Genomic DNA, 139,434 nt, shown 5'->3' with positions numbered 1-139,434 from the left:
CTGTCCCTGGAAATCTTGGCTCTGCAGGGTTGAAGTCTTGGTCCTCAAAGGGGGTTCATTCTTGCCAAGGGACACAGCAAGGGTCCCACTTAGTTACAACTGCTATCAGGCTTCTTTGGACTCCTGTGTTCAGGGACCAACGGGTGAGAAGAGAAGTTATCATACTGGTAGGAGTAATTGACTCTGGATTGAAGTGATAGGGCTGCTTTTATACAACAGATGAGAGGAAGAATTTGTTAAATATGTGCAAAAGCCAGGTCATCTACTTGGGCATTTTTTGGTACTCCCTTGCTCCATTGTAACTATGAGTGTACATGTGCAACTATCCCCAGATAAGAAGAGTATGATTACCTAGGGTTGAGCTCCCTCAAGAATGAAGGGCTGGGCCACTCCACCAGGTAAGCCACTGGGGCTGTAGTTCATTCCACTAACCTTCCTCCTCTAAATTTACCCTTAGCAAGAAAGGCCCGTGGGAACTATGGAGGAGCTGCTCCCCAAATCTGTTTGAAGGAGATCTGTTTAGTGCAAGAATGGATTGTGGTGGCCATGAAAATATGCTTCACAGATTTGACTTCAGGCAGCATATTTGACTGACAGCCTCAGTCAGTGTGCTCTGAAACCCATGGCATTGCCTAGGCTCTCCTTCCTATGGGCTTCTTCCAATCAATGGATGAGCACAGAGCTAATAAGACAGGTCTATTCTTGTGACTCCTCATGGGTGCCTTTGGCTCAAGGACTCCCTGTAGCCTTGCCAAAATTTTTAGAAATGCACTGAAGTCTAAGACCTTCCTTCTCTTCTTTCCTCTCTCCCTTCCAGAAAGCATACCTGCATCTGATGGCTCTTCCAGCCTCAGGATCCCTCTTTATCTTCCTTCATGGGCATTTCCCCTCAGTAACCTGACGTCTAATTCCATGTTGGCATTTGCTCCTCAGAGGACCCAGTCTAATCCAATTATGGGGAGTCCCACTGAAAAAATCTTTAATTCATGCTCATAAATCCATCATGTGAGAAGAGCTAATACCTCTTATGAATATAAATCCTTTTGTGAGATCTCTTTTCAAAGACTGCTCTCAGACATTTAAGAGAATAAAAGCCATGTAACTGTCATAACCCTCAATATGTAGCTTAGCAATGCTTTCCCTTCCTTATCCTGGAACAGAATACATGCAGGAGGTTCTAATGCAGATATAAATCTGAAGGACCAGGTGTCAGAAGTGTCCTATAGCAATTGAGTTCAGCCTAAATGCAGAGCAGCCCCCTTGAAGTTAACATAGACAGTCCTCATAACAATGCCTTGTGCGAAGGGAGACAACTGCAAGAATAGCCTGAGACTGCTCTAGACTAGCAGAATGACCTTGTTACAACCCAGTTTCCTCAGCTTCTCTGTAGCAGCTTGTTTTTATGTCAAGTCTGGTTATGGATAAAGAACTACCACTATTTTTTTTTTTTTCTTTTACTTTTCATTCTAAGTTGCTCCTCTCTCTGCCTTCCCAACTCTTGGTCTCAGGACATATGGGAAAAGAGTATAAGGAATATATTACCAATGCTTGCATTTGAAAGGACAGAACTTCTGAACAGCTCTGGGTTCTTAGAATAAGCAGACTAAGAAATACTCTTGAAGGTACTTCAGCATCTCAGCCACTCAGCTGAGTTTTTGGTTGTGTAGGCTACCCATCTGTGTTAGGACCTCCTTCCTATGTGGAGGTCCCATTTTCCATTTGTTACCTGAAGCTGCCCTACCATCGTCTCTACTCTGAGCCCACCCTTAGAAAATGTCTGTTACTTATTTTATAGTTATTACCTAAAGAGAAATTCTCAGCCCCAAACTAAGGCTTCACTATTAAAGCATTCATGGCTAATGGTCTTTGCCCATCCTTGGTGACCAAGAATTGAACTTATATTTCATACATGATACAAGGCAAATGGCTTCATACTCAGACCACAGTTCATCCCTGGAGTGCTATTGAATGATTTGTGTTAAGCTTTTAGGGTGTTAGAGGTAGATATAGACACCTCGTGAGTGAAAATATTTTTAAATTCTTTTGTAAATCAGTATCCATCGCACAGAGAAGAACCTCCAACGTGGAGAAGGGCATACTAGAATCACAAGGGTCAATAGACAGAAAAACTTTGAAAGATTGGATCCTGAGCATCTTTAAAGGTCTCCTTTCTGGGTTGTGAGGTTCACGTTGAGTTTAAAATAAAATGGTGAACAAGTATAACTGCTGACCCTCTTCCTCAAGATAGTCTGAGAGGTGCCATATATGGGAAACTCTGAAACAGAAATCGAGACTCAGGGGAGGTTGAGCTGGGGAATGACTGGTAAGTTTGTGGGGCAGTAGCTTTGGCCTGAGATGGAAGACATCCAAACACTGCAATGGGAAGATATAATAGAAAGTGAACTGTACGAGTTTGGGTCTTGTTCTTCCCCTGCATTGCTTTAGAACAAGCAATGCTTGACACTTGCACTGACTTAGGTGTCCTCAGAAGTAGAGTCATGGCAGCAGAGAAGCCATGAAAGGTCAAGTACAACTAATGTCAGGTAATAATGTCCCTACAACTCTCATATTCTCAGGACTGGCAAGTTACACAGGGAGATTTCTCCTCCTAAATCTGCTTCTCCCTAGGGGACACAGGTTTTTATCTTGTTTTGTGGGGATGGGGAAGATTTGCTGTCTATACTTTGTGCCTTGGGCTCTTCATTCTGGGGCTCATATATCCTCTTTGGTGCTGGGGAATCTGCAGTCAATGTGCACTTCACCGCCACGAGAAGTGAACTCACAGGACAATACAAAGATACTTGGGAAACAACTATTTCAGAAGAAAAGAAACTCCACTGAATTACAGTCCATCAGAAGAATTATTAGAACAGATGAACCACTACCAGCAGTTGTCACGTTTGGATCGGTATGTTCATAAGACACAACAGGCTTTAACCTGGCCTAAAGTTGACAGCTTTATAGAAGCATATAGGACAGGAAATAGAGCTGTCCACCATCCTCAATCCCATCAGGAAATCCTACAGCTATGCAGCTCTTGGACCCCTCATGCCTGCAGGGATGTGAATGCTTAAGGATGTGGCTAAATGTGTCAGTTTCCACCTTCACACAGATCACTGCATTGATTTCCCATCGGAATCTTGTCATTTCAGTTATGTAGATCCAAGACTGTGTTACAGGCCCCTGAATCCAGGTACAGTCTCATAGATCAGCAGATTCGTAGTAAACAAAACAATTAGGTCTTTGTACACAGGATTCCACCTTTATCTTAACTCAGTAAGATAACTTACTGATTTGAATCTAATTGCTGTTTGATTTCTAGCCCCTGATTTCTGTATTCAGATTCAGGATGATATAGAGTAGGCTCGTGTTTCGTTACAACTCATGGGAAAATACTACCTTTACTGGTTTAAGTTAGTTTTCTGGTGTTTAGAAAAATGGACTCCTACTCTAATTTTATAGTCTAGATTTTTGAAGATGCTACAGAGAACGACAAATGAAATGCAGCCTGAGGTGCAACATTTTTCTCCAAAAGATATGTGTTGCTAGTTGCTTCAAGTTTACCTAGAGGTTGTGGAAGTGTGAACAAAGTGCTTCCCCCTGAGGACTTTATACTTAAAGTGAATGTTAAATGTACTCCTAAGGAGCACGCAGTGTATTCACATATAGGAGAGTTCTAGGTCTCACACAATGTGTATTCCGTATGGCACACCACAGAAGATGGCTAGCTTGTCAAAGAATTTTGCTCAGCATTAGGAATAGAAATATCATCTTGCAGATTCAGTATACTCTTGTAGTTCATACGCCTGTGTTACCCAATCCAACTAAAGTAACCAAAAGAATATTTTTATATTCCAAATAGAGGTAAAACTGTTTAGTTCATCAGAAAGTCAACATTTGGAAGAACAGTTCTGCAACTGGTCCATACTTGGGTCAACTTTCAGCTCACATGACAGTAGTACATACAGTGGGGTTCTTCACATTATGCATTTTTAAAAGTAGGCAAAGCCTCTTGTTATTTCAGCTGATGGCAGTGAGACTATTAAGTCTTTGCCTAGTTACACACCAGAACACCACTCTAGAATTCAGACACAAAACATAGTACTTCCCATTGCCTTAGAAAATAGAAATAGAAAATAGAAAATAGACACTTAGAGGAGAAGTCAAGATGGCAGCGAAGGAAGACTCTGAACTCACCTCCTCCTGCAGACACAGAGCCAATTTACAACTACTCGTGGAAAAATTACCCTGAGACAGAACTGAAAACAGGATAAGAGGAACTCCTGCAACAAAGGACGATCCTAATTGAGGTGAAGAGGCAGAAACTCCCTTCTGGAGAGAAACAACACCGCCTTCACAAGCCGCCAGCTTCACAGCCGCCTGGGAGCAGCCCACAGGTATGCAGCCCTCCCTGGAGGCGCAGGGCCCTGAGCCGGGAGCGCCCCCGCTGTAGGCATTTTGTGGACTCAGCACAATCCAGATGAGTGGCATAATATCTGACTTTGCCTGCTACTAAAACATTGGGGAGTACCCCCAGAAAAGCTGGTTCACAAAGAAATTAAAACCGGCTCTTAAGGGGTCTGCGCGCAAACTCACTCATTTCAGAAAGCACCCTAAAATGACCAGAAAGAAAGGTGCATAGTGCTTTGGTGAAAAAAGACTCACCTGATAGGTCCTGAGTGCATCTCGGTGAGAGGTGAGACCTCTCCAGGGACTGGGACATTGGTGGTGGCCATTGTTGTGGCCTAGTGTGGGTGTGCTGACACAGATGCCATTGGAGTTCTCCCTGAGGCCTGCAAGCCCAGGGTCTGCCCCACCCACTAGAACACCAAGTTAATCCAGCTCAGCCAGGGCAGGCAGCCCACCCTCGAGACTGGCCCCACCAAACAACAAGCCCTCAGGCAACTTGTGGGCCTGCATAGATTGGTGACTGGATTCTCTGCAGCCTGGCAACTGAGCCCACTTCAGTGGGGCAGGGCATGCACAAGGAGCAGGTGGAGAGTGTGGGGCGGTGGTGGAGTGTGTGGGGCTCCCACCGTGGGGACAATGGGTCACTTCAGGAGGTTGGGGCACACACACGGGGCAGGACTGTGTTGACTGTGTGTGTGGACCTGTGGGCGGCAGGGCTTGTCAGCTGCAGAAGACTTGTGCTTCTCAAAGAACCATATAGGGGATTTTCCCCACCTTCCAAAGTCTGAAACAATTGGGTGCTCCTGTGCCTGAGGCCAGCCCCACCCAGCTACAATCCTCAGAGAGCTGACAAGAGACCTAAAGGCTGGAGGCTTATAGCAATTGTAAGCCCCTGAGCCTAACAACCTGCCACCCTGGGGGGCTACTCACTTAAAAGAAATACTGCAACACAAATGTGGTATTAGAACTTGCAGCCAACTGTGCTGGGGCTCCCCACACCTCATAAAGAGACTGAAGGGCCCACAACAACTACAAACATCTGAGCATTACAACAGCTGACCAGGAGCATAACTCGGCCTACCTGGGCTTATACAGGGAGAGCAAACAGGCCACAATAGAAGGACACACATAGCCCACATAGGGGTCACCCCTGGAACATTGAGAACTGAGGAAAGCACACTGCAGGACCCCTAAGGCATCACTTGTATAAGGTCACCTATCCAACAGCAGGAGACATAGCTGACCTACATAATATGTAGACAGAAGCACAGGGAAAGAGGCAAAATGAGGAGGCAAATGAATACATTCCAAGTAAGGGAACAGCACACAACTCCAGAAAAGGAACTAAGTGAAACAGAAATGAGCAACCTACCCGACAGAGAGTTCAAACTAAGTGTTAAGGATGTTCACTGATGTGAGGAGAAGAATAGATGAACTCAGTGAGAATGTTGACAAAGAAATGGAAGATATAAAAAAGAACCAATCAGAAATGAACAATACAATACTGGAAATGAAAAATTCACTAGAGGGACTCAAAAGCAGAGTACAGGATACAGAAGAATGGATCTGCAAGCTGGACGAAAGACTAGAAGAATTACCAAAGCTGAACAGGTAAAAGAGAAAAGAATTAAAAAGAGTGAGGACAGTTTAAGGGACCTCTGGGACAACATCAAGCACCCTATCATCTGTGTTATAGGTGTCCCAGAAGGAGAAGAGCGAGACAAAGGGGCAGAGAATCTATTTCAAGAAATAATAGATGAACTCTTCCCTAACCTTCCTTCCCTAAAGGAAGGAAGCAGACATCCAGGTACAGGAAGCACAGAGAGCCCCAAACAAGATAAACCCAAAGAGGCCCACACCAAAACACGTCATAATCAAAATGTCTAGAATTAAAGATAAAGAGAGTATCCTAAAAGCTGCCAGAGAAAGACAAGTTACATACAAAGGAAACGCCATAAGGCTATCAGCTGACTTCTCAGCAGAAACCTTACAGGCTAGAAGGGAGTGGCACGATATATTTAAAGTGCTAAAAGGAAAAAACTTACAGCCAAGAATACTCTACCCAGCAAGGTTATCATTCAAAATGGAAGGAGAGATCAAAAATTTCCCAGACAAGCAAAAATTAAAGGAGTTTGTCACCAAGAAATCAGTGCTACAAGAAATGTTAAAGGGATTGATTTAAGGGGAAAAGAGAAGACCACAAATAGGAAAAATTATCTATTTCCATGATAAGAGGGCAATGGATACAAATGCATGAAAAAGTTAGATATGATATCAAAAACATAAAATTAAGGATGAGGGGAGTTAAAGAGTAGAGCTTTCAGACAGAGGTCAAACTAAAGAGACCATCAATTCTGTATAGAAGGAGAAAGGAACAGAGAAGGACTACTAAAACACAGAGAAAAAAAGTTAAAAAAAATGGCAGTAAGTACATACTTTTCAATAGCTACTTTAAACATCAATGGACTAAATGCCCCAATTAAAAGGCATAGGGTGGTTGATTGGATAAAACACCAAGACCCATGTATATGCTGCATACAAGAGACACACTTCAGACCTAAAGACACAAACTGAAAGGATGGAAAAATATACTCCATGCTAATGGCATTGAAAAGAAAGCTGGGGTAGCAGTACTCATATCAGACAAAATAGACTTTAAAACAAAAACTGTAAAAAGAGACAAAGAAGGGCATTACATAATGATCAAGGGAACAATCCAACAACAGGTATAACACTTGTAAATATCTACGCACCGAATGCAAGTGCACCTAAATATATAAAGCAATTATTAACAGACATAGAAATAGACAGTAACACAATAATAGTAGGGGACTTTAACACTCCACTTACACCATAAGATAGATCATCCATACAGAAGATCAATAAGGAAATATTGGCCTTAAATGACACACTAGAACAGAAGGACGTAGTAGATATATACAGAGCATTCCATCCAAAAACCAAAGAATACACGTTCTTTTCAAACGCTCATGGAACACTCTCCAGGATTGATCACATATTAGGCCACAAAATAAGTCTCCATAAATTTAAGAAGATTGAAATAATACCAAGCATCTTTTCTGACCATAACGGTATGAAACTGGAAATCAACTATAGGAAGAAAATCAGAAAAACCACATATACATGGAGATTAAACAAAATGCTACTTAACGACTGGGTCAACGAAGAAATCAAAGAAGAAATCAAAAAATACCTGGAGACAAATGAAAATGAAAATACAAAAGGCCAGAATTTATCGGATACAGCAAAAGCGGTTCTAAGAGGGAAGTTTATAGCAATACAAGCCTATCTCAACAAACAAGAAAAATCTCAAATAATCAATCTAACAATGCAACTAAAGGAACTGGACAAAGAAGAACAAACAAAGCCCAAAATCAATAGAAGAAGGGAAATAATAAAAATCAGAGCAGAAATAAATGAAATAGACACAAAAAAAAATAGAAAAAAATAAAACCAAGAGCTGCTTCTTTGAAAAGATCAACAAAATTGACAAACCTTTAGCTAGACTCACCAAGAAAAAGAGAGAAGGCACAAATAAGTAAAATCAGAAAAGCGAGAGGAGAAATTACGACACCTCAGAAATACAAAAGATTAGAAGAGAATACTATGAAAAGCTATATGCCAACCAATTGGACAATCTGGAAGATTCTTAGTATCATACAACCTTCCAAAACTGGATCAAGAAGTAGAGAATTTGAATAGACCAATCACCAGTAAGGAGATGGAAACAGTAATGACAAACCTCCCCAAAAATAAAAGTCCAGGACCCGATGGCTTCCCTGGTGAATTCTACCAAACATTCAAAGAAGACTTAATACTTATCCTTCTCAAACTCTTGAAAAAATTGAAGAGGGGGAGAAGCTCCCTAACTCATTCTATGAAGCCAACATTATCCTGATACCAAAACCAGACAAGGACAACACAAAAAAAGAAAATTACAGGCCAATATCACTGATGAACATTGATGCAAAAATCCTCAACAAAATACCAGCAAAGCACATACAACAATATGTTAAAAAGATTCTACACCATGATCAAGTGGGATTTTTTCCAGGTATGCAGGGATGGTTCATCATTTGCAAATCAACGTAATACACCACATTAATAAAATGAATAAAAATCACATGATCACCTCAATAGATGCTGAGAAAGCATTTGACAAGATACAATATCCATTTATGATAAAAACTCTGAATAAAATGGGGATAGAAGGAAAGTACCTCAACATAATAAAGGCAATATATGACAAACCCACAGCTAATATCATCCTCAATGGTGAAAAACTGAAAGCTATCCCTCTAAGAACAGGAACCAGACAAGGATGCCCACTGTCACCACTCCTATTTAACATAGTACTGGAAGTCCTAGCCAGAGCAATCAGGCAAGAGAAAGAAATAAAAGGGCTCCAAATTGGAAAGGAAGAAGTGAAACTGTCACTATTTGCAGATGACATGATTTTATATATAGAAAACCCTAAAGAATCCACCAGAAAACTTTTAGAAGTAATAAACGAATATGGTAAAGTTCCAGGATACAAAACCAACATACAAAAATCAGTTGCATTTCTATGCACTAACAAAGAAGTAGCAGAAAGAGAAATTAAGAGTACCATCCCATTTACAATTGCAACAAAAAGAATAAAATACCTAGGAATAAACTTAACCAAAGAGGTGAAAGATCTATACACCCAAAACTATAAAACATTGCTGAAAGAAATTGAAGAAGACACAAAGAAATGGAAAGATATTCCGTGCTCTTGGATTGGCAGAATTAACATAGTTAAGATGTCCATACTTCCTAAAGCAATCTATAGATTCAATACAACCCCTATCAAAGTTCCAACAACATTTTTCACAGAAATAGACTAAAGAATCCTAAAATTTATATGGAACAACAAAAGACCCCGCATCGCTAAAGGAATCCTGAGAAAAAACAACAAAGCTTGAGGTATCACACTCTCTGATTTCAAAATATACTACAAACCTATAGTAACCCAAACAGCATGGTACTGGCACAAAAACAGACACACAGATCAATGGAATAGAATCAAAAGCCCAGAAATAAACCCACACATCTATGGACAGCTAGTCTTTGACAAAGGAGCCAAGAACATACAATGGAGAAAAGAAAGTCTCTTCAACAAATGGTGTTGGGAAAACTGGATAGCCACATGCAAAAAAGTGAAAGTAGACCCTTACCTTACACCATACACAAGAATTAACTCCAAATGGATCAAAGACTTGAATGTAAGATCTGAAACTATGAAACTTCTAGAAGAAAACATAGGCAGTACGCTCTTCAACATCGGTCTTAGCAACATATTTTCAAGTACCATGTCTGACTGGGCAAGAGAAACAATAGAAAAAATAAATGGGACTACATCAAACTAAAGCTTCTGCACAGCAAAGGAAACCACCAACAAAATGAAAAGACAACTTAATTAAAAAATGGGCAAAACACCTGAACAGACATTTCTCCAAAGAAGATATACAGATGGCCAACAGACACATGAAAAGATGTTCAAAATCATTAACTATCAGGGAAATGCAAATCAAAACCACAATGAGATATCACCTCACACCCGACAGAATGGCTATATTTAACAAGACAGGAAACAACAAGTGTTAGAGAGGATGTGGAGAGAATGGAACTCTCATACACTGCTGGTGGGAGTGCAAACTGGTGCAGCCACTATGGAAAACAGTATGGAGATTCCTCAAAAAATCAAGGATAGAACTACCCTATGATCCAGCTATTCCACTGCTGGGTATTTATCCAAAGAACTTGAAAACACCAATGCATAAAGATACATGCACCCCTGTGTTCATTTCAACGTTATTCACAATAGCCAAGACTTAGAAGCAACCTAAGTGCCCATCAAGGGATGAGTGGATAAAGAAGTTGTGGTATATATACCCAATGGAATACTACTCAGCCATAAGAAACGATGAAATCCAGCCATTTGTGACAACATGGATGGACATTGAGGCTATTATGCAAAGCAAAATAAGTCAGAGGGAGAAGGTCAAATACCGTATGATTTCCTTCATTAAGCAGTAGATAATAACAATAAACAAACACATAGAGTCAGAGATTGGATTGGTGGTTACCAGAGGGGAAGGGGGGAGGGGCGAGGGCGAAAGGGATAATTCGGCAGATGTGTGTGGTGATGGGTTGTAATTAGTATTTGGGTGGTGAACATGTGATCTACACAGAAATAGCAGTATAATGATGTACACCTGAAATTTATACTATATTATGAACCAATGTTACTGCAATAAACAAAAAATTTAAAAAAATAAGAAAAAAATAGACACTTAGAAAAATGCTTCTATTTCTAGAGAGGTAGAAGTTTGTGATATGCTCTTTAATTAGATGTGACTCCTGGAACTCAATTGTTCTGTAAAAAAACTAGTTAAAAATATATTTTGGTAGTTCAAACTTTTACGTAATTTCATTCTTTACTAGGAGTTTTTTTTGTATTAAAACCAAGTTTATGCCATAAGATGTGGCTAAAGATCACTTTAGAAGTGTAACTTCTGTTTATCTATAAAGAAAGTCAAAATAATGAAAGCCTAGAATATCAAATTAACTGTTAAGACATAGCCCCTGTATTGCTTAAGTGTGGCTGTGTAAACACTTCAAGGAAGTTAGTGTATATATAATTTTATTTCCATTTCGAGCAGTAGGACTGTGTGTAATTACTCAGGAAGCTTGTTGAAAATACAATTTGAGCCCTATCGAGATTGCCTCAGTGAGTCTTCAATGGAGTTGAGAAAAATCTCTGCTTTCAATCGATGCCATAGATGATTTTGGCCCAGCTAGTCCAGTTTTTGGTAACCTATCAAAACTGTTTTCTAAAAAGTACCTTTCAAGTTATATCCTTTATATTCTTACCGTTCAGAGTTAGAAGTAAGTAGTTTTTAGAAAGTAGTCATAGTTGCTATGTGTTTGGTATTTTTCAACTGCCTTAAAAATGTATTTCAGTAGAAAGTGAAATCTCTCCATCTGTCAGATTTTTTGGAACAGCTATCAGAGAAGTAACATTCTAAATTTGGCTAAATGAGAGCAAATATTATGCATTTTGAATTTAACTCAGATACACATTCTGAAGAAACAGCCAAGATTGAAATTTATTTAAAACTTAGAGAATCCTTAAATGTGGGATTTCACGGTGAAGTCAGCTGAGTTCTTGAAGGTTCAAAAGCTCTCATTTAGAAGTTTTTAAAGAAATAAGTGTAGCAAAGACTTGTCCTTACCCAAATTGAGGGCTGTCCTCTTCTCTGGGCCCTTAGCAAGTGATCTCTAAGTTCTTGGAACATCATGTCTGATAAGTGTCTTTGTTTACCTGGGAGCTTTGGACCACACCAGATAGTCTAACGATGTGATTTAGTCAGAGGGCTTTGGGTCACAGCTATCAGCTTGACCTCTGGAGGGGCTGGAGACTGAAGTTAGCCACATGAGCAGCCAGCCAAGTCTATGTGACCAAGCGTCCAGAGATTCTTGGGGGACAAGTCTTGGGTAAACTTCCATGGATGGAAATACCCCATGAATGGTCATACATTGTTGCCAAGAAATTTAGTGCTGTGACTCCACCGGGAGAGGACAACTGGAAGCTCTGTTCACAGCACTTTTCAGGATTCTGCTCATGCTCATTTTGGTCTGGATCCTTTCACTGTAAGGAAACTGCGGCCATGAGTATAACAGCTTTTAATGAGTTCTGTGAGTCTAGTGAATTACCAACCCTGAGGGTGATCTTGGAGATCTGAACATACAGTTGGTGTCAGAAGTGAGGGTGGTTTTGTGGACCCCAAACTCTGTAGCTGGGATCAGAAATGGAGTGGTCTTATGGATTGCTCTAACTTCAGAGATTCATTCTGAGAATAAATTGCCTGTTAAATGCCAAATTAGCACTTTAGTTTTACTTAACCCCAGCCAATATTTTCAGATTCTGTCATTGAGGATCCTTTAATTTGATTTCAGTGATTTCCTTGAATTTTCATGAGGCCATAAACACACCTCTGGAAAGCCTCACAGTAAAAAGAATGTAAAGGTTTTCATTTGCCAGTGTTTTTAGGCCCTAATGTATCTCAAGATAAGACTAAAATAGCCTGTAAGTTGATCTGATGTACATTTTTCTTGTGGTCTTAGGTGCTTGTTTTGCTATCCAAGGCTTTGCTTTCCATCAGGAGAATCAAGTTCACTGGCCCTATAAATGCATTGAGGAGAAGTGTCTCTTCCATTTGCTCAAGTTGGCACAATTAGCTTCATCTGAGATTTGGGCCTTCATACTTCCACATGCCCTGAGCAAGATGCTGAGAAGAGGTAAAATTTGGCTGTGATGTGTTGTTTTCTATCAAATGCTTAATACCCAATGGAAGCAGATAAGATAAGCAGTGATAAGAAAAAAATGTTGGAGGAGATGCCTAACATGGTGAGGCTTGGAGATCTGATAGAGACCTTTCCTATGTTAGAAGTTACTTTGTGACATTTTATGTCCATACTTTTGAGGTAATCTCTTTGACTATTAAAAATAATCATGGTTCAGCTCTCACCTGAGTTAGACCTTTTATATTAATGTGTGTTAATTACCTCCCACATATTTAATCTAGAAAGCCTAGACATCTAGTGATCATCATGCCTCATGTTAAAAATACTGGTTACAGGAAAATTGACAAAAGTTATACATTTCTACAGAAAAGTGGTGCTAAGTATTTTTTGTATAAAAAAAGTTTGTTTCAGAATCGCGTCATTGGAACCACTTGACACCCAGGGTTACCACTGTTCTCCAAGTCAACTGGCAAATTGCTTTCTTTCAAAGCCTAAACACTGTGTTTTCAGCCAAGTGATCTATGTTTTTACATTTTGAAGTCAAAGTAGGTTTTCTGATAAGGAGACAATCTTCCCTGATAACTGATGTTAGTAATTGAGTCAGATTAAGGATAAAGGTCTAAGAATACCGGTAGTGAGGAAAAAGCAGGAGTCAAGAATTCTGATCAAGGACTAGGCAGAAGAACCCCAATATTTGTGGCTTCATTTTCTTCATAGGTATACAGGAGTATATGTGCAGGAGAGTGTAGGTGAAATTGTGATCAGCAAGTGGGTGGCAGAGATTAAGGGCCCAAGAGAACAAAATCTCAAGCACGAGTCTAAAACACTGTACCAGAACTAAGGTTGAGGGAAGAATGTTATAGATATTTAATCAGAATGCATGTTCCTCTTGGAAAGAGATCTCATCTCTTCTATGGAAGGAGGGCATGTATCTCCTAATCCCTACTTCATGATGATCTCTAGCTAGAACAGACTTAAAGCCATACAACACTGCAGGCCACTGAGGCAATTGTTCCATGACATGACAATACGTGATATCCTGAAGTCCAAGATGCTCATTGTAAAACATAAGTTTGGCAACAAGTTTATATATGTCTTTTGCTTAGGGGAAAAGCTTCTTTAGAGCACATAGGCTCCAGAAGAGGAAGTCTTTAAGCTAGCTGCTTTATTGCTTCTCCCAAAGAAAAGTGGCTAGAGATGAATGGGTTGATGACAAATGAATGGGAATATCCCAATGTTGAAGAATCATTTGAGAGCAAGTGCGGAAGCTTCAACAGATCTCTGTATCCCACTGAGAACACCATTTCCTATAGTTTTTCTAAACTTTGTATTATGCTACTGAAACATACAGAAGTCAGTACTGAGTATCTCATAGCTTTTGAAAAATACTCTTGGATTACTTCAGTGAGAAGGGCAATCCTGTACTTGGAAAAAAGTACAACTGAATATGGGGAAGCGTTAAGTTATTTCCTTGCCACAAAAAGGACTTCAACTATAGCATGAAATATCCTTGATTAATGCCATTTCAGGAGGCAAGAAACTTATTTTTAAAATCTAGCTGAGCAATGTTTCTCCTTCACCCAGACCAGGAAACAAGATATGAGATGGAAAATTATCCAGGAGATTACCACACAAGTGCCCATCCTGAGGGTTTGAGCATTTTTCTGCAAGCTCATGAGGCAGAAGTTTACTTCCCATTAAAAAATCAAATCCAACTGGCTCTTAAGCTTCAGTGTCCAGAGAATAGGAAGAATGACTGGTAAGCATGAATAAATTCGCTGAGTCTTCAGGTCAAGTTAAATAGATACTAATAGACTGACATTGAAGCAAATCCAGAAGGAATGTTAGTAGAATGCCTGAGGAGACTAAGGGACAGGGACTGAGTTTCTGCTTCAATTAATGTTGCCAATTGGACACAAGATGAGGCCTTATGTCAGAGACTGACTAGAAGGAGCAGTGGGAGAAGGTGGGGTAGGGGAAGATGGTTGGCTTCTGAAAGAGACCAGAGACTGGGACTAGTCTCCACTCCTATCACCTAACCCTATCCATGGCCCTTTTACTGTTAACAAGGCTAAAATGCCATCTGCCTGTGGTCATTCCCTTTTATTTTTTCAGTTTAGCTGAGGAGATGAGGGAAGGGGCAGGAGAGGGTAGGGCAGGGAGGGGCTATTTTATGGATAAGGAAGTAAGAACCTTCCATAGGCCGAGTCCATTACTTCAGGAGAATTGAATCTGTACAGTCCATATTTAGCCCTCTTTGAGGAACTTTATAGGGGCCCCCTACCAAGAAATCAGAGGCCAAGCCACTGGCTTGATTAAACCTAATTTTTATTACTTTTCTTGACCAATAAAGGATCTCATGGAGATTTTGTATCCCTATGCAATCATACAAACAAGGGTTAACCTATTCAAATTAGGCTTCATTCTGAAAATCAGAGACCTTCAATTGTTACTTCACCAAGTGACATATCTTGAATTCTCATTTGTCTGGACTTCAAGTTTCCTAGGCTCCTTAAGGCCAAAACCAGGATATTTGCAGATATCACTTGGACAAGTATAGCAGACACTGATGTGCCACCAAGCTTCCCTTTAATGAGGGACTTGTTGCCCCAGCAATTACCAAGCAGCCTTTAGTTGTTGGCCTCTCCAGGGATTATCTCATTCTCAGAAACTTCAAGGTCACACATCTTCTAGGGCAGCCCAATGACTGACCAATGAGAGGGTAAACGCGGTTAACATGGCCCAACTCAGGACAAAGCTAAAAGGTCATTCTAGAAACAGAGCTCCTGGAGGACTCGGGCAAAGCTACCACTGAATCTGCATCATAACTTTCTTTTTCCCTCTGCCAACTTCTTTTCACTCCCTTCCATAGGGCAGTCCTTAAATGTCCTGCACAATTCTAACATTTGGTACTGGGAGAGATCCAATAAAGTAAACATTAAGGTAAGATGTTTGATTACAACACCTCTGCCCATCTGATAATGAAGAGCCCATCCCTCATGGTAGGTAAAGAACTGATAACATCTGGTGGTAGTCTGACCATTAAAATTTACTGATGGTCTATTGGGATAATATATTGGTAAAAAGAAATGTACTAAGTGGTACGACATAATAGAACACATTTCACAAATGCCTACTAACACATGTGTTCCGTATCATCCTAGGAGTAAAAGACAGCAAGAGTACTCTATCTGTACGAATAAGAGCTGGATGATCAGGAAGCTAAGGGCAGTTTCCCCAATATTCATAGTCATTTGCCCTGTGTTTAGAGTTGGATCCCATGGACTGAATGTGTCTTCTTTCCCAAGAGGAGGAACTCAGAAAAACCCTGGGGAGAGTGTGTGGTAATTATTTCTCAAGTCTTTTCTCCTAAAGAGACCTATAGCCATTTATTCAGATAATGGTACACTGGAAAAAGGATAACCAGTCATTTGGAGGATGTGTGACATGACTCCTAGGTAACATTCATACCCAGCAACCCAAAGATTCATTATGTCTCCCCTTACAAAGTGGAGGCACAGGAAGGCCAGGTAATAAGTGGATTGCTGGCCAATATCCAGCTCGTAGTGGGTCCTCTGGTTCTGGGATGCACTTGATGATCATTCGTCTTGCCTGAATGTCTAGTCAGAATTGATATACCTGTGTATTCAGGGTCTTGGCCTATGAAGCAAGAGGTTTAGTGGAGAAGGCAAGGGAGAAGCCTTTGGAACTTCTTTCTCTGGATAAGATAGTAACTAAAAAGATTGTGTACTTGAAGAGATGGAGGAAGTTAGTGACACTTTCAAAATGACCTAAAGGATGCAAGGGTGGTGGTCTCCATTATATACTGGTGAATTAAGTGAGAATAAGACCTAAAGAGCTAGATCCTGGAGAATGAGTCTACCTCAAATTCAAGTGTTAGTCCCATTTAAGCTGCTTTGTCAGATGTGTTCCCTGCTAGAGCACATCAAGCACATCTAGCACACTGCTAGAGCAGTCTCGGGGACACAGTACGCAGCCTTTGACTTGGTGAATGCTTTTCTACCACGTCAACAAAGGGGCTCAGGAACAGCTTACACTGATGTGAAGTGAACGCTACACACATTTATCATTTTGCCCTAGGGCTTTCTGTCACAATAGAGTCTAAGGAGTCCTGGAGCAGTGCTCTAAGGAAATGTTCTGTGATGGAAAAGTTCTCTATAATCTGTTGTGCAATTTAGTATCCACTAGCCACACATGACTGTTGAGCACCTGAAATGTAGCATGTTGAGGGGCCTTGTGAAGTCACATGCACTCCAGGGCATGGGAGACAAACACTGTGAAGAAGAATGCCCAAATTTGATTCACAGGTGAATCTACCTGGGAGTACAAGCCAAAGATGGATGGCTGCTGCATAACAAATCTCACTGGAGAGTAGCCTTAAATAATGGAGAGGGGGATGTCCTCCTAATGGGTATAGCTTCAGCCAGTGCACGTGACTATCCATTTTGAATATCCAAATGAATATCCAGATGATTTGGATATTTGAATATCCAAAGTGAAGGAAAAACCCTTCATTTTGAGGTTTAAATACATATGTATACACTAATGGGCAGTGGCAAATGCCTTGACTCCTGGTCAGAGGCCTAGAAGGAGAAAAAATGAAGACAAGTTGGTGTGGAGTAGAGGCATCTGGATGGGTACCTGGGAGTAGACCCCAGTATCCTTTATAGGGCATGCTGACACCCAGCAGAGAGCATCTATCAGGAAATATCACTAATTGAGTAGATACTATACGAAGATCCAGTAAATTTAGCAGTTTGGAAATTGACACCTCGTTTCACACCATGATGGGCCAGAACAATGGCCAGAGGGTTAAGATGGCTACCAGCTACCAAATTAGGCCTAAGGTCATATTCAAGTCCATGATATTGCTGTTATGTCTATAACATTTGGGGCTCTGAGAAGTCTGTAGAAGACACTGCTCGAACCACAGGGGTAATAACTTCTCCATAATATGAAAGATAAGCAGCACAGCCTAATATACAGCTGTCAGTGAACACAAACCTGCTGTGTTAACCAGAAAGGCATTACCAGATCTACTAAGTCACAGAGAAGCTAGTGTTATATTGCTCCCCACAGGAAAAAGGCCTGAGATCCAGGAAATAAAAATAGATTTCACTTATAACAGGTTCGGGATAGAAAAGCCTTTAAAGGGTTCAAAAAACCATGACTAAATGGAACTGTAGCGCTCCAGTAAAAGGCACCAGATAAGGAAGATGTAATACAGAAATCTAATTCACCAAAATATCTTGGCTTCTTTAATTTCTGCTCATCCTGGTAAGTTTGTTGAGCTCTAAGGACACTTAACTCAGTCCTGCAACAAAGGTCTAGATGCACTAACATTCAAGATGCAAGATGTCCCTGCTGGAGCCCCACCCCCAGTTTTCAACTCAAGTTCAGAGAAGGACCACCAGAGTTTCACGTTAAGCCCTGCTGTGCCACATGGAATACCACTTTCCAACTGTTTGGGAAATGGACAAGGGAAAGAGGACTTAATGCTCCTTAACGTCTGACATCTTGGGGCAAGGAATTTATCATTTGTTCCTTGGAAGTGCTATTGTCTTAGTTGTATTATCCTGAAGTCTGTAGACTCAGGTAGAGTGGACACTAAGGTTTGCCCACTGGAGCTACAATGACCATTGTTCTGTAGCTTCAAGACAATATTTCAAGGGTACATAGTGTAGTTTTCACTTTGAATTTGGTGTATTCAGTAAAATATAGCCTCCATTCCTTCTCTCTCACTAGGCTTTATTCTAGGCCTCCTCACCGGAGCAGAAAGGGAGAGACTGGCCACTCATATCCCAGATCAATCCCTGTACTGGGTCTTCTCTACATTCTAATCTTAGTGCTTTGTTTATCTTCTGTCGGTCACTTGGTCCTTGAGGCCTCTAGTTATCTTCATTTTGAGTTAGAATCTATGTTCTCCAATCCACCATGTGATGGTTAATTTTCTATGTCAACTTGACTGGGCCATGGGGTGCCCAGACATTTGCTCAAACGTTCTGGGTGTGTCTAAGAGGGTGAATCTGGATGAGATTAACATTTGAATTGGTAGACTGAGCAGAGCTGATGCCCTCCATAATGCAGGTGGGTCTCATCCAATCAATTGGAGACCTGAAGAGAACAAAACACTGAGTAAGAGGGAACTCCTTCTGCCTGACTGCCTTGAGCCTGGACATTGGCCTTTTCCTACCCCTGGGTTCCAACTGAAACATTGGCTCTTTTTGGGTCTGGAGCTTGCTAGTTTTCAGACTAGAACTTATACCATAGGCTCCCTGGTCCTCAGGCTTTTGGACTTGGACTGAAACTAAACCCTTGGCTGGCTCTCCTGGGTCTCCAGCTTGAGAACTGTAGATTTTCATGTTTATCAGCCTCCATAATCACATAAGCCAATTCCCTATAATAGGTATTATACACCTTATTTGTTCTGCTTCTCTGGAGAACTGAGTAATAAATACCAAGTTAAGTACTTCAACTTGCATGGGCACACCAATCCCTTCCTGTTCTCCATGTCTGTTCTTTGGACTTAACTCTATTACAGATATTAAATCCCTATCACCCAGAATCCCCTATCCTGGGTCTTTTAGGATCAGCACCTTTTGATTCCCTTTTCACTCTCTTCAACAAGGACCAGTTTGGTGGGGAGGAAAGAGGGAGGAGAACTGTCCGTTTTTTTGAGATGTGTACCTATTTGTATTTTCTTAAGAAGGATGGGCAGTTTAAGTTTTATACCTTTTACATACTCTATATTAACCAAATACTGAGTTCTTTGGTTTCCAATATTCTATTATCCTTTGGAAAAAAATTGACATTTGAAATATGGTGTGGGAAGAGAGCTCTATGAACACCCTGGACTGCCAGAAAGACAAATAAGTGGGTCCTAGAGGAAATTAAACCTGAACTATAACTGGAGGAAAAAATGATAAAACTGAGGCTGTCTTACTTTGGGCACATCAGGAGAAGGCAAGATTCTTTAGAAAAGACAATGCTGGTGAAAATAGAAGGCAGCAGGAAAAAAGGGAAACCAATATGACATGGGTTGACTCCATAAAGGAAGGAAGCCATAGGCATGAGTCTACAGGACTTGAGCAGGGCTGTTGAGGACAGGAAATTGTGGATATCACTCATTCATAGGGTTGCCAGTGGTCGGAGCTGACTTGATGGCATGTAACAATAATCTTCCTTTGACCTTGTAAATTCAGACTTATGGGAAAAAACTTACCCACTGAGTTCAAGCACTCATAGTAGGATAGAGTCTGACTATTGTCCCTGCCAAGGGGCTTCATCCCACACAGGCTTCTGCAAGAGGGACACGCTGCCCCCAAGCCCAACAAGGTTTAGCCATCATCTCAGACAGTTATCTACATAGTAGAAGATTAGAGTTCCTACAGCATCTTTGTTACAGGTAGGAGTGTGAGAAATGATGAAATTGAGACTGAATGATAAACACCGCCTGGAGACAAAAGGCCCAGCTTCTTGTAGAGGCAAGTAGGAGTCTTCTGGGATTATTGTGGGATTTAAAAACATATTCGAGGTTGGGACACATCCTAAGGATGCACACATAATTACATGATTCCAGGTTAAAGGATAGCACCGATCCATCAGTAAGTTAATCAGAAACTAGGATATTCTGGGTTTGTCCCCAGGAATCAGACATAAAATGTGATGACTGAGTATGTGCATAACAACTTGAATGGTTGAAGCTGAAGTATAAGCAGGGGGAGAAATTACCCTTACCTCCCAGGATAGGGGAGAATCTGGAGCAAACAAAAAAGAAAAAACAAAAAACAGTTTTTCCTCAAGTCAGGAGCCCACTTCAGTCCTTAGACTAACTGGGCAGCCATATTATTCCAGGGCTGTGAGTCTCACATGGAGACTAGAGGCCTAGAGACTTCAGTATATGCTTTTTAGGAACTGGTGAATGGAACAACTTTTGCCAACAGAGCTTAGGGTTTCTTTTTACCACTTCTAAGCTGGGATTGCATTTTCAGAGTTTAACCAGGAAAAAAAAAAAAAAATCAACTAAGTTTCATGTGTCTAGAAGTCAGTGGTGTGAGATATGGGACTTTAAGTTTCTAGGGCAATGCAGAGGTAGACAGCATTAGGTCAGCTTGTTGGTTTCTTTGTTCCTAAATTTTGGATCATCACTAGCCTGAATTTAAAAAGTAACAGTGATTGATATCTAGAATTAGTTATAAGTCGTATAAGAAGTAGGACTATCCTATTACCCAGCTGGGTAGAGAACCGTAACTGATTTACCATTGGTATTAGATTCAATAGTTAAGGTGAAAGCATTGAGAGCCTGGGACAGGAGAGCAGGAAAAAACACTTATTCCATGTCATCTTTTCCTCTTCCCCCATAGGATTTCCACCCTATTTCTAAGACGTGAATATTTCTGGTCCCTCTTGGCCTTACTCCTCCCAGGAGAGAAAAATGATATTTGATTGTACAATAAAGCTAATGCTCTATCTGATCTATTTGTTCCTGTTTAATTGTTAACTTCAGAGTGGAGGGAAGTTGTTTGGCATTTTGGGAGGGCTGATAACATCTATTTCCACTTCTTCAGAGAGAAACTGAAGTTACTGTGTGCACATGAAGCATCTTCAGCTATTTGTTGACTGCATCTGTTTCTTTCAGTCTATGGAGCACTGAGCTTGGAGTGACAAGGAGGCTGCTTTGCTCCATTCTCAGGTGGTAGGAATCATAGGATGCTGAGATAGTCCTATCAAGAGTCATCTCAGCCTGAAACAGAAGAATCTTCATTTGTGTTACACTGGATCCAGGATCCACTCTCCAAAAGGTGGGTACATGCAGGTGAGGACAATCTAACCTTTCTGGTTCAGTAGTCTCATTAGCAAGTGTTGACAGACAATAGTGACCTTCTGCATTTAGTGACACACTGGTTTCAGAATTTACTAGAAAGTAGGATTATGGATCTTTATTCTGAAATAAATATGAGAATGAGGACATAGCTCAGCTCTTATATTCAGGAAGTAACTTTTCATGCACTTCAAGGAAAAAAAACTTGCAGTCCCTTGTTGCTGGATAAGGATCCACGATCAGGTGTGAAGGCTGAGAGCAGGATGCCAATTGGGTACATAATTAGATTCTTTAACCGTTTCATTCCTGCTGATCCAATTCATCCTATGAATTCCGTCAGCTAACTTCTATATGAGCTGGTTTGCTTTCCCTGCTAAATGGACTGGTCGAGTCACTACCACATTGACACTGTTACAGTTTGGCATTGCTTCCTGAGGGAAAAGGATTCTTGGTTAGATAAACTTTTTCTAGGCCTCCAGTATTGAATCAAGAAACTCCAGACTGCATAGTGTGGCCCTGTCAAGGAGCAGGGTGGCTCTCACTCAAAGCTTGCTGGACAAAGCCAGTTCAAGCTAGGACTTTGGTCCAGCTTGAACTCAGTGCTGCTCAATCTATCACCTCAAACATGGTTATCCTCTTTGTCCTCCATCTACTATCCAGGTGATCCCTCATTCTCTAGTCTCTCAGTGAGTGTCCTGCACTGATTTTCACTTAATATATTGAAGCATATTCTGCTGCTAAAAGGTCTTAGCTATTGGTCGTACAAGGGTGAACATGTTTTCACAGTATAACTTACAGAATAGCAGAAGGGCCCCATCAAAACACATATGGTTAATGCAACTCTAAGACATATTTAAGCTGCTAGTTAAGTGATAAAGGACATAACTACACCTAAAAGAAGAAATCTTCCAAACTGAGGAAACAAGGTGTGAAGATACTGAGGCAGGCATGTTTGGTACTTCCCAGGAAGTGGCAGAAAGTCGGTGTGGATGAACTGTCGAGTTACATCCTGGGGTTCCCAATTGCTAGTTACATTCCTTTCTCTCCAAGGTATTCCAACAATTAAGACCTGGGAGCCAAGTAAATATTTTAGGGCCTGCATGAGTTAAACACTTGTAATCTTTTTACGTTTGTTTGCTTCCTTAGTTTTTATAGGTACCTTACAGGATAAGCACTATTATCCTGATTTTACAGGCATGTAGACACTGAGGAACAAAGAGATTAAGTAGTTTCAGAGGGCACACAGGTAATAAGTGGTCGAGCCATGAATCAAACCCAGGTAGTCTGACATCAGAATTCATGCTTTTAGCAAATATGCTATATTGTACCACCATGGGAATTGAAATATTGGCTTGGCTGATTAAACTATCAGAGTGTGGGACCAATTTCTAAAGCCATCACTACCTGGCCAATTTTCTCAGTCTAAGTTGATATTTTGATGGTCTGAGCTGACACTAGCCAGCTTCATAAAGAAACATCACCCATCTTTCAAATACAGGCTACAGAGAGCACCAGGAATAGAGACAACTACTCAATAGAAAAATATGGGCCAGTAGTATTTGGCTCTTGCAATCTCCATTAAACAGATCGATCCATAGGCATCCTTGTGAAGGAGCCAGTAAGACAGAGTCACAAGGTTTCTTGCAATACTGCTCCCTTCAGGGGTAGGTAAGTCCCTTCATAGAAACAGAGATCATTAACCTGCCCTTCTCACAGTGATCAAGCAGTCGAGGCAACAGGTAGAGGATTGCCCTACTGCAACATCAGTAGTTTTTGGATTCAGAGAACTAACATCATTAAGGTTCCCATTTCAGAAACCAAAATGCAAGGTTTTAAAGGAACCTGGATGGATCCAAAAATTGTCTTTGTGAGCAAGGATAAGGAAGCCTTTTGAACATTAGGCAGCCATTGGTGGAGAAGGTGACTGCTTACAAGAGGTACTCTGCCAGAGGAATGGGTGTTTATGGCTTGTTATTTGATAGTCAAGTCGAAGAGTGCTTCTTTAAGAACATGCATTAGCTCTTGGTCATTGAAGAGGAAAGATTACAAAGTTTGCTGAGCAAGAAACAAGTCTAAGCAACACAGCAGCCAGAAGGAAAAAGCATGTGCTGCATTTGCAGTAACCATACATTCCCACTAACGCGTATTCCTACACTTCATGGCTGTTGATACCACCACCTCTATAGAGAACTTGGAGTAATGCAGCCAATCATAAGTCTGCTTACAGGAACAGAAAGGACACAACAAGACCTTCAGTATAGTTCTTACGTGCAGTGAATCCAGACTTCACCTCTCACAAGAAACATTACTTCCCATCCAGATCTACTCAAGAAGGGAATTCTTGATACCAATGTAGGATGTGTAAACCCTGGAGAAGCCTCTGATGGGGGCTTGGGATCCTCAGTTGTTCTACAGTAAAAGAAGACAGCAATATAAGAGCTGAAGATGCAGTTACCTTGTCATATCCTTTTCTGAAGAATGACAATTATTCTGGATCTGACCTAGACAGCTTCCACTAAACCAAACAGTATAAGAGTAAGACTGCTTTAAAGCATCCTGAATTGAAGCCAGCTCAGGAGCCATCACATAAGAACTTAAACAAAAAGCTTCCAGGTGATGTGAATTGTCTTCAGCTGGAAGAAGAGTTATTCAAGCACAAACTCAGTTCTTTTGGGACAAAAATCCTAAAATAACAAGCTGTATTATTGGGAAAACTGGAACTAGGAAGACCTCCACTGGGATTTAATGTTATGTATGTAAGTGCTAGCTGCTGAAAAATACATGTTAGGTTGAGCAGCAATTCCTGCTCCCGTAGCACTGCTGCTTTCCCTAAGGGAAAGTCCTTGAGAATACAAACATCTATGGCATGCTACTGCAAGGAGAACCATCTCATGGACCTGGCAGATCGCCTTAGTTGTCCTCATTTTCATCTTTCCTGCTACAAACTCTTTCGTCATTCTTTGATTCAGGCTTTGACCACCTTCCTTCCAAAAATATGGCAGCTGCTACTTTTCACCACACTAACTTTCATTGTTAGTGGGTGGTTGACCAAGATGTCTGCTGTGTGACATCTTTTTCTAAATAAAAGAATCGGTGTGAGTTGATAGGAAACAGGATCCTAAGGTATCCCTATCATGAGCCATCACAACATGATACAGAAGAGTATTCTACACTGGACCAAGATAAGCTCTCCAGAAGAGGCCAACCACAGGTGAGGCTAGCTAACCCTGCTGGGTCCACAGTCTCATTAGTGCTGAACATCATCTGTGAGATTATGAATTAAGGACGCAGCCCAGGCGTCAGTCAGATCTACTCATGCACTAAGGAAAAAAACCTGAATCCCCTTTAAGGGATAGACAAATGTGTCCTACAGGAAGAGCACTTAGATTTCACCCATCAACAAGGTCTCAATGCATTTCATGGCTTCTTCTGCTTGTATCAGAATTATTTCATTCCCCAAGGACAGAAGTAGCATGAGGGAAGGGGAAGACTTCTACGATCAGTGTGACAGTCCCATTTACTGGTCCAGTTCTTTCCCCTAGTCCATATACATTCCAGAGATCTTATTGCTTAAATCAGTATTATGAGGTTAAGGAGAGACTCAACTATACACCAAGCTACACGACAGCAGAAAATTCTACCACAAAATGGGTTAGGAAGTAGAGATTCTTGAATTCAAAGATCTGTATGTTGGGCATGAGGAAGTATAGAAGGGAACTCTTGGTCTAGGGTCCCACAAGAAAGCTGCAGATTGGTGATTCAACAGTATTGCTATGATCAACTCTAGTATAAAATCCCAGGGCTATGAGAGATATTAAAGAGACCACTTAAGACAAAGTCAAAGAGTCTCAAGGACTGAACAGCTAGGGGGCAAGGAAGTACACAGTAAGAGGGACCATGTGCTTCTCCTATGAGGACAAAGTAAACTTGAAGTCATGAGCTCAAAAGGCAAAGGAAGAGAGAGGCTGAACTGCAGGGATATGAGGACATTATGGATAGTATATTCTATCCACTAGTACAAGTCATTCCCTAGCTTTGGGGCCTACCTCCCCAATTCTAGCAAGTTAAATGGAATCAGAATCTAAATGAAGACTAAACTGTCTCCCAGACTTCAAGCTTTCTAAGAGGGTGATTAAGAGGAAGGGAGAGATTCAGGAGAGTTAAATTAGATTAATAGCCCTTGCATCCTGAAATGAAGCCCTGTTAAGTCAATCTCAGACAAGAAAGATGTCCTACAAAATGGACTAGACATTCTTAGCCCTTCCCGAAAAGAGGGTTTGAATGGCTTTGGGGCAGAAGTTAGCTATAAAGTAAGCCTAGCCAAGGCACCCGGCAGACTATGGGCTGTATACATAAATAGCCTCCCTTTGATGTGGGATATAGAGTCAATAGGAGACAAAGTAATCCATAACCCTCCCTCCTCTCCAGGATGATGATGCAACTTTTAAGAGATTATGCTAAAATTAGACCTGAAGCTTGAACGAACCCAAGAAGGTCCTTCTTGTAGCCTTCCATTGTAAGAGACACTAAATCAAAAATTAAGAATGGCCTTCCTAATGAAAGCAGAGCCAACGCTCCCATCTCAGTCCCATAGCTGGCATCATCTTTGAGAGTTATTCCCAGTCCCAGGTTTTCCAACAGCCCACAACAAGCCAAGTAAAGGAAGCCAGGAAAGGAGGAATGAGCTCCCCCTGAAGAGGTCGTTTCCAATATTTGATCAATCTAAAGGGTTTCATTCATTTCAGTACTAAGTTTTTCTTTTTCATTAGTTAAAGGAAAGAATGTTGAGTTTATTACCCATGCTTGACTTCTTGGGCATATTTTGTGATTAGGAGTGAGATGAAAGGAAAGGGGACTACATCTAGGTACCTTCTCCATTTTGACTGTCTTTCCTATAGCCAAGCAGTGGGAAATTCCCCGTCTCTCAAAGGAGACAAAAACAGAAGAGCAGAGAGAAATATACACCGGCAGAAAAGAGAAACTAGCTTAGATATCTCCAGGTATCTCTCCAGATACTCAAAGTCAACCTTCTGTTCAGTCAGCAGCAGAAAGACCTGGCAGGCTGCGTAAGTCCGGCTTAAGTAGAAGGTGAGAGAACATGACTGGTCAGAGTTGGAGGCTGGATATGATTTGTCAGGGTGGAGCCAATAAGCTTCCTCAATCTATTAAACCAGAAGTAAAGTGGTGGCTGAGGAGTAGTGCTGATTTGTTTTTTTAAATTGGGAGGCCCCTGAGTGTGTCCACCTGTAACTACTATTTGTTCTCTCCGACATTTATTATCAGGATACACAAGAAAAGAAGTTGAACTTGTCAGAAGTGGGCTAGAATCTTAAATTCGATAGTGAAAATAAACTCAGTAAATAGTGATATTACATTATTCCACATGGAAAACAATAAATATTTCTTTTTAGAAATAGTATAGAAGAAAACCCAAGTCATATGACTTTCTGTGTGAGCAGAAACCACTGTCCACTTCCTGTTTTTGAAGATCTCTTTTTACCGGCCCTAACCCTCCCCCTCCAGAAACATGTTTGGGCAAAACAAGACTGTGTAACTAGTGTTCTTTCAGTTACTTCACTTATCAAATGTTCCTCTAGACAGCTGCATTGATATCAAAACCCACTTCTCGTGTCTTAGAGTTTTTCTCGTCAATACATCCTCACCTGCAGTTTTGAGCTTAGGAAATTTGGTGATATCTCTAATGACACAGTTGGAGTGCAATTATTATTTTTACTTTGACAAAGCCGCCTGAGTACAAAAGTGCTTATGCTTTCAGGAGAATATTCATGAGTTTCTGAATCTTCTCTCCAGCAGCTGTACCAGCAGCATCACCTGAGACATGTTAGAAATGCAAATTCCTAATCATCTGAATCAAAAACTCTTGAAATAGGACCCAGTAATCTGATTTAACAAGCTCTCCAGGTGATCCCAATGCATGCTGCAGTTGGAGAACCACTGCTGTATACCAATTCAGTCAGAACGTTGGGGGCTGTGTGGCTTTTCTAAACATCAAGTGTTGTTTTTGTAAAGCTCTCTGGATGATGTCGGTGTGAAACCAAGGTTGCTAACCACTGCCTTCATTATGCATGGATTCAGTTACCATCTCTGTGCAAACTGAAAGTGATAACCAAATCTTTAACTCTGGTGCAGACCTCCTTCACCACCCTCAGGCCAATATATCCAACTGATTTATAGAGAACTAATTACATGTAGGGCCAGGTGCTAAGTGCTTTACAGTTTACTCTTTCATTTAACGGCTGTGAAGTAGCTATTTTCATGCCCCTTTTATAGTTGAAGAACTGAGCCTTTTAGGTATAAAATAAGTCACTCAAAATTAAACATTTAATAAATAGCCAAGCCCAGACTCAAAAACATGACTTGGTTGATGACCACTACACTCTCCTGTCCATGCTACTTCCCAGCAGGTCATCACTAAATAGAATCAGCTAACTTGAAATGTGACATGACAAAGAGACAGAATAGATTCAGAATAATTTAGAGATTTCTGGAAACTTTAGAGGTAGGAATCACACAGAGCATATCAAATCCTGAAAAGAGGGTGTCATAGAACATAAGCACAATTCTAGGTTTAGGGGACCAAAGTTGAGACATTTCTTTGATGTGTCAAGAAAAGTCTTTCTCCTCTATAAACCTCTTCTATCTCTCCAGCTATACAATAAAGGTTTCAAACTATATTAATCCTAAGGTTATCTGCTATTAATCCTCAGGTTTTGTTAGCTTTTTTTTTTTTTAAAGATTATCTAATTTCCTAGAGATAAAAGGAGCAGGCAAGCAACTCAACAGCAGTACTGCTGAATTTTGAATTATTAAATCAACAAATGATAAGTGAGTGGTCAAGTATTTCCTATGTATCAAACACTTTAGTATGTGTAGACGAAAGGTATATAGGGAAACAGGTAATTGCTATAGAAAATCTCTGATGGAAACCAAAAAGAGGGGCCTATTGTACAACATAAGTTAAATATAGAAATCTTCACAATTCATTTTATGGAGGTAACATCATCGTGAACTCAAATTGGGATAATAATCGTATAGAAAAGAAACAAAATTATACACTATTCACTTATGATAAAAGATACAAAAGACCTAAAAAAGAAAATCAGTGAATGAAAACCAAAGGTGCAGTATAATGATAATCTACAAATAACCAAGGGATTCTAATCCCAAAATGCAAAAATAGGTTAACATTAGGTAACTTATTAATGCAATTCATTTTTTAAAGCATTCCTGGCAGGTCACAGATTAGAAAAAAGAGATCCCATAGGTGCTTACTATAAGGTTATTTTGAATCTCTGATTTATTTATCCCAGGATACAGAAACTCCTCAGAGGTTAGATGCCCACCCAGAGAAGCAGCGGATGCAGCATATTTCAGAAGGGTTCCTACTGGAGGGTCACAGCTGCCAGTGACACTACAAGCAACACTTAGAATCCCCCTGGATCTGGAAACTCAAAACTTGTTGCACCTGCCCTTTTAACGTGGGAAATTATGTCATCACTCAAAAAAAGTTTAAAAAGCAACAGATATTAATTTTATGTGTATCTTTTAAGAGAATGTTCACAAGCATCAAGTCCTCTGGCTTCTTGAACCAAACTCAATGTCAACAAGGCAACATTTTCATTCAGGGCTAGAAAGTAGTATTAGTGCCCATGGAGCTTCAAATAATATTTCTACCTCCAGCTTTTCTCATTCTTGAAATACCATTTCCTTTCAATTACATCAATAGAATTAATGCAACATTAATATTTGTTGAACTTGTTCAATGAATATTGAACTGTCTACTACATGCCAGGAATTTCACTGGGGAAAAAGAGGGAAACCAGAAAGATGCAGTACCTGCCTACATAGAGCAACATTCTTAAGTAGACTTAAGAAAAGTAAACAAATTGTTTTGCCTAGGTTCCTCTGGAAGGAGAGCCTGAGTCAAGTTTATTTACTATTACTTTATTAAGGGCTTTAATTTCAGGGAAGCTGGAGTTAGGAAAACAGGGAGTGATGCAGAGAAGAAAGGCAAATCAATATAATGGTGTTTTACCAAGTTGATCACCATTTTATAACAAGTATGACTGAATGCTTACCATCATGGCACCATCTTGTAAGAGGACATATGAATGATATCATCTTAGAAAAATCTGTCTATAGTAAGGAGAAGGGGAGGAGAATTTATCTGCTGGCTTCCATATGCTGTTAGTAAATGTTGGCTGCACTAGGTGTTAACTGGTTCTACTTCTGGGTTGCCTATGTGTGAGCACCAAGTAGGTTCCACAGGATCCCATGACTCAGTGTCAACAAGGAAGTGAGAGGCAGGAAGTGAGAGGTAAGCATTTTGGGCGTGAGGTGAAGGACTGTCTGGTAGTATCCACATGAACGTGATCCGGCTCCACACAGAGCGGACGCCACAGCAGTGGCTGGAATGAAACAAGTGGACAAAGGTCCAGGGGACAGATCAAGATGAGAGGACCCAAGTGGTATATATGAAGTGTTAGATATATTCCACTCCTTGCACCATGCATATCTACCTATGTCCTCCATTATGGCCTGTATTTTTGTAAAAAACAACATCCTTTTACTTCTTCCCAGAAAGAGAAGGAAGGTACAAGTTCAGTCATTTATATATTCACCTTCAAGGTAGCGGCTAACTGCAATCTCTGACATGATTTAAGGCAAGAGGATGAATAAAACAAGCTATAATCTCTATTGTCATAGCTGATCCTAAGGTTGTATTTGATGTTAATATCCTCTTCCTCCACCATCCATTATAGATTTTTCTCATTCTCGTCTAACTCTTTGGCTAGCCTGGGTTGCTTGAATAATGGGTAAACTAGATCTTTATTCCCAAGGAGTCTGAACTGTTAGATACCTTGTCGTTGTCAGTCCAGTTGCTTTATTTGCCTGTATACCATTACCACTGAGGAAAGAAAAGCCAAGAGCCATGCTGATTAGTCCCATGGGTTCCAGATATATTCCTTTCTGCCTCCATTTTGTAGCAACAATACTAGCTTGTCATGGTAATTAGGGTCAATGAAGTTCATCAGTAGAGATACACATTTATACCTGCTAGTCTGTTGACATGATGAACCAAAGAGACCAAGTGCTAGTTGCAGCTTCAAGTTCAATAGAAGTTTTACTATAAGTCTGGCAGAAGTGTTCCCTCTGAACTAAGACCTCAAGTGAGGTGAGAGAAGCTAAACCTAGGCCCATCCCTTGGCTCCAGGAACATGGGCTCTATTTATTAGGGACACAATTCCATATGTTGGCTGTTGGTTTAGAGCATATACTTCATTCTGGAGGACAGCTCCCCAACTCAGCAAGGCCTCCCCAAACTGGCATCTTGGCTGAATCATTGATAGGTCATTCAACAATTCAATTAGACCAGCTCCTGAGGAAGTACATGTAAGTACAGTAAGTTTTGTGGCCATTAAACTACCATTGCACCTCCTGTGCAGCAACGTAGTCTAAAGGTGATGTTATGTGGTATGACATGTTGCTAGATCAAGAACACTGAAATCTCTTGATGGCGGTATTGGAGAAGATACTGTGAGTGAGGAAGGCAAATCCATATAGAGAGAAAGGAATATAACCAGCAAGAGTGAATTGTTGTCCACTCAAGACTGGGAGGTGTCTGATGTAGTTGCTGTACCGCCAAGTGTCTGGGTGGTCATTTTGAGGGATGGTGCCATATGAGAGTGTGACATCAGCTTCTGCAGCTGATGGCTTGGACATTCAATAGTGGCAATAACTGGATCAGCTTTGGTGAGTAGGATCCTATGTAGTTAGGCCCATGAATAATCTCCATCTCTGCAACCATGGCCACCTTGTTCATGGACACATTGAGCCAAGTAGGTGGCCAAGGAGAGAGAAGCTGGCTGACATTTACTGGATGAGTCCTCTTGCCCAACTTGTTTTGAGATCCTACGTAAAAGATTGGATGCTCTCTGGTGGGCATTAGTTGAGAAAAGAAGAAAGACCTGCATGCTTTGTGCCCACTGCTTTAGCTCCATTAACATACCTATTCCCTGACATGCTTGTCTTTAATCCTCCAATTTTATTCTTTTCAGGCCCCTGACAAACTATACAACTTATATCACTGCTTAGGAGTTAGTGTCAATTTGAACATTAGGCTACTTCTCTCTCTATAAAATATTGGTAACTGAATGCACTGTCATATTTACTTCCACCACTTAGGGGTGGTACTTAGGTACACCATGACTGAAGCTGTAATGCAGCTTTAATCACAGTTGCCACCTATCTTTTATCCTTAGGCTATAGTTCTTATCTTAGCTCTCCCCTGGGCTCCTTCTTCCACTAGTCCACACTCTGAGCTTCTCTTCTCTGCTATAGGACAATTTAATTTTCCTCAAAAGAAAGATGATATATTATCAGGGGGACAAATTACTCAGATCTGGGCCATGAAAACTTGTATACACTTTCCATATAGCAAATTTATTCCTGGTATTTATCTAACAGAATGAAAATATATGTTCACCAAAAGATTTGCTCAAGAATGGTTGTATAACCTTATCCATAATAGCTCCAAAGTGGAAATAGTTCAAATTTGTATATACAGGTGAAAGGACAGAAATACTCAGAAATAAAAACAAAGTATCGATACAAAGAACAACACGAGTGAATCTCAGGGACATTATATTGAGGGAAAGCCGGATACAAAAATTACATACTGTATGATTTCATTTAGATGAATTTCAAGAACAGGCAAAAATTATTTATGGGGATAGAAATTAGAACACTGGTTGCCTTTGTGGGGGGTTGACCATAAAGCAGCATGAAGAAGTTTGCTTTGGTGATGGAAACATTCTGTATCTATTGTGATGGTAGTACTTGGTTATAACAGTTATCAAATCTCGTAAAACCATATAATTAATATCTGTGCATTTAATTATATTTAAATTATATCTAATTTAAAAAATATGTAATGATTACAATAATAAATGCCACAAAGCATAAAAATAAAAGTAAGGGAAGAGTGATGGGATATAAATGTGATTATGAATGAACAAGAATAACCATGAGTTGATAATTTTTGAAGCTGGGAGATGAGTGTATGAGGTCCTTACACTATTTTATTTTTTTGTGTTGAAATTTTTTATAATAAAGAAGATAAATAAAATAGTTATAAAATTTGCAAAAATTTATTGAAGTGAAGAAGGTGAGAGGATTATTTTGAATTAAAAGAAACGAAAGCCACATAATTAAATGCCATGTGTGAACCTGCAATAACTCTTAGTTTTCAAAAGCAAACCAGCTATAATAAAAGTCCTTAGAGCAATTGGAGAAATTTGCATATGAAGTGAACACTATGGTTATGTAGGAGAATGTCCTTATGCTCAGGAGAGGCATGTTGGTGTATTTAGCGGTAAAGTGTCATCATACGCATATCATGTGTATGTGTAAGATGTGGTTTATGTATATAAATATATATACATAAATAAAATCATATACATGTATCAATGTGTGCATTTAAAACAAATATGGCAAAATGTTAGTAATTATTTAATCTAGGAGGTGGGTTTACAGATATTTATTGTACTATTTTAATGTTTATGCATATTTAAAACTTTTCATAGAGTTGGAAAAATTGTCCTACCACTCAGTCAACTTTGTTTTCATACTTGTCTGAGAATGAATGACACTATTTTTAGAGACAGATATGATTGAAGTCAACTTGTGAGGAAATCAAGTATTATGCTACTGTTATCCTATCTCTGAAGCCATGGTTCCAAACATGCAATTCCTCACTAGATTTTGGGGCTCTAGACTTAGTACTTTATTTAGAAAGGCTCATATTAAAATGTCAGGGGATAATATACTGTAAGAATTATCAACCTTCTGTATTAGTTATCTATTGCTGTATAAAAAATTACACTGTTTAAATTTAAGTTTTATTTTGAATTGACATCAGGATCTTAGAGAGATATCTGCACCCCTATGTTCACTGCAGCACTATTTACAATAAAGAAGATGTGGAAACAATTCAGATGTCCATCAACAGATGAACGGATAAAGAAAATGTGGTATATGCATACAATAGAATATTATTCAGCTTTAAAAAAGAAGGAACTACTGCCATTTATGACAACATGGATGAACCTAGAGGACATTATGCTAAGTGAAATAAGACAGTCACAGAAGGACAAATACTGCATAATTCCACTTATATGACATATCTAAAATAGTTAAACTCATTAAAACAGAGGATAGAACAGTGGTTGCCAAGGGCTGGGAGAGGGGGAATGGAGAATTGGTGGTGAATGGAGATAAAGTTTCAGTTATGTAAGATCAAAAAGTTCTAAAGATCTATGGTACAACATAGAAATTATAGCTAACAACACAGTTTTGTGCACTTTAAAATATGTTAAGAGGATAGTTCTCATGTTAAGTGCCCTTACCACACACACACACACACACACACACACACACAATGCCCCTCCCCCAACACACACAAAAGAACACAAGGAAATTTTTGGAGGTAATGGATATGTTTAGTATTTTAATTGTGATGGTGGTATCACAGGTGTATGTATGTGTCCAAACTCACCAGAATGTATGCATGAAATATGTGCAAATTTTTGCATATCAATTATACCTCAATAAAGCTTAAAAATGTAGTTTTAGTGGCTTAAAACAAAGATTTATGACATCACAGTCTCGGTGGTCAGAAATCTGGGTGTGGCTGAGCTGGATGCTTCTGACTCAAGGTCTTTCACAAGGCTTCAGTCAAGGTGTTCTCCAGGGCTACAGTCATCTCAATGCTCAAGTGGGGGATGATCTGCTTCCAAGCTCACTCACATGGCTGGTGGCAGACTCAGGTTCTCTCTGGCTATTTGCTGGAGACATCAGTTTCTTGCCACATGGGCATCTCCATTGGGCTTCTCACAACATGGAAGTTTGGCTTGATTCCCCAAGAGTGAGGGCTCTGAGAGGGAGAAAGTGAGAGAGGATGAGAAAGGTGGAAATCAATCTTTTTGTAAGCTCATCTTAGAAGTGACATCTCATAGGGACAGAGATTGGATTGGTGGTTACCAGAGGGGAAGGGGGGAGGGAGGAGGGTGAAAGGGATAATTCGGTACATGTGTGTGGTGATGGGTTGTAATTAGTATTTGGGTGGTGAACATGATGTAATCTATGAAGAGATAGAAGTATAATGATGTACACCTGAAATTTTTACAATGTTATAAACCAATGTTACTGCAATAAACAAAAAATTAAAAAAATAAAACTAATTGAAATTATAATAAATCCTGATAACGTCAATTCTAAAAGATATTCTGAATTTTCACTAAATCATAATTCCATTGTAGTGTACATTCCTACAATCATAATAAAGATCTCCAGGAAATGGGAACAAAAGAGAAAAAAAAAAAGTGACATCTCAATGCTTTTGTCACATTCTATTTGTTAGAAATAAGTCACTACATCCTTCTCACCCTCAAGGGGAAGTAATTACACAAGGGCATGAAGACCAGGAGGTAGGTATCATTGGGGGCCATTTTAGAGGCTGCCTATCACATCCTCCTGCTTAAACCCTAAATTCTATGATCAGGACTAGAACCAACTCAGAATAAAGACATGCAACCAATATTATTCAACTTTTGATTAACTTTTCCGACTCTGAAAGAAGGTACCTTTTAATATAGCAAAAGAAGAATAAAAGGGAAGAAAATGGCCCAGCATGATAAAGACTCTCCTACTCAAATTGTGCCCAGGGCAGCTTAGACAACAGTCTTCTGGATCCTCACTTCCAGACTGCCAGCTTGTAATCACAGTTGAGTCTACTTTCTAGGGCTATTCTTGCTATCAACTATCTTAAGTCCTAGAAACAGACTCTGAGAGCTTTTCATGCAGAAAGTTTATCATCGAATATACTCAGGAACAACATTTGAATAGGTGTGAAGAATTGTGCAGAGGGAGAAGGTAAATTACAATGCAGTTTCATCAGATTTCTCAGCTGATTCCATGAGAACTCTGGAGCTGAGATGGCCCTGTACATTTGTCCTGAATTGGGCAAGGGGGACAAGAATTTATACCCAGGATTAACCAGTCATTGGATGCAGTCATTGCATTAGGAGGTTGCATAATTAGAGTGATGCAGCATCCTTTGGCTGAAGGTAATTCCTGGAAAGGAATGAAGCTGTGAGCTCTTAGCAGCCAACACTCCCAGCTGCTTAGTGAATGAGTGCTTCAATGCTGACGGGGTGTCTGCGTGGTACTACACAGTTTACAACACACTGGGGAACATTCATATGAACGTTCATGAGATTAGTCTTCTGAGGGGATTTGTGGTTGATAAAGGAAATAAACTCTCTGACTTTTTGTGATTGGAGAATGGACTCTCCCATTGTTGCTGCCATGGTTATTATCATACTTCTTGATTAAGAAATCATGAAACACATATAATAAAAGTGAACATAATTTTAAAAGATAATATTAAGACCAAAGAAATAAAAATCCCTAAGGTATGGTGTAAACAGACATTATAACAAATACATTCACCATCTCAATTTTGATTGTTACTTTTCATTCAGACATGAAATAAATACATAAATAAAAGAGATAAAACCATTAGAACTAAAATATGAGAAACAGATAAGCTTGGAAAATAAAATTAAATGCTCAATTAAATTTTGTTTGCATTTATTGGGTAACTTTCTAGCAATGGAAACCTTAGGGAAGGATGCATGCAGGGAGTTTGAAGTAATAGATTCTCATGGCAGGAAGCCAAAGACCTTAAGTAATTGATGTGTCTCTATCTGAACCCCGACCTCAAGAGAGTTATTAAACTGATCCAACTCTAAGCAGAATTATTCTGCTGTTCAGAAAATTCTGCTGGGTTTTCTATAATAAAGAGACACTTTTGTGAAGAAGCAACTGGAACCTGGTAGACTGTTTTCATTAGGTAGTATTGTGGCTGGTTCCTCACGACACAAAATAGAATTCTCCCCTTGGAAGATATGAAGTGTCTGAATGAAAAGTAGCCCAAGCAAAAAGGGCTGGTGTGATTGAAATGAGATTATGTATCAATATTTACTTGCCTGCATACATGTATGCACACACAAACACACCTACACACATAAGCCTGACAGTTGCCGTTATGCCTAGGTGGCACGTCCAAATAAAGCTTTAATCTAGCGAATTGTAGACATAATTCCCTAGTTCCCATCAATATAACTTTTGAGGTTTCAATGTCTGCAGGCAGCCAAAGATTTCCACTACTGCCTAAAATACACCTACTTGTTGATCAAATCATCTTTTCCTTTTACGCTATACTTTCTTGAGCTGTCTAATGCATGTCCTAGGCCAGTTTAAGTGTAAGATTTCCATTTCTAAAAAGACTATAAAGCTGATCCAAACAGGTTGGAGTCATTAATTATTGAATATAGACCTATATGTCACCTGATCAGCTAGAGCATCAGCCTCTAAATTCTCCTTCCTGGCTGCACTCTGGGGCTTTAATGCCATACCCCTGATGCCTACAGCAGTGGTTTAAAAGAGGAGTGCTCTCTACTAGCACTTTTTGAATGTCAATATGCATGCAAATTACCTGGGAGGTCTTGTTAAAATGCAGACTTTGATGACAGAGACAAAATTTTGCATTTGAGCAAGCTCCCACGTGATACTTATACTACTGGTTTGAGGATCTTATTTTGAGTAGCAAGAGTTAAATAGACCCTAATAATTTCCTAAGTACAGCTGAAATCTTATCTTCAACAACTTACATGGAATACTCTATTTGTAATGAGTTATTATTTTGATTAATGATCAAAATGATAAATATTTATTAAGTACTTACTTTGTGCCAGGCAATTTGATAAACTCTTCACTGGTAGTACTATCTCATTTGTTTCTTAAAACAACACAGTAAATGATGTGTTATGAGTGATCTCCAATTTACAAATGAGGGAACTGAGATATAAGGAAATTAGATGATCTGGTTAAAAGGTAATAAGGACTCTTGTTTAAATGACATGTTGTTAGGCTTTACTTTCCAAAAACTCACACAGAAGTTATGTCAACTGACTCTGTCTGGCAAGTGGGGAAGAATAGGTCAAATAGTCTGGAAATCAATTCTTTAGGAGCTTCGCTATCATTAGAAATGGAAGCCCTTTCGTGCTCATCAAATAGAGAGATAGGTAGATAGGCAGACAGACAGACAGATAGATATATATGTGACAATTTAAGTAGATTTAGTGAGTATTGGTTTTATAGAATATTTTTATTAGTGTTAGAAATTCGAGTCTTTGTATTCGGACAAAATATCAACTATCTTTTTACACTTTCTGTGGTTTCATTAACATCTTCATAGAAATGAAGAAGGCTATATGATATTCCATTTTTTCAAATCAAAGTACCTAAGAGCTAAGCGGAATATTTTGTTTTGGGTTGTTACCATGACACAGTGCATCACCTGGCATGCTGTAGAAGGCATAATCATTGGTAAGATCTGACAGAATCAGCTCCATACGGTAAGGGGCCAAAACCTCTGTTATCAAAATTGCCCCTGTTGTTTGTCCTTGACTTTTGAATCAGGAAGTATAACTCTACTGGGTTCTTAGAGCACTCAAGGGAATGCTATGATAATATATGTTTGTTTGTGTGATATGCTCAAGCCAGTTCAGTGGCCTCTATTTTCAACTGAACATTAGTGACTTCTGGAGACATGGAAAAAACTTCTGGTTGATTTATAAGTACTTGCCTTTTTCATCCTGGACTTGTGAGATTCAGTCAGTGCTTTCATATTCCGTTCTCCACCTAGCTCGACCTCAAATTCTTTTCTGTGAATTGTGCAGTATGTTCTGCTTGGTTATTCACCTCCCTAATTCAGTTGTTATGTGTTCTTCCATCTGTCATTAAAATAACCCATTTATCCTTCTTCTTTTGTAATGTTTGAGTCATGGGGTATCAGTAACGTGATCATTCTCATTTTCATTATCTAAACTCTTAGAAAACATGCTCACAGCGCAAATAAAAATGAGAAGTGAGGAGAGAGAAAAGAGACAGTAAAAATTAGTTCATTGATTATCATACAAGTAATAGGCAAGAACAAAAAGATATTTAAAGCAGACAGGCAAAATAGTAAGAGCCTAATAAGGAAAATGGGGAATGAAAGTTTATTATAAAATTTATTAAAATAAAGATATCAAATAGAATAAAAACACAAACCACCCTAACAGTAAAAGAAATACAAAAGTGGAGGGAAAAAAACAGAACACGTAGAGCAACATGGTAAATATAACATAAAGTAACATGATAGAATTGAGAGAAAATAAATCAGTCATATCAATATATGTACAAATTAGTCCAACTCATCAATTAAAAGAATTTTTCAGAATAGCTCAGAATGCAACATCCCACACTAAAACAAAGTGATTCAAATAGGCAAAAATAAAGAGATAGAAAAGGCTTATCGTGCAAATATAGAGTAGGGGCTGTGCTTCTGATATGAGACCAGGTAGATTTAAGGCTAAAATACTATTAAGTAATACAAATAAAGATATTTTATAATGCTAAAGACCTTAATTCAGGGCAGGCCCTGTGGCTTACTGGTTAAGTGCGCGTGCTCCACTGCTGGCGGCCAGGGTTTGGATCCCGGGCGCACACCGAGGCACGGCTTCTCCGGCCATGCTGAGGCTGCGTCCCACATACAGCAACTAGAAGGATGTGCAGCTATGACATACAACTATCTGCTGGGGCTTTGGGGAAAAAATAAATAAATTAAAAAATTATTAAAAAAAAAAAAAGACCTTAATTCATAATGAAGATATACTATAAATATCTATACACCGAATAACACAGCAACCCTTTTCATACAGCAGAAACTATAAGAGTTATATAAAGAAATAGAAACAGATTAATAGTAGAAGACATTAACATAGCATTTTAAGTACAAGAAAAGTCAAGTAGACAACAAATTAGTAAAGCTGTACAAAACTTAAGCAACATGACTAATAACTTACACTCTAATAACAGAGAATATACATTCTCAACTGCACTTAGCACATGCATAAAAAGTGACCACATATTACGTAATAAAGAAAACCTCAATGCTTCCATAAAGCAGAAATAATAAAAATGACTTAGAGTACAATATAAGAAGACTGGAAATTAATAACAAGACTTCATAAAGACTCTTGTACCTGGAAGTTTTAAAACTCTTTATTAAACAACTCTGAGCGAAAAAAAACAAATCAAAATTGCAAAATTTCAAGAAATAGTATATACTGAAAATACTTCATATGCAAATATATATAATAAAATAAAAGCAGTAGTCAGAGAAAAATGATAGCTTTAAATATTTATTTCATTAAAACAAAAATATAAATAAATTTAAGAGGTTAGACAGAACAACAAATTAAGATAGAATAAAGCAAAAAGAAGTAAAGAATAAAGATTAGTAAATAAGTAAATAATGTGTATAATTTGAAAACATAACTAATAAAATTCTGGTTATTTGATATAATAAACACAGTAGAATAAACTAGCTAATCTAATCAAAGATAAAAGGGATACCACTGTTATGAGAGGTTTGGGGGATTTGATCGGAGACGTAAAAGGAACTTCCCACTCCAAACAAATGGACTGAAGGTATATTTTATTATATAGAAGATAGTAAAGGCGATAGTCCGCAAACAGATCCGAATAGGTCAAATATTAGGAGGGAAAAACATCAGCTCGACTGGAAAGGGAAAACATCCACATCGACTAAGATAGCAGCAGATTCGAATAGGTCATATAATGAGAGGGAAAAACATCAGATTGACTGGAAAGAGAAAACATCCACATCGACTGAAGGGAAATGACACAAATCAACCGGAAAGAGAAACACCAGATTGACCAAAAAGAGAACACCTCAAATCAATTATTCACAACAAATCAATTACTTCACAACAAATCAATTACTCACAGCATCCATGCCCCCTGCCGGGAGAGTCCTTTCAATCGACACGGCTGGGCAGGGATCACATGTCCTGGGCAAGGTGTCCCTTCCACAGATGGAACTCTCACCGGGCCTCAGTCTCCAGCAGTTTTTTATAGCATCAATAATTCCCAGAGCAAGCAGTTACAGAGCTTTTACAGAGCAAGCATTCAGTGTTCTCATGCAGAAATGGTTATCAGTGGCATATCTGCACTGACCCTCCTGGCTATTGTCCCAGTCTGGCAGCTGTGTATGTGCATTGTTTACGCTGGTTATCATCCCAGCCAGGCACAGATGGCCAGTCTGCCCCAGGCTGTGGCGCCCAAAGGGCCTTGAAATTTTTATACATTGCAACTATCTCCGTGGGAGAAGGGCCAGTGCCCCTGACACAGAAAGCAGCTTTTATATTTCTTTTTGTGCTGGTGGCTATAGGTCAATGGAGTGGCCAAACATGGCTGTACTCATGTCAAGACAACCACAAATATATGAAATAAGAAATGACAAGAAGAAATAACCACTGAAACTGATTACATAAAATAAAAATCATTAGTGAGTACTTTACATAATTCTATGCAATTAACTTGGAAAACCTGGATGAATGCAATACAATGCAATACATATCATCAAAATTGACCTCAGTAGAGGTAGAAAGCACAAATAAATTTGCACTAAAGAAATAAAGCTAAGAATTACTCCCACAAAAACCACTATGTTCAGATGATTTCATATGAGACTCACAGAAAAAAGAAAAGAGAAAATTGTAGAGAAAGAAAAACATCAATTTTTTCCCCCTACAAAGTGAGCATTACATTGATGGCCAAACCTGGTAAAGATTGTGCAGAAAAGAAAAACTGAAAACTAACTTCCTTATAAGTATTGATATAATGCACCCAATGGAGGAGCACCTAAATATATAAAGCAAATATTAACGGGGAGAAATAGACAGAAATACAATAATAGTAGGGAGATTTAATACCCCAATCACGTATAAGTATAGATCATCCAGACAGAAAATCAGTAAAGAAACATTGGCCTTAAGTGACATTAGCCCAGGTGGACTTGGATGTTTACAGAACATTCCATCCAAAAGCAACAAAATAACATTCTTCTCAAGTGCACATAGGACATTTTCTAAGACAGATCATATGTTAGGCCACAAAACTAAAAATTAATAGGATTGAAATAATATCAAGCAACTTTTCAACCACAATACTATGAAACTAAAATTTAATTACACAAAGAAAACTGGAAAATTCACAAATATGTGGAGATTAAATAACGTTACTGAACAACCCGTGGGTCAAAGAAGAAATAAAAAAATACCTTGAGTCAAATGAAACTAGAAATACCATGAATTTCCATGAATAGCAAAATTCATGAGATGGAGCAAAAGCTGTTCTAAGATGGAGATTCATAATGATAAATGTCTACCTCAAGAAACAAGAAAAGCCTCAAATAAACGACCTAACTTTACACCTCAAGGACCTAGAAAAAGAAGAAGAAACAAAACCCAAAGTTAGTAGAAGAAGGAAATAAAAAATATTAGAGCAGAAATAAATGAAATAGAGACTAAAATGACAATAGAAAAGATCAATAAAACTAAGAGCTGGTTCTTTGAAAAGATAAACAAAATTGGCAAACCTTTAGTTAGACTCACCAAGAAAAAAAGAGAGAGGACTCAAATAAAATCCGAAATGAAAGAGAAAATGTTACAACTGATACCATAGAAATACAAAGAATTATAAGAGAATACTATGAACAATTACATGCTAACAAACTGGGCAACCTAGAAGAAATGGATAAATTCCTGGAAACATACAACCTACCAAGACCGAATCATGATGAAATAGAAAATTTTAACAGATCAATTACTAGTAAAAAGATTGAATCAGTAATGAAAAAACTCCCAACAAACAGAAGTCCAGGATGAGATGGCTTCACTGGTGAATTCTACCAAACATTCAAAGAAGAATTAATACCAATCTTTGTCCAACTCTTCCAAAAAATAGAAGAGGAGGGAACTCTTCCAAACTGATTTTACAAGGCCAGCATTACCCTGGTACCAAAACCAGACAAGGATGCCTAAAGAAAAGAAAATTGCAGGCCAATACCCCTGGTGAGCATAGATGCAAAAATCCTCAACAAAATATTAGCAAACCAAACTCAACAATACTTTAAAAGGATCATACACCATGATCAAGTGGAATTTATCCCAAGGATGTAAGGCTGGTTCAACATCTGCAAATCAGTCAACGTGATATACCACATTAAAAAAATGAAGGATAAAAATCATATGATCATCTCAACGGATGCGAAAAAAGCATTTGACAAAAGTCAACACCTATTTATGATAAAAAAATCTCAATAAAGTGGGTATACAGGGAACATACCTCAATATAATAAAGGCCATATATGACAAGCCCACAATGAACATCATACTCAATGGTGAAAAGCTGAAATCTTTTCCTCTAAAATCAGGAATGAGATATGGATGCCTACTCTCACCACTTTTATTCAACAAAGTATTGGAAGTATTAGCCAGAGAAATTAGGCAAGAAAAAGAAATAAAAGGCATCCAAATTGGAAAGGAAGAAGTAAAACTGTCACTATTTGCAGATGACATAATATTATATATGGAAAACCCTAATGACTCCAGAAAAAAACTGTTAGAACTAACAAATGAATTCAGTAAAGTTGCAGGATACAATATCAATACACAAAAATCTGTTGCATTTCTATACACTAATAATGAGCTATCAGAGAAAATAAGAAAATTATCCCATTTAAAATCACGTCAAAAAGAATAAAATACCTAGGAACAAATTTAACCAAGGGGGTAAAAGATCTATATATTGAAAACTACAAAACATTAATCAAGTAAACTGAAGAAGACACAAATAAATGGAAAGTTAATCCATGATCATTGATTGGAAGAATTTACATTGTTAAAATGTCCATACTGGGGCTGGCCTGGTGGCATAGAGGTTAAGGTCGCACGCTCCGCTTCGGAGACCCAGAGTTTGCAGGTTCGGATCCCTGGCGTGGACCGATGCACCACTTGTCAAGCCATGCTGTGGCGGCATCCCATATAAAAAGTAGAGGAAGACGGGCATGGATGTTAGCCCAGGGCTAATCTTCCTCAGCTATAAGAGGAGGATTGGCAATGGATGTTAGCTCAGGGCTAATCGTCCTCACCAAAACAAAACAAAACAAAACAAAACAAAATGTCCATACTACCCAAAGTGATATACAGATTCAATGCAATCTCTATCAAAATTCCAATGGCATTTTTCACAAAAATAGAATGAACAATGCTAAAATTTGTATGGAACCATAAAAGACCCTGAATAGCCAAAGCAATCTTGAGAAAGAACAAAGCTGGAGGCATCACGCTCTATAATTTCAAACTATATTACAAAGATACAGTACTCAAAACAGTACGGTATTGGCATAAAAACAGACACATAGATGAATGGAACAGAATAGAGAGCCCAGAAATAAACCCACACATACATGGCCAACTAATTTATGACAAAGGAGCTAAGAATATGTGATGAGGAAAGTACAGTCTCTTCAATAAATGGTGTTGGGAAAATTGGACAGCCACATACAAAAGAATGAAACTGGAGCACAGTCTTACACTATACACAAAAATTAACTCAAATTGGTGAAAGACTTGAACATATGACCTGAAAATATAAAACTCCTAGAAGAAAACATAGGCGGTAAATTCCCTGACGTAGGTCTTGGCGATGATTTTTTGAATCTAACACCAAAAGCAGAAGCAACAAAGCAAAAATAAACAAGTGGTACTACATCAAACTAAAAAGCTTCTGCACAGCAAAGGAAACCATCGACAAAATGAAAAGGGAACCTACAGAATGAGAGAAAATATTTGCAAATCATATATCTGATAAGGGGCTAATATCCAAAATATGTAAAGAACTCATACAACTCAATAGCAAAAAAACCCCCAATCTGATTAAAAAAATGGGCAGACGATCTGAATAGACATTTTTCCAAAGAAGATACACAAATGATGAACAGGTACATGAAAAGATGCTTTACATCATTAATCAGCAAGAAAATGCAAATGGAAACCACAATGATATGTCACCTCACCCCTCTTAGAATGGCTGTTATCAAAAAGACTAGAAATAACAAGTGTTGGTGAGGATATGGAGAAAAGGGAACCCTTGTACACTGTTGGTGGGAATATAAATTGGTGCAGCTACTACAGAAAGCACTATAGATTTTCCTCAAAAGATTAAAAATAGAACTACCATATTACCCAGCAATCTCACTTCTGGGTATTCATCCAAAGAAAATAAAAACTAACTCAAAAAGATATACGTACCCTTATGTTTATTGCAGCATTATTTACAATAGCCGAGATATGGAAACAACATAAGTTTCCATGGATGGATGGATGAATGGATAAAGAAATTACGGTGTATATATACAATGGAATATTATTCAGCCACAACAAAGAATGAAATCTTGCCATTTGTGACAACACAAATGGACCTTGAGGGCATTACGCTAAGTGAAATAAGTCAGACAAAGACAAATACCATGTGATCTCTCTTATTTGTGGAATCTAAAAACTATGTAGAAATAAAAGCAAGCTCATAGATACAGAGAACAGATTGGTGGTTGCCAGAGGTGGGGAGTGAGGGGTGGGAGAAATGGGTGAACTGTTTTTTTTTTTCAGTTTAAATAAACTGAATAAAAAAATCACAGAGAAAATGACACTGTATGTAGCATTAGTCAGATCCCTTTAAATGGAAGAAAGTATTTAAATAAATTTTGTTTGTATAATTATTTTGAAGTTGTGATGGCAAATCCAGATAAAGCCACGAGAATAAAATTTATTTGGATACTGGGCAGGCCCCATGGCTTAGTGGTTAAGTGCGCGCTTCGCTGTTGGCGGCCCGGGATCGGATCCCGGGCGCACACCGAAGCACTGCTTCTCCGACCATGCTGAGGCCGCGTCCCACGTGCAACAACTAGAAAGATGTGCAGCTATGACATACAACTATCTACTTGGGCTTTGGGGGGAAAAAATAAATAAAATTATAAAACAAAAAAAATTTATTTGGATACTATTTAAAAAAAGACTAACTTCCTTGTAAGTGTTGATATAAATACTAATTAAAATATCTGCAAACAGAATCCATCCACACTAACTTTTCTGCTTTTTCCATTCCTTTTCAGGCTGTGACAGCTTTCTTCAATAATTAGTTTCATGTAATCCCAGGTCTGGTGGTCTAGTGGTTGAGATTCAGCGCTCTCATTGCTGGGTTCATTTCCCAGTGAGAGAACCACACCACCTGTCTGTCGGTTGTCCTACCGTGGTGGCTGCATGTTACTGTGATGCTGAAAGCTATGCCACCAGTATTTCAAATACCAGCAGGATCACCCATGGTGGACAGGTTTCAGCGGAGCTTCAAGACTAAGACAGACTAGAAAGAAGGACCTGGCCACCCACTTTCAAAAAATTGTCCATGAGAACCCTATGAATAGAAGCAGAGCATTGTGTGATAATAGCACTGGAAGGTGAGAGGATGGTGCAAAAAGACCAGGCAGGGTTCCCATCTGCTATACACAGGATCACTAGGAGTCAGAATCAACCTGAGGGCACTAACAATGACAACAATCCCAGGTATTCTTCCATGTTATGTAGGCTATGACCTTCTAAGTGTGGGAGAATCATAAATGTTGAAAGTTCTTGCTTCTGCATAGAATACCTTTTCTCTATATCATTATTCTGTTATCTTGGGTCTTTGCCCTTTTGTGAGTACTTCTTCTTCTTAGAGCTCTTCCCCACTGCACTGGGTGTGGTGAGTTTAAGGCCATCCAGTTTGTGAGGATCCACTACTGCTCTTAATACCTCAAAAGAAGCCAGGTTGAACCACAGGGGAAAGTTGTCCATCTGTCCCCATTGGCACTGTTGCAGTTTGGCTGCCTCATCTCATGCCGGGGCTAATTAAATAGCATCCCTATGCCTTATGCATTTGACTGCCCACTTTTCCTATCAATATTCCACATTGTTGTTTAGGTTTATGTTCTGGCCTGTTCTCTGAATTATCCTATAGGCAACAGAGACCCACAAGTTTTCAAGTTTAAACTTTTAAGTACAGCAGTGTTGAAGACTGGCTGTCCTGCAGGCTTGAAGACTGAACCTTCTAATAGATGCTAAGCCTAGTAAATTGAACCTAAACCATTCCCTGGTCATTAGGAATGTGCTGGCTGAGGAAGGCATGAAGAGCCCCCACCCTCCTCCAAAAGACAGCAGAAGGCCTCTCACCATTCACATCGCTGATAAATATGTCTCTGCTGATGACTTGGGGAGCTGGGAGCATGTAGTATCATCTCCTGATTTTTCATATTTCCGTATATCTCTACATCCTTTGCCATTAAAAAAAAAAGAAGAAACTTCATATCTTGTGCCTATTGGCTTCTTTCTCTCAGCTTTATTCCAGCCCTATGATGAAGCTCAGGCGGAAGTCAAGACCTTTAAAATATGGCCCATTCATTCCACTACCCTTATTCATTTTCATTCTCTTTTAAGTACACTGGACTCTACCTTCTCTGGAGAATATTTCGTCATTTCATATATTTGTGCTGAGCTGTTTGCCCTACCCCCAGTTTGAAAGCTTATCTTCCTTGGTCTCCCTTACATTCTATTTCTCTTCTCTGTTCAAATAGGACTTTATAACATGGCGACATGAGAAATCTTTAACCAGTGAAGCCCACAGTGAGTCCCCAAGCTGAACTGAGGAACTGAACAGTGAAGTGGACTTTGAGAGGTTACGTATACTATCAGTGCGAATAGTTCTACAACAAAGTGAAATGAATTATGATTGCTAGAATTTGAATCCCTACTCTCTCCCTTACTAGCTTTGTGATCTTCTATGCCCTTAGTTTCATCTATCAAGTGTGGATGTAATAATGGCAGCTACTTCAGAGGGTTGTGAAAATTGAATGAGATCATACTTCAAAAGCATTTAGCAGAGAGCTTGGCACATAGAGGGCGTTCACACATCTAACCAATCTTGGGTCTCTGTTTTCTTTGCAGGATGCACTCCATATTCTTCTAACTCTTAGATATCCTCTGATGATTCAAGAAACAAAGACTCTTCAGCCACTAAGCATCTGCATCCTCTTGCAATCTGGAAAGCCCCAGGGGCCAGAGCACAGAGAAAAACCAGTCTCTGGAGGAGTTTCCATGTTTGGCTGGCTGCTGGGCAGAGGCCACAGGAAGCTGAGATGTCCAGAGAAAAAGCAAGATGATAGAAAATATAAAGGGGAAGAGGGTTCCTAATGGGAGTTCCTTGAAAGTGACGATACTCCTCACCGTGACTGTATGTTGTTCATCTTTGATCTTCTGTCGCTATTCCTGCTCCTCCTGAAGGGTCCTGTACAAATTCCTCTCTTTTTGAGTGAAAGAAACATGGACACCCCAGAGGAAGTTGAATAGACGAAACTCCAAGGATGTGAGTAACTTACTTGGGGACTGGGTTTTGGGCTGATGAAGTCTCAAGGCCAAGGTCACCCTAGAAAGGCGGCTATGAGCCCTTGACCTCACTAAAAGGGGATAACCAGGTCTTGTTGGGTACTGCTACTACCGAGACTACCTTCTGGAAATGATGATAGGATGGGGGATAGAGAGAGGGAACAGGGAACATATGACTACTTTGGTTCAAAGTTGGGAGAGAAAGGTGTAAGTCTAACCTTGAGATGACGGAGAAACAGTTTTCAGGGACCAAAGAGAGTTATAAGAAAAGAAACCAAGCAGTAGGGCTGATTGGGAGCATATTTATTTGGTTGTAGAGGGAGGGATAGGGTTATCATAAACACAAACACTGCCTCAAATGAGTCACGCATTACTGCTTTTAACTTCAAGATAATTTTAATTTGAATAGTGTATTTCCCATCCCTTAAATAGGAATGAAAAATCCTCACATATCTTTTGATTAGTTATTAAAGATTTTATTTATTCATTTTCTTCCCCCCAAAGCCCCAGCAGATAGTTGTATGTCATAGGTTCACATCCTTCTAGTTGCTGTACGTGGGACTCGGCCTCGCGCTGGACGGAGAAGTGGTGCCTTGGGGCGCGCCCAGGATCCGAACCCGGGCCGCCAGCATCAGAGCGCGCGCACCTGACCGCTAAGCCACGGAGCCGGCCCTGATTAGTTATTAGAGTTAAGTGACTCGTCTAAACTTTTCTTTATTGATTGGCCCTCCAGGTCTTTGCAAGGATGTCTCTGCAGGGTTGAAGGCAGGGGCAGGTGCTGGTCTGGAAATGTCTTAGGAGAGCTTGGCCAGAGCTTTCTGAAGAACAATGCATCTCAACAACTGGGAAACAATTGTGTATCTTGATCCGAGTAGTGGCTATGTGGGCATGTTCATGTGTTCACTTTATAAAATTTATCAAGTTGTACACCAGAAATGTGTGCATTTTTACAGTATATATGTTATACTTCAATCCAAAAGTTAACCAAAAAATGAGGGAGCAGGCAGTAGTGTTAAATGTTTTAGATAGGTCAAGTAAAATAAAGAATGAAGGCCCGGCCCTGTGGCTTAGCGGTTAAGTGTGCACGCTCCGCTGCTGGCGGCCCGGGTTCGGATCCCGGGCGCGCACCGATGCACCGCTTTTCCGGCCATGCTGAGGCCGCGTCCAACGTACAGCAACTAGAAGGATGTGCAGCTATGACATACAACTATCTACTGGGGCTTTGGGGGGAAAATAAATAAATAAATAAAATTAAAAAAAAAAAAGAATGAAAAGAAATCACTGGCTTGGCAACATGTCAGTGATGGAGGTCATTGTTGGTCTTAGCAAGAAAATTTTCAGTAGCATCAAAATGAAGAGTGAAAAGAAAAAAAAGATGACCAACCAAACCAAAGGTCCTGTCTTTTGAAAAGAATAATAAAATATACAAACCTCTAGTAGTGCTAATCAAGAAGAAAAAGAAATGAGGAAAATAAAAGTTCAAGGCAATGAAAGGTATGATCATCTAGAAGTTGCCAGGGCTGGAGAGGGAAGGGATGGACAGGACACCAGCTGAAAATGCCCTCAGAAGAAAGGTGGATTTATACAGGGCAGCAAAACAGGAGAGGAAGGTCTTTGATCAGAGATGAGTGGTAGGAGGAGGGATTCTTGTTCCTCAGGCTCTTTTTTGTCTCTTTAACCAGTGATTCTCAATTCTGAATTTATGTCATCCAGAAACACGCAGCAGTCTTAACGATATCCTGAATTAGTTTTTCCACTCTTCACTACCATCCTACTTCAAAAAGCTTTCCCTTGTCTTCTCACAATTTGTCACTGAAAATGTCTCACCCACTGACTATACACAGCAAGGTTCTTTTAATCTGACCATGAAGCAGAGCTCACTACTTTATTCAGTCTCTTCTATTATAAGGTATTTCTTATGTTTAGGGTTTTTTGTTGGTGGTGATGGCGGTTTCTCTGTTTCAATCAAGACCACAGTTTGCAATCATATCCCAGAAATTTGGCCTTTTAGAAAGCTTCTAAGGACTCTCACCAAGGCTGCTGTTGGTACCTGGGAGTGGAGTCAATCAGTGCTTGGTTCTCCAGGGGATAAATGGAAGGGGCAAATGTATGTCACATGGTTAGTTTTGAGAACCAGGTGAATGTTTGTCTAGTGCTTGGTTAACAGAGAAAATGTTACTGCAGCTGATGGGATCTTGTGGATACTACTCCATCAAAGTGACATACCCCATTATTTGGAGAGGTGCCTGTTCCCTGATGAGAAATTAAAAATGGGTAAGGAGAAACAGTGACCAGGTGAAGGAATATCGCAAATTCTTAGCAAGGAATCCCCTTATTGAGGGAAGAGACAGGAAATGATAGATAAAGGCAGGCTAATCTTGAGGCATGGCAAATAAGCACCCTTCATTTAAGATACCTGGACACTTGGGAAACAGTTCTTGGGTTATATATGACTATTGTAAAGTCAACATAAGTGATACAGTTGATGTGGTGACCCACGAGGCTGAGGCCTTGAGAGATGCAATATTTTGGTAATGAGAGTTTGAGGAAGGAGATAAATTGTACTTAATATGGCCTGGTCCACACCTGGGACCTTGACACTAGATCTGGGACAAAGCCAAACGTCCATGTCCCTAGGAACTGAAATGATCTGATGGTCACAGGAAAAACAGTTGAAGCAGTAATTTAGCTTGAATAAAGTATATTTTCCATACATACTTTCACTCCGTTTTTAATGCCATTTCAACTCGGCCAGAGGTATTGTATGGTAGCAGAGGGATTAACTACTCTTTGGCTTTCTTATTAGAGGTGGGTTGTTGGCAGATAGAAGGGAGCCCTTTACACAAAAGTGATGAAGAAAAAAACAAGCAAACAAACAAAAAACCTCAAAATAAAACAAAAACCCTAAACATGAGAACTGACCCATAATGGAACAGATAGTGAGCTCCTCTTCATGGTCATATTAGAAGAACTTTGCTGTCTATAGTCACTGAGTGGCACATCTTCAGTGACAGATCATAGGAGGAAAAGCTTTAGGCAATGCAGGGTTGAGAATGCCTTTTTTTTTTTTAATTTGGCCTCCAAATCATGTTTATCCATTTGAGTATGCAATTTACAGCAATCTAGAACTATAGTTTTTTAAAAAAGTCTTATTTTTTATATTTTATTGAGCAACTGTGTGACAAGCATTGTTCTAAGTGCTTTTAAGTAGCTTCTCATTTAGAGCTCAAACATATCTATGGATTAACGACTATTAGCCCATCTTACCAAGGAGGAAAGTAAGGCTTGAGAGTTTAAATGACTTGACCAAGGCAAAACAGCTGGAAAGTGACAGAGCAGGGTTTTCAGTCTTGGGAGCATGTATCTAGAATCAATGCTTTCAGCCCCTTTGTTATCCTGTCTCTTGATGATGTAGGACCAATAACACATTTTGAGTGGGGTACATAGAAGTATGCTGGATTTCTATGCTGTATTCTAAGGAAAGAACAACTAGGGGTTCTTTGAAGAAGTTCAATCCATGTCTCCCAAGGCTGAGTGATACCACCAGAGGAAGAAAGGTTGCTTGTAAGGAGTGTTCTCAGATGTTTGGGGGAATGTGCACATGCCCAAACACCATATGAAATCATGGAAACCATCCATCTGAAGCTGAAAAGTAAACAAAGGGATATCACACAGGAATGGAATGGTAGTTAACACTGACCCCTTATCTTCAGGTTTACCCAACCAGATTATTGCACATTATATGATATAGTAACACCTGAGTGAGGCAGATGGAGACTGAGTGCAGCAATAAACAGAAATCGACAAGTTCCTACTGTACAGAGTAGTGCACATCTGTCCCCTCAAAACTGGCTGAGTGAGACTCCGAACATTTTATTTTCTATTACTCATAGTTGTTCACTTGCCTATTAATCTTGGGCTGAATGGACACCTGGGGGTCACAGGTGTTTACAGGAGTTGGAACGACCTGTATTTGAATCTCAAATTTACCACCTACTTGCTATGGGATCTTGCACAAAATATTTAATCTCATATTAATTATATCAACTGTCTTGTATGGAATGCATGTTTGTCCTATTTTACAAATGGAGAAATACACTTAGATTATGAATACTACACTTTCCAACATAGTACTGGTATGTACTATGTATGCTCATTAAAGAGTGTTTTCTAAAGGATAAATCTTCATTGTTGTTTGGAATGTCTTGGTATTTTATCTTGAACAGAGAATTACCAATAGTGAAGAATCATAAAAACTTATTGGAGGATTCATCTATGGTTTTATTTGTTTAATCTATTTAATCTATTAATTGAGTGTAGCTCAACAGGAAATCCGGCCGAAAGTAAGAGAAGGTAGGGATTATAAATATTTCCAGACAGTTTATTATCTCCTATGGAAAAATATAATGTTGTTCTCTAATGACCTTATTTTCCTGAATCCACTTATCTGTTTCTTCAACTGGAGAAATGCTTCATTCGTCTTTTGTCTAGGCACTATACTAAAGATACAAAATATGACATGGTCAATCTCGGGAAGTTCATTGTTTCATTGAATAGTTTTTAAGTATTAGGAACTGAATATACAAAGATAAAAGAAAAACTTTTTCTTCTGATTTCTCATTCATTCTATGGAAACTATTTGCTATAATGAGTACACATATCTTCTTTTAACGGACTTGTGTCTTACAATTGTGGTTATAAGTAATGCCGTGAGCAACACATACATAATTGAATACAATCAAGTCATAGGTAGAGTATTGGAATTGCCAATTTAGGTCCCTCAGAGATCAGCATGGGAGATTCCATGAAAGCTCAGAAGGCTCCTAATTTGGCTATATCCTGGGATGCAGGAGCATATAGAACAGAGAAGGAGGTAACCCATGAGCATCATGATCCTTGAATGATGAATAGAAATTAGTAAGGCAAAGAACACTGAGGAAGATGGAAGGTGGAGCAGAATAACTTTGTCTGATGCCAGTTTTCTGATCCTGAGAATACCACTAGGATCTCCTAACACGATAGCTGGGAACAAGTCCTACAGAATTGCATCCTTTTCTTACATCATTTTATGTGTTAACAGGAAAGCAGTCTCAACTATGATGCTGGGGCCATCCTACAACCACACAATGGAAACCCCTGCCACCTTCTTCCTTGTGGGTATCCCAGGTTTGCAGTCTTCACATCTTTGGCTGGCTATCTCACTGAGTGTCATGTATACCATAGGCCTGTTTGGAAATACCCTCATAATGACCATTATCTGGATGGATTCTACTTTACAAGAGCCCATGTACTGCTTCCTGTGTGTTCTGGCTACCATGGACATTGTTATGGCCTTTTCTGTAGTGCCCAAGATGGTGAGCATCTTCTCCTCAGGAGACAACTCCATCAGCTTTAACGCTTGTTTCACTCAGATGTATTTTGTTCATGTAGCCACAGCTGTGGAGACAGGGTTGCTGCTGGCCATGGCTTTTGACCGCTATGTAGCCATCTGTAAGCCCCTACATTACAGGAGAATTCTCACACCTCAAGTGATGCTGGGAATGAGTGTGGCCATCATCATCAGAGCTGTCATATTCATGACTCCGTTGAGTTGGATGGTGAGTCATCTACCTTTCTGTGGCTCCAATGTGGTTCTCCATTCCTACTGTGAGCATATAGCTGTGGCTAAGTTGGCATGTGCTGACCCCATGCCCAGTTGTCTCTATAGTCTTATTGGTTCCTCTATTATTGTGGGCTCTGATGTGGTCTTCATTGCTGCCTCCTATAACCAGATTATTTGGATAGTATTTGGTCTTTCCTCAAGTAATGCTTGGTTGAAAGCATTAAGCACATGTAGCTCCCATGTGGGAGTTATGGCTCTGTACTACCTACCTGGGATGGCATCCATCTATGTTGCCTGGCTAGGGGAGAACATAGTGCCTTTGCACACCCAAGTGCTGTTAGCTGACTTGTACCTGGTCATCCCAACCACCTTAAACCCCATCATCTATGGCCTGAGGACCAAACAAATAAGAAAGCTTTCATGGAGCTTGCTGATGCACTGCCTCTTTGACCACTTCAACCTGGGTTCAAGAACACAAAATCTGTTCAGACGTTGAGCATTACAGACAACTTGAAAGAAGCCTTCGGATCTGTCAGCTGGTTTGGTTTACCTGGCACATTAGGAGTTCTAAGATGAAACTAAAGGGTATCTTTTCATAACTTTCCAATTTCTAGTGAAGATGTGAATGAAATGATTAACTTTGTGACAAGACTTTGAATGGTTTTAATCAACTAGTATCTGAATCAGAGATAAGTTTCAGCAGAGAATATAGAAGTAGGGTTTTTCTTTTTTTAGCTTCTGACCCATATTTCCAACTTAGTATCCTACCAGTCCCTCTGCAGAACAAACAGACTGTTTCATCCCCCAACACCTGGCTGATTTTCTCAGGATTGTTCATCTCCTATGTGATTATATGGAAGCAACATTTAATATATTACCCTACCTTCTGGCCCTTTGATGAATCCATTCAACTTGTGTCATGTACTCACACCTGGACCAGAGAGAGTCCTTCTCCAATAAAAATGAATTCCAGTTTATCTGAGGCGATATAAACTTGGATCACTGATAGTGGCCATTTTACAATACATGAACTTGGAAAGAGAAATCTGTTCCACAGCAGGAGAAGCAGATTAGCAAAATGGGATGAAGAAACGGAGTCTGTGATTTAATTCATTTTGGACACCCAGAGGGTATTCCTGTTATTATGTTCTATAAGATATTTCTATATACTTTTAATATATCCCCTATTAAGCTAGTTGGAGTCAGTATACTAATCACAAGCTTTTTATTTCTAAGTAACAGAATCAAAGGCAATGTGAATTTGGTTTTGAACATCTTTCTCTTTGCTTTCTAGTCCTGCTTGTGTAACTGAGAGACAGAAAAGAGACACATCAAATATAACACAGGTCTTTCTTCTCTTGGACACCTCTAAGGAGGTATGCTCTGGGATGAAAATGTTAATAGAGTATAATAACAATAATGCTGCTGAAATTATTATTCAAATAATAATAATTTGAATTATTGAAGGTCCTCTCCAGATCATCAGATACTTAATTGGTGTTTGTTTTTATTTTCCCCTTTCAGAAAGTCTTAAACAGAATAATCAGTACATGTTAAAACGAAAAGATTTCATATGTAAGAGATACGTAGGTTTGACTCTGGTACATTTGAAAATCTTAATAAAAGATAATTCTAATAGTGTTGATAGCAAGTTATATCTGAGTCTTACTATCTTCTTTCGACTGATGGGGGAAACAATGTTGATTCATGGAGGGTATTGAAGATTAAATAAAATACTGAATGGAGAGCACATAACACAACATCTGACGTATTATATATACTTAAAAATATAGCCAATAAATTTCTAGTTCCAACTATTAAGGGGTAGTTCTAGGCACTATTGAAACTGCAGTTCTGTGTAGATTAGTACTCATGTGATAACTGTTCGAAACAGATTTGTTGCTTAACAAATCAGCATTCATAACCTTTGCTAACATTGAAATTGTTTACCTACCTAGAATGTATTCTCTCTATTTCTGAATAGGTGCAGAGTAGGAATCAGCTCTAAAAATCTGATAATGATGCACTGTGTTCCCAAAGAGTAGTAAAAAGCCCTTTCGTCCCCTTGTCACCCTCTAACATAAAAACAAGTGAAGATCGTGAGCTGGTTAAGCACATTTGATAAGATTTCCATTTTGAAAATTACACTATTCTTTCTCCATTAGCAACCCAAAGAATTGGCAATTCCCACTATTTCAAAGAATATTAGATGCATTAAAGAATCTGATGTAACGTGACAAAGTTATAGTTCAGACTGCCCTTGAAACAGAAATTTCTTGCCGGCATTCCCATCAGAAGGCTGCCCTGCCAGCTTTGTGTTTCATTCACGTTATAATCCCTAAAACTAGCTGAGATCTACTGATGATAGTTAAATATTGAACTACATACTTCCCAAAGTGGACTGGTTCCCTGCCATGGTTACCCCAAAGTAGAAAGTCCTGTGCATCTCTTGATACATTCACATCTGACTCCTCCCTAATACAAGAGGTAATGTGTACTGCTTTAACTAGTTGCCTGGGACCCACAGTAGAATTTCAGTGTTTGGCTCTTCAGACATTACAAGCAATACTGCTTGAAAAAAACGGGAGACTGGATTTCCTTTGAGGAGTTGCAAACCCAAGGATTTGCCCTCTGTATCTAAATTTGCAGGACCCAAGCATTTCATGCTTTTAGTTGGCTTTCCCCTCAAGGCTCAGGCATTGCCCCTCTTGGTTCTCTGCTAGTAAAACAAGGAAGGGAAAGCTCATCCCTGCCTTGAAGTGAATGATCCCACCAAGTCAGAGTGCCACTCCAGACACTCCAGGAAGTGGTCCAGGCACTCTACCCTCCACATGGCTACCTACCTCTTCCCCTTCTGGACCACTTTTGAAATTATCCATCAAATTAGTAGCTGAACAGGGTTATAATTTAGTACCATCCAGTCTTTCATGCCCCTATGAGGCAAGAGCTTATTTTTGTTTTGATTCAAAGCATAGTAATGAAAGTTTCCTCACTTAAATATTTATCAACATACACACATACACACACACACACACAGTGCTAGACTGTGGCTACAATGGTGAACCAGACAAATAAGCCTTGTCTTAATGGAGTTCTGAGAAGGTGTTACGAGAGGTTTGGGGATTTGATCAGAGACGTAAAAGAAACTTTTTACTCCAAACAAATGGACTGAAGGTATATTTTATTATATAGAGGATAGCAAAGGCGATAGTCCACAAACAGATATGAATAGGTCAAATATTAAGAGGGAAAAACATCAGCTCAACTGGAAAGGGAAAACATCCACATTGGCTGAGATCGCAGCAGATTCGAATAGGTCATATAATGAGAGGGAAAAACATCAGATTGGCTGGAAAGAGAAAACATCCACATTGACTGAAGGGAAATGACATAAATCAACCGGAAAGAGAAACATCAGGTTGACCGAAAAGAGAACACCTCAGGTTGGTTACTTATAACATCCACGCTCCACTGTTGGGGAGAGTCCCTTTGACTGACAGAACTGGGCAGGAATCGCATCATCAGAGGTCCTGGGCCGGGTGTCCTCTCCACAGGTGAGACTCTCACCAGGCCTTGGTTTCCAGCAGTTTATATAAGCAGTTACAGAGTTTTTTCAGAGCAAGCATTCAATGTTCCCATGCACAAATGGTTATCGGTGGCATACGTGTACTGAGCCTCCTGGCTATCATCCTAGCCTGGCAGGCAGTTGTGTACCAGCATTGTTTTCCCCTGGTTGTCGTCCCAGCCTGGCACAGATGGCCAGTCTGCCCCAGGTCGTGACGCCCAAAGGACCTTGATATTTTTTATAAATTGCAACTATCTCTGTGGGAGAAAGGCCAGTTTCTGGGAAAAAGGCCAGTTTCCACCACACAGAAAGCAGCTTTATATTTCTTTGTGTGCTGGTGTCTATAGGTTAACGGAACGGCCAAACCTGGCTGCACTCATGTCAAGACATTTTTAGCCGTGGCCATTTCCATTAACCATAAGATACCATATGCACAGACAATGATCTTTGTACATAAGTATACAAGGCATATCCAAGAACCCAAAATCTAATGACTATAACAATTATAAAACTATCTCATAATAAAGGACCTCAATCCCAAGGTAATAAATTAAATAACCCCTTAGAATATGAAGTATTATTAACTTGATCTTGCAAATCATGTACAGTATTAAAGATAACATCAGATAAGGTAACATCTAGGCCTAACAAATTAGCTTATAGAAGTCCAGATTGTCTCCCGTCATGGAGGGTAGCAGAAGGCAGGGTAATAGAGAAATTATAATTAGTTTTGTGTAACTGATCAGATATAGGCTTATACTGAGAAGTTGTTTGATGTTTTTGAGACCAAACTTCTTGGCCATTTATAGTCCAGGTTACAGGTCCCACTGGTGTAGAGCAGTTGGTTTAGCAGTGTAGGGTCAAAGGTTATCCAACGGAGACATTAGTTGGTGTGTAGGTCTATAGCAGACATGGAGTTGTAGCATAGCATAGCGAGCGCAGTAGGAATATCTATTTACATAAAAAAACAGAATTTTTAGGAACATGAGAGAATTGTTTACGTTTTGGATACATGACTGTGAGTGTTGTAGTGAGCCCTTAGGCCATTACTTTTGTGGCATGGGGAGTCGCATTGGGTGCGTGTGTCACCCATACTTTTGTTTTAGGTTTTTATTCATCTGTAGACCCAAATCTTTGCATTTTTTTTTTTTAGTTAATTTAGTTGGAGGTTGTCCTTGTGACACACTTGGAGTCAAGAGGGGAAGCACCAATAATTGTCCCATTTGTTTTTTAGACTCTGTAATTAGCATTGTGTCACTACCATTATATAATATAAATTTTATTTTTTTTTGGTAATTTGGATCAATGACTCCTCCTAGTACGTCAATACCTTTTGCTGCTAGTCTAGAGCATCTTTTTTAATAAACTAAAAGTGTTTTGGGGAAATTATACCCCCATCTCAGTAGGGACTATAGATTGCTTCTTAGGGGGCAATTGAATAGAATAGACAGTGGATAAATCCAATACAGATGCTTTGGCCATGGCACGAAAAGGCGGTTTAGCAGATTGAGTCAATGGCTAAGAGGTTAAGGTCATAAGCTCATGGATAGTGGCTGCCATTTTTGTAATTTTTGTTGGTAACAACCTCGACAGGGGAGTCTCATTAGGGCCTAGTGGCCTGTTAGTTAACATATTTAGAGCAGTACTTAGATGGTTGTGTCATCCCTTTAATGAGCCATGACTGAGTTTTTTCAATTGTTGTTTAAGCAAGCCATGTATTTGTTTTATGAGGCCTGCAGCTTGGAGGTAATAAAGTACATGATAAATCTATTTTATATGATTTTTTTTGAAGAAGAAGAAGAAGAAGATCAGCCCTGAGCTAACATCCATGCTAATCCTCCTCATTTTGCTGAGGAAGACCAGCTCTGGGCTAACATCTATTGCCAATCCTCCTCCTTTATTTTCCCCAAAGCCCCAGTAGATAGTTGTATGTCATAGTTGCACATCCTTCTAGTTGCTGTACGTGGGACACGGCCTCAGCATGGCCTGAGAAGCGGTGCGTTGGTGCACGCCCGGGATCCGAACCCAGGCCGCCAGTAGCGGAGTGTGCGCATTTAACCGCTAAGCCACTGGGCCAGCCCAATATATGATTATTTTTGTATAAGTTTGAATCAACTTACTTGTAAAGTGGGAACGATTGTCACTCTGAATTTGCCTTGGTGTTTTATAGAATTTTATGGCACTTTGTTGGGTGGCTGCTTTAGCTGGCATAGCTAATAAATAACCAGAATATGTATCAGCAGCAAAGTAAGCATAAACATATCCACAAGAATTTGGCAATGGTCCAATAAAATCTATTTGTTAGGTATGGGCGGGAAATAATCCCCTTTGAATATGACCTTGGTAAGGGTGTGGAACTCCCTGTTTGTTTAACTGTTGGCATAATTGACATTGTTGTACTACAGTGGCAATATCATCATGGGTGACAAGGATTTCCTTTGTTGTGCCCACCTGTATGAAGTTTGTTTTCCCAAGTGTCCACTCTTTTTGTGGACCCAGCATGCTAGGCCTGGGTTGTTCGCTGCACGACTTTGCACTAGCTGATTAGCATGAGTTATATTTTTGTTTTGTAGAAATTAAAGAACTGTGAGCATCAATATGAAATACAGTAACAATTGTGTTTTAACATCATAATCATATGTCTTTTTATAATTTTTTTAAGTAAAAAAAAGACTTTATTTTGGCAGAAGTTTATCAAAAATACCAAAAGATTTTAAAACATTTGGTAAAATAGGAAATAATGCCTAGTTATTCATTTAATTAAGGTGACAACAGAAACAGTAAGGCAAACAGAGAGTTAAAACAGTCAAAAAAACAAAAACAAAAACCTTAATAGAGAGACTTTAGTCCTTTTGAACATAAGAAATTATTTTAACAAAATATAGATGTTTTGTTTTTTATATAGACTTATTCAAAGGAATACCCTTTTAACCTCTATATAAAGAGCAGATCAAAAGTTTAAGAAAATTACCTTTATAAGAGAGAAAGCGAAATCCTAATTTTTTATTAGCTTACTTTAGCCAACTTGATCACGTACAAAATTTTTCAGGGTTTTATTTTCACAAACCTTTTTCACTTACTTTTTATACATAGAATTTGTCCCATGTCTTTTTTTTTTTTTTTAGTACTTTAGGACAAATTTATCTTTTTTAATAAAACAAAAATATTTTTATTTTTTATATCTTTTTTATGGACAACATACATTTTGTTTTTTGTATACAGACTTTTTAGAAATACGTATTTTTTCATAGACAATTTCTCAACGTACACAGAAGATGTTTATCAATAAACGGAAGCATCTTTTAGTTTCTTTGAGATAAGAAACTACAAGCTTAGTAACCAATTTTTAATGTTTTATCTTATGTGGAAATGACCTAGAGACTCAATAAATTTTTATCAACTTAATTTAGCAAAACTCTAAAGCTTTAAGTTACCAAAAAGATTTTGGATTTTGGAAGCTGTTTTTGAAATAACTTTGCCTTTTAGAAGTTTCTGTGTATTAATAAAAGATGTATTTTATCGTGAGAGGTTTTGAATCCTCTCTTTTAAGAGTGACCCTGAAGGTGAACTCATCTGAAACAGAGGTTTTTTTAGAATAGCCATTACAATTTTAAATTACTTTAAAAGTTTACTTATTTTTACTTGCTTAAGTTTAGATCAGGAATTCCGGGGGAGTTGAAGCGGGAAGCTCAGCAAGGGAAGAGAGAGGAGCAGCAGATTCAGCTTCCACTGCTGGCATGTTTAATTATGTAATTATTTTTTCTTAAAGAGGCAGTACAGTATTCCTGATTTTATTTAGAAACCTCAAAAGAGTACAATAGGCTTCCCACTAGTTGTTTAACGTTTTAGCTGGCTTTTTTCAATTGCATAAGCAAAGATATCAGTTTTGGTAAACTGAAATTGCCCCGTTTTGGCCACTTTCTCTCTGAAGTCTATGGAATATTGTGGCCATGTGGTGTTACAAGAAAAAACTATCTTCTTGGACATGGGCTCCTAGCTGAATATAGTTCATTTAGCCAAGAGGTGGCCCAGAGGGCTTTCCTTGGGGCCGGATGGAATTCGCCCCCTTCAAAATTACAAACATACAGAACAGACAGTCAAATGGGATCCCAAACAAAACAGCTAGGTGCATCTAACAGATTCTGGGTAAAAGTCCTACAACTATTTCCACTCCAGTAGAGATAGCCCTGCCTCTTAAAGAGATAGGACCCCAGACGGAGGGAAAAGGAGTTTTCGGTGTAAGTAAAAACAAACAAACAAATAATTCTAGAGCCTGTTTCCCTGTCATAAGAAAATGTGTCCAGGGTCAGCAGCGCAGGGTCAGATGGAAAGCACTGGGAGCAGTCCCTAGGGCAAATCACCTAGGCAGCTGCTGGACTGTTTCCCAGGAAATCCCACCCAGCCACCCAGCCCAGGGCCGCCAAGCCACAGACAAAGCCTCCTGGCTGGCTCGCCAAATTATTATTGGATGCACATTCAGGCTCTCTATTTGTCACATAAGAGGGGCCAAATAAAACTAGAATGCCAGTCTCATGGCAAGGAAAGAGTTTCTATTTTGGGTGACATCACCTGGGACTGTAAATCTGAAGCTTCTTTTTCCAAGCGTACCTTCTCTCTTGTATTCTATCCCTATCTTCTATAGCCCGACGATAAGCAGTTAATAAACACCAACCTTGCTGTGCCAGAAAAGAAACGTCATCTCCTTTTTTTCCACCATCTGCAAAGCTTTGTTCACATCCAATAGTTGATATCTTGCAGACGAACATCCCAAGATTCACATAATCCTGACCTACGAGTCCACTCCCCAGCCAGAGTGTAAGAGGGAGCGTCCTCCTATCATGGAATTTCTTCCACCTTGGCTTTAGTTACCTTTTGTTTGAACAGGAAAGCCATCTCCTTAATCAAATCCTGCTCACAGTGCCAATTATGTTACGAGAGGTTTGGGGATTTGATCGGAGACGTAAAAGAAACTTTCCACTGCAAACAAATGCACTGAAGGTATATTTTATTACGTAGAGGATAGTAAAGACGATAGTCTGCAAACAGATCTGAATAGGTCAAATATTAAGAGGGAAAAACATCAGCTCAACTGGAAAGGGAAAACATCCACATCGGCTGAGATAGCAGCAGATTCGAATAGGTCATATAATGAGAGGGAAAAACATCAGGTTGACTGGAAAGGGAAAACATCCACATTGACTGAAGGGAAATGACACAAATCAACCGGAAAGAGAAACACCAGGTTGACCGAAAAGAGAACACCTCAGATCGGTTACTCACAACATCCATGCCCCACTGCTGGGGAGAGTCCCTTCAATTGACACGGCTGGGTGGGAATCCGATCATCAGAGTTCCTGGGCCAGGCATCCTCTCCACAGGTGAGACTCTCACCAGGCCTTGGTTTCCAGCAGTTTATACAAGCAGTTACAGAGTTTTTCCAGAGCAAGCATTCAATGTTCCCATGCACAAATGGTTATCAGTGGCATATGTGCACTGAGCCTCCTGGCTATTGTCCCAGCCCTGCAGTTGTGTATGTGCATTGTTTTCCCTGGTTATCGTCCCAGCCTGGCACAGATGGCCAGTCTGCCCCAGGTCGTGATGCCCAAAGGACCTTGAAATTCTTACAAATTGCAACTATCTCTGTGGGAGAAAGGCCAGTTTCTGGGAAAAAGGCCAGTTTCCACCACACAGAAAGCAGCTTTATATTTCTTTGTGTGCTGGTGGCTGTAGGTTAATGGAACGGCCAAATATGGCTGCACTCATGTCAAGACAGAAGGGAAGTGTAAGCAACTACCCTTGAGAAAAGGGTTTTCATACATTTAAGAACTTCAGTCTTCTTGCTTGGTCTTAAAAATCAGATAATAGGAAAAACAATGTGTTTATCCTTGTAATTTTTCTAACAAGAAATCATAGCACCCAAATCAGCTTATAAATGTCAAAAAAAAAATAGCACATTACAAATGAAGCCATTCCACTCCTTAATTCATTCTAGGTTAGAATGAATTTATCACCAAATAATCTTCTTATTCTAGGAAACTTCTAAGATTTGTACTAATAAAACCATAGTAAAAGATCAACATTGATTTGGCCTCTAGCCTCTTCTCCTGCATGTCAATGGACATAACTGGAAGCACTTCCTCAAGATTCATTTCTGAAGTCTATAACAATTTCCCAGGGAGTCCCCCCGCCACCTGCCCAAAAAAAGACACACTCTCTCTAATGTAGGTCAGCTCAATAATTTGCAAGACCGAGACAGTGACTAACCAGTTCGTTCCACTCCAGGCAGATGATGGAAACTTCTCCCCTTCTGCTACTAATACTCAAAGAGCAACGTGGAAGCATCATGGGCAGAATGAGTTTATTTCTATATTTTGGTGTGTTTTGCCTCATTCACAGGTGAATAGCCAAACAATAAATGTAGAAAGATAATTTTTGCTAGTTTTTATTAAAGGAATTAGTTTGCTTCTGCCTATACCTAACCTAATATCTACTTTGCTACCCAATCTTAAGCCAACAGTCACTACCTTCAAGTATAAACTACCTCAGAGGTTGTTACACAACATCACGGTGGCAATATGTAATGTACATATTGCAGCCCTTGCAATAGACAAGCCATTAGTTCTTGCCTTGCAGTTTGTTTCCAGCCACAATCATTCCCACATCATAAACGTCAGGCCTATAATGAATTATTTTTTCCACATACATCACTTTAGGGTCAAAAGCTCAGATATATAGTCTTAAGTCCCTTTCATTATAATGTACGGTTCCTGCACTGATCTTTTGTGCCTGGTCCAATTCTTTCTCCCCACCCTTCCCTCCTGCTTTCCTCCTTCTGTCATAGATTTAGAGAAGAGAGAGGCAGAGTATTATGTAGTTACCAGAACCAGGGAGATTCTCTTGGTGACATAAAGAGATCCGAACTTTAGATCAACCAGCTTATGGGTGAGTCTTTCTTGCAATGTTTTTGTTCTACATTTTTCTTTTTATTATTTCTATTCTCTACCCTGATGTCACGGTCTCCATTCTAATCCAAAAACAAGTACATATATTAGATGCACAATATATTACTTTGGCCTAGAGTTTGCCATTGGCATGGGCACTTTTCTATGTAAAGGGCTCTAGACCATCAGGAGAGGCCCTAAGAAACAAAGCCCCCACTGTCAAGATGCTGGCTGTCGGAAGGTGAGATAGGAAGGTGACATAGGCAAATTCCATGGATTGCCTTCCTCTATCCTTGAGAAAGGAACAACAATATCAGATGGATCTGAGATCTTCATAACAATCTTGTGAGGTAGGAGAGTATGCAGCTACTATACCCACTTTTCCACTGAGGACACTTGAAAGTCTTTCAAACAGGTGGGATGTTTCAGATCCAAATGTAATGAATGATATGCAGACATGTGACCTGAGAAGCGAGTTTGTCAATCTTGTTTCATTTGAATGTGAGAAATACTTTATAATCTTTTCAGTCTTCTTTCAACAGCTTTTTGAGAAATAACTTGCTGTTTTAAGGCCATTTCAGTTGCTTCATCCATCAAGTGAAAATAAAAACAAGGCTCACAGGATTTCAGATCCTGAGACTTAGGGTAAAGGGCAGGACCAGGACACAGGTCTCCTTAGAGTCTGAGATTGAGCGATTTGCCCAGCTTGCGTTCAGAGCATGGATGGTCACCGGGGTGGTCTGGGCAATGCTGCAATGCATTTATTTCTCGACTTAGGAGGTCAGAGAGCTGGGGTCAATTATGGGTTGCTCAGAAGCAGGAAAACTCAGATGAAGCATTCTTCTACTGGTATCAGCACAGAAACCAGCTCTGGACATGGACAGTATTCTTTTGGCTTCTTGGTACACCCTATCCAAAGGTTTTCCTGAACACTGGATCTACATCATCATTGTCACTGACTTAATCACGGCACCAACAGGGATGTGGAAGATGGGCACGAGCTACAGAAAGGATAGAGTCCTGATCCTCAGAACCGCTCTAATCTTCACCATCAGCCCTACCACACTTCCCTCATAAGGGTCCACTGCTCATTTGACTGAGCCTCAGCTTTTTCACATGAGTGGTTTAGAGCGAGACTTTGGCCCAGTGGCAACAGATCAGTGGGTCAGGCAGAGGAATCTCTGGATTCCTGGCTCAGCTCAGTTCAAGGGGACCCTTGTCTGTGGCAGTGCCCTCCAAGACTCCTGCAGTCCAGGTGAAATTCCAGGGCCTCTACCTATGATGGGGGCTCTCTTAGTCCTCTCCATCCAGGGAGCAGATGGGCAGAGGAGTGGTGTTGTTGGCGCCAATGCTGTAGAAAGGACTAAAATAGGGCAGGAGGCACCCAGGGAAGGGATAGTGGGGGAAAGTGAAAATGTGGGAGCAGTTACAGTCACATTGTAGAAGGAGATATCATGGGCCTCATAATCCAGGAAGACTTCCACCTGGTGTGGAGGGACTGCCAAAGACAAGAGGGGGTATTCATTGTTGCCTGCCCGGTACTCATTTCCTTCCTCAACCTTATCCCCCAGAATCCATAGCGGGGGGATAAATAGATCCCCTCCTTCCACACTTTCTTTACACACTCCCAGGCCCCATTTAGACCTGTCTACCACCTCCACCGCCCAGTAGTGCTGGCCTGAGGAGATACTTTGGCTGCCCAGGACGACACTGTAATGATAAAATCTCTCGGGATTCTCCAGCAGTTTATGCTTGGTGTCTCCATAGCGCATACATTTTCTTTCCTTGGACACGATGATGTGGGAATAAGCAGTGTTTGGTTCCAGGTTCAAGTAACCTAGGGAAAAAGATCCTGGATGGTATCTCAACAGAGCCAGGGGACATGGGTGAGGTCTCCTTCATAAATACAGCCACATTTTGTCAGTGACTGGGCTAGGGGGTGGGGATGGATGGGGCATCCAAAGGGCACTGAACCATTTTATTTCTCTGGGAAGCGTCTCTCCCACTGCCCGTCACAATCTCCCCCAGCATTCATTACTTGCATATGTCTTCAGGACTTCTCTTAGCCCCAGCACACAGCAATCCGTCTTCAGCTCCAAGGATACTGGTTCTGGCCTCTGCAGGCTCCAAGATTTGCTCCTGGTAGAGGAGGGGTAAGTCTTGGGGCCGGAAATCCTGGATCTGCCACATGGGCCTTCCCTTAGTGCAGGTAAGAGGGCCTTGGCCTGGGAGATATTCAGTGGGATGCCCCTGCCCAGCAACACCAGGCAAAGCAGAGATGTGATGATTATTAGACTTAGCCCAAAGGGTTTGTGGCACAGAGAGGAGAGCATTCCAATTCCTACGCTGTAGGAATGAACGGTCAGATGTGCACTTGACATTGGGAGGGGAGGAGGTGCTCCACAGAGGAAAAAGGTTCATACTCTGAGCTCAGAGCATAATGAAGACATCTGAACTGTTTTTCCCTCCTTGGGCGATCCACTTGAAACCACACTTTTTATAACTTTACCTGAAATTCTTATTGGTAACACTTGAAATGTATTTGATCAAGTACAAAGAAGAAAAAAGAAAGGTGAATAAAACTTCTTTAGTAAATACAATGATAGAGGGAAAAGATAATGGACCAGCACCCCACTGTTCCATAGGTACTGTGTCTATATTCCTTCCCAACCTCTGGTTATGGCCAGGCCCCACTATCCTTTATAAGGCCACCTAGGGGCTCCAAGGATGGGATGGGGACATACCTGTTTAAGACTTCCTGGGGCTGGCCCCATGGCTTAGCGGTTAAGTGCCCACGCTCCACTACTGGCGGCCTGGTTTTGGATCCCGGGTGCGCACCGACGCACTGCTTCTCGGGTCATGCTGAGGCTGCGTCCCACATACAGCAACTAGAAGGATGTGCAACTATGACATACAACTATCTACTGGGGCTTTGGGGAAATAAAAGGAGGAGGATTGGCAATAGATGTTAGCTCAGAGCCGGTCTTCCTCAGCAAAAAGAGGAGGATTAGCATGGATATTAGCTCAGGGCTGACCATTCTCACAAAAAAAAAAAAAAAAAAAAAAAAAAATTCCTGAATACCTTAGAAGGAGAAGAAAAAAGGAGCATGAAAGTATGTGCTGTTCCTTGGAGGGACCAGACAGACAGCAAGCTCTGAGAGGTGGTTTTTCTAAGAGAATGGGAGGCAGAGAACAAGGCTGAAGAGAAGGCCTACAGAGGTAGAGAGGGGAAGCCTATGAGAGGGGAGCAGGGCAGGCTGAGCTCTGGCTGGACTGGTCAACTTCAGGCTCCATCTCAAGACTCTTAGGCCAGAGAGAAGGCGCTGCCCCACCTACTAGGCTACAACTACAAGGGACCAAGTCATCCACTCACCGGGATACAGAACAGCAGGCATTAGTGGGAGGTGTACGGGTCCCATGTCAGGCTCCCAGGCCCCATTGAAGACTAGGGAATCCTCTCTCCTGGAGTCCCAGGCTTTCTTGAGCTCTCACTCAAGGTTGCCAGGAAAACCTGCTACTCATCTGTAGCATCCAGCGGACAGGCCTCTGAGATCTCTCTTCCAGCTCTGCAATCATCCTCCATAGGACTCAGCTCTGTTGGAGGAGCTCATTGTGATTCATCTCCACTTTTTGCATGGTCTCCCCCTGCTCCTGCTCTAGGCTGGCCAGAGCTGCAGCTGCCTCTACTTCCAGCCGCCACCCTGGTGGCTGTTTTTTCTGTGGTAATCTTGATACTTCTCAAACTCCCACATGATACTCTGCTTTTGGGTTTCCACCTGTACCTGCAGAGCCAAGAATGGAAATCGGCACAGATATTGTTCATGTAGGGCCTCCCAGGATTGAAGACACTGTCACATGCATACAGATATGCTCTGGAATGTTCTGATACCAACTGTATGCCTGGCACTTTAGATGCCAAGATAAAGGATACTATTTTTCCTACCTTTCTGTTCCCAGAGCTCCAGTACATGCTTCTGGGTCTCTATTCCTACTCTTACCGACCCCAGTAGGGCCCAGGTTATTATCATGGCACTACATACTCTAGACTATTTTCTATTTTCTTCATAATAATATTCTGTTTTCAGAATAATGACCAGAAGCATTACACTTAAGCCTCTAAGGCAGTGTAACCTAGCTACACTGTTAGATGCTTTTGCTTCTTGCTGGTACTATATAAACTCAATATGCTGTTTCAGTGCTACCTTCTATTGATCAAAAGTTTTGATTTTTTGGTAGTTATAGACCTCTAATTTATTTCAGAGGTGATTTTCCAGTATTGTAATAACAACTTTTAGTAAATATGCTCTAACTGGGAAAAGAGAAATAGAAACTATGCTTTACTAAGCGTTACACAAATGATGCTATTGTAAGCTAACACATTAGTGAGGCACATACTTTGCCTTGCTCACATATGAGGACACAAGCCCAGAGGTTAACCCTGTATCACAATCAAGAAACTGGAATTGAGAGGCTACATGTCCCACCTAAGGTGCATATGTTTAGAGAAAGCAGGTAAGAGGACCCCTGGCTATCTGACTTCAAACCCAACATTCTGCCTCACAGAGATGAGGAAGCTACCATGGGTCAGCTCCAGGAAAACACAGGGACCACAGAGGCTCCTTTCCCCAGGTGGCAACCTGCCTTCCAGTTGGCAGTTCGTTTCCTCTCACTAACTTCCAGCTTCCAGACCTCTTCTTGCTCTTTCCTCAGATGTTTCAGACCCTCATGCAGTTTGCATTGAAAGAGATAAAGACCTCATGAGGATGCCTTATCAGCTCAGGTTGATAAGGAGGCTTCCTAGCATTGGTGGATGATGCGAATACATGTGTCCCTCAGAGGGTGGGCCAAGATGAATGCTGGGAGAAAAGGGAATGCCACAACAGGAGCGGATTCATACACAGATGACATCCAAGGTAGCTCTTGATCTGAGAATCGTTTCAAGTCCCACATTTTCTAAGTTTCTGTAAGGTAGAAGAAAAGGTCCATTTCCAACCTTGCCAGAAAACGACCTTGGACTTTCCTATCCATGACTCTTGTTATCCTTATCTGATTTTTTTATCCTTTGCTCTCCTAAAGCCTTGTTCTTCAAAGCATGGTCCAAGTGAGTCAGCAACAACAGCATCATCTGGGAGCTTGGTAGAAAGGCAGAATCTCAGGCCTCACTCCAGGCCTCCTGAATTAGAATCTGAATTTTAACGAATATTTGGGTGGTTCCTATGCACATTAAAGGTAAGAAGCACTACCCTAGAATACTAATGCAAGAGATTACTACTAGAAAGCATCAGTGTTCTGATAATAATATTAACCATTTTATTAAAGATTTACCAAGTGCCACATATGGCTTAAGCACTAAATATAATTTAGTACTCACAATCCCTTGAGACTGGTATTATCCCCATTTTATAGATAAGAAAACTGAAGCTTGGAGAGTGAGCTACTCAAAGTCATTCAGCTTGTCAGTGGTTGGGCTGGGATTTACCCAGTTCTTTAATTCCTATGCGTATGTTATACTGCCTCCCTCTTCTAATACTCTCAAAACCAAATGAGTAAGTGATATTTTTAATTTTTTTACAAATTCTTCTTACATAGGAAAACAGCTAATATACAGAATTTGTCTTCTACTCTTGCCTTCTAACCTAAACTTTAAGAAAGAGAATTAAGACCAGTGCAGATCAATGGATCACTGAATCATTGGGATAAGGACTGTGACAAAGATGTTTCAGCATGGACATCTGAAGAAAGAACTAGAAGGTGGGAGCTGATCAGTGTAGCTATAAAAGGAGTAGCAGGTTTGTCAGAGATGACTTTCCTCTAAAAATGTCTTAGTAGAAGAGAAAGAACATGGGCAGAAGAGCAAAAAGACCTGAGTCCTAGCCTTTCATTTTCCTTTGACTAACTCAACCTAAGGTCAGAAGGGATCTGACAGGGTTAGATTAGATAATCTCACTCAACTCTAAATGACTCAGCCATGGTTGCTTCTAGCTTTAAAACCAATGAGCATGATCTCAAATCTCTAAGCCTCAATTTTGTCTATAAAAAGAGGGAGTTAATGTGACTCACCCAATGTCAAATGACTATTTGTATCATTTCTAGGAGGGTTGCAGGTTCTGACAGGTGCAGCCTTCACTACTTCACACCCAAATTCATCTAAGCATCCAGAACCCCAGCTAAACCAAACTGGTCTCCTTCAAATTCTCAGTATGGAAAGCATACTGGGATCGGGGATGGAGTGTGGAAGTGGGAGGGAAGGAAATAAAGGAAGTCATAAATGAAAGAAGGGTGTGGCTCACGTATAGGTCTCAGGGAGCTGTGGGTGTGAGGAGCCAAAGAAATGAGCTCTCATTTTGTCCCTGGGGCTGCTAGTCAAGTCCCTGATCTAGAGATAGCCAAGTGAGGGGCAGAGGAGATATGGGTGGCTAAGCTTCTTCTCTCATCTTAAGCTCCCAAGTGCCATCCTCCATGGGCATGACACTGTGGGTCTGATGCTCAGAGGGCCGGCTGCAGGCCTCACACGTGATCAGGCTATCCTTGCTGCAGAACATCTCCAGCTGTTCCCTGTGGAGCTCACACACAGCCCTCTTCATCCCCATTCCTGGATGCAGCCCTAGCAGTTGGACTTTTTCTAAAACATTGGTCAGCTGCCAATTAGGCCACAGGTTCCTTGGCTGAACAGGACCCTGGCAGAGGGGACCCGTGTAACCCCAGATCTCAGATTCTCCTGGGAACTCCCAGAGTCCAGAGAGACAGCTGTGGCAGTGGCTGTGGCCACAGTTGATGCTCAAGGGCACCCTCAGGAAGGTCATGCAGATGGGACAGGCCACTTCTTCCATAATGGCTTCCACTAATGCTGCAGGATCCATGGCTCCTTCTCACCTCCTCCTCAGAATACGAAATAAAGCAGGCAGAGGTAGTGAAGACTGAGAAGAAGAAAAGAAAAAGAAGTAAGAGAAAAAAGTAACAGAAAAGCAGAGAGATCAGTAATAGGGATAATTAGTGACTGAAAAAAACAATGTCCTTATTTGGATGCTTTACTGACTTTGTTTAGTAAGCACTGGCCTTCCCAACTGATGTCCTGAATGGGTCTCATTATTCACACCACACAAGGGACATCTGGGGATGCCTAAGCGAGTGGATGTTAGGAGTTCCCAGTTTTCACTCGCTTGTTCTCTGACCCTCCTCTGGGTTCCCTCACCAGACCATTCCCACTCCACCTCAATCCGGCTCTCCAAATCAGCATTGCTCCTCTTGAAGGTGGGGAAGGTCACATAAAATGTCGTATTTCAGTATCCAAAATAAGGCCAGACATACCCTTAGCTTCACTCTCTGGTACGTTTATATGTATATTTATATACTTTAAGGTACAGAAAAGGTAATATGCCAGAAGCCCATTGTCTAAATGCTCAATTTGTTTTCATCTGTTGGGCACTGAAGTGTAAGGTGTAAGGGAACGAGCAATATTTTCCCCACACTCTGTAAACCCCTACCCACTCCTCCAGCACTAACATTCACTAAGACGCCAAGACGCTCTCTTCAGTGATATGTTAGAAGGAGAATGAAGAGATACTCCTTGGGAGATACAAAGTTTTCTGATGATAATGAAGCCCTTACTGATGAATTCACTACTCTAGCAAGAAATCGAGATATCTGCCAGGGCCACATATGGGTACAGAACTGGAATGGTCAATGGCAGGCTCTTGGCACAGTTGGCAAGATTTATTTGTTCACTTTGCAGGTTTGTGTTACCAGTTATAGTCTGTAAAGGGAAGAGCCATGTTGGTCTTAGCCACTGCTGTATCCTGAGCACCTCAACAGGGCCTGCAGTTATTGCTGAATAAATATATGTTGAATGAGTAAATCAGCTAGACAGAAAATAATTTCTAAAGCCAAAATGTTTTTATAATTTGTTAGGTAATTGAGAGCATATTATACATTAATAATGTATAATATTATATATAATATATAATAATAATAGCAAACACTCCTTAAGCACTTACACTACATGCCAGGCACTATTCTGAGCATTTTACATGGATTAACTCAGTTTATTTCATAACTCTAAGTAGTACATAACTAAGTAGTACATTATTCTACTCTTCTCATTTTACGGATTTGTGAGGATCTACTATTGCCTTTAATGCCTCAGCAGGAGCCAGGTTGAATCTCGGGAGAGAGTGGGCCATCTGCCCTATTGGCACTCTTGTAGTTTAGCTGCCTCGTCTCATGCTGGGGCTATTTCAGTAGAATCCCTACTGCCTTATGCAATTGATTGCCCACTTTTCCTATCCATATTCCATGTCATTTTTTAGGTTTACATCCTGGCCTATCCTCTGAATTATCCTATAGGTAACAGGGACCTATAGATTTTAGAGTTTAAACTTTTAAGTACAGCAGTTTTGGGGAGTAGTTCTTCTCCAGGCTTGAAGACTGAAACTTCTAATAGATGCTATGCCTAGGAAATTAAACCTAAATCCCCTGGTCATTAAGAATGTGCTGGCTGAGGAAGACATGAAGAGCCCCCACACTCCTCCAAAAGACAACAGAAAGCCTCTCACCATTCGTGTCACTAATGACTGTGTCTCTATTGTGGACTTGGGGATCTGGGAGTGTGTGGCGTCATCTCTTGATTTTTCATATTTTCCATATATCTCTATATCCTTTGCCATTAAAAAAAAAAAACAGAAAAGAAACTTTATATGTTGTCCCTATTGGCTTCTTTCTCTCAGCTTCATTTCTGTCCCACGATGATGCCCAGGCAGAAGTCAAGACCTTAAAATATGGCCCATGTACCCTGCTAGCCTCATTTATTTTTATTGTCTTTCGAGTACCCCTCACTTTACCTTCTCTGGTTTATTCTCTGGAGAATATTTTACCATTTCATGTCTTTGTACTGAGGTCCATGCCCTTCCCCCATTTGAAAAGGTTTTCTGCCTTGGTCTCCCTTACATTCTATTTCTCTTCTCTGTTCAAATAGGACTTTATAATATGGTGTCATGAGATATATTTAACCAGTGAAGCCCACCATGAGTCCCAGGAAGAACTGAGGAACAAAAGAGTGAAGAGAACTTTGAGAGATTAAGTATACTATCAGTGTGAACAGTTCTACAACAAAGTGAAATGAATTATGATTGCTAGAATTTGCATCCTGACTCTATGGCTTAATAGCTATTTGACCTTCTTTGCACCTCAGTTTCATCTATGAATGTAGGTGTAATAATGGCAGCTACTTCGGAGGGTTGTGAAAATTGAATGAGATCATCTTTGAGAAGCTTTTAGCACAGAGCTTGGCACATAGCAGGCTTTCACAAATCTAACTAACCTTGGGTCTTTTGTTTTCTTTTCAGGATGCACTCCATATTCTTCTAACTCTTAGGTATCCTCTGAGGATTGAAGAGACAAAGACTCTTCAACCATTAAGCTTCTGTCTCCTCCTGCAATCTGGAAAGCCCCAGGGGCCAGAGTACAGAGAACAATATCTCTGGAGGAGTTATAGTGTTTGGCTGCTGGGTAGAAGTCAAGGGAAGCAAAGGTGTCCAGGGAAAAATCAGGATGATAGAAAATCTGAAAGAGAAAGAGGGCTACCAATGGGAGGTCTTTGAAAGTGACAATACTCCTCACCATGATTCTCTGTTGTTCATCTTTGATCTTATGTCACTTTTCCTGCTCCTCCTGCATAATCCTGTGTAAATCCCTCTTCTTTTGAATGAAAGAAACGTGGACACATTAGAGGAAGTCGAACAGAAAAATCTACAGGGATTTGGGTAACTGATGTGGGGACTGAGTGTTGGGCTGATGCGGTGTCAAGGCCAGAGTCAACCTAGAAAGGAGGATATAAGTCGTCAACCTGAGTAAAAAGGGCTGGTCAGGTCTAAAGGATACCACTGATACGAGCATAACCTTCTGGAAATGAAGATAGGATGGGGTAGAGGGAGAGGGAACAGGGAATACATGACTACTTTGGTTCAAATCAGGGATAGGAAGGGGTAAGTCCAACGTTTAGATGATGGAGAGACTGTTTTCAGGGACCAAAGAGAGTTATGAGAAAGGAAAACAAGCAGTAGGGCTGATTTGGAACATGTTACTTTTTTGTAGAGTGAGACATAAGGTTATCGTAAACAAAAAGACTCCATCAAATGAGTCATGCCTTATTTCTTTTACCTTTAAGACAATTTTAATTTGAATTGTGTATTTCCCATCTTTTAAATAGGAATGAAAAATCCTCACATATCTTATGATTTAGTTATAGTAATTAAGCAGCTTCTCGAATCTTTTTTTAAGTGATTGGCTCTCCAGGTCTTCATATCCCTGTGAATGTCTCTGCAGGGCTGAATGCTGAGGCAGGTTAAGGGCTGGAAATGTCTTAGGAGAGCTTGGCCAGAGCTTTGTGAAGAACACCTCAAAAACTGAGAAGCAATTGTGTCTGTATCTTGATCCGGGTAGTGGCTATGTGGGAGTGTTCATGTATTCACTTTATAAAGTTTATCAAGCTGTGTACACCTGAAATTTGTGCATTTTTACAGTATGTATGTTATACTTCAATCCAAAAGTTAACCAAAAAATGAGGGAACAAGCAGTAATGTTGAATGTTTTGAATATGTCAAGTAAAATAAAGAATGAAAAGGAATCCCAGGCTTGGCAACAGTTCATTGATGGAGATCATTGTTGATCTTAGCAAGAAAATATTTCAATAGCAATAAATTGAAGAGTGAAATAAAAAGATGACTAGTCAAACCAGAGGTCCTGTCATTTGAAAAGACTAATAAAATATGTAAATCTCTTGCAGTGCTAACCAAGAAGAAAAAGAAATGAGGAAAACACAAGCTTCAAGGGAATGAAAGTTATGAAGAGCTAAAATTTGCCAGAGCTGGAGAGAGGAGGGATGGGCAGGGCACGAGCTGAGACTTCCCTCAGAAGAAAGATGGATTTACACAGGGCAGGAGCCAGGAGAGGAAGGTCCTGGATCAGAGGTGAGTTCGTGGAGGAGTCATTCTAGTTCCTCAGTCTCTTCATCTCTAAGCAGTGATTCTCAACTCTGAGTTTGTGGCATCCAGAAAACACATAGCAGTCTTAAGGATATCCTGAATTATTTTTTCCCCTCTTCACTACCATTCTACTTCAAAAAGCTTTCCGTTTTCTTCTCATGATCTATCACTGAAGATGTCTCACCCAGTGCCTATACATAACATCGTTCTTTTATCTGACCATGAAGCAGAGCTCATTACTTTATTCCGTATGTTCCATTATAAGGTATTTCTTATGCTGAGGGTGTTTTGGTTGTGTCAATGGTGTTTTTCTGTTTCAATAAAAATCATAGTTTGTAATCATATCCCAGAAATTTGAATGTTAGAAACCTTCTAAGGACTTTCACCGAGGCTGCTGTGTTACCTGGTATGGAGTCAATCAGTGCTTGGCTATCCAGGGGTAAATGGAAGAGGCAAATGTATGTCACATGGTTAGGATTGAGAACCAAGTGAAGGTTTGTCTAGTGCTTGATTGACAAAGAATATGTTACCACAGCTAATGGGATCCTGAGTCCAGTGCTCCATCATTGTGATATACTCAACTTTTTAGACACAAACAAGGTCCCTGATGTAATATACTCAATTTTTTAGACACAAACAAGGTCTCTGATGAGAAATTAAAAATAATTAAGTAGAGATATTGTCCAAGGGTAGGGATATGGGAACTTCTTAACCTGGAAGCTCCTTATTGAAGGGAGGGACAGGAAATGATGGTTAAGGGCAGGCAAGTCTTGAGGCTTGGCAATTAAGGACCCTTCATTTAAGATTGCCTGGACACCTGGGAAATAGTTCTTGGCATACATATGACTACTGTAAAGTCAACACAAGTGACACAATTGGTTTGCTGACCCATTAGGCTGAAGCCTCCAGAGATGTAATATTAGGTTAATAAGAGTATTGAGGAAGGAGAAGATCAATTATAGTTAACATAGTCTGACCCACACCTGGGACCTTAAGTCCAGATCTGAGATCAAGCCAAATGTCCATGTGCCTAGGAACAGAAATGATCTGATAGTCATAGGAAAAACAGTTGAAACAGCAATTTAGCTTGGATAAAGGATATTTGTCACACCCACTTTCACGCTGTTCTTAATCCCATTTCAACTTGGCAAGAGTTGATGTGTGGCAGCAAAGGTGTTAACTACTCTTAGACTTTTTTTTTTTTTGGTGAGGAAGAATGGCCCTGAGCTAACATCTGTTGCCAATCCTCCTCTTTGTTGCTTGAGGAAGACTGTCCCTGAGCTAACATCTGTGCCAATCTTCCTCTGTGTTTTATATGGGGTGCCTCCACAGCATGGCTTGACAAGCGGTGTGTAGATCTGCTCAGGATCCAAACCAGTGAACCCTGGTCCACCAAAGTGGAGAGCGCAAACTTAACCACTATGCCACCAGGCCGGCCCCTCTTTGGCTTTCTTATTAGAGATTGATTGTCAGCAAATATAAGGGAGCCCTTTACAAAAAAGCTATGAATAAAAAAACAAGGAAACGAACAAAAAAGCTTCAAACAAAACAAAACCCTAAACTTGAGAACTGACCTATAATGAACACATAGTGAGTTCCTCATCATGCTCAGATTAGAACCTTGCTGTTTATCGTCACTGGGTGGCACATCTTCACTGATAGATCATGGGAGGAAACGCTTTAGGCAATGCAGAGTTGAGCTGCCTTTCTTTTCTTTTTTTTTTTTTTTAACTTGGTCTCCAAAGTCACACTTTTCCATTTGAGTATGCTTTTTAGAGCACTCTAGAATGACAGGATTGAAAAAAGAAGCCTCATTTTTTATTAACTATATTTTGTTGAGCAACTAGGTACCATGCATAATGCTAAGCACTTTTAAATATCTTCTCATTTATATCTCAAAAATGTCTCTAAGAATTAAGGACCATTAGCCCCATCTTACCAAGGAGCAAAGTAAGACTTGGAGAGTTTAAATAACTTGACCTAGGCAAAACAGCTAGCAAGTGACAGAGTAGGGTTTTCAGTCTTGGGAGCATGTATGTAGAACCAACGCTTTCGGCCACTTTGTTATCCTGTCACTTGATGATGTAAGATCAATGCATTCTGAGTGGAGTATGTAGAAATATGCAAGATTTCTATGCTGTAGTCTAAGGAAAGACAAACAAGAGGTTCTTTGAAGTTTGACCAATGTCTCCCAAGGCTGAATGTTATCACCAGAGGAAGAAGGGTCGCTTGTAAGGAGTGTTCTCAGACGGTTGGGGGAATGTGCACATGCCCAAACACCATATGAAATCATGGAAACCATCCATCTGAAACTGGAAAGTCACTAAAGGGATATCACACAGGAATAGAATGGTAGTTAACACTGACCCCTTATCTTCAGGTTTACCCAACCAGATTATTACATATTATATGATATAGTAACACCTGAGTGAGGCAGATGGAAACTGAATGCAGCAATAAACAGAAAGTGACAAGCTCCTACTGTACAGAGTAGTGCACATCTGTCCCATCAAAACTGGCTGAGTGAGACTCCTACCATTTTCATTTTCCATTACCCATAGTTGTGTTCTGGACTATTAATCTTGGGCTGGATGGACACCTGGGAGTCACAGGTGTTAACAGGAGCTGGAAAGACCTAGAGTTGAATCTCAAATTTACCATGTACTTGCTATGTAATCTTGGACAAACTATTTAATCTCATATTAATTATATCAACTGGATATATGGAACAGACATTTGTCCTATTTTACAAATGGTTAAATACACTTAGATTATGAATGCTATACTTTCCAAGACAGTACTGGTACATACTATGTTCATTAAAGAGTGCTTTCCTTTCTAAAGGATAAAGCTTCCTTGTTGTTTGGACTGTCTTGTTAGTTTATCATGAAGAGTTATCCATATTGAAGAATCATAAAAACCTATTGGGGTGTTCATCTATAAAGGAGCCTTAATGTCTTATTTGTAGCTATTTAACGTGTTAATTGAATCTAGGAAGTCTGGCTGAAATTAAGAGAAGGTAGGGATTCTAAATATTTCCAGATAGTTTATTATCTCCTAATGTTTTTCTCTAATGACATTATTTTCCTGAATCCATTAATCAGTGTCTTTAACTAGAAGGATGCTTCATTCATCTTTTCCTAGGCACTATACTGAAGATACAAAATATGACATGTTCAATCTCAGGAAGTTCATGTTTTCATTCAACACATTAAATATTAGGAGCTGAACATACAAAGATAAAAGAAAAACTCTTCCCTCTGATTTCTCATTCATTCATTTTTTCAACTGTTTGCTATAATGAGTACACATATCTTCTTTTAATGGAATTGTGCACCACAGCTATGGGTCAAACACTTGATATAAGGTGTAAGGTCACGAAAAAGACATACACGAGTGAAGATGTTAAAGCCATAGACAGAGTATCAGAATTGCCAATTTGCGTCCCTCGGAAGTTAGCATGGGAGATTCTATGAAAGCTCAGAAGGTACTTAATATAGCTTCAGTAGGGGGTGGGGGAGGATGTAGAGGAGAGAAGACTTCCCAAAGGAGGTAACCCCTGAGCCGATCTTTGAATGACAATTAGGAATCAGTAAGGGAAAGAATACTGAGGAGGATGGAAGGTGTAGCAGGATAACTTTGTCAGATGCCAGTTTTCTGATTCTGAGGATACCACCAGGCTCTCCCACACCACAGCTGGGAACAAATATTACAGGATTGTATCCTTTCCTTACAACATTTTTATGCACTAACGGGAAAGCAGCCTCATCTATGATGCTGGGGCCACACTATAACCACACAATGAAAACCCTTGCCACCTTCTTCCTTGTGGGTATCCCAGGTCTGCAGTCTTCACATCTTTGGCTGGCTATCTCACTGAGTGTCATGTATACCATAGCCCTGTTGGGAAACACCCTCATAGTGACCATAATCTGCATGGATTCTACTCTACAAGAACCCATGTACTGCTTCCTGTGTGTTCTGGCTGCTGTGGACATTGTTATGGCTTCCTCTGTAGTGCCCAAGATGGTGAGCATCTTCTCCTCAGGAGACAACTCCATCAGCTTTGGTGCTTGTTTCACTCAGATGTATTTTGTCCATGCAGCCACGGCTGTGGAGACAGGGTTGCTGCTGGCCATGGCTTTTGACCGCTATGTAGCCATCTGTAAGCCCCTACACTACAAGAGAATTCTCACACCTCAAGTGATGCTGGGAATAAGTGTGGTCATCATCATCAGAGCTATCACACTTATGACTCCATTAAGTTGGATGGTGAGTCATCTACCTTTCTGTGGCTCCAATGTGGTTCTCCATTCCTACTGTGAGCACATGGCCATGGCCAAGTTGACATGCGCTGACCCCATGCCCAGTTGTCTCTACAGTCTGATTGGTTCCTCTATTATTGTGGGCTCTGATGTGGTCTTCATTGCTGCCTCCTATAACCTGATACTCTGGGCAGTATTTGGTCTTTCCTCAAAGAATGCTCAGTTGAAAGCATTAAGCACATGTGGCTCCCACATGGGGGTTATGGCTCTGTTCTATTTACCCGGGATGGCATCCATCTACGTGGCCTGGCTAGGAAAGGACATAGTGCCTTTGCACACCCAAGTGCTATTAGCTGACTTGTACCTGGTCATCCCCTCCACCTTAAACCCTATCATCTATAGCCTGAGGACCAAACAAATACGGGAGCGAATATGGAGCAGGCTGATGCACTGCCTCTTTGACCACTCCAACCTGGGTTCATGAACACAAAGTCTGCTAAGACCTTCAGCATTCCAGCCAACTTCAAAGATGTCTTACAGATCTCTGGAGTTGGGTTGCTTTACCTGGCATCATAGAAGTTCTAAGTGGGAGCTATAAAGTGTATCTTTGCATATCTTTTTAATTTCTTGGAAGAATGAGAATGAAATGATTGATTTTCTGACTATAGTTTTTAATGGTTTCAATCAACTAGTATCCAAATCACAGATAAGTTTGGGTAGGGAATATAGATCTGGGGTTTTTCTTTCTTTAGCTTCTCACCCATATTTCCTGCTTAATATCCTACCAGTCCCTGAGCAGAACAAACCAACCGTTCGGTCCCCCCACACTTGGCTGATTTTCTCAGAATTGTTCATCTCCTGATGAGATTATATGAAAGCAGCTATTAATATATGACCCTGGCTTCTGGCCCATTGATGAATCCACTCAACTTGGGTCATGTGCTCTCACCTGGACCAGGGTCTTTCTCCAGTCAAAATGGTACCCAGTTTATCTGAGGAGATATAAACTTGGATCACTGATGGTGTCCATTTTCCAACATATGATCTTAGAAAGAAAAATCAGTTCCACAGCAAGAGAAGCAGATTAGCAAGACGGAATTAAGAAACTGAGTCTCTGGTTCTCAGGTTCCAATTCTTTTTGGACATCCAGGTGCATCCCTGTTATTAAGTTGTATAAAATACTTCTATATCCTTTTAATATATCCCCTATTGTTAAGCTAGCTGGACTCATTGTACTAATCACGAGCTTTTTGTTTGCAAGCAACAGAAGCTAAGGCATATAAGTTTGGTTTGTGTCATCTTTTTCCATGCATCTGACTCCTGGTTGTGTAACTGAGTTTTAAGACACAAAAGTGAAGAATCAAATATAACACAGGCGTTTCTTTTTGTGCACACGTCTAAAGAGGCATGCCCTGTGATGAAAATTTTAATAGAGAACAATATGAGTAATGAAGCTGAAATGCCACTACTCTTCTTCAGGTCACCAGATACTTAACTAGGTTTTGTTTTTATTTTCCCCTTTCAGAAAGTCTTTTTTTTTTTTTTAATTTTTTGTTTATTGCAGTAACATTGGTTTATAACATTGTAAAAATTTTAGGTGTACATCATTGTACTTCTATTTCTGCATAGATTACATCATGTTCACCACCAAAATACTAATTACAACCCATCACCACACACATGTACCGAATTATCCCTTTCACCCTCCTCCCTCCTCCCTTCCCCTCTGGTAACCACCAATCCAATCTCTGTCCCTATGTGTTTGTTTATTGTTGTTATTATCTACTACTTAATGAAGGAAATCATACGGTATTTGACCTTCTCCCTCTGACTTATTTCACTTTGCATTATACCCTCAATGTCCATCCATGTTGTCACAAATGGCTGGATTTCATCGTTTCTTATGGCTGAGTAGTATTCCATTGTGTACATATACCACATCTTCTTTATCCATTCGTCCCTTGATGGGCACTTAGGTTGCTTCCAAGTCTTGGCTATTGTGAATAACGCTGCAATGAACACATGGGTGCATGTACCTTTACAAATTGGTGTTTTCAAGTTCTTTGGGTAAATACCCAGCAGTGGAATAGCTGGATCATATGGTAGTTCTATCATTAATTTTTTGAGGAATCTCCATACTGTTTTCCATAGTGGCTGCACCAGTTTGCACTCCCACCAGCAGTGTATGAGAGTTCCCTTCTCTCCACATCCTCTCCAACACATGTTGTTTCCTGTCTTGTTAATTATAGCCATTCTGACGGGCGTCAGGTGATATCTCATTGTAGTTTTGATTTGCATTTCTCTGATAGTTAATGATTTTGAACATCTTTTCATGTGTCAGTTGGCCATCTGTATATCTTCTTTGGAGAAATGTCTATTCAGGTCTTTTGCCCATTTTTAAATTGGGTTGGTAGTTTTTTTGTTGGTAAGATGCATGAGTTCTTTATATATTTTGGAGATTAAGCCCTTATCAGAAGTATGGTTTGCAAATATCTTCTCCCAATTGTTAGGTTGTCTTTTCGTTTTGTTGATGGTTTCCTTTGCTGTGCAGAAGCTTTTTAGTTTGATGTAGTCCAATTTGTTTATTTTTTCTATTGTTTCTCTTGCCCGGTCAGACGTGGTGTTTGAGAAGATGTTGCTAAGACTAATGTCGAAGAGCGTACTGCCTATGTTTTCTTCTAGAAGTTTCACAGTTTCAGGTCTTACATTCAAGTCTTTAATCCATTTGGAGTTAATTTTTGTATATGGTGTAAGGTAAGGGTCTACTTTCATTTTTTTGCATATGGCTATCCAGTTTTCCCAACACCATTTGTTGAAGAGACTTTCTTTTCCCCATTGTATGTGCTTGGCTCCTTTGTCAAAGATTAGCTGTCCATAGATGTGTGGGTTTATTTCTGGGCTTTCGATTCTATTCCATTGATCTGTGTGTCTGTTTTTGTGCCAGTACCATGCTGTTTAGGTTACTATAGCTTTGTAGTATATTTTGAAATCAGGGAGTGTGATACCTCCAGCTTTGTTCTTTTTTCTTAGGATTCCTTTAGCTATTCGAGGTCTTTTGTTGTTCCATATAAATTTTAGGATTCTTTGTTCTATTTCTGTGAAAAATGTTGTTGGAACTTTGACAGGGATTGCATTGAATCTATAGATGGCTTTAGGAAGTATGGACATCTTAACTATGTTAATTCTTCCAATCCAAGAGCACGGAATATCTTTCCATTTCTTTGTGTCTTCTTGAATTTCTTTCAGAAATGTTTTATAGTTTTCGGTGTACAGATCTTTCACCTCTTTGGTTAAGTTTATTCCTAGGTATTTTATTCTTTTTGTTGCAATTGTAAATGGGATGGTATTCTTAATTTCTCTTTCTGCTACTTCGTTGTTAGTGTACAGAAATGCAACTGATTTTTGTATGTTGATTTTGTATCCTGCAACTTTACCATACTCGTTTATTACTTCTAAAAGTTTTCTGGTGGATTCTTTGGGGTTTTCTATATATAAAATCATGTCATCTGCAAATAGTGACAGTTTCACTTCTTCCTTTCAAATTTGGATCCCTTTTATTTCTTTCTCTTGCCTGATTGCTAGGACTTCCAGTACTATGTTAAATAGGAGTGGTGAGAGTGGGCATCCTTGTCTGGTTCCTGTTCTTAGAGGGATGGCTTTCAGTTTTTCACCATTGAGGATGATATTAGCTGTGGGTTTCTCATATATTGTCTTTATTATGTTGAGGTACTTTCCTTCTATATCCATTTTATTCAGAGTTTTTATCATAAATGGATGCTGTATCTTGTCAAATGCTTTCTCTGCATCTATTGAGATGATCATGTGATTTTTATTCTTCATTTTATTAATGTGGTGTATTACGTTGATTGATTTGCAAATGTTAAACCATCCCTGCATCCCTGGAATAAATCCCACTTGATCATGGTGTATAATCTTTTTAACGTATTGTTGTATGCGATTTGCTAGTATTTTATTGAGGATTTTTGCATCGATGTTCATCAGTGATATTGGCCTGTAGTTTTCTTTTTTTGTGTTGTCCTTGTCTGGTTTTGGTATCAGGGTAATGTCAGCTTTGTAGAATGAGTTAGGGAGCTTCCCCCCCTCCTCAATTTTTGGAAGAATTTGAGAAGGATAGGTATTAAGTCTTCTTTGAATGTTTGGTAGAATTCACCAGGGAAGCCGTCTGGTCCTGGACTTTTATTTTTGGGGAGGTTTGTGATTACTGTTTCGATCTCCTTACTGGCGATTGGTCTATTCAAATTCTCTACTTCTTCTTGATCCAGTTTTGGAAGGTTGTATGATTCTAAGAATTTATCCATTTCTTCCAGATTGTCGAATTGGTTGGCATATAGCTTTTCATAGTATTCTCTTATAATCTTTTGTATTTCTGAGGTGTCTGTTGTAACCTCTCCTCTTTCATTTCTGATTTTACTTATTTCTGCCTTTTCTTTTTTTTCCTTGGTGAGTCTAGCTAAAGGTTTGTCAATTTTGTTGATCTTTTCAAAGAACCAGCTCTTGGTTTTATTAATTTTTTCTATTGTTTTTTTGGTCTCGATTTCATTTATTTCTGCTCTGTTTTTGATGATTTCCCTTCTTCTACTGATTTTGGGCTTTGTTTGTTCTTCTTTTTCCAGTTCCTTCAGGTGCATTGTTAGATTGTTTATTTGAGATTTTTCTTGTTTGTTGAGATAGGCCTGTATTGCTATAAACTTCCCTCTTAGAACTGCTTTTGCTGTATCCCATAAATTCTGGCATGTCGTGTTTTCATTTTCATTTGTCTCCAGGTATTTTTTGATTTCTTCGTTAACCCAGTCGTTGTTCAGTAGCATTTTGTTTAATCTCCACGTATTTGTGGCTTTTTCTGATTTTCTTCCTATAGTTGATTTCTAGTTTCATACCGTTGTGGTCAGAAAAGATGCTTGGTATTATTTCAATCTTCTTAAATTTATGGAGACTTGTTTTGTGGCCTAATATGTGATCAATCCTGGAGAATGTTCCATGTGCCTTTGAAAAGAACGTGTATTCTTCGGTTTTTGGATGGAATGCTCTGTATACATCTACTAGGTCCATCTGTTGTAGTGTGTCGTTTAAGGCCAATGTTTCCTTATTCATCTTCTGTTTGGATGATCTATCCGTTGGTGTAAGTGGAGTGTTAAAGTCCCCTACTATTATTGTGTTACTGTCTATTTCTGTTTTTATGTCTGTTAATAATTGCTTTATATATTTAGGTGCACCTACATTAAAAGTGCGTAGATATTTACAAGTGTTATACCCTCTTGTTGGATTGTTCCCTTGATCATTATGTAATGCCCTTCTTTGTCTCTTTTTACAGTTTTTGTTTTAAAGTCTATTTTGTCTGATATGAGTACTGCTACCCCAGCTTTCTTTTCATTGCCATTTGCGTGGAGTATCTTTTTCCATCCCTTCACTTTCAGTTTGTGAGTGTCTTTAGGTCTGACGTGTGTCTCTTGTATGCAGCATATATATGGGTCTTGTTTTTTTGTCCAGTCAGCCACCCTATGCCTTTTAATTGGAGCATTTAGTCCATTGAAGTTTAACGTAGCTATTGATAAGTATGTACTTACTGCCATTTTTTAACTTATTTTTTTTTCTCAGTGTTTTAGTACTCCTTCTCTGTTCCTTTCTTCTTCTATACAGAATTGATGGTCACTTTAGTTTGACCTCTGTCTGAAAGCTGTACTCTTTAACTCCCCTCCTCCCTCATGTTTTTGATATCATATCTAACCTCTTTGTTGTGCATTTGTATCCATTACTTTCTAATCATGGAAATACATAATTTTTCCTATTTGTGGTCTTCTCTTTTCCCCTTAAATCAGTCCCTTTAACATTTCTTGTAGCACTGGTTTCTTGGTGACAAACTCCTTTAATTTTTGCTTATCTGGGAAAATTTTGATCTCTCCTTCCATTTTGAATGATAACCTTGCTGGGTAGAGTATTCTTGGCTGTAAGTTTTTTCCTTTTAGCACTTTAAATATATCGTGCCATTCTCTTCTAGCCTGTAAGGTTTCTGCAGAGAAGTCAGCTGATAGCCTTATGGGGTTTCCTTTGTAAGTAACTTGACATTCTCTTGCAGCTTTTAGGATTCTCTCTTTATCTTTAATTCTGGACATTTTGATTATGATGTGTCTTGGTGTGGGCCTCTTTGGGTTTATCTTGTTTGGGGCTCTCTGTGCTTCCTGTACCTGGATGTCTGTTTCCTTCCTTAGGTTAGGGAAGTTTTCATCTATTATTTCTTGAAATAGATTCTCTGACCCCTTGTCTCGCTCTTCTCCTTCCGGGACACCTATAACACGGATGTTAGTGTGCTTGATGTTGTCCCAGAGGTCCCTTAGACTGTCCTCAGTCTTTTTAATTCTTTTCTCTTTTACCTGTTCACCTTGGGTAATTTCTTCTAGTCTTTCGTCCAGCTCACAGATCCGTTCTTCTGTATCCTCTACTCTGCTTTTGAGTCCCTCTAATGAATTTTTCATTTCCAGTATTGTATTCTTCATTTCTGATTGGTTCTTTTTTATATCTTCCATTTCTTTGTTGACATTCTCACTGAATTCATCTATTCTTCTCCCCAGATCAGTGAGCAACCTTAACACTCTTAGTTTGAACTCTCTGTCGGGTAGGTTGCTCATTTCTGTTTCACTTAGTTCCTTTTCTGGGGTTTTGTCCTGTTCCCTTACTTGGAATGTATTCTTTTGCCTCTTCATTTTGCCTCTTTCCCTGTGCTTGTGTCTACGTATTAGGTAGGTCAGCTACGTCTCCTGCTCTTGGATAGGTGACTTTATGTAACTGATGGCTTAGGAGGCTTCCAGTGTGCTTCCCTCAGTTCTCAAAGTTCCAGGGGTGACCCCTATGTGGGCTACGTGTATCCTTCTGTTGTGGCCTGTTTGCTCTCCCTGTAGGCGCCCAGGGAGGCTGAGTTATGCTCCTGGCCAGCTGTTGTAATGCTCAGCTGCTTGTAGTTGTTGTGGGCCCTTCAGTCTCTTTATCAGGTGTGGGGATCCCCAGCACAGTTGGCTGCAAGTTCTTTTTTTTTTTTTTTTAAAGATTTTATTTATTTTATTTTTTCCCCCCAAAGCCCCAGTAGATAGTTGTATGTCATAGCTGCACATCCTTCTAGTTGCTGTATGTGGGACTCGGCCTCAGGATGGACGGAGAAGTGGTGCCTCGATGCACACCTGGGATCCGAACCCGGGCCACCAGCATTGCAGCGCGCGCACTTAACCACCAAGCCACAGGGCCGGCCCAGCTGCAAGTTCTAATACCACATTTGTGTTGCAGTATTTCTTTTAAGTGAGTAGGCCCCCACCGTGGCAGGTTGTTAGGCTCAGGGCCTTACAATTGCTGTAAGCTTCTAGTCTATTAGGTCTCTTGTCAGCTCTCTGAGGATTGCAGCTGGGTGGGGCTGGCCTCAGGCACAGGAGCACCCAATTGTTTCAGGTTTTGGAAGGTGGAGCAAACCTCCTATGTGGGTCTTTGAGAAGTACAAGTCTTCTGCGCCTGAGAAGCCCTGCCGCCCACAGGTCCACACACACAGTCAACACAGTCCTGCCCCGTGTGGGTGCCCCGACCTCCCGAAGTGGACCCAGTCTCTCCAGGGCGGGAGCCCCACACACTCTGCCACCACCCCACACTCTCCACCTGCTCCTTGTGCCCACCCTCACCTGCTCAAGTCGGCTCAGTTGCCAGGCTGCAGAGAATCCAGTCACTAATCTATGCAGGCCCACAAGTTGCCTGAGGGCTTGTTGTTGGGTGGGGCCAGTCTCTAGGGTGGGCTGCCTGCCCTGGCTAAGCTGGATTAAATCGGTGCTCTAGCGGGTGGGGCAGACCCTGGGCTAGCAGGCCTCAGGGAGAACTCCAATGGTGTCTGTGTCAGCACGCCCACACCAGGCCACAACAATGGCCGCTGCCAATGTCCCAGTCCCTGGAGAGGTCTCACCCCTCACCGAGATGCACTCAGGGCCTATTAGGTGAGTCTCTTGTCACCAAAGCACTGTACACCTTTCTTTCTGGTGATTTTAGGGTGCTTCCTGAAAAGGGTGAGTTTGCGCGCGGGCCCTTTAAGAGCCAGTTTTAGTTTCTTTGTGAACCGGGTTTTCTGGGGGTGCTCCCCAGTGTTTTAGTAGCAGGCACAGTCAGATATTATGCCGCTGGTCTCGATTGTGCTGGGTCCACAATATGCCAACAGCGGGGGCGCTCCCCGGCTCAGGGCCCCGCGTCTCCAGGGAGGCTGCGTACCTGTGAGCTGCTCCCAGTGGCCGTGACGCTGGCGGCTTGTGAAGGCGGCGTTTTTCCTCTCCAGAAGGGAGTCTCTGCCTCTTCCACCTCAGTTAGGATTGTCCGTTGTTGCAGGAGTTCCTCTCATCCAGTTTTCAGTTCTGTCTCAGGGGTAATTTTTCCACAAGTAGTTGTAAATTGGCTGTGTCCATGGGAGGAGGTGAGTTCCGAGTCTGCTTACGCCTCCATCTTGACTCCTCTCTCCCTTTCAGAAAGTCTTAAATTGAATAATCAGTAGATGTTAAAAGAAAAAGATTTCTTATGTAAGAGATATGTACATATTTGACTCTGGTATATTTGAAAATCATAATAAAAGATAGTTTCCTAATAATATTGATACCAAGTTATTGTATCTGAGTCTTAATGTCTGCTTTCTACTGATGGGGGAAACAATGTTAAATCATAGAGGGTACTGAAAATTAAATATAATAATGAATGGAAAGCACATAACTCAACATCAACATACTGTGTGTACTTAAAAACTATACCCAATAAATTTATAATTTCATAATTTTAAGGTGTAGTTTTAGGCTTATTGAAACTGCAGTCCTCTGTAGATCAGCACACATGTGATGGGACCCACAGCAGACTCACAGTGTTTGGATCTTAAGAGATTACAACCAAACCTGCTTGAAAAAAAGGGAGACTGGATTTCCTGTGGGGAGTTGCAAACCCAAGGATGTACCATCTGTCTCTATCTTTTGCTGAACCCAAGCATCTCACCCTTTTAGTAGCCTTTCCCCTCAAGGCTCAGGCATTGCACCCTTTGGTTCTGTGCTAGTAAACAAGGATGGGCAAAGCTCATCCCTGCCTTGTAGTAAATGATCTCACCAAGTCTGAAATGCCACTCCAGATATTCCAGGAAGGTGGAGGTACTTTACCCTCCACATTACTACCTGACTCTTCCCCTTCTGGACCACTTTTGAAATTATCCATCTAATTAGTTTTTGAACAGGGTTATAATTTAGTACTATCCAGTCTTTCATGCTGCTATGAGGCAAGAAGAGCTTACTTTTGTTTTGATTCAAAGCATAGTAATGAAAGGTTCCTCAATTAAATATTTATCAACACACACACACAAACACAGTGCCAGACTGGGGCTACAATGGTGAACCAGACAAATAAGCCTTGTCTTCATGGGATTCTTAGAAGGAAGGTGTACCCTAGAGAACAGGGTTTTCATACACTTAAGAACTTCAGTCTTCTCTCTTGGTCTTAACAATCAGACAATACTAAATAAACAATGTGTTTAAACTTGTAATTCTTCCAACAAGTAATCATCAGCTTATAAATCAGCTTATAAATGTCAAAAAACCCCAACATAGCACATTAAAAATAAAGCCATTCCACTCCTTCATTCTAGGTTTGAAGGAATTTATCACCTAATAATCTTCTTTTTCTCAGAACCTTTCAAGATTGGTCCTAATAAAAACATAGCAGAAGAACAACATTGATTTGGTTCATAGCCTCTTTTTCTAAGTGTCCACGGACATAACTGGAAGTACTTCCTGAAGATCCATTTCTCAAGTCTGCAAACAATTTTGCAGGGAGTACCCACACACAAAGACATACAGTCCCTCTAACTTAGGTCAGATCAACTCTTTGCAAGATCAGGTCTGTGACTTACCGGTTCATTCCCCTCCAAGGAGATGATGGAAACTTCTCCCCTCTACTGCTAACAGTGCAGGAGCAACTTGGAAACATGGTGGGTAGAATGAGCTTATTTCTCCATTTTGGCCTGTTTCACATCCTTCGTATGTGAACAGCCAATACAATGAAAGTAGAAAGATGATTTTTGCTATACTTTATTACAGGAATTACTTTGCTTCTGCCTATACCTAACCTTGTATCTACTTTTCTGCCCAATCCTAACCCAACAGTCACTACCTTCAAGTGTAAACTACCTCAGAGGTTGTGTTACACAGCATCACAGTGACAATATGTAATGTACGTGTTGTAGACCTTGCAATAAGCAAAGCCATTAGTTCTTATATACTTGCCTTGCAGTTGGTTTCCAGCCACAATGAGTCTCACATCATACTATTAAGAGATTTAATGAACTATTTTTGCACATACAAAATTAAGTCTATATATCAAAAGCCCAGATATACAGTCTTAAGTCCCTTTCATTGTACACATGGCTTTCAAACTGACATATGTGCCTAGTCCAATTTTTTCTCCCCACTCTTCCTTCCTGCTTTCCTCCATCTGTAATAGATTTAGAGAAGAGAAAAGCAGAATATTATGTAGTTACCAGAACCATGAAGATTCTCTTGGTGACATAAAAGGATGCAAACTCTGGCCCAACCAGCTTGTGGGTGAGCCTTCCTTGCAGTGCATTTATTTTACATTTTTCTACTTATTATTTCCATTCTCTACCCTAATGTCACCATCCCCATTCTAATCCAAAGACAAATACATATACCAGTTGCACAATATATCACTGTGGCTGTAGTTTGCCACTGGCATGGGCACCTTTCTGTCTAAAGGGCTCTAGACCATCAGGAGAGGCCCTAAGAAACAAAAGTCCTGCTTTCAAGACACTGGCTGTCAGAAAGTGCGATAGGAAGGTGACAGGCAAAATCCATGGCTTGCTTTCCTCCATCCTTGAGAAAGAACGAAAGTACAGGATGGATCTGAGAATTTCACAATAATCCTGTGAGGCAGGAGAGTATGCAGTTACCATACCCACATTTCCACTGAGGACACTTGAAAATCTTTCAAAAAAGTGAGATGTTTCAGACCCAAATGTAATGAATGACATATAGACATGTGACCTGAGAAGCCAGTTTGTCAATCTTCTATTATTTGAATGTGAGAAATACTTTATAATCTTTACAATCTTTTTTCAGCAGCTTTATGAGAAATAACTTGCTGCATTAAGGCCATTTCAGTTTCTTCATCCATAAATTGAAAATAAGAACAAGGCTCACAGGGATTCTGATCCTGACATGTAGAGAAAAGGGCAGGACCAGAACACAGGTCTCCTTAGAGTGTCAGATAGAGAGATTTGCCCAGCTTGTGCTCCAAGAGGTGATGGCCACTGGGATGGTCTGTGCAATGCTGCAAAGCATTTATTTTTCTGGTTAGGAGGTCAGAGAGCTGGGGTCAATTATGGGTTACTCAGAAGTAACCAAACTTGAATGATGAAGATGAAGATGAAGCATCCTCCAACTGGTATCAGCACAGAAACCAGCTCTGGACATGGACAGTATTCTCTTGGTTTGTTGGTCAACCCTATCCAAAGGGTTTCCTGAAGGTTGGATCTACTTCATCATCGTCACTGACTTAATCAGGGCACCAACAAGGATGGGGAAGATGGGCATGAGCTACAGAAATGACAGAGTCCTGATCCTCAGACCCGCTCTGATCTTCACCATCAGCCCTGCCAGGCTTCCCTCATAAGGTTCCACTGCTCATTTGACTGAGCCTCAGCATTTTCACATGAGTGGTTTAGAGAGAGGCTTTGGCCCAGTGGCAACACACCAGTGGGTCAGGCAGAGGAATCCCTGGATTCCCAGCTTAGCTCAGTTTAAGGGGGCCCTTGTCCATGGCAAGGCCCTCCAAGATCCCTCCAGGTAAAATTCCAAGGCCTCTGGCTAGGATGGAGGCTCTCTTAGTCCTCCCCATCCGGGCAGCAAATGGTCAGAGGAGCGGTGTTGTTGGCACCAATGCTGTAGCAAGGACCAAATAAGGCATGGGGCGCCCAGGGAAGGGATAGCGGGGGAAAGTGAAAATGTGGGAGCCATTGTCAGTCACACTGTAGAAGGAGATATCTTCCTCATAATCCAGGAAGACTCCCACCCGGCGGGGAGGGACTGGCAAGGACAGGAGGGGGTATTCATCAGTGCCTGCCCGGTACTCATTTCCCTTCCTCAGCCTTATCACCCAGAATCCATAGTGGGGGGATAAATAGACCACCTCCTTCCGATCTACATTTTCCTTACACACGCCCAGGCCCCATTCAGACCTGTCTCCCACCTCCACCTCCCAGTAGTGGCGGCCTGAGGAGATGCACTGGCTGCCCAGGATGATGTTGTAGTGGTAAAATTGCTCAGGATTGTCTGGCAGTTTCTGCTTGGTGTCTCCATAGTGCGTGCATTTTCTGTCCTAGGAAATGATTAGGTGGGAATAATCAGTGTCTGGATCCAGGCATACATCAGCTAAGGAAAAATCTCCTGGATGGTAACACTGATAGAAACCCTGGTCTGAAACAGTGGTACACTGTATACGGGTACACTGTATACATATACACTGATACAGGGGGGCATGGGTGAGCTCTCCCTGATAAATACAGCCCCAGATTTCTCAGTTTGGAGTGAGGGGCTAGATGAGGCATCTAGAGGGCATAGAAGATTATGGACCAGCACCTGCTTTTCAGCAGGTACTGGCACATGTTTCTTTTCCACTTCCAGGTCTGCCCAGGACCGATTTTGCCTTATGGGGCTGCCAGGGGCTCCAACGATGGGAACATACCTGTTTAAGACTTCCTGAATATCCTGGTAGGAGAAAAAAAAAAGCACAACCTGAGTATGTGCTGTTCCTTGCAGGGACCAGACAGACCCCAAGCTCTGGGAGGGGGTTTCTCTAAGGGAAAGCGAGGCAGAGAGCAAGGCTGGAGAGAAGGCCTTCAGATGTAGAGGGGAGAAGCCTACAGGAGGGGAGCAGGTCAGGCCAAGTTCTGGCTGGACTGGTCAACTTCAGGCTCCATCTCAAGACTCTCAGGCCAGAGAGTAGATGTTGTCCCACCTATTAGGGTATAACTACAAGGGGCTGGGTCATCCATTCACCTGGGGATAGAATGCAGACAGGCTATTTGGGATCCATGTCTGGCTGACAGGCCCTACTGGAGACTACAGAATCCTCTCTCCTGGAGTCCCAGGCTATTTTCAGCTCTTACTCAAGTTTCCCAAGAAAATCGGTTACTCATGTACATCATCCAGGAGATAAGCCTCAGAGACCTCTCTTCCAGCTCCGCAATCATCCTCCACAGGACCCGGCTCTGCTGCAGGAGCTCATTGTGATTCATCTCCAGTTTCCGCATGGTCTCCCCCTCCTCCTGCTCTAGGCTGGCCAGAGCTGCAGCTGCCTCTATCTCTAGCCGCCGCCCTGGTGGCTGTTTTTTCTGTAGTAATTACCGACACTTCTCAAACTCCCACACGATACTCTGCTTCCGGGGTTTCCACTTGTATCTGCAGAGCCAAGATCGGAAATTGGCACTGACATATTTCGAGAAAGGGCCACCCAGGATTGAGGACACTGGCATATGCATGCACATATACTCTGTCATGTTCTGGTACCAACCACGTGCCTGGCACTGTAGGGGCCAAGATAAACGATGCTATTTTTCCCACCTGTCTGTTCCCACAGCTCCAATACAGGCTTCTGTGTTCCTATTCCTACCCTAATTGACCCCAGTAGGGCCCAGATTATTATCTTGGTACTATATATTCTGGACTATTTTCCTTTTTCAGAATAATATATTCTATTTTCAGAATAATGACCAGAGGCATTACACTTAAGCCTCTAAGGCAGTGTAACGTGACGACACTGTTAGATGCTTTTGCTTCTCACTAGTATCATATCAACTCAATATGCTGTTTCAGCCTGGTTCAATGTTACCTTCAATGTTACCAAAAGATGTGATAGTTTGGTAGTTATGGGCTTCAAATTTATGTCAGAGATGATTTTCCAATATTTTAATAACTTAACTTTTAGTAAATATGCTCTAACCCGGGGAAAGAGAAACAAACTATGCTTCACTAAGCATTGTATAAACGATACTACTGTGAGCTAACACATTAGTGAGGCGCGTACTTTTCCTTTCTCACATATGAGGACACAAGCTCGGAGGTTATTCCTATATCGTAATCAAAAAAATGGAATTGAGAGCTTCCAAGGCCTGCCTACAGCTGCACACCCTTAGAGAAAGCGGATATGAGGACCCCTGGCTATCTGATTTCAAACTCCATGTTCTGCCTCACAGAAACGAGGAAGCTACCATTGGTCAGCTCCAGGACAACACAGGGACCACACAAGCTCCTTTCCGCAGGTGGCAACCTGCCTTCCAACTGGCAGTTTGTTTCCTCTCACCGACTTCCAGCTTCCAGGCCTCTTCTTGCTCCTTCCTCAGATGTTCCAGCGCCTTATGCAGTTTCCACGGAAAGAGATAAAAACCTCATGAGGACACCTTGGGCAGCCCAATTTGATAATGAAGCTTCCTAGCATTGGTAGGTGATGGGGATACAACTGTCCCTCAGAGGATGGGCCAGGAAGAATGGGAGAAAAGGGAATGCCACAGAGGGAGAAGATTCCTGCACAGATGACATCACGGTAGCTTTTGATCTGAGAATCATCCAACTCCCATAGTCTCTAAGTTTCTGTAAAGTAGAAGACAAGGTCCATTTCCAACCCTGTCAGAAAATGACCTTGGACTTTCCTATCTATGCCTCTTGTTATTCTTATCTGCATTGTTGTCCTATGGCCTCCTGAAACCTTGTTATTCAGAGTGTGGTCCAAGTGGGTCGGCAGCAACAGCATCACCTGGGAGCTTGGTAGAGATGCAGAATCTCAGGTCTCACTCCAGGCCTCTTGAATTAAAACCTGAATTTCAACAAGATCATTGGGTGGTTCCTATGCACATTAAAGGTAAGAAGCACTATCCCAGAATACTAATGCAAGAGATTACTTCTGGATAGCATAAGTGTTCTGATAATAACATAAGCCATTTTACTAAAGATTTATCAAATGCCACATATGGCTTAAGCACTAAACATACATTTAATAGTCACAATCCCTTGAGACTGGCATTACCTCCGTTTTGTAGAAAGAAAACTGAAGCTTAGAGAGTGAGCTACTCAAAGTCACTCAGCTAGTCAGTGGTTGGGCTGCGATTTAACCCGGTTCTTTAACGCCTATGCCTATGTTATACTGACTCTCTATTCTTATACTCTCAAAACTAAATGAGTGAGTAATATTTTCAATTTTTTATAATTTCTTCTCAAATAGGAAAACAGTTAATTCACAAGATATGTCTTATATTCTTACCTTTTAATCTCAACTTCAAGGAAGAAAGTTAAGACCAGTATTTGGTCAGTGGATCACAGATTCATTGGGATAATGATTCGGATAAGATGTGTCAGCATGGAGATCTGAGGAAAGAGCTAGAAGCTATAAGTTGATGAGTGTAGCTATAAAAAAGGAGCAGCAGGCATGTCAGAGATTACATTTCCCCTCGAAAAAAAGACTTGGTAGAGGACAAAGAACACTGGTGGAAGAGCAAGAAGACCTGAGTCCCAGCCTTTTGATGTTCCTTTGACTAACTGAACTTAAAGTCAGAAGGGACCTGACAATGTGACATTAGATAATCTCACGCAAACCTAAAAGACTGAGCCATGGTTCCTTCCAGCTTTAAAAGCAATAAGCATGATCTCAAATTTCTAAGCCTCACCTTTGTCAATAAAAGGATGGAGTTCAAGTGGCTCACCCAATGTGACATGACTCTTTGTGGCGCTGCCAGGAGGAGTTCAGGTTCTGACAGGTGCAGCCTTGACTACCTTATGCCCAAACTCTTCCCAGGCACACAGAACCCCAGCTAAACCAAACTGGTCTCCTTCAAATTCTCAGTACAGAAAGCATCTCTGGGTTAGGCATTCAGCATTGTGGGGTTCGGAGATGGGTGTGCAGGTGGGAGGGAAGGAAGTCAAAGGACGTCATAAATGCAAGGAGAGCGTGGCTCATGCATCAGGTCCCAGGGATATGTGAGTGTGAGGAGCCAAAGAAATGAGGTCTCCTTTTGTCTCTGGGGCCCCTGGTTATATCCTTGTTCTGCAGATAGCGAAGACAGGGGCAGAGGAGACATGGGTGGCTAAGCTTCTTCTCCCACCTCATACTCCCAGGTGACATCCTCCATGGGCACGAAACCGTGGGCCTCATGCTCAGGGGCGATGGCTGCAGGCCTCACACATGATCAGGCCATCCTCTTTGCTGAACATCTTTAGCTGTTCCCTGTGGAGCTCAAACACAACCTCCTTCAGCCTCATTCCTGGTTGCAGCCCTAGCAGACGGAATTCTTCTACAACACTGGCCAGCTGCTAACTAGGCCACAGGTTCCTTGGCTGGACAGGAGCCCGGCAGAGGGAACACATGTAACCACAGTCCTGGGGATTCTCCTGGGACCTCTCAGGGTCCAGAGAGAAGCTGTGGCCACAGTCAATCCTCATGGGCTCCCTCAGGAAGGTCATGCAGATGGGACAGGCCACTTCTTCCATAACAGCATCTACCAATGCTGCAAGATCCATGGTCCTTCTCACTCCCTCCTCAGAACATGAAATAAACCAGGGAGAGATCGTGAGTGCTGAGAAGAAGAAAATAAAAACAAGTAAGAGAAAAAAGTAATAGAAAAGCAAAGAGATCAGTAAAAAGATAATTAATGACTGAAAAAACAAGTTCCTCCTTTGAATCCTTTGTTGACCTTGTTTAACAGGCACTGGCCTTCCCAATTGAAGTTCTGAATGGGTCTCATTACTCACATCACACAAGGGATATTTGGGGATGCTAAAAGAGTGGAAGTTGGGAGTTCTCAGTTTTCATCTATTTGGTCATCTCTGACCCTCCTCTGGGTTCACTCACCAGACCATTCCCACTCCACCTCGATCCTGCTCTCCAAATCAGTATTGCTCCTCTTGAACTTGGGTAAGGTCACATAAAATGTGGTGTTTCATATCCAAAATAAATCCATAAATACACCTAGCCTCACTCTCTGGTATGTTTATAAGTATATTTATATACTTCAATGTACAGAAAAGGTAATGTGCCAGAAGCCTATTCCCTATATGCTCATTTTTTTTTGTCTTGTGTTGCACACTAAAGGGTAAGGCATAAGGGAATCAGCAATACTTTCCCAACACCCTGTAAACGCCTGCCTACTCCTCCAGCACTAACCTTCACTAAGATGCCAAGACACTCTCTCCAGTGATACATTAGAAGCAGATACAAACAAACTCTCCTTGCAAGATAAAAACAAAAAAGGTCATCTGATGATAATGAAACCCATATTGATGAATTCACTACCCCAGCAAGTAAGGGAGATTTCTGCCAGGGACACATATGGGTACAGAACTTGAATGGTCAGTGGCAGGCTCTTGGCACAATTGGCCTTATTTATTTTTTCACTTTGCAAGTTTGTGTTACCAGTTAGAGTCTGCAAAGTGAAGAGCCATGTTGGTCTTAGTCACTGCTGTATCCTGAGAACCTCAACAGGGCCTGTCCTGCAGTTATTACTGAATAAATATTTATTGAATGAATAAATCAGCTAGACAGAAAATAGTTCCTAAACCCAAAATTTTTTATGATTTGTTAGGTAATTGTGAGCATACTATACATTAATAAAAATAGCAAGCACTCCTTAAGCACTAACACTATGTGCCCTTCAGTATTCTGAGCATTTTATATGGATTAACTCAGTTTATTTCACAACTCTAAGTAGCAACCATTATTCTACTTTTCTCATTTTACAGATTTCTGAGGATCTGCTATAGCTCTTAATGCCTCAGCTGGAGCCTGTTTGAATCCCTGGGGAAAGTGGTCCAGCTGTCCGCATTGGCACTGTCACACTAAGCTGTTTCACCTCATGCTGGTGTTATTTAAGTAGCTTCTCTATTGCCTTATGCATTTTATTGTCCTTTCCCTATCAATATTTCACAGGGTTGTTTAGCTTTACAACCTGGCCAGTCCTTTGAATTATCCTATAGGAAACATAGACCCACAGGTTTTAAAGTTTAAAGTTTTAAGTACAGCAGTTTTGGGTACTAGTTCTCTTGCAAGTTTGAAGACTGAACCTCTAATAGATGCTAAGCCTAGCAAATGGGCACTAGACCATCCTCTGGTCATTAGGAATGTGCTGGCTGAGGAAGGCACGAAATGCTCCAATCCTCCTCCAAAAGACAACAGAAGGCCTCTCACCATTCACATCACTAATGACTGTGTCTCTGCTGAGGACTTGGGGAACTGGGACCATGTAGTATTAGCTCTTGATTTTTCATATTTCCATATATCTCTATATCCTTTGCCATTAAAAAAAAAAAAAGAATAAACTTTGTATCTTGTTCCTGTTGGCTTCTTTCTCTCAGCTTTATTCCTGCCCCATGATGATGCCCAGGCAGAAGTCAAGACATTCAAAATATGGCCCATTCGCCTCATAGCCTCATTCTCTTTCAAGTACCCTGCATTCTACCTTGTGTGGTCCATTCTCTGGAGAATATGTTTTCATATCCTATCTATGTTCTGTGGTCCAGGCCCATTCCCCAGTTTGACAAGTTTATCATCCTTGGTCTTCCTTACATTCTGTTTCCCTTCTTTGTTCACAATAGGACTTTATAACAAGGTGTCATGAGAAATATTTAACCAGTGAAGCCCACCATGAGTCCCCAAGCAGAACTGAGGAAGAGTGAAGTGGACATTGAGAGATTAAGTATACTATCAGTGTGACTAGTTCTACCACAAAGTGAAATGAATTATGATTGCTAGAATTTGAATCCCTACTCTCTGGCTTACTAACTTGGTGACCATCAAAGCACCTGCGTTTCATCTATAAAATGTGGATGTAACAATGGCAGCTACTTTAGAGGTTTGTGGAAATTGAATGAGATAATCTTTGAAAGCATTTAGCAGAGAGCTTGGCACATAGCAGGCTTTCACATTTAACTCATCTTGGTTCTTTTGTTTTCTTTGAAGGATGCACTTCATATTCTTCTCTTAGGTATCCTCTGAGGATTGAGAAACAAAGACTCTTCAGCCACTAAACTTCTTCCTCCTTCTGCAATCTGGAAAGCCCCAGGGCCCAGAGCACAGAGAAAAATCAGTCTCTGGAGGAGTTACAGTGTTTGGCTGCTGGGCAGAGGCCAAGAGAAGCCAGGGTGTTCAGGGAAAAGTCAACGTGTTTGAGAATCTAAAGGAGAAAGAGGACTCCCAAAGGAAGGTCTTTGAAAGTGACAATACTCCTCACCATGACTGTATGTTTTTCACCTTTGATCTTCTGTCACTTTTCTTGCTCCTCCTGAAGGGTCTTGTGCATAACCCTGTTATTTTGAGTGAAAGAAACATGGACACATCACAGGAAGTCAAACAGAGAAAACTCCAGAGATGTAGGTAACTGACGTGGGGACTGGGTGTTGGGCTGATGGTGTCTCAAGGACAGAGTCACTCTATAGAGGAGAATATAAACCCTAGATCTGTCTAAAGGGTTGGCCAGGCCTGTTGGGTACTTCTGATACCACGATCACCTTCTGGAAATGATGAGATGATGGGGGAGAGAGAGGGAAAAGGAAACACATGACTAGTTTGGTTCAAAGCTGGGAGAGAAAGAAGTCCAACCTTGGAATGATGGAGAAAGTGTTTTCAGGGACCAAAGGGAGTTATGAGAAAGAAACCAAGCAGTAGGACTGATTGGCAGTATGTTTATTTGTTAGTAGAGGGAAGCATAGGGTTATCATAAACACAAAGGATCCCTCAACGAGTCATGCACTACCGCTTTTACCTTTTAGACAATTTTAATTTGAATTGTTTATTCTACATTCCTTAAATAGGACTGAAAACTCCTCACATATCCTATCATTTAGTAATTGGAGTTAAGGGACTTGTCTAAACTTTTCTTTAGTGATTGGCTCTCCAGGTCTTCATGTGAATGTCTCTACAGGGTTGAAGGCAGAGGCAGGTTCTGGGTTGGAAATGTCTTAGGATTGCTTGGCCAGAGCTTTCTGAAGAGCATCTCAACAACTGGGAAGCAATTGTGTCTGTATCGTGATCTGGGTAGTGGCTATGTGGGTGTGTTTTTGTGTTCATTTTATAAAATTTATCAAGCTGTACACCAGAAATTTGTGTACTTTTACAGGTATGTATGTTATACTTCAATCCAAAAGTTAACCAAAAAATGAAGAAGCAGGCAGTAATGCTAAATGTTTTGGATACGTCAAGTAAAACAACAAATGAAAAGGAATCACAGGCTTGGCAACAGATCATTGATGGAGATCACTGTTGATCTTAGAAAGAAAATTTTCAATAGCAATAGATTAAAGAGTGAAAAAAAAAAATGATGACCAACCAAACCAAAGTTCCTGTCATTTGAAAAGACTAATAAAATATGTAAACCTCTAGCAGTGCTAATTAAGAAGAAAAAGAAAGAGGAAAATACAAGCTTCAAGGGAATGAAAGTTATGAGGACCTAAAATTTGCCAGGGCTGGAGAGAGGAGGGATGGGTAGGACACCAGCTGAGACTGTCCTCAGAAGAAACGTGGATTTATACAGAGTAGGATCCAGGAGAGGAAGGTCCTGGATCAGAGGTGAGTGTGGGGAGGAGGGATTCTGATTCCTTAGGCTTTTCTTCTGCTCTTTGTTCAGTGATTCTCAACTCTGAGTTTATGGCATCCAGAAAACACATAGCAGTGTTAAGGTTATCCTGAATTATTTTTTCCACTCCTCACTATCATTCTACTACAAGAAGCTTTCCCTTGTCTTCTCATGATCTACCACTGAAGATGTCTCACCTAGTGACTATACACAGCAAGCTTCTTTTAATCTGACCATGAAGCAGAGCTCACTACTTTATTCAGTCTGTTCTATTATCAAGTATTTCTTACGTTTAGGTTTTTTTGTTGATGGTGATGGCGGTTTGTCTGTTTCAATAAAGACTACAATTTGCAATCGTATCCCAGAAATTTGGCTTTTTAGAAAACTTCTGAGGACTCTCACCAAGGCTGCTGTTGGTACCTGGGTGTGGAGTCAATCAGTGCTTGGTTCTCCAGGGGACAAATGGAAGGGGAAAATGTATGTCACAAGGTTAGTTTTGAGAACCAGGTGAATGCTTGTCTAGTGCTTGGTTAACAGAGAAAATGTTACTGCAGCTGATGGGATCTTGTGGGTACTACTCCATCAATGTGATATACCCAATTATTTGGAGAGGTGCCCATTCCCTGATGAGAAATTAAAAATGGGTAAGGACAGACAGTGACCAAGGGTAGGAATATGGGAACTTCTTAGCCTGGCATCCCCTTATCAGGAAATGATAGATAAAGGCAGGCTAATCTTGAGGCTTGGCAAATAGCTCCCTTCATTTAAGATGCCTGGAGACTTGGAAAACAGTTCTTGGGTAATATATGAGTATTGTAAAATCAACATAAGTGATACAGTTGATGTGGTGACCCACTAGACTGAGGCATTGAGAGATGCAATATTAGAGCAGTAAAGGTTTGAGGAAGGAGAAGATCAATTGTACTTAATATAGTCTGATCCACACCTGTGACCTTGAGTCCAGATTTGAGACTAAGCCAAATATCCATTTTCCTAGGAAGAGAAATGATCTGATTTCTATGGAAAACAGTTGAAGCAGTAATTTAGCTTGGATAAAGGATATTTGTCATACACACTTTCACTCTACTCTTAATCCCATTTCAATTCGTCGAGAGTTGTTGCATGGCAGCAGAGGAGTTAACCACTCTTTGGCTTTCTTTTTAAAGATGGGATATTGGCAAATATAAAGAGAAATGTACACAGAAGTGACGAAGAGAAAAACAAGCAAGGAACAAAAAGAGCCCCAAACAAACAAAGCAAAACCCTCAACTTGGGAACTGACCTACAATGGAACAGATTCTGAGCTCTTCATCACAGTCAGATTAAAAGAACCGTGCTGTGTATATTCACTAGGTGGCACATCTTCACTGATAGATCATGTGGGAAAAGCTTTAGGCAACGCAGGGTTGAGTTGTCTTTTTCTTTTTTTTTCAACTTGGCCTCCTTGTCACACATATCCATTTGAGTGTGCTTTTTAGAGCAATCTAGAACTACAGAATTAAAAAATTTTTTTGTTTAGCTATATTTTTGTCAGCTATATTTTATTGAGCAACTATGGTACATGCATGATGATAAGCACTTTTAAATAGCTTCTCATTTAGAGATCAAAACATCTGTATCATTCATATTAGCCCCATCTTACTAAGGATCAAAATAAGGCTTAGAGACTTGACCAAGGCAAAACAGCTAGCAAGTGTCAGAGTAGGGTTTTCAGTGTTGGGAGTATGTATCTAGAAACAAAGCTTTCAGCCACTTTTCTATCTTGCCTCTTGATGAAGTAGGACCAACAACACATTCTGAGTGGAGTACATAGAAGTACGCAGCATTCTATTTCCATTTCTGTACTCTGAGGAAAGAGAAACTAGAGGTTCTTTGAAGTTTGAACAACATCTCCAAAGCCTGAGTGATACCACCAGAAGGGCCCCTTGTAAGGAGTGGTTAGAGGAATGTGCACATGCCCAAACACCATATGAAATCATGGAAACCATCTATCTGAAACTGGAAAGTCACTAAAGGGATATCACAGAAGAATGGAATGGTAGTTAACACTGATGCCTTATCTTCAGGTTTACCCAACTAGACTATTACACATTATCTAATATGGTAACACCTGAGTGAAGCAGATGGAGACTGAATGCAGCAAAAAACAGAAATCAACAAGCTCCTGGCTGTGCAGAGTAGTGCACATCTGTCCCATCAAAACTGGCTGAGACCGCTATATATATATTTTTCCATTACCATAGTTGAATTCCTGACTATCAGTCTCAGGCTAGATGGACACATGGTAGTCACAGGTGTTAAAGGAGCTGGAAAGACCTCGATTTGAATCTCAAATTTACCACCCACTTGTTATATGATCTTGGATGAATATTTAATCTCATATTTCATTATATCAATTGTCTTGTATGGAATGGACATTGTTCTATTTTACAAATGGCTAAACACACTTAGATTATGAATACTATACTTTCCAAGATAGTACTCTTACATACTTTGTTCATTAAAGAGTGCTTTCCTTTCTCAAGGATAAAGCTTCCTCGTTGTTTGTAATGTCTTGGTAGTTCACCATGAAGAGTTATCCATATTGAAGAATCATAAAAACCTATTGGAGTGTTCATCTGTAAAGGAGCCCTAAATTTTTATTTGTAGTTATTTAATGTCTTAATTGAACCTAGCTCAATAGGAAATCCAGGCTGAAATTAAGAGAAGCTAGGGATTCTAAATATTTACAGGTGGTTTATTATATCCTATGGAAAATTATAATGTTGTTCTCTAATGACCTTATTTTCCTGAAGCCATTAATCTGTTTCTTCAATGAGAAGGATGCTTCATCCATCTTTTGTCTAGACACTATACTAAGGATACAAAATGTGACATGTTCAACCTCAGGAAGTTCATGGTTTCCTTCAACACATTAAATATTAGGAACCGAACATAAAAGATAGAAGAAAAACTCTTTCCTCTGATTTCTCATTCATTCATTCATTTAATTGTTTGCTATAATGAGTACACATATCTTCTTCTAATGGACTTCTGCACCACAGCTATGGGTCACACATTTGGTATAAGGTGTAAGGTTACAAACAAAACAGACAGGAGTGAATACAATAAAATCATATGTAGAATATTGGAATTGTCAATTGAGGTCACTCAGATGTCAGCATGGAGATTCTATAAAGGCTCAGAAGGTACCTAATTTCCTTTTAGCATGGAATGGGAGAGGAGGTAGAGCAGAGAAGACTTCCCAAAGGAGGTAAACAATGAGCTGATATTTGAATTATAAATAGAAATTGGTAACGGAAAAAATACCGAGGAGGATGGAAGGTGGAGAATAACTTTGTCAGATGTCAGTTTTCTGATCCTGTGGTCCACTGAGCTAAGAATACCACCAGGCTCTCCCACACCACAGCCGGGAACAAGTCTCACAAAATTGCATCCTTTTCTTACATCATTTTATGCATTAACAGGAAAGCAGTCTCATCTATGATGCTGGGGCCACACTATAACCACACAATGAAAACCCTTGCCACCTTCTTCCTTGTGGGTATCCCAGGTCTGCAGTCTTCACATCTTTGGCTGGCTATCTCACTGAGTGTCATGTATACCATAGCCCTGTTGGGAAACACCTTCATAGTGACCATAATCTGCATGGATTCTACTCTACGAGAACCCATGTACTGCTTCCTGTGTGTTCTGGCTGCTGTGGACATTGTTATGGCTTCCTCTGTAGTGCCCAAGATGGTGAGCATCTTCTCCTCAGGAGACAACTCCATCAGCTTTGGTGCTTGTTTCACTCAGATGTATTTTGTCCATGCAGCCACGGCTGTGGAGACAGGGTTGCTACTGGCCATGGCTTTTGACCGCTATGTAGCCATCTGTAAGCCCTTACACTACAAGAGAATTCTCACTCCTCTGGTGATGATAGGAATGAGTGTGGCCATCATCATCAGAGCTGTCATACTTGTGACTCCATTAAGTTGGATGGTGAGTCATCTACCTTTCTGTGGCTCCAATGTGGTTCTCCATTCCTACTGTGAGCACATGGCTGTGGCCAAGTTGGCATGTGCTCACCCCATGCCCAGTTGTCTCTACAGTCTGATTGGTTCCTCCATTATTGTGGGTTCTGATGTGGTCTTCATTGCTGCCTCCTATAACCAGATTCTTCAGGCAGTATTTGGTCTTTCCTCAAAGAACGCCCAGTTGAAAGCATTAAGCACATGTGGCTCCCACGTCGGAGTTATGGCACTGTACTATTTACCTGGGATGGCATCCATCTATGTTGCCTGGCTAGGGAAGAACACAGTGCCTTTGCACACCCAAGTGCTGTTAGCTGACTTGTACCTGGTCATCCCCTCCACCTTAAACCCCATCATCTATGGCCTGAGGACCAAACAAATACGGGAGCGAATATGGAGCAGGCTGATGCACTGCCTCTTTGACCACTCCAACCTGGGTTCATGAACACAAAGTCTGCTAAGACCTTCAGCATTCCAGCCAACTTCAAAGATGCCTTACAGATCTGTGGAGCTGGTTTCCTTTACCTGGTGCCATAGGAGCTCTAAGATGAAGCTCTGAAGGATAAACTTGTATAACTTTTCAATTTCCACAAAGAATCTGAATGAAATGATTAATTTTCTGACAATATTTTTTTTGTGGAAGTTCTTTTTTTTTTTTTGTGAGGAAGATCAGCCCTGAGCTAACATCCATGCCAATCCTCCTCTTTTTGCTGAGGAAGACCAGCCCTATGGCCAATTTTCCTCCTTTTTTTCCCCCAAAGCCCCAGTAGATAGTTGTATGTCATAGCTGCACATCCTGCTAGTTTCTGTATGTGGGACGCCGCCTCAGCATGGCTGGACAAGCAGTGCGTCGGTGTGCGCCTGGATCCGAACCCGGGCCGCCAGTAGCGGAGCGCACGCACTTAACTGCTAAGCCACAGGGCCAGACCCTCTGACAATATTTTTAATGGTTTCAATCAACTAGTGTCTCAATCAGAGAGAAGTGTGGGCAGAATGTATAGATTTGGGGTTTTTCTTTTCTTAGCTTCTGATCTATATTTCCAACTTAATATCCTACCAGTACCTAAGCAGAAGAAACCAACTGCTTGTTCCCCCTACACCTGGCTGATTTTCTCAGAATTGTTCATCTCCTCACGTGTTATATGGAAACAGGTGTTAATATATGACCCTGCCTTCTGGCCCATTGATGAACCCACTCTATTTCGGTTATGTGCTCTCAGCTGGACCAGAGTCCTTCTCCAGTCAAAATGGATTCCAGTTTATCTGAGGAGATATATACTTGGATCACTGATGGCGTCCATTTTGCAACACATGAACTTAGAAAGAAAAACCTGTTCCACAGCAAGAGAAGCAAATTAGAAAAATGGGTGAAGAAACTGAATCTCTGATTCTCTGGTCCCAGTTCATTTTGGACACCCAGGTGCGTTGTTATTATATTCTGTAAAACACCTCTACATCTTTTAATATATTCCCCACTGTTCAGCTAGTTGGACTCAGTGTACTAATCACCAGCTTTTGTTTTTAAGCAACAGAAGTAAAGACAATGTGAGTTTGGTTTTTGACATCTTTCTCTTTGCTTCCTAGGCTTGCTTGTATAACTGACCTGTAAGACACAAAAGAGAGTGATCGAATACAACACACATCTTTCTTCCTCTGGACACCTCTAAGGAGGTGTGCCCTGTGATGTAAAGGTCAATAGAGAACAATATAAATAAGGAAGTTGAAATGTCACTACTCTCCCCCAGGTCACCAGACACTTATTTCGTTTTTGTTTTTATTTTTCCCTTTCAGAAAGTCTTAAACTGAATAATCAGTATATGTTAAAAGAAAAAGATTTCATATGTAAGAGAGATATAATTGACTGCGGTACACTGGAAAATCTTAATAAAAGATAATTTTCCAATTGTATTGATACCAAGCTATTGTACCTGAGTCTTAATATTGCCTTTCTACTGATGGGGGAAACAATGTTAATTCAGAAAGTATTGAAAATTAAATAAAATAATGAATGGAAAGCACGAAAAGAACATGGAAACATCGTATGTACTTAAAAAGTATACCAAATATATTTCTAATTCCATAATTTTAAGGGTTAATTTTAGGCACTATTGAAACTGCAGTCCTGTGTAGATCAGTACTCACAGGATAATTCTTCCAAACAGATCTGCTGCTTAACAACTCAGCATCCACCCCTTTTACTAAAGTTGGGCTTGTTTACCTACGAGAATGTATTCTATTTCTGAACACAAGTGGGGTACGATTCAGCCTTTAAAACTCTGATAATGATGCACTGAGTTGCCAAAGAGTAGTAAAAAAAAAAAAAAAACAAAAAAAAACTCTCCTCCCCTTGCAAGCCCCTGACATAGAAACAAATCAAGATCATGACGTGGTAAGCATATTTGATAAGATATCCATTTTGAAAAGTCACACTATTCTTTCTCCATAAGCAACCCAAAAAATTATGTCCATTAAATCAAAAAACATTAGATACGTTAAAGAATCGATGTAAAACAACGAAAGTATAGTCCAGCCTGAGTTAATACAGAAATTTCTTCCCAGAATTTCCATCAGAAGAAGTCTGCCCTGCCAGCTTTGTGTTTCACTCACATTATAATCCCTGAAACTAGCTGGGATCCACTGATGATACTCAAATATTGAACCACATACTTCCCAGAGTGGACTGGTTCCCTGCCGTGGCTACTCTGAAACAAAATGTCCTGTGCTTCTCCCAATACATTCAGATCCAACTCCTGCCCTATCACAAGAAGCAGTATGTGCTTCTTTAACCAGTGCCTGGGACCCACAGTAGACTCTCACTGTTTGGAACTTGAGATTACAACCAGTGGTCCTTGAAAAAGAGAGAGACTGGATTTCCTGTGGGGAGTTGTGAACCCAAGGATTTGCCCTCTGTCTTTACCTTTGGCAGGACCCAAGCATCTCACCATTTTAGTGGCCTTCCCCTTCAAGGCTCAGGCATTGCACCTCTTGGTTTCTCTGGTATTAAAACAAGGATGAGCAAAGCTCATCTCTGCCTTGTAGTGAATGATCCCACCAAGTCTGAGGTGTCACCCCAGGCATTCCAGGAAGTGGTGCAGGCACTCTATGGCTACCTGCCCCACCCCTTCTGGACCACTTTGAAATTATCCATCAAAGTAGTTTTTGAACAGGATTATAATTAAGTACCATCCAGTTTTTCACGCCCCTGAGGCAAGAAGAGCTTACTCTTGTTTTGATTCCAGGCATATGAATGAAAGTTCCCTCACTTAAATATTTATACACGCGCACACACACACTAGACTGGGGCTACAATGGTGAACCAGACGAATAAGGTCCTTGTCTTCATGGGGTTCTTAGAAGGCAAGAGTAATCAACTACCCTAGAGAAAAGGGATTTCATATACTTAAGAACTTGAGTCTCCTTGCTTGGTCTTCAAATCAGAGAATATAAAATAATGTGTTTAACCTTGTAATTCTTCTAACAAGTAATCATAGCACCCAAATCAGCTTATAAACGTAAAAATAAATAAATAAATAACGTTACAAATGGAGCCATTTCAGACATTAATTCATTCTAAGTTTGAATGAATTTATCACCTAATAATCTTCTTTTGCTAGGAAACTTCCAAGATTTGTCCTAATAAAACCACAGTAAAAGAACCACAGTAAAAGAATAACACTGATTTGGCCTGTAGCCTCTTCTGCTAAGTGTCCATGGACATAACTGGAAGCACTTTCTCAAGATCCATTTCTCAACTCTATAAACAATTCCCCAGGGAGTCCCCACACACAAACACACAAGGTCCCTCTAATGTAGGTCATTTCAACCCTTTGCAAGACCTGGTCTGTGACTGACTATTTCATTCCCCTCCAAGCAGATGATGGAAACTTCTCCCCTTCTACTGCTAACAGTCAAGGAGCAACCTAGAAGCATGGTGGGTAGAGTGAGTTTATTTCTCCATTTGGGCCCATTTTACCTCCTTCATATGTGAACAGCCAACACAACGAAAGCAGAAAGACGATTTTTGGTAATCTTTATTATAGGAATTACTTTGCTTTTGCCTATACCTAACCTTGTATCCATTTTGCTGCCCAATCCTAACCCACAGTCACTACCTTCAAGTGTAAACTACCTCAGAGGTTGTGTTACAACATCACGGTGACAATATGTAATGGACATACTGCAGCCCTTGCAAGAGGCAAAGCCATTAGTTCTCATATGCTTGCTTTGCAGTTTGTTTCCAGCCACAATCATCCCCACGTCATAAACTTCAGTCCTGTAATGAATTATTTTTGCCACATACAATCACTTTAACATCAAAAGCCCAGATATATAGTCTTAATTCCCTTGCATATAATATATGGCCCCCAAACTGGCATTTTGTGCCTAGTCCAATTTCTTCTCCCCACCCTTCCCTCCTGCTTTCCTCCTTCTCTCATAGATTTAGAGAAGTATTCTGTAGTCACCAGAACCATGAAGACTCCCTTTGTGATATAACAAGACCTGAATTTCAGCCTAAACAGCTTGTAGCTGAGCCATCTTTGTAGAGCATTTGTTATACGTTTTTCTCTTTATTATTTCCATTCTCTACCCTAATGTCACTATCCTCATTCTAATCCCAAGACAAACACATATAACAGATGCACAATATATTACTGTGGCTGGCGTTTGTCATTGGCATGGGCACCTTTCTGTCTAACGGGCTCTATACTGTCAGGAGAGGCCCTAAGAAACAAAGGCCCTGCTGTCAGGATGCTGGCTGTCAGAAGGTGAAACAGGCAAATTCTATGGCTTGCCTTCCTCCATCCCTGAGAAAGGAACAACAGTATCAGATGGATCTGAGATCTTCACTTCAATCTTGTGAGGTAGGAGAGTATGCAGCTACTATACCCACTTTTCCACTAAGGACACCTGAAAATCTTTCAAACAGGTGGGATGTTTCAGATCCAAATGTAATGAATGACGTACAGACATGTGACCTGAGAAGTGAGTTTGTCAATCTTGTTTCATTTGAATATGAGAAATACTTTATAATCTTTACAATCTTCTTTCAGCAGCTTTGTGAGAAACAACTTGCTGCATGAAGGCCATTTCAGTTTCTTCATCCGTCAAGTGAAAATAAGAAGGCTCACAGGGTTTCTGATCCTGACATTCAGAGAAAAGGGCAAGACCAGGACACAGGTCTCCTTAGAGTCTGAGAGCAATTTGCCCAGCTCTTGCTCAGATTGGGGATGGCAACCGAGATGGTGGGGGCAATGCTGCTAAGTTAGGAGGTCAGAAAGCTGCGGTCAGTTTTGGGTTGCTCAGAAGCAGCAAACCTCAGGTGAAGCATCCTCTAACTGGTCTCAGCACAGAAACCAGCTCTGGACACGGACAGTATTCTCTTGGTTTGTTGCTCAATCCTATCCAAAGGGTTTCCTGAAGGTTGGATCTACTTCATCATCATCACTGACTTAATCTTGGCACCAACAGGGATGGGGAAGAGGGGCATGAGCTACAGAAAGGACAGAGTCCTGATTCTCAGACCCGCTCTGATCTTCACCATCAGCCCTGCCAGGCTTCCCTCATACAGGCGCACTGCTTATTTCACTGAGCTTCAGTATTTCCACATGAGTGGTTAGAGACAGACTTTGGCCCAGTGGCAACAGACCAGTAGTTCAGGGAGAGGAATCCCTGGATTCCAGGCTCAGCTCAGTTCAAGGGGACCCTTGTCCTTGGCAGGGCTCTCCAAAATTCCTGCAGTCCAGGTGAAATTCCAAGGCCTCTGGCTAGGATGGGGCCTCTCTCAGTCGTCCCCATCCAGGGAGCAAATGGTCAGAGGAGCGGTGTTGTTGGCACCAATGCTGTAGCAAGGACTAAAATAGGGTAGGAGGCGCCCAGGGAAGGGATAGTGGGGGAAAGTAAAAATGTGGGAGCCATTGTCAGTCACATTGTAGAAGGAGATATCATGGGCCTCATAATCCAGGAAGACTCCCACCCGGCGGGGAGGGACTGGCAAGGACAGGAGGGGGTATTCATCAGTGCCTGCCCGGTACTCATTTCCCTTCCTCAGCCTTATCACCCAGAATCCATAGTGGGGGGATAAATAGACCACCTCCTTCCGATCTACATTTTCCTTACACACGCCCAGGCCCCATTCAGACCTGTCTCCCACCTCCACCTCCCAGTAGTGGCGGCCTGAGGAGATGCACTGGCTGCCCAAAACAATGTTGTAGCGGTAAAATCGCTCAGGATTGTCTGGCAGTTTCTGCTTGGTGTCTCCATAGCGCACACATTTTCTGTCCTCAGACACGATGAGGCGGGAATAAGCAGTGTCTGGATCCAGGCGCACGTCAGCTAGGAAACAAAATCCGGGATGGTAACACTGATACAGAGCCTGATCTGATACAGTGGTACACCGTATACAGATACACTGATACAGCGGCCATGGGTGAGCTCTCCCTGATAAATACAGCCACAGATTTCTCAGTGATGGGGTGGGGGATGGATGGGAAATCCATAAGGCACTGGACTATTTTATTTCTCTGGAAGGGTCCCTCCCAGTGCCCATCACAATCTCCCCCAGCATTCATTACCTGCATATGTCTTCAGGACCTCTCTTAGCCCCAGCACACGGCAATCCGTCTTCAGTTCCAAGGAGACTGGTTCTGGCCGCTGCAGGCTCCAAGACTTGCTCCTAGTAGAGGAGGGGTAAGCCTTGGGGCCAGAAATCCTGGCTCTGCCACACAGGATTTCCCTTATGGCAAGGAAGAGGGGTTTGGCCAGGGACATCGTAAGTCGGGTGACCCCGCCCAGCAACACCAGGCCAAGGAGAGAGGTGATGAGTGTTTGACAGAGCCCAAATGGTTTGTGGCACAGAGAGGAGAGCACTCGCATTCCTGTGCTGTGGGAAGGGTTAGACGTGCACTTGACATCAGGAGCGGAAGAGGAGTGCCAAAGAGGAGAAAGGCTGATACTCAGAGCTCAGAACATAATGGAGACATCTGCAGTCTTTTTCCCTCCTTGGGAGATCTACTTGAAACTGTGAATTTTATAATTTACTTGAAATTCTTATTGGTAATATGTGAAATGAATTTGAGCAAGTACAAAGAAGAAAAAAAGAAAGATGAACAAAGCTTCTTCAGCCAATACAGCGAAAGTGGGGGAAGATTATGGACCAGCATCTGCTTTTCAGCAGGTACTGGCACATATTCCTTCCTCTTCTGGGTCTGGCCAGGACCGATTTTGCCTTATGGGGCTCTCAAGGGCTGCAAGGATGGGAACATACCTGTTTAAGACTTCCTGAATACCCTGGAAGGAGAAAAAATAAGCAGCACCTGAGTATGCGCTATTTCTTGCAGGGACCGGACAGACACCGAGCTCTGGGAGGGGGTTTCCTTAAGGGAAAGGGCTGCAGAGAGCAAGGCTGGAGAGAAGGCATGCAAGGGTAGAGGGGAGAAGCCTACAGGAGGGGAGCATGGCAGGCCAAGCTCTGGTTGGACTGTCCAATTTCAGGCTTCATCTCAAGACTCTCAGGCCAGAAGGTGGGTGACGCCCCATCTAGGAGGCTACAACTACAAGGGGCCGGGTCACCCACCCACCTAAGGATAGAACAGAAGGCATTAGCAAGGAAGGGTAAGGGATCTACATGTGTCTCACAGGCCCCACTGAAGACCAGGGAATCCTCTCTCCTGGAGTCCCAGGCTATCTTCAGCTCTCACTCAAGGTTCCCAGGGAAACCTGCTACTCACCTGCAGCATCCAGCGGACAGGCCTCTGAGACCTCTCTTCCAGCTCCGCAATCATCCTCCACAGGACCCGGCTCTGCTGCAGGAGCTCATTGTGATTCATCTCCAGTTTCCGCATGGTCTCCCCCTCCTCCTGCTCTAGGCTGGCCAGAGCTGCAGCTGCCTCTACCTCCAGCCGCCGCCCTGGTGGCTGGTTTTTCTGTAGTAATCGCCGATACTTCTCAAACTCCCACATGATACTCTGCTTTCGGGTTTCCACCTGTATCTGCAGAGCCAAGATCAGAAATCAGCACTGATATTGTTCGTGTAAGGGCCATCCAGGATTAAGGACACTGTCATATACATACACATTGGCTCTGGAATGTTCTGGTACCAACCATGTGCCTGGCACTTTAGATGCCAAGATAAAGGATACTATTTTTCTGACCTTTCTGTTCCCACAGCTCAGTACATGCTTCTGGGTCCCTATACCTACTCTCATCGACCCCAGTAGGGCCCAGGTTATTATCTTGGTACTATATGCTCTAGACTATTTTCTATTTTCAGAATAATATATTCTATTTTCAGAATAATGACCAGAAGCATTACACTTAAGCCTCTAAGGCAGTGTAACCTAGCTACACTGTTAGATGCTTTTGCTTCTCATTCATATTATATCAATCCAATATGATGTTTGAGACTGGTTCAATGTTACCTTTTATTGATCAAAAGTTCTGAAAGTTTGGAAGTTATGGGCCTCAAATTTATTTCAGAGGTGATTTTCTAATATTTTAATAACTTAACTTTTAGTAAATATGCTCTAACTGGGGAAAGAGAAACAGAAACCATGCTTTACTACGCATTGTACAAGTGATACCACTGTGAGCTAACGCATTAGTGAGGTACATACTTTTCCTTGCTCACATATGTGGACACAAGTGCAGAGGTTATCCCTGTATCACACTCAAGAAACCTGAATTGAGAAGTTCTATGGCCTGCCTGAAGTCCCATGCCTGGTAGAGAAGCTAGTATGAGGACCCCTGGCCATCTAACTTCAAACCCCACGTTCAGCCTCACAGAGATGAGGAGGCTTCCATGGGTCAGCTCCAGGACAACACAGGGACCACACAAGCTCCTTCCCCCAGGTGGCAACCTGCCTTCCAGTTGGCAGTTCGTTTCCTCTCACCAACTTCCAGCTTCCAGGCCTCTTCTTGCTCTTTCCTCAGATGTTCCAGAGCCTCATGCAGTTTCCACTGAAAGAGATAAAAACCTCATGAGGACACCTTGGGCAGCCTGAGTTGATAATGAGGCTTCCTAGCATAGGTAAGTGATGGGGATACAAGTGTCCCTCAGAGGATGGGCCAGGATGAATGCTGGGAGAAAAAGGAATGCCACAGAGGGAGCAGATTCCTGCACAGATGACATCCAAGGTAACTTTTGATTTGAGAATCATTTCCACTCCCACATTCTCTAAGTTTCTGTAAAGTAGAAAAAAAGGTCCATTTCCAACCTTGCTAGAAAACTACTTTGGACTTTCCTCTCAATGCCTCTTGTTATCCTTATCTGCCTTGTTATGCTATGGACTCCTAAAATCTTCATATTCAAAGAGTGGTCCAAGCAATGTGCAGCAATAGCATCACCCGGGAGCTTGGTGGAGATGCAGAATCTCAGGCATCACTCCAGACCTCCTGAATGAGAATCCGAATGTTAACAAGATCCTTGGTGGTTCAAATGCACATTAAAGGTAAGAAGCACTATCCTAGAAGACTAACGCAAGAGATTACTACTAGACGGCATAAAGTATTTGTGGGGAATCAGAATTGGCCACCCCAAAATGTGTCTCTTTGCCTTGTCTTGATTATTTTTTAGAACAAAAGCCTCTAAAAGAAACTTTGACCTTCCCCCCTAACTGCCTGAAACGGTTTAAAATAAAAGGCCTTTTTTTAGAAATTCTTCTCACATAGGAAAATAGCTAGTTCACAGATTTGTCTTATACACTAACCTTCTAATCTGAACTTCAAGAAAGAGAATTAAGACCAGTACAGATCAATGGATCACAGAATCATTGGGATAAGGACTGTGATAAAGATGTGTCAGCATTGACATTTGAGGAAAGAGCTAGAAGCTGGAAGTTGATTAGGATAGCTATAAAAGGAGCAGCAGGTACGTCAGAGATGACTTTCCCCCGCAAAAAAATGCTTGGTAGAGGAGAAAGAATACCAGCAGAAGAGCAAGAAGACCAGAGCCCTAACTTTTCGTCTTCCTTTAACTACCTCAACCTAAAGTCAGAAGCGGCCTGACAAGGTCAGATTAGATAATCTCATTCAACCCTAAATGACTCAGCCACGGTCGCTTTTTAGCTTTAAAACCAATGAGCATGATCTCAAATCTCTAAGCCTCAGTTTTGTCTATAAAAAGATGGAGTTGGAGCCGGCCCGGTGGCGCAAGCAGTTAAGTACGCGCTCTCCGCTGTGGAATTCACCGGTTCGGATCCTGGGCGCACACCGATGCACCACTTGGCAAGCCGTGCTGTGGCGGCATCCCATATAAAGTGGAGGAAGATGGGCATGGAGGTTAGCCCAGGGCCAGTCTTCCTTAGCAAAAAAAGAGAAGGATTGGCAGATGTTAGCATAGGGCTGATCTTCCTCACAAAAAAAAAAAAAAAAAAAAAAAGATGGAGTTAATGTGGCTCACCCAAGGTCAAATGACTATTTGTGGCCTTGCCAGGAGGAGTTCAGTTTCTGACAGGTGCAGCCTTAACTACCTCATGCCCAAACTCTTTCAAGGAACCTAAAACCCCAGCTAAACCAAACTGTATGGAAAGCATCATTGGGTTAGGCATTCAGCCATACTGGGATCGGGGATGGGGTGTGGAAGTGGGAGGGAAGGAACTCAAGGGAGGTCATAAGTGCAAGGAGAGAGTGGCTCATGTATCAGGTACCAGGGAGCTGTGGGTGTGAAGAGCCAAAGAAATGAGTCTCATTTTGTCCCTGGGGCCCCAGGTCAAGTCTTTTCTCTAGAGATAGCCAAGTGAGGGGCAGAGGAGAAACTGGGGTGTCTAGCCTCCATCTTCTACCTTATACTCCCAGGTGACATCCTCCATGGGCACGACACTGTGGGTCTCATGCTCGGGGAACCGGCTGCAGGCCTCACACATGATCAGGCCATCCTCTTTGCAGAACATCTTCAGCTGTTCCCTGTGGAGCTCACAAACATCCCCCTTCCACCCCATTCCTGGGTGCAGCCCTAGCAGACGGACTTTTTCTACAACACTGGCCAGCTGCCAATTAGGCCGCAGGTTCCTTGGCTGCACAGCAGCCCGGCAGAGAGGACATGTGTAACCACAGTTCTCAGATTCTCCTGGGACCCCCCAGAGTCGAGAGAGACAACTGTGGCAGAAGCTGTGGCCACAGTCGATGCTCACGGGCTCCCTCAGGAAGGTCATACAGATGGGACAGGCCACTTCTTCCATAACGGCTTCTACCAATGCTGCAGGATCCATGGCTCCTTCTCACACTCTCCTCAGAACACGAAATAAACCAGGCAGAGGTCATGAAGCCTGAGCAAAAGAAAATAAAAACAAGTAAGAGAAAAAAGTAATAGAAAAGCAGAGAGATCAGTAAAGGGATAATTAGTGACTGAAAAAACAACTTCCTCCTTTGGATCCTTTATTGACCTTGTTTAATAAGCACTGGCCTTCCCAACTGAAGTTCTGACTGCATCATATTACTCATACCACAGAAATATCTGGGGATGCACAAGTGAGTAGATGTTAGGAGTTCTCAGTCTTCATTCATTTGGTCTTCTCTGACCAGAAATACCCTTAGCCTCGCTCTCTGGTATGTTTAAACATATAAATATATATCTCAAGGTACAGAAAAGGTACTATGCCAGAAACCCATTGTCTAAATGCTCAATTTGTTTTCTTGTGTTGCATACTGAAGTGTAAGGTGTAACGGAATCAGCAATACTTACCCGACACCCTGTAAACCCTGGCCACTCCTCTAGCACTAACATTCACTAACATGCCAAGACCCTCTCTTCAGTGATATGTTAGAAGCATGTATGAAGAAACTCTCCTTGGAAGATAAAAACAAAGGTCATCTGATGATAATGAAACCCATATTGATGAATTCACTACTCCAGCAAAAAATTGAGATATCTGCCAGGGCCACATATGAGTACAGAACTTGAATGGTCAACAGCAGACTCTTGGCACAGTTGGCAATACTTATTTGTTCATTTTGCAGGTTCATATTACTAGCTAGAGTCTGTAAATGGAAGAGCCATGTTGGTCTTAGTCACTGCTGTATCCTGAGCACCTCAACAGTGCCTGTCCTGCAGTTACTGCTGAAAAAACATGTGTCGAATGAATAAATCAGCTAGACAGAAAATCGTTCCTAAACCCAAAATGTTTCTATAATTTGTTAGGTAATTGAGAGCACATTTTACATTAATAATAATAGCAAGCACCCCTTAAGCACTTACACTATGTGGCAGGCACTATTCTGGGGGTTGAACACGGATTAACTCAGTTTATTTCGCAACCCTAAGTAGAAACCATTATTCTACCGTTCTTATTTTACAGGTGCTTAGCCTGGGCTCCACCATTCTATCTTGGGCAAATTACTTGGCCTCTCCAGCTTCAAGATATAACAAAAATTCAAGAGGAGAGAGAAATCACTGTGGTTTAAGGGTAGAACAGTAAGGCTTCCTGAAGGAAGTGGGGCAGTAAGTAGATTTTGCAGGGCTGCCTGTTATGGGGCATCAGGAGGTCCTGCCTTCTCACTGGCCTCACTGCTTCCTACTTTTGCTCCTCCCACTATCACTACCAAACTGTAGGATCCAGTATCCTAGATCCTAGTTCTACTAAATCACTAACCTACTAAAGAGCCTATCCTGGCTCCTCAGGACCCAGTCCAACAAGAAGCTCTCTCTCTTCACCCTGAAACAGCACCTGTGCTCAGTCAAGCAAGGGGAGAAACTTCCACACTTTCCTGCAGACCCCATGTCCACTCATTCTACCCCACTTGGCTTCCTGCTCTTCTCCCAGCTTGAAATGACCTCTCCACGATCCTGCTCTTAACATCATTTGAATGATGTATCGTGTATGAGCATCATGTATGTTTTTGTCTTACTTCCCACACTAGAAGTTTCATGAGGAGAGTGACATCATCTGTTTTATTCGCTACTATATCCCAACGCCAAGAACAGTGCCTCAAATATTTTTGAATATATGAGAATTAAATGTAAATGCTGGTATTAGACTGGAAGTGGAAGAAGTGTCAATATCCTCATCTAACACAGAGGGGCACCAAGAACTACCACCTAAAGCTGATACAACAACAGGTTGATATCTATGATTTAAAGCTACAATGATCAACGAAAGAATGAAAATAGCAACTGAAAATTGAGAACATGGTGGCAGTAGGGAAGTGAGGTAAAGAAATGTCAAAATGATAAATCAAGAAATACAGTGGAAGTATATTATTTAGATTTAGTAAGGTCATAAAAAGATCTAAACATGAACAAGTTAAAAGTGGTGGATTTAGGGGCAGGTAGCTATTGCTCTTTGAACGAAAGACCTGCTTTATTGTTTTATTTTTTATTATACATAAATTACTTCGACAAAACTTCAATTATTAAACGTTTAATTGCTTTCACCTTGCATTTGGCCAAGAGGAGAGCCAGTCTGGGACACACATTTGAGGGGAGGGGGCGGAGCCTGGAAGACTCGAGAGGCGGGACCAGAGCGGGGAGAAGGGAGGCGGTGACCTCCGGGCTCCGCCGCACAGGGGGATGGTAACCTCCTGGCCACAAGCCTCGGGGCAGGGCCCGAGGGCAGAGGGCGGGTGGGGGCGGAGTAGGGTGAGCCTGCAGGACCTCCGACTTCAGAAAAGGCACAGCTGTCTACCCACCTCCCTCCTCAGCCCAGACTAGCGCCCCGCTGCAGAAACCCAAAGTGGAGAGGCCTGGTTCCCACGACCGAGCGTCCGCAGCGTCAGAAGCCGCTGGTCCGGCAGCGCAGCACTTACCGCCAGCGCGGAAACGACGGCCCCAGCAGCGACCCGCTCGCCGGCCTCTTCCGCAGGACTCCGAGGCCCCGCCCACAAGACCGGAGCCAGTGAGCGGCGGGCACGGCCCGGGCGCCAGAATCCGCCCGGCCCGGACGTCTTTGTGGAAGCAGCCAATCACAGACAGGGATCCGGGCAAGCCTAGCCAATCGGAGATGGCTACGGGAGCTGCACACGCCTCTCGGCGTGCTAGTGTTCTTTCCCCGCCCCTTCCCCCACTCAGAGCCCCTGAAACCAGTCCCAGGACGGGTCAGAGGGTTCATCATCCTGAGTGTGGCCACTCAGGCCGGGTGTTACTGGAGGCCAAGTTGGCTCTTGGCCAAGGAACCCCTTCAGTCTCCGGCTTCCGTTCCTGCTGACTAGTGGCTTTTTAGAGCGAACCTTGTTCTTTCAGGGTAATAGCGCTAGACCTAATGCTGTTCATTTGCCAGTTTTCCACGTCAAACCCGGCAGCCTATGAGTTCAGCCATGTCTGGTTCTGTGACCGAATTTCGCCCTGAGCTGGGCACAGATATACAGTGGACTCTGCGGTTTCCTGCAAGATGAGCGACCTCTCCTGGATCCAGACTGCAGATATTGGGTTCTCAAAAAAAAAGCAAGAAGAAAAAAAAAAAGAAAAAACCTCCTGAGTTTTCCTGGCAAACTCTTATCCTTCAGTACTTCAGCAGGCAGCTTCTCATCACTATCGCCGCAACCCGCCTTTAGAATTAGAGGCAGATACGGGGCACTGGTGGAGTAGAAGTGGAATCCCTGGTCGGAAACTGTTTCAGAAACTGACAGTGTTTGTCCACAACTGGTACTGTCCCTCACTCAAATACACAGACGCAGACATGGACACACACAAACTACTACTGAAGGCAGTGATTTGGGTTTTTCTTTGTACTCCCTGTACCTTGTCCTTTTCCTGATACTTAGGTGTTTACTAAATCAGCAAATAAAAACACATTCTGTCCGCATGGAAAATGACCAGGAAATCCTCCCATTGAAGCCCAGTTCCAAATGATTTCATTGTTGGGGCTGATACTTTTTGGATCCTCATACTGATGTCAGGGCCCAGGCCATGGTTGAAATTCTGAAGGGTGAAGTCTAGAAAATTCTTGAATCAAATGGGGCCATGAGCAAAAAAGGAAGAATAAAAGAGGTAACTGAGGTATGAGCCGGACCCTCTATCTCACCTGGATCTGGAGAAATGGCTGCCCTCACAGAATAGTGAATGGATTAATTGAAACAAGCCACTTGAAACATTATTGAGCATCAGCTTGTTGTAACACTTTGTGCTGGGTGCTGGAATTACAGCTAAAGGCCACGCAGTCTTTGCTCTTAAGGAGCTCAAGATCAAGTTGCACCTCTCTGGAGCTTCTGTGAAGTCAAAACAGTTAATGGGGAGATCTTTTTCATTTGTAGCTTGTAACTGTCTAAACCGACTCTCAAGGGCCCTGGCATAAGGGCACCTTAGAATTGCTGAGGGAGGGGAAGGCTGAGCAGACAGCTTTTTAAGATAGATCAGTCCACTGCCCAAGCACAGAAGCTCTCTTTCCCAGCCTTCCTCAGGGTGCCTTGTTTGCTGTGACAGGCAGACAAGTGCATCCAGGTGAGACTCTGTTTTGGCTACTGAAGGGGAGGAAGACTATCCTTTATCCACCCCGGGTCCTTTCTGGCTGGGCTACAAATTAAATTGAGGTGAAACTGAATAGCAGGAGAAAATCAAAGCTTTATAACATGTATACTTGGGAGAAATCCGAGAAACTGGGTTTCTCGACAAATGGTGGAGGTTTTCACCTTAAATAGCATATTCAGGTAGACAAAGGAGGATGTTGGGGGTGAGGGGGGTCAGCTATGGGAGATTACCAGAAAAGCACAGTAAACAAGAGTGTGCAGATTTAAGTACTAGCCTTCCAAACTGACAAGAGTTTCTAGAGATAAAGTCATCCCCCCTGCTTCCTGGTACAGAGCCAGAGATACCTTGACAAATGGAGATTTTCCTTACAAATGTAATGGTCTCTTACAAAGGGTAACCTCTACTTTTACTTGGTTTTCAGAGCTTTGAAAAGAATGGGTTTAGCAAGGATCCTCCCAGTCTGTCCATATCCAGAGTTATCTATGGTGATGGCCTGTCCTGGGGTTAGGCCTTCTATCTTAAATCCTTTTAGGCAGTTAGTGGGGGGAGAGGTCAAAGTTTCTTTCAGAGTCTTTTGTTCTTGAAAATAATCAAGGTAAAGAGACATATTTTGAGGTGGCCAATTCTGATCCCCCACAATACATTCCATGGCTGTAACTGTAGGCCCCAGCCTTCTGCCTCAATCCAAGACAGACCAGGACAACAAGGTGGGTGGCTAACTGTGGGATAGTATCTATCTGTGTTCCGGGAGAGGAGCGTCATCAAAGGAGAAGCAAGGGCTGAGAACTGGTTGGGGGGCAGGGAAGGAGGTGCAGGCATTGAGGAAGTAGCTCTAAGGAAGGAGTGGGGAGCTAGTACAAAACCCTGGGGCCTGATATATGGAATGAGACTAGGGACTAACCATACTACATATCATACAATCTGCCTTGCTGAGAGACCCTCAAATGGTTCTCCTCTCTCTGTCTTTCTGAAAAGTATGAACCACAGCCTCATCAAATTTCATACAATCTTAGACCCGAACTTTAAAGGGAAGGAGATAGCTGCCTATAGTAGAAGCATAGCGGTCAGAAGAGAAACCTGCGTGAGGTGGAGGGAGGAGGCCAAGAGGAGTGTGGCTCAGGCAATGGGTAGTTGCCCCACTCCACCTCAAAAGTCTCTTCCTGGATCTCTTACAATGGGAGTTAATACCTCCTCTTCTTCCAGAATTCTAGATTGTCTTCAGTTTCCAAAAGGCAAAGCTGTCACCTCCCAGGGGTCCAAGCAGGGGAAGTTAGGGCCTCCCTCTCCCAACCACTCAATGCTAACCCAAGCTAAGAGACAAGAAATCTCAACTCAGAGCAGTAAAGCTGCAGGCCTTTGTTAATACTCTCATTTAGGCAGGGGAAGGGAGTCAGCGATGGAGAGCTAGGTGAGTCTAAAAGCTAAGACCTAGAATTCTGTCTAGAGGAGGTAAAGAGCCTTTTTGGAAGTGCTCTTGGGTCACTGGAGGCCAGTGGAAGGAAGAGGTCAGAGACTGGGGAATCACCTAGGATATCTAGTAGGTTTTAGGTGTCCCAAGAGACTGAGAGGCAGGGAGTAGAGAAAAGGGAGCAACTATAGAAGCAAAGGAAAGGAGTAATAGTAGGAAGAAGACCTAGCAAGAATGTGGTGGGGCAGCTTCAGTGTGAGCTGCCATGGATAGGAATATAGCAGCATATATGTATGTGTGTATGTGTATGTGACATGTTGTTAAAAATATGTATATATATATTTATATATGTTTTATTTATAGTTACCAAGATATATTTTTATCTTTATCTATCTATCTATCTATCTACTATCTATCTATCTATCTTTCTTTCAGAATATAACCATATATTAAAATAGCAACTGTTAATAGTTGTATATCACAAACAGAAGGTGTCTGGATAGTTGGCTGCAGAACAAACCAGACAAATACTGTTATTGGTTTTGATGTTAGTGTTATGTTAGATTAAAAAGTTAATAAGAAGAAATAGTTTTACAATTCATTGTATTGATATCTATTTAGATTTCTTTAAACTTTGAATCTATTTCAGTAAGTTATTTTTCTCTGAGTGTCTGTCTCCATGATTTATGAGTATACAATTATGCAAAGTTGTGATATTGTGAATTATAATAAGAAATATATATTTGGTCTTCATCAGGTTTCTGGCACAGAGCTCCTAACCTTGGAATTTCTTGGTGAGGAGAAAAGCAAAGGTGTCTTTTGTTATGTTAATGTGGTAACTTTTGGATGCACCTAAGAATGGGGGCTGGTTGCTAGGGGAGCCAACATTGTGATTAGAGGGTTGAAACTTTCAGTCACACCCCCATACCCGTGACCTCCAAGGGGAGAGGGGCTGGAAGTTGAATCAGTCGCCAATGGCTAATGATTTAATCAATCATGCCTATGTAATGAAGCCTCCATAAAACTCAAGAGGACAGAATTCAGAGCTTCTGGGTTGGTGAACATGTGGAGATTTGGGGAGAGTGGTGTGTTTGGAGAAGGCATGGAAGCTCTGCATCCTTTCCCCATACCTTGCCCTGTGCATCTCTTCCATCTGGCTGTTCCTAAGTTATATCCTTGTATAATAAACTGGTAATTTAGTAAGTAAAATGTTTGAGTTCTGTGAGCCACTCTAACAAATTGAACCCAAGAAGGAACCTCTGACTTATAGTTGGTAGGTCAGAAGCATGGGTAACAACGTGGGCTTGGGACTGCCATCTGAAGTGGGATGGAGGCAGTTTTGTAAAACTGAACTTTTAACCTGTAAAATCTGATGCTATCTCTGGGTAGGTGTGTCAGAATTGAGTTGAATTCTCACACACTGAGAGTTACTTGTTTGTGTGAAGAAACTATGTCCACCCCTTCCACATGTGAAAATTGTTTCAGGTTCAGGCACAAGTTGCCTAACCTCTTCCTCTAGGTCTGTTTCCTGTCTTGAAATTGGGGATAATAAAACCTACCTCATAAAATTGTTTTTTGTACCAAATAATAATGTATCTAATGTATTTATTAATGTATCCACTGTGCCTAACAGTACCTTGCACAAGATAAGCACACAAATGATAACTGTAAAGGAAGGAAGAACTACTAGTACCGTGTGGTACAGGATTTGAAACACCTTCCACACAGGAAGTTGACACTAGTTCACAGTTCATAACAACTATGTTTGCTCAATTTTTTGTACCTTGTTAAGATATTATTGATATATAATATGTGTAAGTTTAAGGTAAACAATGTGATGATTTGATATATGTATATATTACAAAGTGATTACCGCAATAAGGTTAGTTAACACCTACATCCCCTCACATCATTACCATTTTTTTGTGTGTGGTGATAACATTTAAGATTTACTCTCTTAAAATCTTTCAAGTATATAATACAGTACTGTTAATTATAGTCGCCATGCTGTTCATTACATCTCCAGAACTTATTCATCTTGTAGCTTGGAGTTTGTACCCTTTGACCAACATTTCCCCATTTCCACAACTCTCAGCCTCTGGCAACCACCATTCTACTCTCTATTTCTATGAGTTTGGCTTTTTTATATTCCACCTAAAAGTGAGAACATATAGTATTTTTCTTTCTTTGTCTGACTTATTTCACTTAGCACAAAGCCCTCAAAGTCCATTCTTGTTGTCATAAAAGGCAGGTTTTCCTTCCTTTTCATGGCTGAATAATATTCCATTGTATGTATGTACCACATCTTCTTTATCCATTCGTCCATTGATGGGCTCTTAGCTTGTTTCTATGTCTTGGCTATTGTAAATAATGCTGCAATGAACATGTGGTGCAGATATCTTTTCGAGATAGTGATTTCATCTCCTTCAGATATATACCCAGAAGTGGGATTTCTGGATCATATGGTAGTTCTATTTTTTTTATTAAATTTGAAGAAACTTTATACTGTTTTCTATCACAGCTGAACTAATTTACATTCCCACTAACAGTGCACAATGATTCCCTTTTATCCACGTCCTCACCAACACTTGTTACCTTTTGTCTTTTTGATGATAGTCATCCTAACAGGTGTAAGGTGATATCTCATGGTTTTGATTTGCATTTCCCTGATGACTAGTGATGTTGAGCATCTTTTTGTTTACCTGTTGGCCATCTGTATATCTTCTTTGGAAAAATGTCTATTTAAGTCCTTTGCCTATTTTGTAATGGGATTGTTTGTTTTTTTGCTATTGAGTTGTATGAATTCCTTATATAATTTAGATATTACCCCTTATCAGGTAGATGGTTTGCAAATATTTTCTCTTGTTCTGCAGGTTGCCTTTTCATTTTGCTGATTGTTTCTTTTGCTATTATACCTGCTCAATATATATAATATAATAAAACGTAATATATTCTTACATATATATTATATTAATACACATATATTGAGTGCTGAATACATTTCTACTGAATACTCGGAAGAAGAAACTGCTGTGGAAAGTGAATGGAGTGTAAAAGAGGCCTGCTAGAAAAGAGCTCGCTGCCCATGCCTCATCCTACAACTGGATTTGAAAGCAGAAGAAAAGGGAAATGTGGGCACAGGGAAAGGGAAGGTTGGCCCCTCATGAAGTCCAGCCCAACCACAAGTGATATCTGAAGTTCAGTTCCTAGCCACTGAGGTGCTTTGAGAACCTTTGTGCAGATCCCTGTAGAAACGGGACAGCGCAGCCTTCCTGAGCAGCCAATTCAAAACTGGGACAGGAAGTGTCCCAGCCAATTGAAGATGAGCAGAGAGACGCTTGTAGTCCATCTTGGCAGAGATGAGAAGGCGGGGCAGACCCACGCCCAGTTTCCTTCTGCTGCTTAGTTTTTCCTGCTGTCGTCTCCTTGGCTTCCTGGAAATGGACTGCAGAACGGGCGCGGATCTTAAATGTCTTTGAAGACTTCCCTTTGCCTACAAATGGTCTTGCAAAATGGGCTAGTCTTACACCTCTTCCTTAATCTGCAGAGATGTGGGATTAAGGGCACAGACAACACACAGTGTAAACAGTACAAATGAAGTCCTAATTCTGCTAGGAGATAGTCATAGGCAGACTTTATGAAAAAGACATTCCTGGTAGAGGGCAAAGCGAATGCAAAGGTGCAGAGGCACCACAGAACATGCACAAGAAGAGAGATCCTGGAGAGTCAATAGGTGCCAGATTGTCCAAGATTTATTCTCCCAACTAAGAAGTTTGAGTTTTGACTTTATCCAAAGGATAAAGTGAAGCCATAGAAGAGTTTTAAGATGGGAAGTGACATGTTTAGATCTGAAAGTATACCAGGGAACAGAGACTTGTGATTTTCAACAGATTTATTAGCCACAAAGCTTATTACCAGATGGTCACTCATGAACTTGTGTGCTCAGTGTGATTTGAAGATATGAATCAAGAAAATATTTGTACCTGTTCAGTTTTGTTTATAATTCCTTTTCTTCTTCCAGTAAAAAATTCCAGTCTAAGGAATTTAGATCTTCAATGTGCCCATTGCTGTCTGCAGTGAGATTGAAGCTTCTTATGGGTACACTGTGTTCAGGGATGAAAATTCAGTTTCCCTTAAAACCATTCAGGGTTTGACCCTCTAACTTTTAGATCACTGTTCTCAACCACAAGTGTGCATGAAAATAAATTATTCAGAACTTTGAAACACCGCTATAAGTGATTCTTACTCAGCCAACATTGTGAAGCGTGCTCTTAGAAATTAGAGCTTGGGACCATGCAAGACTCTGCAGCAAAAAGGAAGGCCATTCTAAAATAATGATAAGAAAAGATCAAGATTCAACACTGTACTCAGAAGGGTTCTGGGAAGATGGCAACAAAACTTTGATTCCCTCTTTCTAATTTTGTGTGTCAAAAAATTCAACTAAGAAGATAAAATTCAACAAGAATATACAGTCCTGCCACACAAAAGAGAGCAAAATGTCCTTCTAAATTTGGGATTCCCATGAGTCTGCTGAGAGTAAGGTAGAAAGCAACTGATCTACCCTGGAGGAAAGCTCTCATGAAACCATGCTGGGAGGCCCTCACTTCAGAGCCTCCGGTATTTGGCCCTTGTGGGAAGAGCTCTGCCTCATGTCTCTGTGAGTCTTCAGTTGCTTGAGAGTATGGGCCGGCCAGCTCACCTGTGCCATTCCTCACAGCCTTCCTCAGAAAAGACCTATCTACTCTTCAGTGAGAAGGAGGCAGAACACTATGAGAACATAATCAGCTAAGAATAATGATTTGTCAAATCATCATTCATAATCAACGAGCAGATAAAGAGAAGCAAGTAATGTGGAAAAATATCAGAGCTTGAAAAAAGGGAACAAATCTGAGAAATCAGACCAAATGGCCCAGTAAAAAACAGGGTAGAAATGAGAGAACTTAAAAAAAAAAAAACTGAATTCATAATATCAGTGAGAGCTGAGAAAGTCCTGCTGTCTTAAAACCAAGAACAGGTTGCTATAGAAGAAAAGCAATGTGCAAACAAAAATGAATTGTTGGAAATAGTAATAACAATAAAATAGAGTGCCAAAATTTATGGGAAAAAGTTGGTTGGTTATGAACCAAGAGGGGGAAGAAATAGGAGTATTTTCTTAAATCTCTAAAACCCCAAGGTATAAAAGAACAAACAGACTAGCCACTGTCTTTCTGCACAACATTATCGGAGAATGTCTCAAATTGATTATACATAATTCTTAATTTTTCAGCAAATATATAGACTTGAGTAAGAAAAGATAAGAGACATGGAGGGCAAATATAGGCATTCCAGAAGGAAGGAAAGGAGGGGATGGGGCAGATGGAGTAAAATCAACAATCAAGGAAATAACTAGGAGAAAATTTCCAAAAGCCAAAGACTCAAGTCTTAAAATACAATATGTTCACTTATTCATAAAATAAAAGATCTATACCTACGTAACTTCTACCTACGTAATTTCATACCTACCTACAAATTTAGGTGAAATTTCTGAACTCCAAGAAAAAAGAAACTGTCCAGCATGCATCTAAACAGATATGCCTGCAAAGTAATGCTAAATCTTACTGAGTAGCATGTAAGCTTCACAAAAGCTTCTGTCTGTTCTGTTCACTGATATATGTCCATCCCTTAGAAGAGTGCCTGTTCATAGCAGGCACTCAACAAACATTCAGAAATGAATTAGCTGACATTAAGAAATCAATCTCTACCTGAGGTCATGAAAATATTCTTTTATATTACTTTGGGAAGTTTAATTGTTTCGCCTTTTAGAATTATATCTACAATTCATAAAGAGTTAATACTTGTGAGAGGTATGAGCTTAGGGTTCAAATTCCATTTTTTCCATATGGATATTCAGTTGTTCCAGTACCATTTATTAAAAATAGCCCCCTTTCCTCATTGCTCCATAGTGCTACCTTTGTCATATGACAACCTATGTCATATATGAGTGAGTCTGCTTCTGGGCTTTTATTTCTATTCATCGGCCCAATTGTCTACTCTGCATCAATCTCACACTTTCATAATTACTATAGCTTTATAGTAAGTCTTCATATTTGATATAACAATTCATCCCACTTTGGTCCTATTCTTCAAGAGTGTTGTGGTCATTTTCAGCAATTTACATTTTCAGATTAATTTTTAATTAAGCTTATCAAGTTCTACAAAATGACCTGTAAGGATATTATTGGGATTGCATTTAATCTGTGGAAATATTTTGGGAGATAATTAAACTCTTCATATTATTGAATTTTCCAATGAAAGAAGATGGTTTTTTCTTCCATTTATTTTGATCTTCTTCAGTTTCTTTTAAGGATGCCTTCTGGTTTTCTGTGTAGAAGGTCCTCTATATCCTTTATTAGATTTAATCTTAGATATATGATTTTTCTATGCTATAGTAAATGCTGTTTTAAAAAAAATCATGTCTATTTTATAAAAAAATACAGTGGAATTTTGTAATTGACCTTGTACTCAACTAATATGTATATACTTACTTATTAATTCTAATTATTTATCAATGGATTCTTTCAGATTTTCTACGTATACAACCACTAATCCACAAATAATGATTATATAATTTCTTTTTTCTAACTCTCATACCATACATTTCTTTTTCTTGTCTTATTACAGGTTATTAACACAAGGAATCATTTCTATCTTCAGGTTAAACCATGCTTTCTTTTCATGCACGGTATTTGTGGCTCCTTATGTACACACACATTAGTATCGCCTAACAAAAACAATGGCATTACTCATCTGCAAACAGAATTTGGATACCCTTGGAAACAAGAGGACATTTTCTTTTTTTTTTTTTTAAAGATTTTATTTATTTTACTTTTTCCCCCAAAGCCCCAGTGGATAGTTGTATGTCGTAGCTGCACATCCTTCTAGTTGCTGTATGCGGGACTCGGCCTCAGGATGAACGGAGAAGTGGTGCCTCGATGCGCACCCGGGATCCGAACCCGGGCCACCAGCATCGCAGCGCGCGCACTTAACCACCAAGCCACAGGGCCGGCCCAAGAGGACATTTTCTTACAGGAAAGATTTCCTTGTAGAAGCAGCACCTAAAATGGAATCTAAGAATGGACGGTATGTAGAAGAGGGAAATGGAGAGGTTGACCATTCCAGACAAAGCCAGAGTTTGAGCAAATGCTTGGAAGTGGGTGTGAGGAAAGAGAACTTTCATTTGAGGAACTGAAAGAATGCCAGTGTAGGACTATATTGAGGTAGAGTTGGGGTGTCATGAGATGGGGCTGGGGAATTATTATCAGCAAGTTCATACCATTCAGGGCCTCCTAAGCCAAGAATTTGAGTATGTACTTGTCCAGAATTCTCTATTTTTGTCGGACCTTTTAACACTGCTTACATTGAATGATTTTTTCCTTCTTTCTTGTGAAAAATACTGAAACAAAAAGATAGGGATATAATATTATTTTAAAAGTCATACCATAATCCACCTTATTCAGTAAGATACTATTCTTTTTACAGTAACAAGTGAAAAAATATTTGAAAAATTCCTGTGAAAAATCTACATTCAAAAATTGTGCCAGCTTGGTGCTTTACGTTGCTACCAAAAATTTAAGGGGACTTGCCCATTAAACATGTGTCAGTTAAAGTAGTAGAATTGTGAGTTATGAGTATACATCAACAAGAGGACCAATAATTTCTGCATTAAGAGTGAATGAAAAGAGGACTCTGTAAACCTCCCCTTTTAAATATACACATCAGTGTCCAACCCCCCTACAAAAATAGGAGGATATGATCTGCTCGGAATTATTAAAAATAATTAATCTCATAATGTTAAATGCCTTAAGTGAAACAAAGGGAAAAGAATAAAGTCATTCCACAAGATTAGGGGTCAGGAAAGATCTTCCTAACGAAAGATGTTTAAACAGACACCTGAAGGCTAAGAATTAATAAGAACAGGGAATAGGATGAGTGTTCTTACCATGGGCAAATCTGAAGGGTGAGAGAAAGTATGGTACATTGAAGCAGTGGGATAATTTTGGTGGCTCTGTGACATCACATGCAAAAAGGGAGGTAGAGTGGTGGGAGATGGGGATGGAGACGTGCAGTGAGATGGCTCATGGAGGGCTTATGAGCTGAGTTAGGGAGTGTGAACTTAAACCTTTCATTCTAAAGTCAATGAGAAGATGCTAAGGACTGATTTGTGTTTGGAAGATCAGACTGGCCACAGGGTGACAGTGAATTGGTAGGAAAGATCTTCAGTGAGACTGACCACTGAACAAGTTGTTCTGATGATCTAGGCAAGAGATTATCTTGGCTTGGACTGGAGTGAAGGCAAAGGAGATGGAGAAAAAGAATTTGATGCACAAGATATCTAGGAGATAAAATAAAGAGGACTTGTGATTGATTGGATGTGATTGGAGAGCGAGGTGAGAGAAAGAGAGCGAGAAGGCAGAGATGATGGCTTCTAGGTTCCTGGCTTTGGCAACAGAGTCATTGCCTGACAGGGAAGAGAAAACAGATTGGGGGCATAGAATGGGGACAAATGATAATGAGTTTAGTTGGAAGCGTTGAGTTTGAGGTGCCCGAGGGACACCTAAATGGTGATGTCCTGTGGACATTAGTACGTCTGGGGTTCAGGATATTGGTCTGGCCTGTTTGGATGATGGAAGCTATGGGAGCAGGTAAGATTGCTCATAGTTACTGTATCTCTTCTAGCTCCAAAATATAGATTTTAACAACTCTCCTTACAGTTATCAATTCATATATTGCCCATTTCACTCCTTCTCTTCACACACAAACTTCTTAAAAGAGTCGTCTACATCCACTTTCTCCATTTCTTTCCAACCCACTCACTCTTCACTCTGCTGCATTCAAGATTCTATTCCTACCACCCCACCTCAACAGTTCTTTCCAAGGTAACCATTGACTTTTTATTTTCAGTCTTTATCCTGCTTATCTCAGCAGCCTCTGCACTGCTGTGTAGTCTTCCTTCTCAATGTATTTTTTTTTCCTCTGGCTGTTGTAGCATTATCTCAACTGGATTTCCTCCTACTTCATTGGCTCTTCCAGCTGTTTTGAGTAATAATAATGGACACAAATATTCACTGGAGAGTTGCTAGTCTCTCATTTTATTTTCCACATCAAACTGAGGCTAAGGATCGTTGTTAAGTGGTTGGGTTCAGATTTGGACACAAGTCTTCCCTGACAGAGCCCCACACTTAAACAACCACTCTACACTGTTTCGTTTCTGGGAGGGCATGAGAGCTATGATTAGCCGCCCAACGAAGAAAGGGTTGGCTTGTGAGGGAGGGAGTGCTAAGCGGCAGCGTGGTGCAGTGGAAGGAGCTCAGATACAAGGTCAGTTAGGTCCTTGGTCCTTGAGGCATCATCCTCAGAGCCCTTGCCCAAGCTGCCACAAGGCTGCAACTTCCCTACGTGACCACAAGGGGGAAGCATCAAGAAGCGAGAGGTGGTTACTGAGCACAGCTCTGGGTCCCCTTGGATAGTGCGTTCTGAGCGTGGGCAAGAGTATCCGTGTCTGTGTGCTTTCCGGGGAGCGCCCACGCCTCCATTCCAAGAGCTTCTTTCTTCCAGCGCCGGTCGTCCCTCTTCTCTTCTCCACCCCTCTGGACTCCCCCCCGCTTCCCTCTAGTCTCCTGAGCTAGTCTTAGAATAGTAACAAAGCGCTGCCCCTCTGGGTAGGAGTCAGGGTTCAGCTTTCCTTGGGCGCCTGAGCGGAGTGGAGCTCCCAGGGAGCCCGGAGTAGTTCACTCTTCATCATCCCTCACACTCCCTAGAGCCCCCCAGAGAAGCTATATATGGGCGGTGGCCTTGAGCGGAGGCATTGTTAGTGAGTGCGCCAGGCTCAGTTCAGGGAAGGGAGGGGAGGGGAGAGGAGGGGAGGGGAGTCTTGCCTAGGCCCTGGGAAGTCCGCGCAGATATGGGCAGGGAAGCGCGTTCTGGAGGAAGACTGAGCCTTTGCTCAGGCAGCCTGGTTGCTTGGAGATGTCTGCCAGCGCGCACACTTCCATATTACAGCGCCGGGATCCCAGACCTTGTTCAGTGACCTACTAAAATAGGAATTTCTTCAAACCACTGTGAGGCCCATTCCAAACTTTGTCTATCGCTTGTGCCAGGAAGGACTCCCCAGTTCCAGCCTCTTACCTTTCACTGAGAAAACAAGGCAAGGGGAATTAATTTACCCAGGGGAAAAAACTTGTGTGTGTGGTGGTGGTCGTGGTGATTGGTAATGAAGAGGGAAACTGAGAAGCTGGGCTGGAAAGTTAAGTTGGAGCCACGCTGTGAGGGGCTTTGAATGCAGACTATGGAGTTCCAACTTCATCTTGAACGCTGTGGGAGTCACCGGTAACTAGATAAGCAGGAGCCTCACATGTCCAGTTTTGCGTTTAGATGGCAGCAATGTGGAAGGTGGATTGAAATATCTGGGTTTGGAGGCAGGGAGGTGAGTTAGGAAGCTCTTTTCATAATCAGAGCAGAGAGGATGCTATAATGAGTTTGGGAGGGAGGGAAGGTGTTTTAAATAAGAGCAAAGGCTATAAAATGTTCATTGGAAAAACGGTCAAGCATGGAGATGAAAGCGCGGAGCAATCAAGGTGGGACTAGCTGCCCTGACTTGGCTGACTTGGCTGACTGAGTGGTACCGTTCAGAGGGGTCCTGTTTGGGACAAGATGAGTGTGAGGCCCACAGGCTATCCAAGTAGAAATATGAAGAGGTGGCAGGTTATATGGGTCTGGATCTCAGGACAGAGGCTTAGAACAGAGTGGTCTGTGTGGGGCAGGGAAGTTGAGCCTGGAGTGTTAAGTGGTCACCAGGGAGAATAGCGGAGGAAGGAGGAGGTCCTATGGACACTGGGTAGCACCCGCAGCAGCATGGACTAATTTTCTTTCCATGTCTCAGCTGCATCTGGTTTCTAGGTCACAGCCCAGCTAAGCATAATCTGGGACTGACTCTCATGTGGGCCTTCAGGTGATCCTGATGAAAGATTCTCTTCTCTTCTTTGTGGGGGGCTGGAAATGATAGTCTTTCTTCATCTCCATCTCCCCACCTCCCAGAACACCAGAACAGCTTTTCCCAAATTTCTCTGATTAAAAAAAAAAATCACCTAGGGAGAAGGGACTTACTGTTCTTTAACTGGATTTCTGGACCCCTCTCCTGGAAATTCTGATTCTCTAGGCCTGGAGTGGGACCTGGTGTTTTCAATAACTGCTTCAGATGATTCTATCAGGAAAGTTTGAGAAATGCTACTCAGGCCTAAACACAAACCTGTCTCTTGAAATCCAGTTTCAGACTGAACCCCTGCTTCCTGCCCTAAATAAGATTAGAGTGCATCTTAGTGGCAACCACAGACTGAGCCTCAAACTCTGGACCCAAACCAGCCCCTAACCCTGACGTGCACTAGAAGAGCTGGGGTCAGTGTGAAAGGTCCTGTGCAAGCCTGTCAGTTCTGTTGAGGAAGTGGCCAAGAGCAGCGTCTCTGGTCAGCGCCATCAGCTGTGGAAATGAAGGGCTGTTGCACGTGTTTTCTGCATGGGCCTTCACACACTGAGATTAATGTGACTTGCTGGGAAGTGTGTATATGGAGAATTAGGGCATAAAGAGGCTGGAGTTCAGAATTACTAGAAGTACTTAGTCTTTCTGTTTGCTGCTGTCACTATTCCAGTGCCCTTTCCTTACAAGTCCTTTCTCTCCTCTGAGCCATGACTGAATGATGTTTCTTCTCTTTCCTTTCATAGACTCTGGACTTGGGATGCAGAAGCCTCAGCTCTTGGTTCCTGTCATGGCCGCTCCAAATAGAACTCTAGTCCACCCAGCATACTTCCTGCTGGTAGGCATCCCTGGCCTGGGGCCTGATGTACACTTCTGGCTGGCTTTCCCACTGTGTTTTATGTATGTCCTGGCCACACTGGGCAACTTGGCCATTGTCCTCATCATCCGCGTGGAAAGGCGCCTGCATGAGCCTGTGTACCTCTTCCTGGCCATGCTTTCCACCATTGACCTAGTCCTCTCCTCCGTCACCATGCCCAAGATGGCCAGCCTCTTCCTGACCGGCATCCAGGAGATTGAGTTCAATGTTTGTCTGGCCCAGATGTTCCTTATCCATGCTCTGTCAGCCATGGAGTCAGCTATCCTGCTGGCCATGGCTTTTGACCGATTTGTGGCCATCTGCCACCCGTTACGGCATGCTTCTGTGCTCACAGGGCCTACTGTTGCCAAGATTGGACTAGCTGCCTTGACCAGGGGATTTATATTCTTCTTCCCCCTGCCCTTCATCCTGAAGCGATTGTCATACTGCCAAACACATACTGTCACACACTCCTTCTGTCTGCACCAAGACATTATGAAGCTCTCCTGTACTGACACCACGGTCAATGTAGTGTATGGACTTTTCGTCATCCTTTCAGTCATGGGTGTCGACTCCCTCTTCGTTGGTTTCTCCTACATCCTCATCCTGAGGGCTGTGTTGGAGCTGTCCTCTCAGGGGGCAGCACTCAAGGCTTTCAATACTTGCATCTCCCATCTCTGTGCTGTGTTGGTCTTCTATGTGCCCCTCATTGGACTCTCAGTGGTGCACAGGCTGAGTGGTCCTACCTCCCTACTCCATGTGATTATGGCTAATATTTATCTATTACTACCACCTGTGGTTAACCCTATTGTCTATGGAGCCAGAACCAAGGAGATCCGTTCACGGGTCCTCCATATGTTCTCACAGGATAGCAGGTAAGGAAGATAACCTCCCCAGTGTTCTCAATCCCTACCAAAGATGGCAGGATTAGGGTCCTGTTGAATGTCTTGGTGATTGGAACATCCAACCCATTGGGCTGTTTGCTCCCAGTTATCTAAATAGAACTTGGATTTCTGTCTCCAAGAATGTGTCAGTATGGAAGAACTTATGACCCAGTTTGGACATGCCATGCTGGAGAATGATCACCCTAGTCTTTCTGCTATGGTGGCCTTGCCTTATTCCCCTCTCCCAACTAGAAAATACATGTAGTTTTGACATGAGAAGACTCTGAATGCCACAGTTCATGATTCATTCCAGTCGTGATGTATAATTTTAATTATTTTGCTCCCGTGTATCCATGTCACTGAATCTGTGTTGGCTATAAAGCTTCTTTCTAGGGCTCCAAAAGTGGTTACAGAGTCATTGTTAGGGGTTAATGAAAGTATTTGGGTGACAGTAATTGGAGGGAGAGGGGGAGATGGTAATAGGAGAGGAGACAGCTCATATGAAGTGTTTACGTTTCTGTCTACATGTGGTGTACTTATGTGGAATCTGCCAATGCATCTATGTGGTTCTACTGGAGACTGTTTTTCCGTAAGGTGCTGTTTATTCTGGTTGTGCCTGTGTGTATGTAGGTAGGTATGTTTATGTGGCTATACGTAATTCTTAGTGTGTGTGTGAGCACATAGAATATATGCCAGTTGTGTTTTGAGAGTGTGGTAGCTGTGTCCTGGCATGTATATATTTCATGAATAATGTCTCTGATTGTACATTTACTGTGTTTGTGTGGTCTCTGTTAGTTAGTATGTGATATTCATCTAGGTGAGAATGGTGGACAATATCTTTCTGTGTATCTGGTAACAATGTTGCTCCTATTTTTTCTTCATATTTGTAATATGTAGATGTAGAATGTGATATGTAAAATGTAATATATGTAGAGTGCAATGTGTAGAGTGTAAAATATTAAATATTTGTAACAATGTAGAGTATGTAATATGCATGAGCGTGTGGAATGTGTAGTGTTGAGATTCTGTACCTTTTGGCATGTGTGGTGGTTATCTTTGGGCATATGTCTGTTATTCACAGTATTTGTGTTATGAAATCATTTCATGTGAGATATATGTCTTTAGTCATATTTAGGTGCAAGGTAATGTCTGAAGGGTGTGTGTGTACGTGTGTGTATGCATGCATTGTTTGTGATGATTGTGTTTTGGGCATTTGTCTGGTGCATGTATTTTAGGGCACGTTTCCTTTGTGTAGTGGGTGTGGATTATATGGCGCAAGAGTGAGTAGTTCCTGAGCACTGATTGGTGAATGGTGTCTGTATGCAGCAGGGGTGGAGGCAGGAGATTGAAGAGGTCCTGATTGTGAGCAGCAGACGTAACTTCCAAATTTGAGAGCCATGACTCTAAGAGGCCCAGTTTCTTGGTCTGGGCTCAGTCTTGGATTATGGCTCAGTCTCTGGGAGTGATAGATAAGCACAGTGCTTCTTCCTTCCATCTTCTCAAAGGCTAGGCCACACTTTCTTCATTCTGACCACAAGGATTTCAGGTGCTTGTCACTTCTTCCCATCTTTCCTCCCACCCTTCCTGTGGTATTGGCCTCCCTAACACCTGGCCTCCTGCCTCAATAGCAGGTCACAGTATCTTCCCCTCTCCCTTCCCTTTCTTGCTGGTCTACCAAACATGTTTAAATGTCCTGTCCTTGATTATAGGGAGTTTCTTTTAAACCCTTTGGGGAATCAGTGAACGAGGATAGGGGATGTGGGGGGAGACAATATGACACACCGCACAGGCTCAGGCGTCTCCTAGGAGCCTCTCACTCCAGGTACACTCACTCAACTTCCATGTCTTGGACTCTGTTGGGTCAAAAATGTTCGCATTGAAGAATGATAGGTAGAAAATAGTGTCAATGCGTTTAAGGCAGAGGAAAGAACACTGAAGTAGGACTTATAAGGTTAAAATCCAGGAAATATAGATGAGCATACCGTATAACCTCTCTAGATCTCATTTCCTCTTCTGTATAATGAGAAACTACAATAGCAACGATGTTGTAAAGCTTAAGTACTGTGAATGTCCTTTGTAAACTGCAAAGTGTTGTAAACACACAAGAAATGATCCTGCTCATGGTTGTCTTCTTGTACAACTTTAAGAAACACCATTTGCATCACGATCTATGTGAATGGTGCTCCCAGAATTGTGCAGCGTATCACCAATTTGGCCATGCGTGGTTGTCTTGACTTATTGTTAGTAATTAAAACAACTGTTTATCTCTTAATAAATTGTTTTCACAAAGTTTCAGAGAAGTTGCAATTCATTTCCCTGTGCTGGTGCCTGATTTACAAGTGAAAAGGACAATCTTGCCAGGAAGTTCGTTTAGACATGGTTGATATCTATATCAGCAAAGGAGACATTGTGGGGTTGGAATTAGATGCAATATAGGTTAAGATCACTAACTTTGATATTTGGGCAAGTTACTTAGCCTGCTGAACCTGGGTAATTTTGGAAACTGTAAACACTGCAAAACAGAAATCTAATGTAGCTCCTGTTGGGTGGTTGTGGGGATTAAATAGGATAATAAGTTTGAAAACACATGGAAAATAGAAAGTGATCAATAAATGTTGGTGGCAATAGTTTTAAATAATAAAACTGATAAAATGAGATATGTTTATTCCATTATAGGGGATAATATACAAAGTACAGCAATCTTCACCTTTCATAACCACCTTCTGTGCCAAGGCCAGAAGCTAGTCCCTTGTCCAGATTACAGTGTCACTCATTTTAGACTAACTCATGGCCTTCTTTCTCAGGAGACCTGGGAATATCTCTGAGTTCTCTAGAATCTCTTTACTTGGATAGCTGGTGGTGACTGGAGTAATTGCTGCTTGTTGGAGAACTTGGCTAACTGCCAGACTGGATTAAGGGCTTTCCCCAAGCTCCCACAGTCTCTGTGCTTCCCTCTATCATATAACTTAAAGCTCTGCATTCTGACTGGATATTTATCCCTTTGTCATAGAGCTTAAACAGTTATATGATAACTGTCTGTTTATCCTCCATCAAAGAACTTAAATATCCATATGATAGTTGTCTGTCTCCCTTGAAAACAAGAACTAGGTTTTTCTTTATCTCCAGGGCCTGGCATATAAGGTGCTCGATGGCTATTTGCATGGGGCCTCTCAGAGGGAGGGAGAGGCTGAGTGGATTCTGGTTCATTTTAGATAAACGAATTCACTCTTATTCCCTGCCCACCTCACCCCTGCCATCCTTTCTCATCTGTTGTTCCTTTCTGTGTAAATTATAGTCCTTAGTTTGACCTGTGTTATCTTATGAAGTCCACAAAGTACTTTTCCCACCTGTTAATGATCAATTATAAACTAAAGACAACATTAGACTGTAGGTAATGTTTGGTTATTTATTCCCTCCTATTGAGGCAAGATCCTTCTGTGTTATCTGCTCAATGCCCTGTGAGTCTTAAAGTTTTCCTGTCTGGCTCATGGGAACAGTCACTATCCTTGGCCATATGTGAGCACTGAACAATGTTACCTTGAATCTTTAGTACTTGCTCACATGCATGTGCTAATTAGTACCCAGTTGAATTTCTGAGGAGGATCCTCTACTCTTCTCTGGAGTTCTTTCTCTGTGTAGATCTCTCATCTCCAATACTCTGCCTTCAAATTGTAGCTAGCTTGATCTTCCTGAACCCTCAGCTCCATATCTTCAGCTTAAGGTGTCCACTGGACTCTGCCTGCATTCTCCTTTCCTGTACTACATCATGGAAACTCTCTCAAGGCAGTAAGCTGGGGGAACCACAGGGGTCACCTCGTTTGTTTCCCATGTCTCAGGGCTCACTGTCCTTCACTGCCTGATATCCAGTATCTCACAAAGCATTGCTTTATGTATATTGTCCATTTTAGGTTCCATCAGGTGGATGTTACTTCCTTTACTCCATCTTGGCCAGAAGTAGAAGTCCCTGGGGTATTTTTTTTAAAGGCTTCACATAGTCTAAGTCTATGGGAGGTTGAGAGAGGCAGCATAGAAGGCTCAAGGAGGGTGGCAGCTAGTGTCAGGCTGCAGGTTTGCAGGCACCAGGAGCTCTTGTAATCATTAATTTTGATGTGGTCTGAGTTGGAATGGCCAGATTTGACATTGTCTATTTTTGCATAGCTTAAGGCAGCATGCCATGAGTTGTGAATTTAAAACTTACACTGTGAAACTGACGAAAATACAAAATAAGGAGAAACCAAATAAAATTCACTTGGCTTTATTTATAGACGTGTTTTTTTTTTTTTTTTTTACTTATTTAAATATGTAAGATATTTAGTTTCACATTAAAATTGTTCTCTAACTCTCTAAAATGTTCTCTCACTATTTTTGTCACTAAGGGAGAAACCAGATGGCAGTGGTCTTATATGGCTGGTGTTGGGGATAGGGAAGGGTTAAGGAAACCGCATCCTCCTTCCTCAGCCAGTAGTTCAGAAACCCATGGCCAGGGAGTAGAAGGCAGAGGCATGGTCCCTGGGGACCCCTGTTATGAGTTAGCTAGACACAGGCCCCAGAGCCTGGGAGTCAAAGATGTGGCCCTAGAGTTTTGGGGAAAGACAGAAGCGTCCATTGGGATCCAGGCTCAGCAAAGACCCAAGCAGGGGCTACCAATGGGAAGAGACCAGAGGACAGAGAAAGCTTCAGGAAGGAGAGGAGCTAGCACTTAGTCATGGGACATCCCTGAAAGTTTATTCTGCTTTTTCTCTGGCTGAGTTTGATAAGCCTGGGGCGAAACTTGGAGAAAAGCCCCTCCAAAGGCCATGGGAAATGAGTTTCTTCTAGCCTTTCCTCATTCATTCCCCCTGCCTAATTTCACACAGGGAGCTGGCATAAGTGTCCAGCTGGCACAAGGCCCATCTGGGGAGCACTCTAGAGACCCCCTCTACCCACTGCGCTTCCTTTCCCTATATCCCCGGGCACACCTTCCCAGGACACAGAAGCCAATAAAGACACCAGATCCACAACTGGCTACTGAGGGGTACCTGCTGATAGACCCTCTTGGCAGCACCCCACCCCCCAGCAGGGAGAAGCAGAGGAAGGAGGAGGTAAGGCAGAGAATAAATAACCCTGACCAGGGAGGCCCAAAGGAGGAGGCGGAGACAGAGAGGGCTGTACTTCAGTGCAGCCTGCCCTGCCCGACCTCCTCAGGAAGAATCCTGGAGGAAAGGGCATACGTTCCTTCAGTGCAATTGAGGTGAGTATAGGAGACCAGGGGTACATCCAGGTGTGTGGGCTTCTTGTAGCCAGGGATCTCCCATTAGACTGCTGAGTGAATGAGAAACCAGGCTGTGAAGAACCACAAGTACAGGGGTGGGGCCAGGGGATGTGAAGGAGGGCCCTGGTTCAAAGGACAGACAGCCTTAGCAATTTCTGTATTTGTGTGGTGAAGGGAAGCATGGACGATGTTAGATGCTGTTGATGGGTAGTTTTCAAGCAATTTTCCAGTGATCAGTTTACTAAGAGCCTGGCAGGAGTTGGTCTAAATGAAGGTGAACAGGGGCAGAGAACAGACAGGGTTGGGACTGGATTAGAGTTGGTTTGGGGCTCAGTGTGAGAACAGGGCCCATACCCAGATTGTTAGTGTGGTTGAAGTTCAGTTTGTGATTGGGGGTCAGACTATAGCTCTGTTTGTGGTGTGGGCTCAGAGCAGGGTCAGACTCATTCTATACTCTGAATCAGGAGTCAGACTGTGGCTGAGATTGGGATTTAGCAATCTTCCCGGGGTTCTAATCTTGACTCAGTCTGTGCTTTGGATCAGGGTTCAGTCTTC

At 41.3% G+C, this 139,434-nt stretch overlaps 5 protein-coding genes and 2 pseudogenes across 6 annotated transcripts; 4 read left to right on the top strand and 3 right to left on the bottom strand.

The window, feature by feature from the left end:
* Positions 1-53,069: 53,069 nt before the first annotated feature.
* Positions 53,070-54,173, top strand: LOC101397084 (olfactory receptor 52I1-like). Its single transcript, XM_004434136.3, has one exon. The coding sequence runs from the start codon at positions 53,172-53,174 to the stop codon at positions 54,171-54,173; it is 1,002 nt and encodes a 333-aa protein (XP_004434193.2). The 5' UTR covers positions 53,070-53,171.
* Positions 54,174-65,476: 11,303 nt separating this feature from the next.
* LOC101396822 (E3 ubiquitin-protein ligase TRIM68-like) lies at positions 65,477-71,043 on the bottom strand (annotated as a pseudogene).
* Positions 71,044-78,936: 7,893 nt separating this feature from the next.
* LOC101403332 (olfactory receptor 52I2-like) lies at positions 78,937-79,911 on the top strand. Its single transcript, XM_004433925.3, has one exon. It carries the CDS (start codon positions 78,937-78,939, stop codon positions 79,909-79,911), a length of 975 nt encoding a protein of 324 aa, XP_004433982.2.
* Positions 79,912-91,332: 11,421 nt separating this feature from the next.
* LOC101396559 (E3 ubiquitin-protein ligase TRIM68-like) lies at positions 91,333-96,016 on the bottom strand (annotated as a pseudogene).
* Positions 96,017-103,548: 7,532 nt separating this feature from the next.
* Positions 103,549-104,523, top strand: LOC101403073 (olfactory receptor 52I2-like). The gene has a single exon (XM_004433924.3). The coding sequence runs from the start codon at positions 103,549-103,551 to the stop codon at positions 104,521-104,523; it is 975 nt and encodes a 324-aa protein (XP_004433981.2).
* A 3,568-nt stretch (positions 104,524-108,091) lies between these two features.
* TRIM68 (tripartite motif containing 68) lies at positions 108,092-117,887 on the bottom strand. Of its 2 annotated transcripts, XM_087433343.1 has the most exons (7): positions 117,816-117,887; positions 114,857-115,339; positions 112,938-113,033; positions 111,806-112,066; positions 111,343-111,365; positions 110,651-110,751; positions 108,092-110,411 (listed from the first exon to the last, which is right to left on the bottom strand). In XM_087433343.1, exons 2-7 carry the CDS (start codon positions 115,280-115,282, stop codon positions 109,861-109,863), a joined length of 1,458 nt encoding a protein of 485 aa, XP_087289469.1. In that variant the 5' UTR covers positions 115,283-115,339; positions 117,816-117,887; the 3' UTR covers positions 108,092-109,860. The 2 variants fall into 2 exon arrangements, with proteins under 2 accessions (XP_087289469.1, XP_087289470.1); XM_087433344.1 differs by lacking the exons at positions 114,857-115,339; positions 117,816-117,887 and having other exon boundaries at positions 112,967-113,033.
* Positions 117,888-132,606: 14,719 nt separating this feature from the next.
* LOC101402541 (olfactory receptor 51D1) lies at positions 132,607-133,623 on the top strand. The gene has a single exon (XM_014790222.2). The coding sequence runs from the start codon at positions 132,607-132,609 to the stop codon at positions 133,621-133,623; it is 1,017 nt and encodes a 338-aa protein (XP_014645708.1).
* Positions 133,624-139,434: the final 5,811 nt, after the last annotated feature.

Source organism: Ceratotherium simum, chromosome 7, assembly GCF_057802395.1.
Source record: "Ceratotherium simum simum isolate JZ-2026a chromosome 7, ASM5780239v1, whole genome shotgun sequence".
Classification (NCBI taxonomy): domain Eukaryota; kingdom Metazoa; phylum Chordata; class Mammalia; order Perissodactyla; family Rhinocerotidae; genus Ceratotherium; species Ceratotherium simum.
This window is presented reverse-complemented; position numbering and strand designations above follow the sequence as displayed.

Bases quoted from the DNA above. Each gene is read 5' to 3' on its own strand.
- LOC101397084 (XM_004434136.3), top strand. From the start codon at position 53,172: ATGATGCTGGGGCCATCCTACAACCACACAATGGAAACCCCTGCCACC.
- LOC101403332 (XM_004433925.3), top strand. From the start codon at position 78,937: ATGCTGGGGCCACACTATAACCACACAATGAAAACCCTTGCCACCTTC.
- LOC101403073 (XM_004433924.3), top strand. From the start codon at position 103,549: ATGCTGGGGCCACACTATAACCACACAATGAAAACCCTTGCCACCTTC.
- TRIM68 (XM_087433343.1), bottom strand. From the start codon at position 115,282: ATGGATCCTGCAGCATTGGTAGAAGCCGTTATGGAAGAAGTGGCCTGT. The intron at 111,366-111,805 runs GTGAGTAGCAGG...TTCTCCTTCCAG, and splicing joins CTGTCCGCTGGATGCTGCAG to GGTATTCAGGAAGTCTTAAA. The intron at 110,412-110,650 runs GTAATGAATGCT...TTTGTTTCCTAG, and splicing joins GGTCCTGAAGACATATGCAG to CTGACGTGCGCCTGGATCCA.
- LOC101402541 (XM_014790222.2), top strand. From the start codon at position 132,607: ATGATGTTTCTTCTCTTTCCTTTCATAGACTCTGGACTTGGGATGCAG.